The sequence below is a fragment of the Paroedura picta genome, chromosome 8, assembly GCF_049243985.1.
Source record: "Paroedura picta isolate Pp20150507F chromosome 8, Ppicta_v3.0, whole genome shotgun sequence".
NCBI lineage: Eukaryota > Metazoa > Chordata > Lepidosauria > Squamata > Gekkonidae > Paroedura > Paroedura picta.
In genome coordinates, this window is record NC_135376.1 from 45,321,486 (window position 1) to 45,428,690 (window position 107,205).

At 46.1% G+C, this 107,205-nt stretch overlaps 2 protein-coding genes across 9 annotated transcripts; one reads left to right on the forward strand and one right to left on the reverse strand.

The window, feature by feature from the left end:
* The first annotated feature begins 3,661 nt into the window (after window positions 1–3,661).
* Window positions 3,662–37,703, forward strand: PDZD7 (PDZ domain containing 7). Its single transcript, XM_077349531.1, has 17 exons — window positions 3,662–4,014; window positions 4,113–4,196; window positions 6,775–7,298; window positions 9,114–9,254; window positions 10,300–10,474; window positions 11,734–11,910; window positions 13,045–13,192; window positions 13,783–13,843; window positions 15,058–15,534; window positions 20,070–20,255; window positions 22,097–22,272; window positions 23,648–23,739; window positions 24,277–24,368; window positions 26,114–26,185; window positions 30,057–30,635; window positions 32,559–32,659; window positions 36,286–37,703. The coding sequence occupies exons 3-17, from the start codon at window positions 7,106–7,108 to the stop codon at window positions 36,430–36,432; spliced, it is 2,817 nt and encodes a 938-aa protein (XP_077205646.1). The 5' UTR covers window positions 3,662–4,014; window positions 4,113–4,196; window positions 6,775–7,105; the 3' UTR covers window positions 36,433–37,703.
* Window positions 37,704–37,715: 12 nt separating this feature from the next.
* LZTS2 (leucine zipper tumor suppressor 2) lies at window positions 37,716–104,427 on the reverse strand. 8 transcript variants are annotated; one of them, XM_077349537.1, is made up of 6 exons: window positions 104,278–104,357; window positions 71,673–71,751; window positions 46,895–47,305; window positions 45,721–46,311; window positions 43,268–43,537; window positions 37,716–42,048 (listed from the first exon to the last, which is right to left on the reverse strand). In XM_077349537.1, exons 3-6 carry the CDS (start codon window positions 47,273–47,275, stop codon window positions 41,380–41,382), a joined length of 1,911 nt encoding a protein of 636 aa, XP_077205652.1. In that variant the 5' UTR covers window positions 47,276–47,305; window positions 71,673–71,751; window positions 104,278–104,357; the 3' UTR covers window positions 37,716–41,379. The 8 variants fall into 8 exon arrangements, with proteins under 8 accessions (XP_077205652.1, XP_077205653.1, XP_077205647.1 ...); XM_077349538.1 differs by lacking the exon at window positions 104,278–104,357 and adding an exon at window positions 92,991–93,060; XM_077349532.1 differs by lacking the exon at window positions 71,673–71,751 and having other exon boundaries at window positions 104,278–104,427.
* Window positions 104,428–107,205: the final 2,778 nt, after the last annotated feature.

A 107,205-nucleotide genomic window follows, 5' to 3' on the forward strand; every position in this document is an offset into this window, starting at 1 on the left:
ATGATTACAGCTGCCAGACTAGCATATGCTGGACAATGGAAGGGAAATATTACTCCTAAACTCTAAACTGGCTATTGAAAACACGGGAAATGTATATTTTAGTTAAATTAACTGCCTATCATAGCAATAAAGAGAACCTGGATTCTATCTGGTCTATACAAAATATGTCAACGATAATATTTTAGGATGTAGTTTTAGGATTTTTTAATTATTTTTATAACAGACTTGTATTGTGTACTTTTATCATTTTTGTACATATAACGTCCCTTTTTATTAATAATTTTTAAAAATAACATTCTAATGGCATCTGTGAATAAATTGAAAAAGCACACGGTACGAAGGATGATCAACTGACCATCCACATGATGAAATTCTTTTCTGGCCCTTTTAGTTGTATGACATTTTAATCAAAAGTATGCTAAAAAATATTGTCATCGTTTCACTGGGAATATTTTTTTTTCAAAAGATGTTGGAGATAAAGGTCATATGAAGTTGCCTCATACTGAATCAGAACCTTGGTCCATCACAGTCAATAATGTCTACTCAGAGTTGCAGTGGCAATTCTATGTCTCATGCAGATGTATTTACATCACCTATTACCTGATCCTTTAAACTGGAGGTGCTGGGGATTGAACCTGGGAGACCTTCTGTATGCAAAGCAAATGCTCTGCTATTGAGTCACAGGCCCTTCCTTTACTCCTTTTCAGTTTTGTATGAATACTCAACCACCAGCTGTGTGAAGTCACCTTTGCAGCTAGCGCAGATTTCATCTCCAGACAACATTTTATTTCCCGGTCTACTAACATTTCTCAGGTAGAATCATAGAATAATAGACCCATAGCACTATGCAGGACACTCACAACCTTATTGCTCATCCACTGTAACCTGCCACCCCCTTAAGCCGTCACAGAATCAGCCTCTCCATCAGATGGCTATCCATATGTTGCATATGTTGCATATTGTTCAGCTCGTGGGCCAAAAATATTGCTGCCCCATCTGTAGCTTAAGAGACATGCCAACCTAGATCATGGAAAAGAAAAAACATTCACACTACCTCTGAAGGGCTATCAGATTCTATGTGGGATTCTGTCACCACAACAACCTCAGGGTTAGTTTTGCTGGTTTGGTTGCAGTTTATCTGGACTCTATAGCTGGCCTGATTGCCAGAAGATATTTTGCCGTAACGTCATCACTTTCCATCTAACCTATGTCACTTTTTAATATGGTGAGAACCAATGAAATTCACTTTTCTTTTTATCATCTGTGTAGGTTTCTTTAAAATATTCCCAAGGCTATTTTTCTATATCACTTACTTGTTTGTTTTATTGGACTCTGCTTATCTTTGGAATTCTGTATTTTTAGTTAGAAAACAAGCCACTGCTGCCTATGAAAAGTACATAGCTCTTTGGCCCCTGAATTAAAGCAGCTCTTAGAATTTACCCCACTGTCATGGGATATTCTAAGACATGATCTCACTTTTCAGTAGCCTAGCCAGCTCTGGCATGGGAGATCTAGCACTCTGATGCACTCTATCAATCAGCAACACACACAAAAAAAAAAACCCAGAACCTAGCAATGTAACTGACTTCTTAGCATGGGGGCATCTCAGGAGAAATACCGGATTTTTCTTGAAACCATTCCTGTGCTTTTGGTTGTGAGCTACAGGGATGAAGCAATAGAAAAAGAAACAGTTCCTATATGGATGTACTGGGAAGTTCTATCTCCACCTGTGGCAATATACCTTTTAACAGGACAGCCAAGTATACACCCTAAGGCAGGCTTTCTCAACACCAGCTGGTACAAAAATGCAGCTGTCAGGGTCCTCACTGGTACATCTTGGTGTAGTGGTTAGGAGCGCGAACATAATCTGGAGGGCTGGGTTTGATTCCGCGCTCCCCCACATGCAACCAGCTGGGTGACCTTGGGCTCCCCATAGCACTGATAAAGCTGTTCTGACTAAGCAGTAATATCAGGGCTCTCTCAGCCTCACCTACCTCACAGGGTGTGTGTTGTGGGTCAAGGAAGGGGAAGGTGAATGTAAGCAACTTTGAGACTTCTTTGAGTAGAGAAAAGCAGTATATAAGAGCCAACTCGTCTTCATCTTGGAGTGCCCATATTCAGCCTGTCCTGAAGCAGCTGCATTGGTTGCCAGTTGTGGCCTGGATCAAATTCAAGGTTTTGGTATTAAACTTTAAGGCCATCTGCGGCTTGGGCCTTGCCTAGCTGAGGGACCGCTTGTCTGCTTATGCCCCCCACAGGGTTCTTCACTCTGCAGGTGCAAATCTACTTGTGGCCCTGACTTGATTGAATGAGCTCCTGGGAGAGCTGAGGGTCCTGATGGAGCTGTCTCAGTTCCACAGGGCCTGTAAAATGGAGCTCTTCCACCAGGTCTTTGTTTGAGGCCGGGACTTCAGGAATAACTGGGGCGCCTCCTCCAGCCAGCGCTATTCCACTCTGCGATCCTGTACCTGTGGTATTTTGACTGAATTGGAAAAGTATTGGGGATTTCCTGCAGAGGAAAGGACGCACAGTAATGGGTTTAAACTACAAGCACAACGATATAGGCTAGATATCAGGAAAAAAAATTCAGTCAGAGTAGTTCAGCAGTGGAATAGGCTGCCTAAGGAGGTGGTGAGCTCCCCCTCACTGGCAGTCTTCAAGCAAAGGTTGGATACACACTTTTCTTGGATGCTTTAGGATGCTTAGGGCTGATCCTGCGTTGAGCAGGGGGTTGGACTAGATGGCCTGTATGGCCCCTTCCAACTCTTTGATTCTGTGATTATGCCACTGTTTTATGGGTTTTTATGGGGGGGGGGGTTAGGGGTTTAATGGTATTGGGGGTTATGATTTATTTTAATTGGGGGCTTTAATTTGTCTTGTGTTACCCACCACAAGTCTTCAGAGAGTGGCATAATAAAAATCTAGATAATAAATAAATAAAATAGTCCATGTATACAAATCTTCTGACTCTTATATGCCTCAAGAATGCCAGGTGCCAGAATTACCAAACCTCTTCTCCAAATATCTAGTCCTCCATATCCAAATTATCTCTACAAATGTCAAAGCGAGGTGAAGTTATTTTTAGCGAAGAAATTAATAACCATCTTACTGAGTAGTTAAGGACAGAGGTATGCTGATTATGTGGGCAGTTGACACTGGGGCAAAGCAGATGTATTGAAGCAGTGGAAATAAGACATGACAGCAGTCACTTTGAGCAGTGTGTCCCTGGTATCCCATCCCATTTCTGCTACTGAAGAAATCCACTTATAACCTTTATCTGCCAAAGCTTCTAAAGAGCCAAGTCAGAATACATGGAAAGGATTATATGCTGTTTTCAAAGGATAGCAAGTGCTTATCTTATCTCAAAGATTTATCTAGTGAACAGTCAATAGAAAAGTGAATTGAATGCCACTTTATTCTAATGCTGTTATTGTCCCTGTTGTCCAATCCTCCCCCACTCAAAAAATATATTTTCGCTTCAGTTCCATAAACTTACCCCTAAAAAGAAGCGGGGAACAATTTATACAATTATCCTACTATCAAAACACAGAAAATAGCAATCAGATATCTTAATGTCTTATAAAGCATCTCTAGTCACTAAGAAACCAGCACTATATTATTTAAAACATATTAAAAGTACATCTTTTCTTGGCAACAGTATGTCATGATCTGCTAAGTTAGACTTCAGAGCAGATATTGTTAGAGATAAAGTTCTGCTTTTAAGACAAACATCAAGCAAGGTTACCTATTTGAGCTGCTCCTTTTCTTCTCTGCTTGTTCAAACACACAGTCCTGATACATTTGACCGGCTTATTTTCATCCACCTAAGGTAGATTCAATGAGGAAGTGGTGGGAATAAGTGGCAGCTTTTCTGGCCTATGAAAATGCTAGTTCCCAGTGTGACCAGCCAATCCATGTAATAGGTTGGGTTATGCAGCTTGCAGCCACCAGGTTTTCAGGCTCAACTGTATGACCGTCCCAGGTGAAGAAGTTTACAGAGCAAAATGGAGACAGGTAAGGGGGCACAGGAGGGAGGCTAACTGATCAGAGATTATTTACATCTCTCTGAAGGCTACTTGTCTCTTAATTGTCTGTGGATCCTTTTGTGCCAGGTCAGGAGAGAAACTTCCTGCATAAACAAGGACATAAAGCAAGAGAAGTTTCACCTGCAGATAGAAGACTGCAATTGAATGCAGGTATTTCCAGCTAGACCTGTCCAAGGTGCTGAAAGTACCTGCTCCACTGGCAAAAGGGGCAAAAGAGGGCAATTAGTTTGTAGAGGAATGTTGCCTACAAATGGCCTGGTGTCAGAGTGGGGCATAGTCCATATCTGTCCCACAAGTGTTTGTAAGTTCCCCGCCCCCGTGCTGTGTCTCTAATGGAAGGGATGACATCACTTATTTATTAAGGTCAGGTCACTCAGCAAGCAGGCTGCACTCCAACTAATGTGCAAGCAAGACAGCAGTCTTTGAGAGCAGAGCAGGAGTGGGGAGAGAGCAGAGAATGGGGCTTGCAACTCACTGGTGCTGAATTGGCTGGAAAATCCCCCCTCCCCTCCCCTCTCTCCGGGTGATTGTGTGGCAGAAAGGAAGAGTTCTCCAGGGCTTTCCAGAGCTCTTCAGCTTCTCAGATAGAATGACCCTGTCAGCTCTGCCATATCGAAGCCCTTGTTTGGGGCACAGGAGCTCCTGCAGATTGTTATTCAGGAGGATACAGTGGATACACTCAGAGAGAAAGCTTTAGATATTTAGGCTGGCTGAAATTGCTGATAATGTAGCATATGGACTGAGAGATTACAGACTAGTGCTTATAGCATGCAGAGTTGATTACAAGCAGGAATACAGAATGCATTCTAGATTTAAATTGGGGGTGGTTTGTAACTAAAGAAAATAACTTTCAGTAGCATCAAAGGAAAGGGTCTGATTCTCTTCTTAGCATTTCCCTTTTTAAAGGTGAATAACTCTGTTGAATGCAGCAAATTTAAGGAGAGATTCTAAAATTCAGCAGGTGCAATGTGGAACCAGAAGTCCTGCTGTCAATTTGATGTCATAATTACACTTTCTGCAGTTTGGCTTTTCTTGTTTAATAACCGTTTGCCGCGGTCTCTCTCACAGTTGTGATGTGGCAACTGGACTGTCCCTGTGAGCTTTATTAGGGTGGTTTGCCAGTCATATGCATAGATTATCCTATTTGAAATACGTTCATGAAAGGAAGGTATAATGATGCATGTTCATAGTAATAACACATGTTCACAATGGAATAGATTTGCACAAACAAAACAAAAAATTGTACCAGCATCTTGAAAATTGTGGTTTATCTAGGTATTATTCCGACACTGATACTTCTCTACATCGTTTATTTTACCCCATTAACAGTTCAATTGCTTCAAAATATACTGATTGTAGTGGGCTCAGAATTATTCCATTGCATTTGGAACATGGAATGGCCAAAATAATGACTTTTGACTGCCACTCTTTATTTTTTTTTTAGTTGAAGTATTAAAATACTTTATTTTGAATCAATTATATGTTGTTTTTCACTGTTCAGTAAAACTTGTTAAAATACAATACTGAAGTACTGGGTACCATATCTGTCCATTGCTTTGAATTGTATTTTTAAAGTAAAACAAACGAAATTATCCCTGCTCAAAGTACCTAATACAACGACATGAAACAACTTCAACTTGGCATTGACCCATAATAAACTCATGTCGATATGGCTCTCAGTCATTCTGCTGCATTCTTGAGAAGTATATTAGGCAAATACTCAATTCTGGTTTCAGTTGAACAAATGTACAACCAGTCATCCTCAAGAAGTTGATGGAAATTACTATGAAAATTACTATGCATCACTGAGGTCAAGAGAAGTGGTCAAGATACGTTCCAGACAATAACCTTCAGGCTGAGACGCCAAAAAAAAAACATTGGATGTGATCCATTTTCTCTTCTACATAAACTGTCTCAATTTTGCTGAGCTAATTTCATTCACTGGTGTGGGTGGAAAGTGGCATCAAGTCACAGTCAATGTATGGCAAACCCAGAAGGTTTTCAAGGCTAGAGACGTTCAGAGGTGCCCCACATTGTGCCTCTGCTTAATGTCTGGGATCTGACAAGATCAGGCTCCCTTAGGCCATCCAGGTCAGGGCAGGTCCATACATTCACTGATAATATTCCATTATTTTATCTTAAGCCCCATGGCAAATAATGTCCTGCCACTTTCAAAATGCTATTATTTTAATTATTGCTGATACATTCACTGTTATCAATGTCTGCATCCATCCACCATATCATATAGGACTGCAAATGTGAAGCTTCTTAAAGTTAAGATGAATGAGCAGTAGAGTATTAACCTGAAAGAGAAGTCTCAATGAGAGCTATATGGCAAGAGTAACAGTGGTGGAAACTGGCAACTTGTGGTAATCCCATACGGTTTTCAAAGCAAGAGATGAACTTGGTGGTCTTCCTTGGTGGTTTCCTATCTGAATGCTAACTAGGACAGACCCTGCTCATCTTCCAAGATCTGATTAGATGGAGCTAACAATGGCCATCCATGTCAGAACATGTGGAACATACGAAAATTCTTACGGTCACAGTTTGTATTTGTTAAGTTGAAATTTCTCAGACTTGTGAATGGTAAAATAGGTTTTAAAACACAAAGATTGTCTAGAACTTGTGAGAGGACTGAAGATTGGTTTCCTTCAATAGGATGCATCCCAAAAGAAGTTTAATGAGAGTATAGAATTTGACTTGATCTTTGCTATTATCATTCATACAGCCAGTCTGTGTGGAGGGAGCCTGGATGTGGACCCATGAAAAGTGAAATGTTCTCACTGGAGCCTGCATTTTAAGAACAGAAACATTTTGCAAGGACGGACCTCAGTGGTAATGAGGTCACGTGAGATAATACTTTGATTCGTGACAATATGTCCAACATCTGTTTCCACTGGTGGGAAGCAACGTAGGGGCCAAAATGTAACAAAACAGCCCAGCTCGGCTGAAGAAGTCAAGTTTCTCCATTGCCTAGAATTCAGTGTTTATCCAAATCATCCACAGAGCTTGTCCAAGAGTGAGGCTCTCTCCATGAACAGCCTGCATCCAATGCAGCTATGGCACACGCTCTTGATGCTTTCCAGGGAGAAATTATTTACCCCACTCACTCACGGGGCTCCAGTAGTGATATCAGCACTGCTCACCGTCTCCTACTGAGCAAGCAGAACCGGATGGTCAATGGGAACCACCGAGGCATCCGTACTTCATCCCCCATGGGAAGAGTCATCCTCATCAACTCACCCATTGAAGGTATTATTGAGGCAAAGGGGGGGGGAGGGATAGGAGTACATTCCTGACATCTTTCTTAGCCATGTTTCAAGTTAGAATTCTGATGTGGTTTGAGATCAATCCGGGGGTGGGGCAGGGGAGAGAATCTATTAGTTCACCATCTTAGAGGTTCATCTTCCAAGTGTATGCTGGAGAATACAAACATATCTGTCTTTCATCTTAATGCACCACAGAGGGAGGCCCAGCCAATGAAATGTTTTCACAAAAAGCCTCCCTTACAAAGGTTTTAGTCATGAGGTGGGAGAGCATGAGAAAAAAAGCACCCCTTTCAAGCTGAGGGTGAGAATCAGTAAGTGCATGAAGCACTCGGAGGCTTCTTCTCTTCCCCCATGTACTCACTGAAGGGTAATTTGAAATGCTTCATGCATGATTATTACCAAAAGGGGCCACTGTGGGGATTTTTACTTGGGAGTTTCTCGTTTTCCATAATGCCTCCCAAAAATGCTTCACTGGAAGAGCTTGGCAAAACTACCTTATATTTGGCTGAGAGAGGCAGATGACACCTGTTTCATCACTTAGTACCTCTTAATTTCTAAAGTCCTTTCTTCAACTGTAGGTGTCCAAAGATAGTTCTGGATTGGGGGCTGCCTCTCCTGCTCATGCCACTGAAGCCTTACCCGGGTGCATCCCTCATGGTGCCCCTAGTGGGACAGAGGCCAAAGCAGTGGAGAGCAACCTCCTCCAACAAGGTCAGCAGCAAGACTGAGGCAGGCAGGGCAGATCTGGGTTTGGCAGCCACAAGGATGACATCCCATGGCCAGGCTCCAGCAGAGGACGGTCAAGCCACAAGGCCAAACTTACTAGAGGCACTGGGAGGGTGGACTTGCTGCAAAGCAGAAAGGGCCCAGAGAGCCAGTATTTCTCCCTGCTGATGACCCTGCCTGGTTTAAAGGAGGAAGAGAAGGGCAAAGCAACGGCCAAGGGGAAGAGGTAGTGAGGATCAATGGCCTCTTAGGCCAGTGATTGGCCAAGGCACCAGCTGGTGTGTAGGTATGAGATTAGTATGAGATTAGTATGAGACTAATTAAAGACCTTGCCTTTCACATATTGATGAATGGAAAGGGATCCAAGCTAGCCATTGGAGGAATGGGTGAGGTAGGTGGCACCGTTCTGCAAAAGCTCGAAACAGTACTGTCAGTTGTGCTCCAGTCACAGACAGTTCAGAGAACACAAAAGATAGTGCTGTCCTTGCCATGATATTCCCCACAGCCCTACGGTTGTTTGGTTGGTTTTGTTTTGTTTTGTTTTGTTACCTTCCAGTGTTGTACCAATAAAGCATAAATACATGAGCAGGTAATCCACTTCTGTGACTGTTATGCATTACGCCCCATTGCCAAAGGCTGGAGTTCATGTGAACATTGCAAAGGTCACATGATGAGGTGCCCAAGACAGAGGAGAAAGCAAAGTAATTCAAACTGCTTCCATTTCAGCCAGGTCTCACCCACAGAATTTGGCTGGCAGCTGCCGCTACAACCCAGCCCTTGACATCCTGGAGGGTGCAGGCTTTCTGGAGAATTGGTACCTACTGTCAAGTAGTCTATCAGAAATTTGAGTGGAAAGCTTGTAGTCTCTAAGCTTCCATCATGCCTGGGCTGGAAGCTCCATGGGAAAGAGACCCTGATCTTGCAGTTGAGTGCAGTTAAAAAGCTGCATATTTTTTAAGAGGTTCCGTCTGTTACTTTCACAGGTGGGCAAGTTTGTGTTTTGAGGTGAAGGAGGGCAGGGAGGGGCAGCAGTGCCACTCATAGTTACATGAGGCTGTTATCTCCACCACAGCTAACAGCGACGAGAGTGATGCCATCATTACCATCACGGTAGAAAAGAGTGCAGGTGGGAAGCTGGGCTTTAGTGTGCGTGGCGGTTCTGAGCATGGCCTGGGGATCTTCGTCAGCAAGGTGGAGGAAGGCAGCAGTGCAGGTAAGCCAAAGCCTCTTCTATGTGACCACACAGGACTTAAGTATTAGCCAATCAGATGATTGTCTAGGGACACTACCCCTCCCCAACACATTCAAGTGCCAGGCTTTTCATCCTTGTAGAACCAAGTGTGGCTATATCACAACAATCGAAGTAATCGGGGTCCATTGAAAACTCACTCACCAAACAGTTTTTTAAAAATGTTCAGTAACTGAGAGAAAACATCAGTGAAGACTTCTATGATGTCACAAAATTTCAGATTTTTTCCTGTGTTTACTTTATGCTCCAGTAAGGAATTAGTGTTTTTAAGTAGCACAAACATGAATTTTTGTCCTGCTACTCAACAGCGAGACTAATCTGGAAAACAGGCAAAAGAACATATAATCCTACCCGGGGTTGGTTCCAAATGTTGAGGCAAGATGTCCTCTAAGCTACACACACACACAACCCACACACAATCCTCCTGCAAGAGACAACTGACTATAACATTGTCACATTCCTTTCTGTTACCGCCAATAAGACTAAAAGTGGTGTCCATGCCCCATTCTTTCCAAGTGTCTCTTCCAAACCTACAATGAGACAAAACTGCTTGAAGGCCCATGTGACATCACAGGGCTCTTGGGGAATATGTAAGTTTGGAATAAAAGGACCACATTTGGGTGGTGGGCCCTTTGATACATCATTGGCGCGGCTTGGGAAATGCTTGTCCATGCCAATTTTGATGCTAGTCTTCATTTCACTGTATGTGTATATGTGAAAAGCAGCCCAAGAGAACACTTATCTTGAGATGTGGTTCCTCTGTGTGTAGCCAGTTAATAAACCAGACTTATCCTTTTGATACAGTCCAAAATACAAATCCCTGAAAATTATGAGCTCCTCTTTAAAGCACTATGAAGCATCTTCTCTCTCACTCTAACATTTGTGCTGTACTTTGCAGTTCATTTTGCTGTTGCAACATTAGTTGCCTTAATAGGCAAACCATTGGGGAGGGTGAGAAAACTCATGGGTCCCTGAGCTGCATTGAGCTGTCTGTATTTAATGCCCGCAGAACTGGCTGGGCTGTGTGTTGGAGATAAAATCACAGAGGTGAACAGTGTGAGCTTGGAGAACATTACAATGGGGAGTGCAGTGAAAGTCCTGACCGGGAACAACCGGCTGCGGATGGTTGTGAGACGCATGGGCAAGGTGCCAGGGATAAAGTTCTCCAAAGAAAAGACCACATGGTAAGTGAGAGTGCCTACTTCTGGGAGCACCCTGTTGTCAGCAGGCCTTAGGTAACCAAAAATCACAATGTGTTGTTTGTCTGGGCCGAGGCAAGTGTGCCGGGCTCAGCAGAGCAGAGAAGGAGAGATCAGGTTTCTTGAGACAGAAGGAGATATTATCAGAGTGAACTCTGACCGAGGGATGGGAGATGGAGAGGTCAAGGTGGCCTGGGGTTACTAGGCTAAATTTGCTCCTCTGACATAAATCGCGAGGGGACCACGGTGTGTGTGTGTGTGTGTGGGGGGGGGGGGGCTGCTTCGGCATTTGGACCAAGATTCTATCAATGAGGTTGTGTGTGGAGGGAGGATCCCAGCAGTGACTGAAAAGATGCGAAGGGTGCTTGAAAGGAGTCTAGTACAGTGGTGTGCAGGCCTGATCTATTGTGCACGGAGAGTTAAATTGCGACAAGTCCTGAACTACACCAAATGCCTTGGCAATGTCTCACATGTGGAATAAATTTGCTTCCCAAAGCTTTCCTTTGCAAAGGTTGATGTTGTATAATTCCTTGATGTTGGCTCACATTTGACAGATAATTTTATTTTAATAATAATATTTTATTTGTAACCTGCTCTTCCTCGGAGGCTCGGGGTGGGTAACAGCTTATATAATAACAATAAATGATACAATAATCATTACAACCATAACATTAAAGTGCCCTTTAAAATCAGCTCGTTTCAAAGCCGTCCTCTCATTTATCCTCTGGTGGGAGGGAAAGTGTAGGCATAGGTTTACGCTATGCATTAGCTTGCAGTAATTTGGCTGATATTTTGAGCAGGGAGGCCAGAATTTTGATAGTGTTCCTGGCTTCAACTGTAAGCCTGGCAGAACAACTCTGTTTTGCAGGCCCTGCAGAATTGTCCTAAATCCCGCAGGGCCCTGATTTCCACCAGACCAGGCCCAGGCCCAGGCCCGAAAAGGCCCTGGCTGCGGCCAGTTTAATGTCTTAGGGGCTGGGGATCTTATGCAAATTCTGCTCACTAGATCTTAATGATCCATTAATGATATTTATGCAAACATAGTAATCCTTACAGGAGCCCTATAACATAGGCCAGTGATATTACACATGGAAGACTGAAGCCAAGAGAGAAAACCTTACTCAAAGTGAGTTTGTGGTGGTGGTGAGGTTTGAACTGGTGACATCCATTTTAAGCTCCCATTCTCCTGAGACAGAAGTGAGACAAAAATCTTTGGAATCTGCAATTTTTTATGCTTGCCACAGGGTTGATGTGATCAACAGACGCTTGGTTGTGGAGAAGGGGGGCTCAACCCCATCAGACACCAGCTCTGAGATTGGCAGGCGGCGGATTGTCCACCTTTACACCACGTCTGATGACTACTGCTTGGGCTTCAACATCCGTGGAGGAAAGGAATATGGCCTTGGCATCTATGTCTCCAAGTAAGTGTTGCTCCTCTAAGGCTTAGCCTGGAACCTTCATTGGCTGATGGCTTCAAACTACCTAGGTCAGCTTACTACACCTTCTTGGTTCTTTCAGACTGTTTGGATTCCAGGAGTTTGGCCATGATAAGTAGGAAACAGCATTGGCAGAGTTTGTTCTTTACTTTCCACACCTGTACAAATCTTACTGTTTCAAAAGTGTGGGGGGGGGGTGTGGGGGGGGGAGGGTTTGCTGGCTACAAAAAACAGCAAGTGGTATGCTTTTGAAAACAGCCCAAAGAATGGTAATATGAAACTGGCTTGTGCCCTCAGATAAGGGGTCCATTGAGCCCAGACTGGCTGCTCTGCCTGCTTAGCCAGCCAGGGACGGATGCAGGATGGATTTGGGGATGGGGAAATCAGGGAAAGAATTGAGGGAGGGAATGGAAAGCTGCAGACCACCTGTAAGTCAGAGTGTAAAGAAGGACAGAATTCAGCTAACAACAAAACCTAAGAATAGGGACTGTGCTTGATTTTTTAAAAAATCAGAAATCTTGCGCTCTTTGGCTGGGAGAGGAGGATGGGGTAGTCTCTCGTTCTCTCTCTCTCTCTCTCCTACTTTCTTTTCCTTTCTGTTTAAGGAGGCAGTTCCAGCAGAAGGGACGGGGAGAATGAGAACAGTTCACTGGGTCAGGTCACTGGTTCATTACCCTTTGTCCAGATCTGTAGAAGACCTACCTCCAGGTTGCACAGAAAAAAGAATACAACCCTTTTGCCCCATCTGGAAAACCTTGGCATCCCAAATCCTTACAAAGCCATACAGAAAATTGTCCTAGCAGGTCTTGTCTAGTCTTCTCTAAACTGCATCTGGATGAAGAACTAGGGCTGACTTATAAGCCTTGTGACAGCATGGAGTCCCCCGTTCTTTAGATCAGGGGTAGTCAAACTGTGGTCCTCAGAAGTTCATGGACTACAATTCCCATGAGCCCATGACAGCATCCATTAACATCTGGAGGACCACAGTTTGACTGCCCCTGCTTTAGATGCCACCTCCCTCCTCTCCCTGAGCCCCTCACTCCTCCTGGAGAGCCAGGGCTGTCTGCTTAGGCTGACTGTGCTCTCAGGGGGGTAACTCCCAGGTCATGTCTTTCCCAGAGTGGATCCCGGTGGGCTGGCTGAGCAAAATGGGATCCAGGTCGGCGACCAAGTCCTTGCAGCCAACGGAGTCAAGTTTAATGACATCAGCCATAGCAAGGCGGTGGAAGTGCTCAAGGGGCAGACCCACATCATGCTGACCATCAAGGTGAGGTCTGGGCTTTGCCCTGCATGGGGCAGAGAGAGGGGTCCAATGAGCAATGGGAGAACACAAAATTCCAACAAGGCAGGAGGCTTGTGTGTGGCCCTAAGAGGCACCCCAGTGCTGGTTTCAGACTCCTGAGAGGGGGCATCCAGGTTCAGCTCAAGCCACTCCCCCAGCCAGCCTCCCATGGGAACCATCTTTATTTGGGCCCTGGCATGAATGGATACTCAGTTGCTGTACCTGTCACATAGGTAGACTGCCAGAGGTGGAAGAGGGACTTCAGCTCTGCTTCAGTGCGGAGTAACTCCTGCTCCCCCACAAAGCTGAACTTGGATTACTCTGCTTGCTGGAGCAGCAGCTTTCTTGCCCTCTCATGGATGCCCAGCAATTCCTCCCCAAGATGCTGCAGGACCCAAACTCTTGAGACTTAGCAGATCCAGTTTCAGCTGGGAAGGGACCCGGCAGTGGAGGATGCATTATTTATCAAGGTGTCTCTCCATCTGGGATCGGGTTAGTCTCCGAAGACACACCGTGCGCTGCTGGGCAGTCAGCAAATGATCTTGAGACATGTCTCTTCTGTTCCCTCCCTCTAGGAGACAGGGAGGTTCCCGGCATATAAGGAAATGGTGGCCGAATACTGCTGGCTCAACAGATGTAAGACCCAAATCCCAAATGCCTGTCTATGCTGGAACACAATGTTGCTTTGCTGAGAGCCAGTAAGGAATGTGAGAGCATCCTGCCAGCCAGCTGCTTTCCCTCCTTGCATTTCAGATGACAAAGCTGCTGCTGCCTCTTCCACCCAGGCCTTGGAGCAGGGGGGGGGGCATCATACACACACAGGCACCCAAATCAGTAGCCTTGGAGGCATCCTACAGTACACAGATACAGATGAAGCTCAAGGGGTGCTTTCACTTTAGGATTGGGAAATTCCTCAAGATTGGGAGTACAGCCAGGGTATGGCAGGGTTTGGGAAGGGGGAGGTGCCACAGTGGGATATAACACCAAAGCAGCCACTTGCTCCAGAGGAATGGATCCCTTGAAGATCAAGAGAGATCTGTAGTCTGAAGATCAGTTGTAACTCTAGTGTAATCTCCAGGCCCTGTCTGGAGGTTGGCAATCCTATTTAGAGCCAGCCTGGTGTAGTGGTTAAGAGTAGCAGCCTCTAATGTGGAGAACTGGGTTTTATTCCCCTCTCCTCCTCCACACGCAGCCAGCTGGGTGACCTTGGTTCAGTCACAGTCCGGTCAGAACTCTTTCAGCCCACCAACCCCACAGGGTGTCTGTTATGGGGAGAGGAAGGGTGAGCTACTTTGATACTCCTTTGGGTGCAAAAAACCATCTTCTATTTCATCCTAAGGCCATGCAGAGGGCTGTGCAGCTATACAAGCCTGCTGCCCCTCACAATAACTCAAGAGCGGTGGTCATTGTTATTGTCGGATATGGATCAGCTAATTGGTGTCTGTTGTTCTTTAGAAGCCAGATAAACAACTCCGTAACTCAATTTTTCAGCCTCAACGAAACTGTTGAAATGTTACAAAACATCATGTGCATGGGGAAAGCACGGCACTGCTCATCAGCACTGAGAGTCCAGGTGATACAAATGAGAACCCAGCAAGGAGCTTTCCCTCAAACAATGCAGAACAAAGTAGTTGCAAAGAAGGCATTCCTTCTTCTAGCACAGGGGAGCCCATCCCGTGTGCCAATGGCCATAGCAATGATTTGTGCCACCTCTGGATAGAACTACTTTTTCTTAGGGGGACAAATGCAGAACACATAACACATGGGTCACTCCTGTGCATTAACTGTATTAAAACTGATTGTCTGGATGGGGAAACCCCCAACATTTGTCTTTCTCCTTCTCCACGCAGTAGCCAATGGCCAGTTGCAGCAGCTGTCACAGACCTCTGAATCCAGCTCGTCGGTCTCATCCTACTCCTCAGGGACTCCCTTCAGCTCCATGAATGGGCTACAGATGGCCCCTGCCCCGGTCTCCAGTTCAGCTCCAAGCTGCATGGTGGACATTGGCATCTCCACCGAGGACCCGCCAATCTGGAGCCGAGGTCTAGAGAGGGCAGAGGCAGCCATGCAGACTGACCCGCCAGCTGACGGGGCCTCCTTGTCAGGAAGCCTGATCACAGAGACTCGCCGGATCGTGCGGCCCATGGAGATCCTCAAGGACACCGCGATCCGCTCGGACAGTCTCCGAGATACCTTCCACCTGAAGAAGCACCGGCCCTTCAGCAGCAAGGAAACAACGGACCCTTCCCCCAAAACAGCGCTCCTCCTGGCCCTCAGCCGTCCCCGGCAGCCCATCAAGAGATCCCAGAGCTACCTGACCATCTGTGGTAGGTGCCCAGCTCTTTCATTATTGTTGTTCCTTGAGTTTAAAAGGTTTACATTCTCTGTCATTCCTTTTAGCATTATTATTATTATTATTATTATTATTATTATTATTATTATTATTATTATTATTATTATTATTATTATTATTAGATTTATAGCCCGCCACTCCCTTGCGGTTCGTGGCGGGTAACAATATCGCAATTCCCCATTAAAACCCCATAAAACAATAATAACATTGCCAATATTGCCGGCATGGCAAGAATGGCAGCTCAACTCCCCCCCCTCCCTCCCACTACTAGCGGGTGGAGAGGAGGTCCTGATGATGTTTTGCTTCGGGTCCAGAACCCGAGTCCCCGGGGGAGGCATAGATCTATTATCAGCCCCGGCCTCAACCATAAACCTGGCGGAAGAGCTCCGTCTTGCAGGCCCTGCGGAATGTTGAAAGATCCCGCAGGGCCCGCAGCTCTCCCGGGAGCTCATTCCACCAGGTCGAGGCCAGGCGTGCTTCCCTAGGGCCGGGAACGACCAACAGGTTTTCACCCGCAGAGCGCAAGGCCCTGCGAGGGGCATAGGGCGATAGGCGGTCCCTCAGGTATGTGGGTCCCAACTCGCGTAAAGCCTTGAAGGTTAGAACCAGAACCTTGAACCGGATCCGGGCAGCAATTGGCAACCAGTGCAGCTGCCTCAGCACTGGCTGGATGTGGGCCCTCCAAGATGTGCCAGTAAGGACCCTAGCAGCTGCGTTTTGCACTAGCTGAAGTTTCTGGATCAAGGACAGGGGAAGGCCCGCGTAGAGCGAGTTACAGAAATCTATTCTGGAGGTGACCGTTGCATGGATCACTGTGGCTAAGTGTTCGGGGGACAGATAGGGTGCTAATAGTTGGGCCTGGCGAAGGTGGAAAAACGCCTGGCCCGCTACTTTTTTGACCTGCGCCTCCAAAGTCAGGGAGGCATCAATGGCCACACCCAAGTTCCTGGCCTGGGACGTGATGGGGAGTTGCGTCCCTGCCAGGGTGGGTAAGCGCGCTTCCTGGTCCTGCCCCCTACGTCCCAGCCACAGGACCTCCGTCTTGGAGGGGTTGAGTTTCAGGCGACTCTGCTCGAACCATTCTGTTACTGCTTCCAAACATCTGGCGAATGGTTCCGGGGGGGAGTCCGGGCGGCCGTCCATGAGGAGATAGAGCTGGGTGTCATCAGCGTACTGGTGGCAACCCAGTCCAAAACTCCGTACCAGCTGGGCCAGAGGGCGCATAAAGATGTTGAATAATGTGGGGGAGAGGACCGCACCCTGAGGGACCCCACAAGGGAGTCTATAGGAACGCGAGAACTCATCTCCCACTGCAACCCTCTGGGTCCGGTCCTGGAGAAAGGAGCGTATCCAGCGTAACGCTGTGCCCCGTATCCCCGTGCCGGCAAGGCGGTGGACCAACAGCTCGTGGTCCACGATGTCAAAAGCGGCCGACAGGTCCAGAAGAACCAGCACTGCCGACCCGCCCTTATCCAGCTGGCGACGGAGGTCATCCAACAGGGCGACCAGCACCGTCTCCACCCCGTGGCCAGGTCGAAAGCCAGACTGATATGGATCGAATGCCGAAGTTTCTTCCAAGAATGCCAGGAGCTGGTCTGCCGCGGCCCTTTCAACCATCTTGCCCAGGAACGCCAAGTGCGACACTGGGCGATAGCTAGCAGGGTCCCGCGGATCCAGCGTAGATTTCTTCAGGAGAGGGTGAACCACTGCCCCCTTCAGCTGCTCAGGGAACTCCCCGGACTCCAGGGAGAGGTTGATAATGTCCCTGAGCTGGCCTCCTATCTTCTGGCCGCCTCCTTTGAGGAGCCATGATGGACAGGGGTCAAGGGGGCAAGTGGTCGCCCTAACTGAGCCTAGCAACTTGTCCACTTCGGATAAAGAGAGCCGTCTGAAGCCATCAAACGTCACCTCCAAAGGCGGCCAACAGGCCTCCAGTTCATTTACTGTATTAACTGTGGCGGGAAGATTGTGGCGGAGAGATGAGATTTTGTCCGCAAAATAGCTCGCAAATGCCTCACGGCCGAGTTCCAATTTGCTATTATTTTGGCGCCCCTCAAGGGCGGTAAGGGATCTAACTACCCTAAATAATTGGGCCGGGCGAGAGCTTGCGGACGCGATTTCCGTGGCAAAAAATTCACATTTTGCCACTTTCACCACCATCTCATACGCCCTCATAAGCGTGCGATAAGATGTTCTCGTAGCTTCGTCGCGAGTCTTCTGCCACACTCGCTCCAGTCGTCTCACTTCCCTTTTCTTCTCCCGTAGCTCCCCGGTGTACCAGGGAGCCCGTTTGAGTCGAGGGCAGAGAGGACGTTTAGGGGCGATCTCATCTATAGCAGCTGTCAGGCGGGACTGCCAGTCCGCCACCAAAGCCGCTAGTGAGTCGCCAGGAGGCATCGGGTCCCGCAGAGCATTCCGGAATCCAGTTGGATCCATAAGTCTCCGCGGGCGGGCTAGAATGCGCCCGCCGCCCAACTGGGGGGGGGTGGTATCCTGAGCCAGGCCCGCAGGGCATAGTGGTCTGACCACGGCACAGCTAAAGCTGTATCCAGATCCACCTCTATCCCAGTGCCGAAAATCAAGTCGAGTGTGTGGCCGGCGTGATGGGTGGGCCCGGTAACAAATTGCGAAATCCCTAGTGTCGCCATGGATGACACCAGGTCTCCACCATGGACTGAAGGGGGCGCGTCCGCATGGACGTTGAAGTCGCCCAGGATCAGCATCATGCCAGACCCACATTTCCCAGGTGTGTGCATTTTGCCCCTCCTTCTCTTGTTCATCTATCTTTTTACCCTCCCCCATTTATGTAAAATATTGAATGTGGACCTGTGAAATAATTTTGAGGTGGAAGATGGAAAGTGGAACATAGAAAGAATGCTTTTTCCTTCCTCTCTGTGCACCCAAACCCATGCTTCCTCAGCCTGATCCAACTAAGAAAATATGTGTGCAAAGGCAGCATTCTGACCACTTGCTATGTGCAGGATCAGGATCTGCATGCGAATATTGGTTGTGCACCCAAATCTATACCCCAGTGTTGATTAAGTGAACCCGCTCTACCTGCCTTTCCGGGGTTGAGCATGCAGAAAGTGCACATTGCCTGCACAACTAATGGGAAACAATGCAGCCACCCATGGATCTCTTTCGATGGGTCTGGGCAATGAAGCACTGACAGAAGCTGTAGGCATGGCGCCTCTTTCTTGTATCAGGACACCTAACTTCAAAGAGTGTGTATCAGAGTCCACTAGGACTTCTCCTCCCTAGCCATGTAGAAGGGGAGCTGGTAAAGGGGCATTCTAGCCCCTCATCATGGCTTTGTCAGTGGAAGAATGTGTGCATACGGGAGTGCTATCCTTCCTACCCATCCTTCCAACCCACAGCCATCATTTCCCCAACTTCATCTTCTGATCCACATTCAAGCTCCCAGAAGATCCCTGCAGTTGAACCCCATTCAAAGCCCTTGAAACACCTCCTGAAAATGCTGAGAAAACACCGTCCCTCCCCTCCTCAGGCAGCCTGTTCCACAGAGTGTGAGCTGCAATGGAGAAGGCGCAGGGCCTAGTTCGTGCCCAGGGGCCTCCCTTAAGAGAGCCACCAGCCAGTAGGCGGCAGCCTGAAGAACGGGATGGCCAAGCTTCCCCTGGAACTCCAGGCAGGTTGGAGAGCCAGTGCGGTGTGTGTAGCAGGCAAAGTGTCTGATTAGGATCTGGGAGACCGAGGTTTGAATCCTGACTCTGCCATGAAGCATGCTGGATGACCTTGGGCCAGTCATGGATTCTCAATCCAACCTACCTAGTAGGGCTGTTGCGAGGATAAAGCAGAAGAGAAAAGAATGATGTAAGGTGCTCTGGGTCCCCACTCAGGAGAAAGGTGGAATATAAAGTAAGTAAATAAATACTAGATCCTGTGTGCAGATACCAAGAAATGAGGAAGACAGGGGTGCAGTCAGCGGGAGACTTTTTCCTTTCCATAGAGGTCATAAAGTATACCCTTTTTCAAACTAAACATGTCCCCTCTCCCTGGCACAAAAGCCAAGCATTACCTATTACATGTTGCTTCATTTTATAGAAGCCGTGAGGTCATCCATTCTCTCCAACAGGGAGTTTGTCTAACAGGCCCAACAATGCCCCAGGTCTCGTTCAGGTCCAGAAGATGCACAAGAGAAAGGTTGAAACTCCTCTCCTTAAGTCCTGTAGTCCTGATCCAAATCAGGCACTGCGTGCTCAGGAAATGAGGAAAACGTGCAACTCTCTCTGGATTATTACACAATAGACTGTACTCTGTAATGTGTGAATCAGCTAAGGAGCCCTGGGTGTTTGGGCAGCCTTTTAAATGCAGGGTCTGAGAAGTTTAGCCAGGCCCATCTACACTTTCTTGTTCTCCACCTGTAAACAGTCTCCATAACAGGGTGCAAAAGTGCTGGGGCTGTTATGAGTTGGGTTCAGGTTGGGATGGAGGGCATCACATTGACTGCTACCCCTTTGGGTGTGACTTTCTGAACTCCTGTCCCAGAGGAGAAACGGCAGAGGAAAAAGGAGAAACCGGCCTCTTCAGAGAAGAAAGTCGCCCTCCAGCGCTCCAAAACCCTCATGAACTTGTTCTTCAAGGGCACTCGTTCAGGAAAGCCAAGCTCAGCAGCCGAGTCTCCAGAAGCACCCAGGCAGGCCAAGTCCCCAGCACGCTCTGAGGGGGAGAAAGGTAGGCAAAAGTGTGTGTGTCGTGCCATGGTTCTAGCTCACGCCAGCCCAGTTCTTGAAACTGCTCAACAGCAGTCCTGTATCATTGTCATCTTCCCTGAGATAACAAGGTGCTCCGTGATTTGATTTAGGGAGATGATCTTCAGGAACTGGACGTTTCCCCTTGTTGGGCTGTAATACAGAAGGGGCAAAAGCAGACTGTGAGTGGTCAGCCAGAGGGGGGGGGGTTGCTTCTCCTGCTCTTGCCGGCCAAACTGTTTGTCCTGCTCTTGCCAGCCAAACTGGAGTATTGCCCTACAAGGCCACAAGGAATGGGGCAGGTACCTGGACTCCCTGAGACCAATTTGCCAAGTGGACCTGAGCACTGTTGCCTTGAATAACTCCAGGGTGGAGTGGCTACAGCCAAGGAGCATCTTTCTTTTCTGGGCTGCAGGAATCCCCCTCCCCCTCCTCTTCCACATCCTGTGAGCTCTTTTTGCGGTGGGAAGCAGGAGAGGAGGGTAGGGGGACCCGAGTGCTGTAGCACGAGGGCAGGAGACACAGTTGGTGGAGTTCGTAAAGCCAGAGTCCTGGTCTTGGGGCCAGGGGTCTAGATGCAGACAGAGGAAGGGTCTGGAGGTCCACTCTGTGTGAGCGCTAGTCAGTGCATCAGCATTTTGATCCTGGAAAAGCACGGGAGAATCCTATACTGGCCAGGCTCTTTATTAACCACACACTGCATTGCCCACTAGCTTTGCCACCTGACTCTTATCAGGAGGACTGGTTTCTTATTCATAGGATTGGATACTTTTTGCTGATGGGATACTTTTTGCTGATGGAAGGGATTTCTGTCAACAGACCTGGGTTTTCTCACCTCCCCCGTTCTGCCTCATTCTGAAATGCACGAAGGAACAGCATGAGGGCAAAATCAGAAACCTGTAGTGAAACAGGAGATTTAGGGGGAAATGTCCCCCTTCCTCTAGCAGAAATCTACTGCTGGATCCCACCCATGTAAAAGAAGAAGCTGCCTGCTAATAATCGCCATCATTTCAGGAGGTTTAAGCTTGCCAGACTTCTGACACATGTAGCAGGTCATTTGCTTCTGGTCTCCAGAGGTATTTCTTGTTTAGAAACCTCTTCAGGTGGCACCCCTGCTGGCATTGCAATGCAGATAGGGCACTAATACCCGTGGAACATGGATGCTTTCATGCTTATTGGGGTCAGATGCTTGAGAGGCTTGTGCCAAATCCCGTGGTGCTGATACAGCCTTTCCATTTCCTCTTTTTGTGTCAAGCACAACACAGCCCAGTCCCACATGGCTGCCCCTTTCTTCACACATTCCGCAGATTAATGACTTCATCTCTGTTCTCTTCCCCTACCCCTTCCCTTGCCTACAGTCAGTGGCGTACAGAAGTTTGTCATCCGGAGCCTGAAACGGGGTAACTAAGCAGGAGTGCAGCTTGGGCCTTTTCCAGCAGCATGTGGCCGTGTGCATGTGAACCAATACATATCTCTTGCATTGCTGCTGTCATTCTGGGCACTGCAGAGCATTAGGGACCCACAACATATCACAGCCCATCATCACAGAATGGCGTTTTAGCCTGACTAGAGCCATAAGTGATAGAGGGATTGATTCAGGGTTTCATGGACAGAATAGGGACCCTCTCATGGGCTGCCCACATCAAAATCCAGCACTCTGAGCGCACTTATGAGAGTAGTGCCTACAGAAAGCTAAGCATGGCCCAGACAGTCACAGCAGCTGCACTCAATGGCATATGCATGCACGGGGGATTTTGGCGGATGGTGATCTTGCGGTGCTTTGTTTTTCACTCTTGTTTATGTCCTGATGCTGACCCTCCACAGATAAAGGTCGTGCTTTAATCTCCCTGGGCCTGAGGGATTCATCGTTGTCGTCCCCTCAGCCCAATGGCTGTGAGCGCAGCGCAGGGCCTGAGAGCCACCTGATGCTCATTGAAGACATGGCCCAGAAGCTGCTGATGGAGGACGAGGTGGCGGCTGTGTTGAGGCACTGCACCCGGGTAAGGGGCACACACAGGTGGGAGGGTCTCAAAGGACCAGTCTCCTTTTAATTTAAAAGCCAGTCCGCTGCTTGGGCCGTGTAGTTGTCGAATGTCTCATCCTGTCCTCAGTTGCAGGAGTAGTCAACCTGTGGTCCTCCAGATGTTCATGAACTACAATTCCCATGAGCCCCTGCTAGCGTTTGCTGGCAGGGGCTCACGGGAATTGTAGTTCATGAACATCTGGAGGACCACAGGTTGACCCTGCTCAGTTGCACTGGCACTAGACAGAGCAAAGGCACAGAGTAAAGGCAGAGGTTTAAGCCTCTTCATCTCCTCCCCCAGTCACTTCCTCATGGGCACTGGCCAAGGTGAGACTCTACCCTAGATCTGTACCTTCTCCCTATGGCAAGCTGTTCCCTTGCTTCTCTTTATTGCCCTGTGCCAATGCTTGGGCTGGATTTATGGTAAGGCAGATCATAGTCACCACAGGTCAGTTTTGATTGGCACGCATGTCAGTCCGACAATTCATAGAGTCTGGATGAATTCCCCCACAGTTTCAACAATGGGTATCTCCCATTGCACACTATTCATGCCAACCTTGTGTTCAGCAACCACTAGAGGGAGCTCTAAATCAATAGGATTTACTGCTTTCTACCAAGAATGCTTTTGATTTGGGGAGTGGGGGGGGGGCATCTTCAGAGAGGATCTGGCACCCCGAATCAGCAAGTCATCTGGGGTTTCTTTTTAAAATGGATAGATATATATGTTTGCTGATTGAGGCAGGATTAAAACTTCCATACTCACAATAGTGAACAGCAGCCATCAAGGGAACTAATAAATCCCATAATCCAGGCTCTAAAAGTGTGTGTTTTGCTACATCTGTGACCATTCAAATTGAAGTTTGCAGCCTTTGGGGGTGGCCACATTATTTGCATCCTGTCTGAGGCGTCATGACTGGTAAAGGTAAAGGTATCACCTGTGCAAGCACTGGGTCATGTCTGCCCCTTGGGGTGACGCCCTCTAGCGTTTTCTTGGCAGACTCAATACGGGGTGGTTTGCCAGTGCCTTCCCCAGTCATTACCGTTTTACCCCCCAGCAAGTTGGGTACTCATTTTACCGACCTCGGAAGGATGGAAGGCTGAGTCAACCTTGAGCCGGTGCCGGGATTGAACTCCCAGCCTCATGGGCAGACAGCTTCAGACTGCAGGTCTGCTGCCTTACCACTCTGCGCCACAAGAGGCCTAATTTGATGAGCTTGTAGGTGACCCTCTCTGAGGGAGCCAGTCTACAGAGTAGGAACTGCTGTGAGGTGAACACTTGGCTCCAGGTATGTTGCCCCAAACTGAATGGAACAGCTCTTTGGTCTCCACTGATGGTTCCTTTCCACCCACAGTACATCCACGAAGGGGGGGTCGAAGATCTGGTGAGGCCACTGCTGGCAATTCTTGACCGGCCTGAGAAATTGCTGCTTGTCCGAGATATTCGGTGAGAACAGAAGGGAGCGGGCAGGGAAGTGTCCTTGTGACTGCCTCAGACGCATCATCCAAAGAGGGGGCTGGACAAACCTGGGAGCAATCACCAACAGTCTCTCCCATGTCACGTCAGCGTGCCGGTGGGCGCACACATGGAGGCGCGGAGTTGATGCCCGTGCCCCCCCCTCCCTTCCTCTCTCCCTCCCTCCCTCCCTCCCCGTGGAGCGTCGCTAGCCGTGCCGGGAGAGACCGGCCGCTTCAGGCACCAAAGTGACCAACCCTAGGAAGCTCTGGGCTGGGTCTCTTGGACAATCTAAAGGAGGCTGCAGCTCACATTCAGGGATTGTCCATCCTTGGGGGAAGGGGGTGTCACACTGGCAGGGCCCCCCACGCCTGCAGCTACCCCCTCCACCTGCATCATAGCTCAAACCTTTGTCCTGCTGCTCCAGTGGGACTTTGCTTCTGGAAGGTGTTGCTCCCTCTTCCCCCTGCTATGTGAGGCAGCCAATGATTTGACGAGTTCTAAGGACTCCTTTTCACATTTTCACAGGAGCGTGATCTCCCCGGCGGACCTGGGCCGTTTCGACAGCATGGTGATCCCCATGGAGCTGGAAGCCTATGACACACTGAAGAGCAGAACAGGTCAGGAAGACTCCCTGGCAGAAAGTAGTCATTTGGAGCTTTGATATTGGGGGGGGGGGGGGGGCAAGGCCTTTTCTTTTCAGGCTGTAGAATAGCATGGGTGGAAAGTGTTCCAACCTAGGTTTGCCAGCAGGAAAAGCACATCTTAAACCAGGGCTTCTTGATGGCTCTGGAAGGGTTTCCTGAATGGATGGGAATTAATTAATTTAAATATATGTTTTAGATCTGGTAAACATTTATCAGGTGATGAGACCATATATGGACAAATATTTTTGGCCTGGCCAGTGAACCTTGCTGAATGGCTTTGGTAATGGTGCTGCCTTGGACCAAAAGGGGCATACGTGCCACTCTCACCTTGCAAGGCCTCCATCCCATGTACAGACCCCTACTCTTGGTTTCTGTGATGATTTAGCCCCTTCCTCAGACAGTCAAAGGGAAGCTTTGGCAAGCAATTGAAAGACTAGCAAGGTATCATCTCAGCCCTTCAGCCAGGGTCAGCTGTGTAACTTTGGGAGCTTTTGTAGCACCGTGGCAAATGAGGATTCTTCCTTGCTTCATCGGAACTTCCTGGGACAGTGACACTGCTGATGCAGGAGCCCTGGCAAATGTCCAGCCTTACTCACCTCTAGGGCCAGTCTGGCCATTAAGGTTTCTTTGTGGGCCACTGTCCTGAAGGGCCAGGGCAAACAGAGCCAAGCCCCACTGACTCCCTTGCTGGTGGTAATGCCCCTCCATAAATCTATGGCAGGTTTCCTTTATTGTAATGCCCCTCTATAAATCTATGGTGGGGCTTCATTTGGAATATTGTGTTCTGGTCACCGAAGTTCATAAAAGAGGATATTATAGTACTGGGAAAAGGTTCAGAAAAGGGGGCTGGAACACCTTCCCTATGACGAAAGGTAAAAGAGATGAGGGCTCTTTAGTCTGGCAATATGACAACTGAGGAGTGACATGATAGAGATTTACAAAATTATTCATGGCATAGAGAAGGTAAAGAAAGAAGTACTTTGTTTCCTTTCTCACAAGGTAAGAATTTATGGGCACTGAACGACATTAATGAGCAGTAGATTAACGAACTCTAAAAGGCAGCACTTCTTCACCCAAAGCATAATTAACATGCAGAATTCACTGATGCAGGAAGAAGAGGTGGCTGCAAGCACAGACAGCGTCAAGAGGGGATGCTTGGGGGCAACGGAGGGAAGTCTTCTGGAGTTCTAACTTTCTGATGGTACCTGGGTTTTGACCACTGAGTGAAACAGAGTGTTGGTCTGATTCAACATGGCTTCTCTTATGTTCTTAGGAGGCAGTGAGCCAATACCCCCTTTTGGTACTACTGGCCACACCTGAATTGTGTAGCCCCTAAGTGCTGACTTGTAGCCATTGCAGGTGCTATTCAGCTTGGCTTGCCTCTGGGCACTTTTAACTTCCCTGACTACCCCTGCCTGATTTGAACCTATTGAGCTACTACTAGAATCTGAGCCAAGAATTAAGCAAGCACATGGGGATTCCGGGCATGCACAAAGTACATTTTTCTGAGTATACTTTGCCCCTGTGTATGTGGTGTTAGCAGATTGGACTTCTAGAGAAGAGTAACACATTTTCCATACCTCCTTAAGCTATAGGGAAAACTAGCTACTGAAAGAAAATCACCAGGGAACAGGGCCAACATATGCAAAAGAAAACAGGAACGATCACTTCCTGTGATCGTTCTAATTGTCTTTGTTGCTTTTGTTTTTTGTTTACAGCAAGGTCACCTGCTCTCCGCCCAGCACAACATGAAACAACTCCCAAGAGACATCTTATCACTCCAGTGCCTGGTGAGTCCTCTACCTTTATCCTTGGGATCCCTGCTCCTGCTCATTTTATGAAGAGAAGAATTTGGAATATATTCTAATAGTAAAGTTGACCAAACTGAGGATACTTAAAACCAGTGACTGGAATTGTGAATACACAAGACAGATCTTTCTGCAGGCTTAAACAATCCAGCTTTCCAGCAAAATCTGAAATCTAAAAAAACCCCCACATGATAAAAGGAGTCCTTGTAGCTTTAACAGATTGATTCCTTCAGTAGCCATTGCTAGGCAACCACAGCATTCCAATTCTTAGGGCCATTCCTCACCCAATAAATATAGCGAAATACTCACCTTACGTAGATGCCATATTTTTGACATTTTGCACGACGTTGCCAACATCCAGCGTCCAAGCAGCAAACCAGTAGCTACCTCCTCCATTTTAAAGTGCTAGCTGGGGAATTGCATAAATTGGATTCCCCCAACTAAAAAGCGCAAGCTAGAGGAGAGCAACCAGCAGGCCACCCGGCCAAGGAAATGTGTGGAGCCAAAGACGCGCTATCTCCACCTCTAATTCCCATCCTTGCACCTGCCTCCCTCTCCCTTCTCCCGGAGACGTTTTTGTTTTAAGCAAACTACCTGGAGCAACAAATAGGTGTTAAATCATGCAGGCAAAACAAAAAAAAATGTTTTCCCCAATTAAAACACAAAGTGTGCTTCTCTAAAGTCCCCCCCCCCAAAAAAAACCAAATCGGGAACAAGATTTATTTTTAAAAGATTCAAGGCTTGTGATTCCATAAGGCTGACTGGGGATTCCATAGGGACTGAAAGATCCTGGTTTGAATTCCCATCTTGCTGTGGAAACTCATTGGGTGATTTGGGGCCAGTTACATGCTTTTAGCCTAACCTACCTCACAATGTTGTTGTGAGTAAAAAAGAGGACAGAAGAATAATGTAAGCTGCTTTGGTCCCCACTGGGGAGATAAAAGGTAGGTTGGTGGATGGCTGAGAAAGTGAGAATGTGCAGGGAAAGGGGAGAAGATATGGGCAATGACAGGAGGAGGAACAGAGGAAACAGTGTGTGGAGAGGTATACAGGGGAAAGTGAGGTACCCTCACCAAAGGATCTTGATGGTTCCTTGACATGTAGGTGAGCCTGGCCCAGTGGACAGTACCACAAAACTTGGCCATAGTTTTGCTTGGTAGAGGCTGCTGTGGGGGAGAGGGAAACCTGAAGAGAAATGAACAGATAGATTTAGGTTGGCTTTTGGGTGGGAAAGTTTACAAAATAGACTTGTCTCCTAAATTTTGAATGGAATTAGGAGACTTCTAGGAGGAATAACAAGCAAGATTTTCATCTACACATACCAGGGTGTTCCTGCCAGAAAAACTCATAGCCGTATTTGAAACATTGTAAAAACTTCTTTATTGAAAATTAAATGTAAAGCCCTAACACATATGCACATAATTTAAACTAGCACAAACACACAAGAGGTAAGTAAAGAGTTGAGATGGTGCAATAGGAGATATAACATCTGGATGAGAGAAAGATGAATAGCTACCTTCAGTGACATGAAGAAGTATAGAAAGAGAAGACATTCTGTGTGTGTGGTTTGGCTCCAAGAATGACACACACTCAGCTATGGCCAAGTGTTTCCATTTAAATAACCAATTTGATGACTCGAGGCTATGGCCATGCTACTAGGAGTTAATGTGTTTGCTGGGGTGAGGCAAAGAAAAGGAGACCAGGTAATGGCTCCGTTGCTGTTGAGGAAGAAATCCTTGACTGAGTTACCGATTGCTCCAGGCCAGGGAGGAGATCAATAACTGCTTCAAGATGGACCCTAGTGCATTTTCTAAGTGAAGACTAAAGTGGGACTACTAAGGATGTCTGGTGTTTGACTCTCTTATTAAGAAAGGGAAATGGCCAAGATGGGAATGAATTAATTAAGAGAAAGAATGACCTCAAGTGTGAGGAAAAAAAGCCACCTTGATATAGTGGTTAAGAGCAGTGGCTTCTAATCTGGTGAACTGGGTTTGATTCTGCACTCCCCCACATGCAGCCAGCTGCCTGACCTTGGGCTCATCACAGCACTGATAAAGCTGTTCTGACTGAGCAGTAATATCAGAACTCTCTCAGCCTCACCTACCTCAGAGGGTGTCTGTTGTGGGAGAGGGAGGGTGATTGTAAGCCACTTTGAAACTCCTGGTTGAGAAAAGTAGCATATAAAAACCAACTTTTCTTTTCAAAGAAAAGAACAAGCTTCCAGGTGCTATTATCTTTTCAATAGGCCTTGTTAACCTGGGGTGAGGGAAAGGTCAGTGGAAGAGGCCCTCATGGAAACAATAATGTTGCCCTATATACTTCAGAGTTCCCTCAGAGGGATGTGACATCCAGGTAGAGAATGTACATTATGTTTGTAATATGACTGCAAAAATGTTGGTGGTCAGCAGCTTCCTGGGTGCAACTGACATGGCTTGGTACATTTCTGGTCAAGCGATGCTGTCTTAATGAGATGCAGGCCATGTTGCACAAATGGTGGTTTGCAAGCAAACTCTTCCTTTGCTTATGGAGGGGTCTGAGCCCTAACAGGAAAGGGAGAAAGAAGCAGGAAAAGAGGAGAGGCTGTGGGGCCTTTGAGAAAAGGGACAGAGGAAATAGTGGGGCAGGGGAAAACGAGACACCCCCAAGTCCTTGCAGGTTCTCACTTGTTATTCATAATTGTAACAAAAGATTTTTAATGCCATATTTGGAATAGATTATTCAGATTGTACAAATATACACAACATTAATTTCCATGCAATAGAGCCTCTTGTGGCGCAGAATGGTAAGGCAGCAGACATGCAGTCTGAAGCTCTGCCCATGAGGCTGGGAGTTCAATCCCAGCAGCCGGGTCAAGGTTGACTCAGCCTTCCATCCTTCTGAGGTTGGTAAAATGAGTACCCAGCTTGCTGGGGGGTAAACGGTAATGACTGGGGAAGGCACTGGCAAACCACCCCGTATTGAATCTGCCATGAAAACGCTAGAGGGTGTCACCCCAAGGGTCAGACATGACTCGGTGCTTGCACAGGGGATACCTTTACCTTTTTATTTTATAGGTGCACTGTTATGGAGTTCTGCAGATACTGGGCAACTTTGGCAGGCTGTAGTTGGGAAGAAAAAAAGGAGTAGAAGCCTGGATCCCCTGGCATCTCTGGTTAACTTACCCCAGTCAGCAGGGCTCTTTCTGATAATCTGGAAAGTCCATTCCAATCAGGGGGCATTGGTCTGACTTGACAGAAAAGCATTCCTCAGCTCAGGGGAAACAAACAACAGGGTGTCAGAATGATTGGGAGGCACCACAGAGGCCTATGGCTGTTTTTGGAAACACTATTAGCACCAGCAGCACCACCTCAAATCTCAATCATAGCCAACAAAATTAACCATTAACAAACCCAAATATGGTATTTGGGGAGCCCAACAGTCTCCCAAAGTCCAACTTTTTCAGCATTACAACAAGATGAAGAAGAAGAAGAGTTGGTTTTTATAAAACACTTTTCACTGCCCTGAAGAGTCTCAAAGCAGCTACAATCACCTTCTCATCCTCCCCCTACAATAGATACCTTGTGAGATAGGTGAGGCTGAGAGAGCTCTGAGAGAAACTGCTCTGTGAGAACAGCTCTAAAAGGGCTGTGATTAGCCCAAGGTCACCCAACTGACTGCATGTGGGGGAATCGGGAATCAAACCTGGTTTGCCACATTAGAAACCGCTGCTTTTAACCAGTACACCAAGTTGGCTCTCCAAGTTCACTTCAGTGTACAGATATATGTTTACTTTAATAAAAATTTCCCAGTGTCCAAATGTTTCTAGAAAGGAAATGATTGTCATGGTAACATCATCCTGTAACTCTGATGGCAGATTTCAAGGGTGGTTTCCTTCTGAAGCCCGTGACCAATGAAGAGGAGACAGTGGAACTGAATGATGGGATGAAAAGACTGCAGCTGTCTTCCAGCCCCAGACGGACTCGCCCTCAAAGCTACTCCCCTCTTGCTGATGTGCCAGTGGATGCCTACACTTCCCAGAGCGATCCCTCCTCAGTGACCGGCAGCAAGCATCCCAACTGGCTGCTAAATAAGACTGCAGAAAAGCCCACGAACTCCACAGCACCCACCAAGGATGCGTCAGAGCAGGGAGATGGACGGCCTGGCCGAGGGAAGCTTCGTACACCAAAGTCGAGCCATGGCAAAGCCACACTGAGGGGGAGACATGGGGAGGCCCAGCCTGCCAAGGACACCCTGTACTCTGTGATCAACCGGCCACGCAAAGCTAGGCCCCTGCTCTCACACCTCTTCAGGGAAGTCCAAACTACTAGCAAGGGGGTTCAAGCAGAGACAGGAGATGAAATCCCAGAGGGTCTGGTCCAAAACGGTGCTGGTGACACTAAAGAGGAATATGAGCTGCTCACTGTCCGCCTGCCCAAGAACAAACAGTCGCTGGGTAAGTAGAGGGGCCAAGCCCCTAACCTGACAGGGGCACCTTACAAGGGTGTGATAAAAATAGGACTGAATGTGGCAGTAACAAGAACCTCAAAAGTATCCAACTGTATCTCAGTGCATTCCCACGTGCCAGCTACACTCTTTGGGCAGCCTTCTTGTTGTGGGGCAGCAGTAAGGTCACAAGTTTTTTCTGTGCTAGGTCTAGGCTCCTGGGATGGCTTCCCAGAGTGGAGACAGAGAATGCCTTTGCTCACTGTGTTTCAGAAGGTGTGCAAGACAGTTTTGTTTCAGAGGGCACTTGACGGAGGGTGAAGGGCTTCATTTTTAGCATATCCTTTTTTAACCCGTGGGCTTTTTGTGTGCTGATGAACTGTTGCAATGTTTTTGTGTCCTTGCAAAGGGATGTTGCTTTGTTCCTCACCTTGAGTCTAAGACAGCCATTCTCAACAGGAGCCACATGGCACATTTGAAGGGGGCCACAGACTGAAAAATGTGACCAGGGGAGCCCAAAGGGTTTATGGGGGCCCTGGTAACTGAACTGATGCAACACCCTTTTTGTCATGCATGGCGTCATTGCTAGAAAGTCAAGGGGAAGAAAAATAATTAATGTAATCTGTTCCTTTGTGTGTGCTTGGAATACGGCATTCAAGAAAAAAATGAACACACATGCTTCTCTTGGTCGAATGTTCCAGGTATCTGTCTCATGTGTCTCTATAAGACAAGGTATGTCGAGTACAGCTAGTTCACTCTCAGCTTCTTAGGTCTTTGTTAGCCTAAGTGCATTGTGCAAGTGCTCAGCCTACAGCAGAGGACCAGGGAACCTGAGAAGGTCCAAGGCAATAGTGCTTCCTCCTGTGGTTCATGGAGAGCCAAATTCAATAAATAAATCAATAAAACCTTTAATGGCATGATATTAAATATATGTAACTATGACCTTTTAAAATTGCCATATTCCTTCTGAGCATGTAAGGTTGTCTTCGCCCAACACAGTTGCTCTTAGCCAGCCTTTGGGTGTTTGAAAAAATGAGAAAGCTGTCCCTCTCTGCCTTCTTGCTCTCCTCAGAATGGGGGCCAAGGGAGAACGCAACCTAGCCATGGAGAAAGCAGACTCAAACCATCTCCCCCAGCACACTGTGGCCCATGTGCTCCTGCCCTGGGGGGCTCGGGGTGTGTGTGTAGTATTTCCTCCTCTGCAGTCAGCCTACTCTGCTTCCAGAACTGGCCGGGCAGTTGGGATGAGCACGCAGAGCATGGGAAGGGGGGGGGTGACCTGGAGAGGATGCGTCCTTGACCTGCCTCCCTGGCATAAGACCCTCTGCTCAGGGAGGCTCCCAGCTTACTCATCCCCCAGTCCCTGCAGAGACAGCAGTTTCAAGGTGTGAAGCAGAATGGTCTTGGCTCATTTTCCTGGAGCATGGGGCACACTGGGAGAACGGTGCTCTTAAGGGGGCATGTCAAGGAGCCACAGAGTGTCATTGGCTTAAGGAGACAGAAGTTGGGTATACATATATTTTTCAAAAAAATAAATATTTATGTAAAACAAGATTCCAGAAGGAAGTTGTATAGTTCCTCTGATTGTGCCCAAATGTAACCAAAGGATGGGAAATCTTCACAGATGCATTGTCTGTCTGTGGCTTTGTCAGCACTGCAGAGTATGATTCCAGAGGATCCTCCCGGCCTCACAAAGCATTCTTGCACACCCTGCAGAAGGACTGGCAGTGGGGACCATGCAGGACAGGCTTATGGGCATCATAAAGTAGCACGTTTCACCAAGCCTCCCTTTGCCCAGACAGACAATTGCCTTTCTCACATGCAAGACTTGAGGCCCCCACAGTGGTCCCACCCCATTAGTGCAGCGGCTGTCCAGAGGGCACGGCACTCACAACAATGGCATGATTACTCATAGCACCATTATGCTTTTCAGGGATCAGCATTTCAGGTGGAATAGAGTCCAAGGTGCAGCCAATGGTGAAGATTGAGAAGATCTTTCCTGGGGGAGCAGCATCCCTGAGTGGAAAACTGGAGGTAACAGGAGCGGCATGGAAGGAAAGGGTGACTTCCCCTAGTCCCTGCTGTACAGAAGGGCCGCCACAAGAAGCAGGGCTCCCCCTGCCCTGGTAGTCCTCTGCGCCAGCTCAGCGGCTGCCTCTGGAGAATCTCAATGTAAAGACTCCCTCAGCAGTCAGTGGCCCTGATTGCTGCACAATTGGATAGTCTTCCTCTGCTTGTTGCATCAGCATGTTGATGAAGAAGAGTTGGTTCTCATGTGCCGCTTTTCTCTACCCAAAGGAATCTCAAAGCGGCTTACAGTCGCCTTTCCTTTCCTCTCCCCACAACAGACACCCTGTGAGGGAGGTGAGGCTGAGAGAGCCCTGATATTTCTGCTTGGTCAGAACAGCTCTATCAGTGCTGTGGGGAGCCCAAGGTCACCCTGCTGGCTGCATGTGGGGGAGTGCAGAATCGAACCCGGCTTGCCAGATTAGAAGTCTGCGCTCCTAACCACACCAAACTGATCTCCTACAAGCAGTGGGCAAAGTATTACTCCCCCTTCCTCCAAAAGAAGAAGAGTTGTTTTTTTATCCCCTGCTTTTCACGGCCCAAAGGACCCTCAAAGGAGCTTACAATTGCCTTCTCTTCCTCTCCCCACAACAGATACCTTGTGAGGAATGTGGGGCTGAGAGAGCACTGAGAGAAAGTGCTCTGTAGAACAGCTCTAAGAGGACTGTGACTAGTCCAAGGCCACCCAACTGGCTGCATGTGGAGGAGCGGGGAATCTAGCCCAGCTCGCCAGATTAGAAGCCGCCACTCTTAAGCACTACACCAAGGATTTCTGCTGGCTAGAACATAAAATAATTGCTTCCGAAACTCCATTGAGAAACTGGATTTGCACAGCCAGCTTCTTCCCTGGCCAGCTCACAGCAGAGGAGAGCAGCCCCCTCTTGCTCCCACCCCTCACAAGGAAGCAACTTGTCTAAGGTCTCACAAGGGAGTTTGTGTCAGAACAGAGCACAAGCCCTCTGCTCTCCTCATGCCCACACGCTTGGCATGGCTCCTCTCCTCTCCTCCTGTGCAAACAATCTGTCCCACCACATGCGTCATCTTCTCCATGTTTACTCAGCTGTAAATCCTGCTGAATCTAATGGAGCTTACTCCCAAGTGAACATGCATAGGATTGCTGCCTGAAATGGCATCAAATAGAATTACCCATTACATTTATTTTTTGTTCCTGCCACCAGAGATTCTTACGACTGTTTTCATGGCAGTCACAATTTTTTAAAAATGCACCCACAACTTATCTTTGCAGAATCTATTGCAAGTTGTGATGCATTAATGAAACCCTTGTAATGCAAAATGCATCACATGTGAATGGGACTAATAGGTTTTTGATGAGGATACTTCTTTTAAAAAATGCGATTTCAGCTTGCTGGCTTTCGTACATTACTGTACCAGTACTACAATTACAATGCCGTTTCTCCAAGGGGAGGGAATTTCAGCAACACAGCCTGGATTTAAATGAATTCATGGTAAAAAGCAGCTTTCACACTAGGTGGCAGCTAAGCTGCAGGGCAGCCATAAAATAACCTCATTTTAATTCCTAATTTCTTCCTCTGAAGTCACCAAAATTACACACAAGAACGAAATTGACAGATATGTGACTCTCCCAGACAAGGGAAATTTAAGTGAGGTTCACCACAGTGGCAAAAGAGTGAGCTTTTTTAAGGAGACCTTTAGAGACTCACCGACAACAGAGGGTTAAAAGGGAGCAGATCTGTTTAGGATTGCATTGCAAATTATGAGACTTCCAGGCTCCCAAGCAAAAGTGCCCAATGAGGGTCAACAGCACCTTCCCACCCCTGCTCCACACCTTCTTCCATTTGGCCGAACATTTCCCCCGTGCCCCACCTGAGACACGACAGTCCAGCCTCTGGGGTCCAGTTCAACCCTTCCTTAAAAACCTCATTGCCACCCACACAAAACAAATCTCATTGTGTGGGACCGTATAATGAGGCCTTGGGGCCAGAGACACACACATACATGCCTCATTGTGCCATTCAGGGTCCCCCACGGTTCAGGGCGCTCTGCGGCATTTCACAAGGACTCTGTAATGAACCAGGCGCCAACAAAGAGCCTTTGTGGGTCCCGGCCCGCCAGCCCGCCCATCGAGCAACTCTTCTGCAGCCCCCAGGAGCAGCTGTCATTGGGCTTCCCCTCTGATGGCCTCCTCGCTGAGGGGGTTGTGGGCCCAGTTTGCCAGGTGGCTCGGATAAAAGCCCAATTGTGCCAGGTTGTTGCAGGGGCAAGGGGGGGGGGACTGACTAGCAGCACAGGTGAAACTGCTCCTCCAGCCCTACCAGGCTAGGACTGAAGGCCTGGCTCCGGGGTTCCTGCACTGGCCTCTGCCTGCCAAGCTCTGCAATGAAGCCATCAGGTGGAGGAAGACAGAGCCAGAGGTTCCCACCCTCCACCCTGGCTCATTTGTTATACACTCTGCAGAATAAAGTTCTCCCACTGAATTTCAGGTTTCTAGCCTGATGGAGAAAGATCCGAGTTGCAAAGGAGCAAAGAGCTGTTCTGGGCGGACTGTATGCTGGCCCTGTCAGCTCTGAAATGGGCTCTGGTGTGCATCTTTGCCTTCCCGTGCCTTCAATGTGCAGAAGACCTGAAATACAAAGATGGGGCCTAAAGGCACAGCTCACCCCCTAAAATGCACCCAAGAACCCCCACACACACACACACACAGGCTTACTTCAGCTCCACTGGCTGTAGAGCCACACAATATTGTGTGGCTTCTTTAATGCGTAGGAAGGGCACTAGCCTGCCTGGACCACACTGTTGCCCCACTTGCACTGGCCACGTAATTTAGAGCTCGCCCAGCTTCCTCCCACAGCTCCCCTTTCCAGGGAGAAATCAGCTGAACAAGAGGCAAGGTGTCTTTCAGAGAAACTTGTCCTCCCTTCGTGACCTTCTGGTTCAGAAACCCAAGCATGCTTGCAAGGAACCCATGTTTAAACGATTGATCTGATCCAGCCAGTTTTTCTGCTGCAGGGGGGAAAGGCGGGGGCGTTCCCTCTGAAGGAGGATCATGAGATCTATGTGGGATAGGGGCTGTAGTGTGAAGATTTGGGCAAGACTGAGTAAGAAAGCTGCCTAGATCCTGCCCATTGCCTTATTTCCCTACCACCAACCAGTTCAAGAAACACATCTATAAATTCTCTTCCCTTTAAAGATGGGCTTAATGCTGTATCCCTTCCTAGTTGCCCTGTGCAGCCTATGATGTTGAAATGTGAGCTCTCGGAGTGCAGTAGCTATCTGTCACATGAATGGCATCTACAAGGAACCCCCCCCCCATTAAGACTGTCACACTCCAAGCTGATCATTTCCACAACTGTCCCCAGTACTCAGCTGCAGTCAGTAGGGCATCCTCTACATGCAATTGGAGCTTATGCTGGATGCTAAAACTGAGAGAAACCTGGAAAAGGCCAAACACAAAATGCCACATCGCCCCTGCTCTAGCACCCAGCCCTCTTTGTGTGTGTGTGTGTGGGGGGGGGGCATGCTTAATCACTGTAAGGTTTCTTACTGTAAAAATCACAGGTTTGGGGAGACCAGGCCTTAGCTCTCTAACTATTCTTCTCCTTGACCTTTGATAGGCTGGCTATGAGCTGGTTGCAGTGGAGGGAGAGAGCCTGCAGAACGTAACACACCAGCGTGCCGTAGAGATCATCCGTCAGGCCTACCGTAACAAAGCCAGGGAGCCCATGGAGATTGTGGTGAAGGTGCCGAGGGAGACACAGTAATGCAGCAGACCAAGCAGTTTGCCCTGAAGAACACGGACAGCTCAAACACGAGTAGCAACCACTGCTGTCGGAGGAGGGCTGATTCGTTGCGCCTATCTAACTGCTCAGTATGGCTATACCAGGTAGGTAAAGTGAAACGGCAACCTGAAGGCCTGATGGAACACGTTTCCGAATTCCAGGAAGGCACGGTTCAAGAAGAATCAGGGAAGTGCAGGTGAACAGCAGGACAGGGTGCACTCCTCTCCAAATCAGGTGTTTTGTGGATACTGCAAACAAAGCAGATGCTAATGAACATCTGCAAATGGGACAGCTGCTTTTCCACAAAGAGTCTGGCAAGAAGCTTCCTGCTAAAGGCTGGAAAAGGGGAGCTTCTGCTGTGCAAGGTGGCAAAGTGTTGGCATGCAAAACGTCACCTAACTCCTTCCAGTAAGTGGATGTTTTTGGAGGAGAAGCCCAGGTACACCTAAGAGCAGCCAGAACAATGGCCTGCGAAGAGATATCAGTATGGTGCAGAGCTGCTACCACCATGAGCATTTTTCCAAAATCCAGTTCATGTTTATAGACAGCAGCACACTTTTGAAGTTTACTCACATGTCTATAGAAGTGAGTAAGGGATCTTTCTTCCACTCCCCTCTAGGGGAGGCAAGAATCCTGGATCCGACCAAATAATAAAATCAGGAAACTGGGCTGAACATTGTCACAATTCCTTCCAATGAAATCATAATGGTAATGCCATACAGAGGGAGGATCAAACTGGCAGCAATACCAGTAGGAGACAGGCAGTAGGCCTCACTATTTTCATCAAGCTTTAGAGCCATTTAACCAGCAGCTGACGAAGAGCCAGAGGGGAAAGAAGCACTCTACCTTCTGTAGCTTCCCTTGAAATCCCATGATGGGTGCAGCTGCAGAGGATGTCCTTAGGGCAGCTTTCATGCAGCACATGGATGCTGCCGCCAAACAGTGAAGTCTGATGGTGATGACCTTGGCATCTTCTCTCTCGGGAATACCTGGGAGTCAGGTGCCTGAGTTTCCAGGAGACAGGGTGACTACCTGCCCCTTGGAGCCACTGGCAGTGATGCAAGGTACGCTTGGACACACACTGCTACACAGCAAGAAGGATGTTAGGTGTGTATGCAAAGCAGCCCCCAAGTCTGGAGAGGGGGCAGAGCCCTCCCACGCTGCCTTGATCGCTGTTCTCCTCCCCCAGCAGAATACTTTCTGCCCATCCAGACCTTTAGAGAGTCCCATATCCTTTCCCCTGCCCCATCACATCACCCGATGGCTTTTCTTAAATACACAGGTGTCTTTCCCCACCTTTTTTTTAATTCACACTTTTCTTTTGGTTTGTACAAGAAATTTACACAGCTTGGAAAATATACAATTTCAGAAAATAAAGTAAAAAAAAACACAAAGTGGTGCCAAAAGTTGGGGACAGTGGGGGAAAGACAAAAGGGCAGGTCAGCCAGATTCACAGAAATGACACGCACCAAGCTTTTCCTTTGGTCTAGTGATGTGTGCCCCCCTCTACATTCTCCAGGAGCTGTGGGCAGTACAGCACAAAAACAGCTGGGGGGGAGTGGGTGAGGATTGCCTCTTATTCTGGAATGCACAAAAATCTACATTAGCATGGAAGATTCCTGGCAAGCAGGCTGGCAGTACATACAGAGTCGTTATGCATCCTCCTGACCCCAACCTACCCAATCAAAATCTCAAGTCTATTAAATGCAGAGGAAGAAGAGGTGCTAAAGCTAAAGTCAGCCCCAAATGGTAAGCACCCCAGCACCAATGCTGCTATTCTCCGACTGGTGTAAACAAGATGCCCAGATATGCTGGGCTTTGGCTGCATTCAGCTTACTGCCTCTGTAGGAGAAGGTTCCATGTTTGCACTGGCACAGATCATGTGCTTACAATATTCAGCCATCTTGACATGGTGGGCACATAAAGCATTCACTGTATATAGGGGGACAGAGTTGGGTGGGAGATGGCATAAAGTGAGAGATCACGGACACTCAAAGCCCCATCTGCATAGCCCTCTGCTGTTTCTTCTATTGGATGGAGGCATTAGCACCTCAGTCTCATTTGGTGGCCCCGAGGTTCAGGTGTACTAGGTCCAAGTTAGTTTTACCCTTCAGTTTCCTGATAGCTACAGGGATACGCATGCATTTTCTTCACTTACTCAAACTGAAGGCAGCTACACTTCTTTGTATTTTGGTCATTAAGGAGTACTGAGCTTCTTTGGCATGCCCTCTGGAAAAGGCCTTTCCCCACCTCTGAAGGCAGAGTCCTCTCCCCTTCTTCTGGAGACACCAGTGCCAGCTCACAACCTCTCACAGTATCTGCCCAACAGAGGAAGGCAAGAGGCTCTCCTCCTCCTCTTCCCCAAACAGGAATGCTGTTCTCTGAAGATGAGTCCCTCTGCCAAGAAGGTGACCAACCACTTCAAGGTGAAGGCAGAGAGCAAGCTAGGGGGACTTCCCCTGCAGCCCAAACAACCAGGGAAGCCGGTACAAGCACAGATGAACTTCCACCCTTTTAAAAAGATGGTGCTGAGTACTCAGGTGCACTCTGATCTTCAGTTATTTGCATAAAGGACAGGTAAAGCCAAAGGGCAGCACAATGCCCAATGGAAGGCAAGGAGGACCGGACAACCAGGCCCTGGTAAAGAGCTCAGCTATGGGAGGGAACAGGGGCAGCTGGAGACTGGGGCTTTTGGAAACAACAGTTTACCCCACATAGTTCCAAGGAAAAGAAAGCCACCATGGCACTCTGCCAAACAAACTTGAGAGGGGAAAACAACATGGATAAAGTGAAAAGGGAACCTAAAACACTCAGGACCACTGGACTTCTAGGCAAGCCACTGGAGCCTGCAGGGGGGAAGAGGCAGGCCAAAAAGGGAAAGGCACTCTCATGAAGGTTTCTAAACGAGAACAGGTCTGTCCCCTAGCCCCATGCAGCAGGGGGTCCACAGAGGTGGGGCTGGCAAACAGCACAAGGTCCTGCAACAGTCTCAGCAGCCTCAAGAGAATGGGAACATCCAAGCAATATACGAAGGGAAAGGACCTTCTCCAAGCCCAGGAATAAGAATTCAGGGCAAGCTTCTACACATAGCTTTGGATGGGCCATATACAAATAATCCTTTGGAGAAAGGCAGTGAAGGTGGAGTGGGGCAGGAAATTAGGAGGACTTCAAGTGTGCAGGCAAATTACTCAGCGAACAGCCAGGAATGGAGCAGCACAGGTCCCTTTCGGGTAAGATGCACGTCAGAACCTACTCCAGAAACACCCCAGGGGCTAGGTGGTCTTGGCTTATGGCCTTTTGAGAAATGCACTAAGGGATTCCAGCCCCTGCTAGCACAGGACAAGGGAGTCCAGGATGTCATCATTCTGACACAGCACAAGGAGAGAAAAGCACACAATCACACACTTCATGGAATTTGGGGGCAGGACTCAGCAGGCCAAATATCAGTCTTGCTTCTTTCATTTCTTGCCTTACTGCCTGTGAACATGCTTTGTGGAGATTCAGGGCTTGCCCACACTTGACAGGTTTTCCACAAGAGGGAGGAAAGAAGATTCGGCAGCCTGCAAAGCACCTGACACTTCACAGATATTGGGCTCCATTTAGACTAAATCTTATGCAAATGGAAGGCACTTCCATGAGTGAAAGAACTTTCCTGCCTCCCACTGCAATCCACTCATCCCACACAGGTGCTGCTCCTGAGGAAGGGGGCACACAGAGGCGGAGGGGGGAAGGGCTTTCACAGAGCCTGACCTGACCCCACCCACCCATCCAAAAGTGGGAGGGAGGGAAGGAAAAGGCAGCCAGCCTGCCCCAACCACATGCACCCAAAAGAGGGAGGGTCAGCCTGCATCCCCCTTGCTTTGTGAGGCCCAGGGGGGGGAGGGGGCACTGCTCTTCTGCCACTGTGCTGGGTCAGACAAGGTGGTGGTGGGGGCTACTGGGAAAAGTCTCAGTGAGCTCAATGGCTACTCCGCCCATGAACTGAGGCTCTAAGGTGGGAAGAGGAAACTGGCAGAAATTACACCTCCGCTTCCATTACTGGGAAATTTAGTCTGAATCCAACCCACAGACTGGAAGCTCTACTAATGATGTAAAATATAGGGAAACCTGTCCTATTGGTGTAATCTACATGGGATAAAGAATTTCAGCTTTTCTTGCCCCAGAACTGAGGGTTCTTTGAGTTTTGTTTTGCACAGGACTGGACTGGACTGGACTGACGGTCAGAGAACAGCATCCAGTTAAAAAAATAAGATAAAATCTTCTCTACCCATTCCCTCCCATCCACGAAGTGGATCAGTAGTTAACAGGCCATTAACACTCTGACAGTCAACTCTGCTTTGTCGCCAGCCAATGGAGACCCAGTGAGGAAGGCCAGTCAAACCCCTCCCCTCCTTCCCTCCCTCCCTCCCTGCCTTAAAGCCTATCTCCAGCCCATGAAAGTGTGCCCCACAACAACAGCCAGCATCCGGGCAGGAGACTTGAGTAGCAACCGCAGCCGGGGGGGGGGGGGGGGGGGCAGGGAGGGGCAACAGGAACTCTCAAGTGCTGTTTCCCAAGGTATGGTGAGCCCAGGAGGCATAGAGCTGCTGCTGCCCTCCTTCCAAGAGGAGGAGGAGGAAGAGTGTATCTTTTGCCAGATCCCATACTCCCTGGGAGCAACCCGAGCTGCCCTCAAGCCCGAGGCACATCTCAATGGCAGTGAATGATTTTGAGCTGGACAGGGGACTCTCCCACTGGATCCTCAAACGATGCTACGGGATGGTAGAAGTGCTACCCACATGGACTGTGCTTGTACGTTAGGCAATGCCCTCCACCACTGGACTCTGTTCTCAATTCCTCAACACAGCAGGGTTCCCTACTGAGCATGCTCCAATTGCAGGAGCCAGAATCTCTTTCTGGCCCATTTTACGGGGCCTCCACCGAGCACGCTCAGATCTCAGTAGCAGCGATCTCCTCAAAGCAGATTCCTTCACCAGTGTGCAGCTCATACTCCTCCATGTCCCGGGCCTCGAGTTCAAGGCTGAGGTGGCGCAACTGGCGCTCCATCTCGCGGTTGTGCTGGTACATCTGGATATAATTATGCTGCAGCTGCTTCTGGTAGCGGATGACCCGGTCCTTTTCGCTCTGCCAGGTGACGCGCTCAGCCAGGAAAGCCTCCCGCTGCTCCTCCCCTCGCCGCCGCTCGCCCAGCAGCTCTGCACGCAGCCGTTCCGCCTGGCCTCGCAACCCGTGCAGGGTGTCGGCCGCCTGCCGCTGGGCTTTCGCCTCGTCACACTCGGACAGTAGGGGGCAGAGGTCGCCACCGGCACTGCGCAGTCCACCCAGCTCATGCTCCAAGCGCCCCAGCTTCTCCCGCAGCAGCTCCGCTTCACTCCTGCGCCTTGCCAGCTCGTTGGCACAGACTTCCAGCTCCAGGGCCTTGGTGCGGGCCACCTCCTGCAGCCCCAGCACCTGCTCCTCGTTGGCTTGCAGCTCAGCCCGGGCTTCCCGCAGCTGAGCCCTGAGCAGCACCAGCTCATTGCCCCGCTGGACCACCTCTGCCTGGGACTCCTTGAGCTGCTGTTTGAGGAGGGAGATCTCACCCGACTTCTGGCACACCTGGTGGGAGAGAGAGAGAGAGATCAGCGACATGGAAAAGCGCAAGCACCAAGGCCCAGTCTGGAGGAGGAAGAGGTTGGCTGCTGCCCTCTACTTCAGGCAGGCTACAGATTTAAAGCCAGGGAGATGACAGCTCCCTTCAAGGGCCTGGAGAGAAGCAAAAACCATCGAAATGGACGTCCAAGAGCTTGCTAGTTGCAGCGGGATGAGTCCCTTTGTCAGAGCAAGTTCTCCCCAGCATAGAACAGTTTGGTTCTTGAAGAGTCTATTACTTGGGAAGACTCTTCCCTCACAAACAAACACATGCTCTACTCGTTATCTGTCATTGAAGAGAACAGAGTCCAGGAGTGAAAGAAAGAGAATTTGAAGATTAGCAGCAGCAGCACCACCAGCACCATTGAGAAACCGCTGAAACATTCTTCAGACTTCTAAAAAAAAACCAGAAGTGATGTGATCATGTACACATCCACCCAAAGCCCTGGCCCTTCCCACCCCCTCCAGGCCCATCCATGGCCATGGGGGCAGGTTGACACGACCATATATAGTCATATTACCTGATAAATATTTAACAAATGTTAAAAGATATACAAAATTAATTGACTCCCACTCATTCGGGAAACTCTTCCAGGGCTATCAAGAAACCCAGGGTTTGATAAAACCCTGGTTGAGAAAGCCTGCAATATACTGATTGAAAGTCTTCAAGCAGCAGGTGGACAGATACTTATCCTGGATGTTGTAGGTTGATCCTGCAATGAGAAGAGGGTTGGACTGGAGACCAGGTATGGCCCCTTCCAACTTTATGATACTATTATATTTATATGTAAACTTCCTTTAAAAAAAAAGAGGCCAAAATCTCAGAAACTCCCCCCACCCCCAGCACATACCCCTTTTCCTAATTTCACAGCAAAGCACATTCAGGAAATATCTGAAATCCTAGGATGCACACAAGTGTACCATGCTGCTGTAGGGAAGCAGGAAAAGGCATACCTCCCAGCCACTCAAAGTCAGGGTTAACAACCTGCATGGAAAAGATCAGAAAGAAAACTCCTGGGACCCCTGTGGACAGAGAGAGGGGAGCTCCTCAATGGTGGGGGGGGGGGAAGAGAGAGAGAGAGAGAGAGAGAGAGAGAGAGAGAGAAGGTCAGGGGCAACAGAGTGGGAACCTAAAGGCTGGAAAGAACACAACTATGTCAAAGCCCTTTCTCCCAGCACTGCTCACCTCCCATTTGGTCTCCTCCAACCGCGGGCCCAACTCGGTGTGTTCCCGCTCAAAAGAAGCACAGCGTTTCTCCAGCAACTCGCGCTCTGCCAGCAGCTGAGCAAAATCCTCCTGGAGCTTCTTCTTCTCCTGCTGAAGCTGGAAGATCTGGAGCTGCAGCACTTGCTGGCTGCGCTGTGCTTTCTGTGCTGCCTGCTGGAGCTTGACTGTGCAGCCCTGCCGGAGCTCCTCCATCTCCTCCTCACAGCGCCTCTGCTTTTCCTCATATACCTAAAGGGAGGAGGAAAAGCACCTGGTTGGATTAGAAAGAGCAGCCACCCGGCATGCAGTTGCCCTTACACAGCCAGCTCAGCTCCTGCAGCACCACCACACTGTGCCTATATAAGCACTGCCCAAAGATTACTCCTTTCCTCCTTTCCTCACTGTTTGCTCCAATGTAAAAGGAAAGCTGCTGAAAGGGACTGCAGCTTCTGCGTCTCATCACAGGAGTCTGCACAGAGGAAGCAGGCAGCTGGGCAGGGGATGCTTACACAAGAAGGGAATGCAAGGAGAACATTTTGGACAGGACACAGAAGTTGTTACAGAGGCAGGAGGGGACCACAGGTGGGAAATATATAGAAGGTGAACACAAGGCCAACTTTGTAAGCATACAGATCCTGCTACAAATGTGTCTCACCAGAAGGATTCCAGCAATAGAAACCCAAATCTCATGACCAAAAGTTTTGTTAGGTAATACAAATTAAGCTACAAGTGATGACAGTTTAATTCGAATCCTACTGCAATGTTTACTGACTAGTTTATGCTGCCTATCTGAATTGCTTTTACGTTTTGTAACCTGCAATGAGTCTCAGTAAGACAGGCAGCCTATAAATAAAGTAAATACAATAAAATAAATTGCTAATCTAAAAAGAACAAAAACTAAGCCTGCATTTACCTTAGCTTTACCCAGGGGGAATTCTGCTGAGGGTTGACCAAAGCCCTGGGTATGCCCAGGGCCCACTCTGCCCCTCTAACTGTCTGGGTACCTCTCCTTCCCCCCCCCCCCCCCCGTCTCCAGTAGGTTAGGGGAGCTGTCCTTGGAAGCAGAGCCACTCTGCAACATCCTCCCTTTCTTCCTCACTTGGCAGCACAAAATGGTATGTTCTATTTAGCTGGTGAGAAGGCTCATGAGCAAGCAGAAAACCACAGGGGGAGGCAGGCAGTCATGGGAAGCAGCAGCAAGTATGCCAGGGCCTCAGCAGATGCCCCACCTGGGGGATGCTGATGCTGCCCCTTTCTGTGCCCAAAGACATATATTCTATATATTAAATCACAATCTACCAGTTCTACCATATACCAACGATTCAGGGTAGAACATTTTCTGAAATGGGAAATGTTACAGAAAAATATACAGTGTTTTACCTCCAACATAATTTTTTTGATTTCTAAAGATTAGTTGATTCAGCAAATAAACAGTTTCTCTGTGCCACCCTGAACAGACTTGTACCATTCTATGCCCTTTCAGTTCAGTGGACTTAACGTGACTTAGAATGGCACTGTCAAATTTGTAACTGATATTTTTCAGGCACTGATCTCTAGGAATTTTGTGGGAGTGTACATGTATGGTTGGAGCGAGAATCACAAATACAAACAATAATCCAAAAACACAAGTCAATTCTCTGGGTTGATTATGCAAGGCAAATGAAACCCAGGCTACAATTCTTATTTATATAATTCTTTTTACATGATAGAAGAGATAGTGTAATCACCTATGAGACATAGAATTAACAATTAACAGAACTGATACAACACACAGTGAGTGTGAAATTAGAGTTCCCCAGTGACCTCCGTAGAAGAGACTGAAATTCTGCTGAAATAGATGAGTAGGAAAACATGGCAAGCTCATAAGATATCAAGCATAGTTCTAAAGGTTTGCTAAAATTAGTGTGTCAACAGTTTTCAATGTTTTCAGGGGAGGGTGATGCTTAAACAATATAAGGAGAGTACATGACATAATGTCTACACATTTTACAGGTATTGTTGCAATAAAAAAATTCCACACAAAACTTAGAATTTTTTTGATTGTAACATTTAAGTCACACAACTTTTTCATAAACAAGTATTCCAGTTGACCTTTGAACTGCTATTGGAACATAATTTTAACTTTTGAAAATGGTTTACTAAATATTACTCAAAAATAAACCTAAACACTCTCCTTAAGGCACCAGATAATTCTCTGGACAATTTTCCCAATCTGATTTTTTGAGATTTTCCCATATAGCACCTGCACGTGAAAACTACTTAGTGAAACAAGATGCCACATTGTCCAAAGCACAAGCAAGAGCAGTCCCACAGTGGTAGCAATAATCTAAAAATAGAATGAATCTTCCTCTCTGCAGACTCACGGGAATTCCTTCTGGTGATACCAGTGTCTCTGCATCAAAAAGACCACATGATCCCCCAACACTGATTACCTGGTAAATGGCCACCTCGTTCTCATCCAAGCTCTCCCTCAAATGCTGTAGTTCAGCTTCCCGTTCTCGCAGCTTCTCCTCGAGTTCATGAACAAGGAGGGCTTCATCAGCACCACTGTGCACAGGTGAGCGCCCACCGCATGAGCCACTGTCAGAGGAAGGGTGCCCACGGCCACTCAGAGAGCCTGTGCTCTTGCTTGATGATGACCGGCCGCTGTCTGAGTTTGAAGGACCAGCGAGGCCCCGAGAACTGCTACTGCCGTGACTGTCCAGGTTTATGTGGCCCATGGAGATGTTGACCGGCTCCATTTGTTGGCTGCAACTAGTGCTGTACGTGGGCAGACTTGAGAGGGAGTTGTGTCCCGAGTCAGACATGGTTCCCGAATGAGAGCTTGTGCGGCAGCTCAGGGAGTTGTGTTTCTCGGTACTCCCTGTGGTGGAGCCACCAAAGAGCTGAGCGAGGCTAGCCTGGCTCTCAGAGAGAACCGAGGTGCCCGGTCGCAGCGCCAAGTGCCCCTGCACGGGGGGATTGCGGTTCTTGGGCATGACAGGCTTGAAGGCAGTTGGCCGAATTAGCGTCTTCTCCATGTTCTGAAAAGTAACACAAGGGCAAAGGGTTGCAAGACCGGGCATTATCGCTTGAAGGTTAAAGCAACAGGTATGACACCCTCACTCTGCCTCTAATAAACTCTAGGAAGATTCATTCCCAAAATTCCACAAATGAGGAAATGGAGTGTTTAAAAATCTTCAGTACAAGGGCTTCCTTGAAGTTCACTTGCAAATGTACCACCTCCCTCCTCCTCATCTACGAAAACTCTCTCCTAAGCTAGAAAGGTTATGGTGTTATGGCTGATTCTCCTGGGCCTTTAAACAATCCACAGACGCACCATACGTGGGTGGGTGGGACAGCCTTGCACTCCCTCAAATGTTATCTTAGCATATGCCTTTTGGGACAAAGCAAGGTCAGAAACAATTGTTTAGTTACCAACGTTATGGTTGTTTTAGGAAGAACTACTACGTGTCCCCAATAAGTCATTGCATCTCTCAAAGACAAAATTCTAAAGGAACTAGCCAAAGGGGGCTAGCAGGCCTTTGCTTTGGCTGGCGGGTAGTGGAGCATGATCTATTTCAACAGCCCACCATCCTTTTCTGCCAAGATCCCACCGCTTCTTACCTTCTCGAGTTTCCCCGAGACAGGCACCAGTTTGGGGGGAGGTCCACGGATGGTGCCAACCTGGGGCTTGTCATTCTGTAGATCCTCCGTGTCACTACAGGGGCTTATAGGAGACACAGCTTCAGCCCAGTCCTCTTCACTACCGTAAGTGTAGCTGACTTTCTTGGCAGGGAGTCCGTGGCACAGGGGCTCTTGGGAACCAGCACTTCCTGGCAGGCGGAAGGGGCCGAACTCTGGTGTGGCCTTGTGGCAAGGCCTGCCTGAGATGAGGCTACTGACGCTGCCCATTGCTGCAGGAGGCAAGCAGGCACCTGTGTGGAGCTGGGCAGCCCCTTCAGAGGCAGGCTCAATGGAGATGGGCAGGGTCTGCACTATGGCCATGACGTCCACAGAGGAGGCTTTGCACGTGCCCTGAAAGAGAGAAGAAATGGCTACTGAGAATGGGAGCAGGAGAGCTGAAGGTAGCTCACGGGCCTTGTGTTTGTGGACTCAGTTCTGTCACTATGGTTCGATGGCATGGACAGGGAATACAGGTGAGATAAACGGCTTTAGGAAACAGAATGCTTCAATATACAATATTCAAAGAAGGAAGAAAAAATAAAAGACTGTTGCTCTAACTGACTGCTGGACTAAAATGAAGAGTGAACAATCAACCATACTGCCTAAGTCCATTTTCCATCTCTTCCTTCTTCAAAGTAGCCCAGAGAGGTGTATGAGGGCATCTCATCCTCATTTTATCCTCACAGATATCCCAGATCAGGCTGAGAAAGAGTTAATTGTCCCAAGTTCACCCAGTGGGCTTCATGGGGGAGTAGAGAAATTGAACTCCCATGTTCTAGACTAGCACTAGCTACTAGACAGCATGAACTTTCAGACCTCTACCATTGGGCCACATCTGCTGTCTATACTATGCACCATGATCCATGTACTCACATTATATGACCAAAGGATATCCAGAGAGCTAGTGCAGTAGAATGCTGCAACGGGATTGAGGGGATGTGGGTTCAAATCCCCACTCTGCCATCAAGTTCATTAGGTCACTTTAGGCAACCTAATTTATTTATTTATATTTATTTATAATTGGATTTATATACCGCCATTCGCCAAAAGGTCTCACAGCGATTCACAATGAAATATAAAATCAAAGTAAAATCCCATAAAATCCCATAAATACCCCATTACTTCACAAAGTCATTCAGAGAACAGCACTGGAACAAGAGGAACCACAAAGGCTACCCTGAGCTATGAGTTCTTTTTACAGCCATTTAGAAAACACAAAACCTACCTCCTTTCACAAGGCCTTTTGTTTCTATAGCAGAGCTTCTGCATTTTAAGTGACTGCTTATAGAACCACTACTGGAAACTGTCTTTTATTCTTACTACTCTTGTTTTTACTATCTTGTTGGAAGTCACTTCAAGCCTTGGAAAGACAGGACACAAATGTTTAAAATAAAAACATAAATGCCGGAGAGGTGAAGGACTGAAACAATGCTAACTATGTCTAAAACCAGGGGCTTCATGTTTGCTCATCCAATTTCATACATTAGTATGGTGTTCTTTTAATGTATAGATACAAACTGAGGTACTGAAATGACAATAGTTGGTTCTCCAGGTGATGAAATACACTTATGAGCACCTGACTCAATGAACCTTTTTGCTTCGGCTCCCTTAGCAAACACTTCCTTTAACCATGATTTTCAAGATAGGAGTGGAGCCTGGAAAGGCCAGGGACCTCAGTGAGGGGGAATGTCATAGACCCCACCCTCCTAAGCAGCCATTTTCTCTGGGGAAACTGGTCTCTGTAGTCTGGAGATGAGCTATAATTCCAGAAGATCCCCAGGTCCCACCTGGAGGCTGGCATCCCTACACAATACACAAAGATTTAACTAATTTCTGTGCCTATTGGACAGTACACCCTTACACACTCACACAGATTTCCTTTTAAAATAATATTCCATGTTGGGGCCCTCCTGTGGCAAACGAGAAGTAGAACACCAACTCAACAGAGCTTAACTGCATTCAAATACAGCAGACTGCAGGAACAGCCTCCAGTGGAAGGTTTAGCTCTCTGGAGACAGCAGACGCCTGGCCTGGGACTCACAGTGCTGACTGCTGGAATGGAGGGGGGGGAGGGGATCAAACCGTACCAAGAATCCCATCAAGTTCCATGTCTCCCAGGCCAGGGGTCAGTGGAAAGGTCTGTTAAAGTTGCTCGATGAAGGAAATGATCAAAGGAAGATAAAAGGAAAATCTGCCTCCAAAGCAAAGAGAGATAGAGCAGAAAAAAGATCAAGGAACAAGGCACTTATGTTTCAAATTACATTACTGCAAAATGCCAGTGTCAATCTCCAAAGTATTAGCATTGTATCCTAAATAGTCTATATTCACAGTGCAGTTTCCAAACACAGAAGAGAAGCCCTTTTTGAGCTGCTGGGATTTTTTGTTACCTGGAATCCATCAGCCCAGGCAAACTAACTAAAAAAGGCAGTGGGAACATAGGCTGTAGTGTTTATAGCCTCCATCCACTCTGCATCTCTCTCAGTAGATACTTCAAGGGTAAGTTGGCATTGATCCTTGCTCTAAATTTACTGACGCATTTTCTCCTGGGAATGCAGGGATCCCTCATGTTTTATTACACTGCTAGTTCTAAATACATACATACATACGTACGTACGGGGGGGGGGGTCTCATTTGCCCTCTGCTCATCATCATCAAACCTTACCAAACCACCTAACTCAATCTGCAGCCACTGCATCTTCCTCCTAATTCTTGTCAGTATTTTTTAAATATTTATTATATTTACTAGAATTAAAGCCCGTTGTAGCTGATACAATGGGCATTAGCTGGAGGGGGGGTTGGAGGGAGAAAAATAGTAAAGAGAAATGGAGGTAGAAAAGGAAGTGGTTAAGACAGAGAGAGCTTGGCATTGGGAAGAGTAAGGGGACGGGTTGTCCAGTCTGTACGGGCATGAGGTTGAATGTGTATGTTGGGTGGCCTGGTGACAAATGGGTGTGGAGAGATGGGTGTCAAGAACCTGTGGTGTGGAATGTTCATTGAGTGTGGGAGAGGACTGACCTTTGGGAATTGTGGCATAGTGGTTACAAAGGAGCTTTCCAGAGCCATGTTTTCAGGTATATGTGAAGGGAAAATCAGACTGGAGACTCTTCTTAGGGGGAGATTACATGGCAACCAATTCCTCCCAGTTCTGTGGCCCTACTTCTGTCTCCATTTTTTATGTGCCCACATGTTTCTTTCACTGTTGTCCCTTAGAAGACGAGCCAGATTTTTGTACCCTGCTGTTTACTACCAAAAGGAGTCACAAAGAGGTTTACAAACACCTTTTCCCTTCATCTAACCACAATAGACAACCTGTGAGGGGTGTGGGGCTGTGAGAGGTCTGAGAGAACTGGGAATGTCTCAAAGCAGTTTAAAATAGCCTTCCCTTCCTCTCCTTATAACAGACATCCTGTGAGGGAAATGGGCCTGAGAGCTCTGAGAGAACTGGGAATGGCCCACAGTCACCCAGCAGGCCTCAGGTGTCTTTAAGCAGTATAAAATCGCCTTTTCTTCCTCTCCCCATAACAGACACCCTGTGATGGATGTGGGGCTGAGAGCTCTGAGAGAACTGGGAATGGCTCACAGTCACCCAGCAGGCCTCAGGTGTCTCTAAGCAGTTTAAAATCGCCTTCCCCTCCTCTCCCCATAATAGGCCCCCTGTGAGGGAGGCAAGTGTAGGGGCCGGCCCAATCAGGGCCGTATTCAAGGCTGGACACGCACCTCCCACAGGGGCGTTTCACAAACATATAGAGGAACTATGGATTAAAACCCATGCCAAAATTCCAGGCAGGTACTTTGGCATGCAATGTCTTTGCTACGGCCACAATGCCAGCAGAAATGCACACAGCCATACCTGACTCTCATTGTGTAAATTTCACTATCTGCATTGGGGACAAACCTTTGGGCACCAGATACAGTGACAGATCTTTCAAAAACAGATTAGAAAAATACTTATGATAGTAGCATACTCAAAGACAAATGTTTGTTTATTGTTTAAATGAAAATGTGGCTTATCCCAACCACACTTCATATCAGTGGTCCCCAACCTTTTTATCACCGGGGGCTGGTCAACACTTGAGAATTTTACTGAGGCCGGGGGGGGGGGGGGGATACTCTTTTGCCAAGAGACATTGCCACCACCGCCTGAGCCCCTGCTCCACTTGCTTTCCCGCCGGCACCCCTGACTTCCCTCCACCCGCTGGGGGGTGATGCCAGCAGCAGCTGCGCATAGCCACTCTAAAGGGGAGCCCCTGCCACGACGGCCACTGAAGAGCACCAAAGGTGAGCCGACAGCAGAGTGGCAGGGCACCTCCGAGGCAGAAGCTGGGGAGGAGGATGAGGAGAAGCTGCGGCCCGGTAACAACTGGTCCGCGACCCGGTACCGGTCTTCAGACCGGGGGTTGGGGACCACTGCTTTATATGACACTCATTGTTCCAATGTTATCATTTACATTTACTGATAAGTTTTTAAGATGGTTGGAGGAACACACCATCATTATACTTAATAGGTGCCTCTTGTCAAATTGCTATAGACTCCTGTATTCCTGCAAGTATCATGTTAGTCTGTTAATAGAAAACAGTTTTTAAAGTTCTGTCGCATCTTGATAAATGTATGAAAGTAAGGCTATTTCTATTTTGAAACAGTAAAAAACTTCCCTTTATTTATTACAATGTTGATGTTTACTTTTATTTTCCCCCAAACAGTACAGAAATATATACGCTACTTGAGACTTCAACCTGCTGCTCCATCCATAACAAGAATAGAGTCCAATCGCACCTTTAAGGCCAAGAAAGATTTATTCAAGGTGCAAGCTTTTGAGTGCAAGCACTCTTCCTGAGACTAAATGAACAACCATCATAACTGTAGAGATGTAAGGCAAAATAGTAAACTGTGTCATAATATCCAAATTAAGCCATACAATGCTAAAACAACTAATCAGTGCTTTGGAGTTCAGTTGTAGTTCAACGTTGGAGAAATAAAACTGTCCATGTTAGTGATTAATGGCAGACATTTCCCCAGTTGTGAAAATAAATATTTAAAAGAGACTAGTTGCTGGCCCCATCCGTCTCCACCCAAGCGTGGAAGCATCCCTGCAAGTGACAAGCTGTGCTGGCAAGTTGTCTTGTCCTGAGACCAAAGAGTTAAATTCAAAATTACATTACATATTACTAACATCACATTACAGTCACATTTTCCCAAATTAGATTAAATTTAAAAAGGATGATTGTAGGGAATGTGGATATAAGAGTTGAATGAGATTAGCATGCATAGTGAGATAAAAACCTATGTCTTTGTTGAGGCCAGGGTATGCCATTGTTTTGAGTGTTGTAATAACTTGCATTTCTGCAGTTTCCCTTTCTAGTCTGTCCTTGAAGTTCCTTTGCAAAAAAACAGCTACTTTGAGGTCCCTTATTGCAGGGGTAGCAAATGCTGGCAGGGGCTCATGGGAATTGTAGTCCATGAACATCTGGAGGGCCACAGGTTGACTACCCCTGCCTTATTGAATGTCTCGGAAGGTTGAAGTGTTCCATAACACTCTTCCCATGGATAGAAAGCAACTTTTCCTTGCCCCCTTCACCTGGGAAAGGCTGTTGATCTAGTCTCTGTCCCTTCCTAAGAGCTATCTTTGCAGCCTGCAGAGACAACACTGCCAGATAGTTGGCAGGACAATGAGGGAACACAAGAACAGCAAAATGTTATGATAACAAATTTCCATTTCATGACTATCTATAAATCTGAGTGAAGACTTTATTACATCCATAACGAGGAACTCGGAGTCAGCGTGAAGTATTAGATAGGCAGCCCCAAATTCTAATTCTCCCTCTGCCACGGTTCTCACTGGATGCCCCTGAGCCAGTCACTCTCTGTCGGCATAATGTGCCTCACAGGGTTACTGTAAGGATAAAATAGAAGATAGGACAACTACGTGTGCCAATCCAATCCCTTGGGAGGAATGGCAGGATAAAAATGTAATAAACCGTGTTCTGTTGCTCCTGCAGCGTTGAATCTCTCTCATATTCTGGCTCCGCCTTCCTGTCTGCAGCTGAAGTCCGTAGCTCAACACAGCACTCTGTAGACTATTCGACTAATACTGCCTGGAGAGAAACCATTGGCCCGTCTTTTATATACAATGCCTTTGTTAATACTTCGCAGCATAGCATTTGCCTCTTCTGCGAGGGCATCTGTTTATTCATGTTCAGTTTAGGAGGCACTCTAACCCTTTCAAGAGCCACCTACGTGGAACAAAAAATGTGGAGAGTTGGGGGGTGGGGGGAGAGAGAGACTGAAGGATTCCAGGAGGTTATTTCTGTATCCTACCACCAACAGAGAAGAGCAACAGAGAGAGGGAGGCCAAGGAAGCAGCACCTCCCCACCCTTGCCGACTCCGCTTCCCCCTCCCTTTGCTGCTGTCCGCAGAGCAGATTTTCTTTTTTATAACCTGCCCTCAGTGCTGTGCTTTAAATAGAAAGCGCCTGTGTCTCCCGCTCCTGCCAGCAGTTCAGGATCACCGAGTGGAACTAACTCGCATTTATTCCATCCCCAGGCACCAGATCAGCTCCTGCTCATCTCCCATCTTGGGCAGTGCAGGACACCATACAAACAGCAAATGCAGCAGAGAAGGAAGCACCTGGACTTGCAATGGGAAAGCAGGAAGGGAGAAGGAGACAGGTTTAAAAACCCCGACTTAATACCCTGGGCCTTGTTTCCTTTTCTTTCATGCCCTTGATTAGTTGCCCCCTCACCGTTCAATGAGAGGGATCCCCCTCAATACTCCAGACAGTAAAGCACAAAGCACTAAAATGCTCAGACTGACACGATGAGAGGCACGGCTCAGAAATGTATATGTAGCCAAAGAAAATAACTCTCACATTTGGATTCAAAGTTAACTATTGAGTCACAAACATAATTCACAGAGATCCAAAACAAAGGGAGGGGGTGGAGGAGAACAGCACTCCCAATCCAGTACAGCAACACAAATTAAGCTGCTAGAGGCAAGAGGGGGAAGAAGCCCTCTCAGCAAAACACTGCACTGCTTGAAATTCCTTTCACAAGGAGAATTCAAGAAGGGGGGAAACCCCTAAAACAGGGACCACATGAACTGCTACTTGACAATGGATACTGGCTGGGATGTGAAGACTCCAGGATCTCCATTCTTATTTGGAACTGATGAAGGGAGTTTTGGCCCTCAAAATCTTATACCCTGAAAATCTTACTGGTCTCTAACATGCTACTTGGTTCCAAATCTAGCTCTACTTTACAAGGGAAAATCTACAGAACACGTGGTTCCATCACTATACATTCATCACAAGACAATAGCAAAAGGCAATGAGAAGAGACTGCAACAGAGATGGGGATTGATCTTTATTTTTATTCCACTGCAGAAGAACATCATTTGTGGACATGAGGGACAAGAATCTGCCTGGAAGGGGTGGCAAGGATACTGAGGACACATCTGCCCTCCCAAGCTCACTGAAGCTGCCTGTCTTTTTGCAGACTGTCTTGAGGGACAATACTTGCAAGTTAGCATTCTCCCCTAGAGATTCCCCAGGGCAAACTGCAATTTTCATGGAGCAGAGATGTCTTGCTGAAAGAGGAACTTGGGGAGAAGAAGACTTCTCCAGCTAACAGGTTCGGGAAGGTAGACAATGTGTTTAAAAGAATAGGAAGAATAAAGAGGAGAGTTAAGACTCAGCTTTTAATGAATCCGTCAAAAGGAAATTTCTGCTGCATCCCCTTTGGCCAGATTTTCATACAAACTGCAGGACAGTTGAAGCCCTAGTACCACTATAATATGACTTTTTAGGGCATCTCAAGTAAGAGTTTGTGGAGATAAAACCATAGGAGCGATAGTGCAAACCAATGACAGCAACTCCTGCCTGAGGCCACTGAAATAATTTCACTTACAGTGAAGAAACTCTGCATAGGACTGCACTGTAAAGCACAGCAAACCTTCAGACAAGCAAGAGTCACTTCCAACATTCTCCTCACTCAAGAATCCTTCCTGACAGCCTCTCCTTCCACTGCTTGCAAGATACATATTTCTGCATCACAGATTACTGCTTGGAGCCAAACTTGCATTTCATTGGTTGGGGCCAGGCTGATGGAAGATCTGCCCCTCCCCTGCCCCCCCCCCAAAAAAAAACAACACCCAAAACAATCAGTCTTGGAGACAAATTGTAGATGGGGATGCTGATGGGGAGGATTCAGCTGTGACTATCAGAGATGGGATTGTGGGGTTTAATGCTTTTACAGTTTTATTGCTTTAATTTCGCCGGGATCAGTGGCCTAAAAGTGCAACAAGTAAAAAAATAAACAAACAAATGAACAGTGTGTGTGTACGCATGTGCATACAGATACGCTCATGAATTTTTAATTTGCTCACTAGTATGTTCTGGGACTGGGACTTTCAGAGAATTTGGGCATTTTGGTGAGATTCATTAACTAGGACTACCAGGGGCTGAACACAGGATCTACTGTTTGCAAAACTTGTACCCTACCAATGAGCCATGGCTTCACCACAGTCATTTCAGCCAAATTTATTCCAAGCTACAAAGCACTTGGTATTGTGGTCCTAAATTGGCAACCACCCTTGGGAATAAACCCAAGTAAATTCAGTGAAATCGCCCTGCTTTTATTGCATTTTATTGCATTTATTGCACCATCAATCTGCCTGGTGCTTTACAGAGCAAAAGAAGGCAGGCTTTAACAAACTAAGATTTGCCATAAGGGACGAGAGAGGGGTGGGCATAAACAGTGGAAGAATATGTTCATTCCAGATACTCATGCTTAGGCACCTTTTCAGTACAAAAGGGGAATCGTGCCAAAGGCATTACAGGAAAAGTGGAGCTTGGAAGAAGTGAGGCAGTTCCACACATAAGGCACAGCATGGAAGATGATGTCCAAGTAAGAGGCTAAGGGAATGGAGTCCATAGTACAGTTCCTCCACGACAGGCAGATTTCAGATATTTACTCCTAATAGGGTTCATAATAAGCCATTATGTTGCAGCTCCCAGGCATAACTTCTCCACAGTTCTAGCCAAACGGGTTTATGTTAGGGCTGGAAGTAAAGAACAAGCCTGTGTGCCAGGGCTGTGGAATAGCAGGAGTCAGGGGGCCACAACATCTGCTAATGGCAGGAGGGAAGTCTACTGCCCCATGGATATGCTCACTGGGAAGGACAGCTCCACACTCTCTCATCTCCATTGTGAACTACAATCATGAGCAGTCCATTCCCAAGAAGACTATAACAGGAAAGAAAGAGCCTGGATGAGGAGACAGCAGAACAGGGTGACTCACAGATCTAACTGTTGTGATAAACAGACTGCTATGGACTAATCAGTGTATTTTACCTTGTTCAATTGATCATTTGGTTTTTAGTCATTTCAGGAGTCTGAGTACCAAGTAGGGGCCTACATAATTTCTACATAAATAAAATGTCGCCTGACCTGACCTGAAAATTCCACCTTTCATGTTAAAGCAAGCATCTAGCTCTCATGATTGCACAAAAAATTCTGAAGAGATAAAAATATTTGAGGTCTGGAGGCAAAGAAAGGAGATCTGAAACTTTCTTAAACATTTCAAAGATCATCTCACACTTTAACTGAATCTGGCAAATGGTGAGGGTTTATAACAATATCAGCCACTAACTCTCTTCACCTACAGAACTAATTTTGTTATAACTTACCTCAAGATAGCCCCAGAAAGAGAAGTTCAAGCAAGTAACATCAAATAATCCAGAGCAACCATGAACAGAGAAGGCGCTTTTTCTCTCTCTTTGCATGTTCAATGGGGACTTAGTAGTTACATGGGGTTGGGGGGGGGGGAGAGGGACAGAGACACTGTGTATGGAGGCTAATCAAGAGGAACAGGAGAGGAAAAGGGAAGGGAGAGGAAGAGGCAAACAGTTTTCTGTTCTCTTCTTCCACATCCATTCACACACATTGTGCAATGCAAGAAAAAGCTTTTTAGGAGCAAAGCAATTAAATGGGGGTGGGGAACGACAGCCTGTGAGTTACAGCTCAGTGAAGCTCGCACTCAGAATACAGAGATTCTGGCTGATATCTTATTTGTTTTGTTTCCTGGGAGTTCAAACACTGCAACCAGTTAATTCAAATTAATTTCCCTCCGCAATTCTATCACATTTCGAGGCGCGCTAGAATAATATGTCTTTCTTCCTGCCAAGATATGTGGATGGGCACAGTAAGGCTTCTCATCTGCATTATTGATTTCAGGAACAGAAGCGGAGAGTGGCTGTTATTCCAGATTCATGAACACAGGTGTGACTTTGTATAAGTGTTGCATATTGTTCTAGACACACTGTCACAGAACGGAATATGTTCATTACCTGCCAGTATGCTTTGCAAGGGTGGAAAACCACCACCCATGTGATAACATGGACAAAGCATGTTTAAGCCACAAGGACACATACGCACAAGATCATGTAAAGCTGACAAGATCCCAATGCAGGAAGCAGGTTGGGCAGCTCACTCCCCAAACCAGATGGTACAAATAATCAGGCAGTAAATAATTAAGCTGCTCATGACTTTGGCGGCAGAATCCCCAGGTGTCTACAGAAAATTGTTTAGGGCAGATGGAGAGTTAAGGGCTAGATGAATGGTCACAGAAGAACCATTTACCCTTGCTATGGAGAAAGCCATGCTAGCATCAATATCCTTGCCACGCGGTTTAGTCTTTACACATATGGAGAAGGAATCTTCCATTCTCTACTTGAAGATATCACCCAGAGGGGCCAGAGACTATTAAAAAGGTGCCAGATTTCATCTCAAGGACAGTTGAATGGAAGAGTGGGGAAAAGGGAAAGCTGCATTTTACATTCTCTACATTTAATTCTTCTCCCTGGAGAAGAGCCTAATGCTGGGAGCGATTGAGGGCAAAAGAAGAAGGGGACAACAGAGAATGAGGTGGCTGGATGGAGTCACTGAAGCAGTAGGTGCAAACTTAAATGGACTCCGGGGAATGGTAGAGGACAGGAAGGCCTAGAGGATTATTGTCCATGGGGTCGCGATGGGTCGGACACGACTTTGCACCTAACAACAACAACACATTTAATACTTAGAAGCTACTTGAGACAGGAAAATATCTTGAAAATAACCTTCAGAACCTCTAGCAATGTAGACATTACATTAGCCATGACAGATAAGAGATGATCAGCTATCCACAGCAGCGTAAAGGAACTGAAGGATTTCCTACTCAGATAAATGGCATCAACTTCAAAACTGGCTAAAGGATATAGATTTCCACTAAGCAAGCAAGCTCCTTTCCACAGGAAACAGAAGTATGGGACATTGTGCCTTGGCTCTACTCCACTTGAAGGGTTTTAGGTCAGTAAAAAAGCTGGCAAAGACTTCAATGTGAGATCCTGGAGACTCACTGCAAGGACTGCCACTGATATGACAGTATAAGGATGGAGGTCTGCATCCTGGTGATACAAACTCTTAAACCTGTAGATGTCTTCACTAACACAAAGCATTTAGCTGTAGCTGGCACGACAGACGAGGCCCCTTCTGGAGAGAAGAGATTTCGTCACAACTGTCTACATATTAATGTCATCCAGCCTGAGCTGCTGCAATGCAACCTGGAAACTTCATCCCTTTCAAATGCCTCAACAAGGTGCAGCAAGTGTAACTTACAGGGAAATTAACAGTTCCTGGCTACTAGCATGCTTTTAGTGCAACTCAAAGCCCTATAAAGCCTCATGCAGCTTTGGCCCAGGATGCCCATCTACTCCCATACAAACCTGCCTGGGTATAAAGATCATCTTTAGAGTTTCTGCTATGTCTCCCCATTAGCATAACGGTGCAAGGGAGGATCAGAAACAGGGGAGGGGAGCTTCTCTGTTGTGGTGCCAAGGCACTGGAATTTCCTCCCTGTGGAGAGTTGCACAGTGCCATTTTTTTAATCTTTCAGGTGCCAAGCAAAGACTATTTTCCACAAGCTTTTAGTCGCCTTCTCCAGATTCATTTCTCTGAGATATAAACCAGTGCTTTGAAGGTGTTGTCCAGTAGTTAAGGCAGAACATGATGAAGCTGAATCTAGACAATCCTGAAGCAACATTGATTGGTATGACTTTGGAGGGACTTATGATAGTGCGGTTGGCATTGGCAGAGCAAGTTAAGAGCATGGGGCACTCACGGACCCAACGTAGCTGTTTGAAAAGATATGATCAGGAGAGCCTTCTCTTGACGGCATTTGATTCACCATCTCCTTTCAGACAAAACCTAGGACTCACGTATTTGAAGTACTCTCTCTTCAGTTTGGTAACTAGCCTGGAAAGAATAAAACAGGTGCCCTGAGTGTGTTGTGGTCTGTAATGTTGTATTTTGGTCTGGAGCAAAACCAGGGACATTTGGTGATGACAGTGCTCACAAACAGATCTATTTTGGGGAGCTATAATTCCCGAAAAACTGGATCAAGATAATGGGTCTGTGATTGACTACTATTGGGTTAAAGTAACATCTCTGCTTGAAATGTCTGCTAAAGTGTTGTGTTGCCCTGCAATGTCATGGTTGCTAAATGCACTCTGTGCTTTATCTTAGAATGCCAGATGCAAGACACTTCTGTGCACAAAATCCCATGACCCCCTTGCTTGCTTATTTAAACTTTGGCTGTTGTATTTTCCATAGCCTGGAGTACTTTCTGGCCCTGAAGGAAATATGTAATAAACATAAGAGTATTCCTTATAGCTCTAAACTCCAACACATTGATGTGAAGTTTTGAATTAGCTTCCGACCACAGGTCTTTAGTTGTATGAACACCACAATACATCCCCTGACCTGCTAAGGAAGCATCCATAAAGACCTACCTTTCATGTGAATGGGTTCTCAACAAGTTCCCCTTGAGCAGATGTGGAAACTTAGTCCATCAGTTAAGGGTCTTAATAGATCTGGGAATCAAAAGCTTTGTGAGTCTGAGACCAAGTAGAAGTCCCATAGTTGTGGAGTGGTCTCATGAAAAGTTGTGCATGAGAGGTTAATGCTGTACTGCAGTGGTCCCCAACCTCCGGTCCGGAGACCGGGACCGGTTCGTGAATCAGTCGGTACTGGGCCGCGGCTCCTCCTCATCCTCCTCCCAGCTGCTGCCTCGGGGGCTGCCTTGCCACTCTGCCACCGGCTCACTTTTGGTGCTCTCCAATGGCCGCCATGGCTGGGGCTCCCCCTCAGCATGGCACTGCGCAGATACTGCTGGCAGGGCCCCCCAGTGGGCGGCAGGAAGTAAGGGGCGCCGGCGGGAAAGCAAGTGGAGCAGGGGCTCAGGTGGCCGCAACATCCCTCAGCAAAAGACTACCCCCCCCCCCCCCACTCCTGGGCCTCAGTAAAATTGTCAAGCATTGACCAGTCCCCGGTGATAAAAAGGTTGGGGATCACTGCTGTACTGGATGCCATATATCCTTGCAATTTTTGGATGTTTCTGGCAGACTGAAATCTGATATCAAGAATTTCTGTACCAATGATACAATATAATTTGCTCTTGATAAGGGGAAGGGCATTCCTACCATTATCATCAATCCTAGTTGCTATGAATTCTATGGACTGAGTGGGAGAAAGATGGGATTTCTTATTAATAAGGAAACCAAGATTATTTAGGGTTTGCAGAGCACAAACCAAATATTTTCGGAGATGAGTCACGCACATAAAGCCTTTCATCTAGGGCAGGGGTAGTCAACCTGTGGTCCTCCAGATGTTCATGGACTACAATTCTATGAGCCCCTGCCAGCAAACTTGTAATCCATGGACATCATAACCCATAAAGCAAAAATATAACTAGTGTCTAGAAATCATGCCAATGACACTCTCGCACACTAAGCTCATGGCCAATCAGCACACCCTCCTAAGGTGCAGGAAGCATATTACCATAACTAAAGAAACATTCACAGCTACAGAAATGAAGTCTGTTCCTGGGCTCAGTCTCAAGGACAGAACCACCTTTCCTATGCCCCTCCCACATGTGACAGCTAGCCCCTTCCAGGGAACCATGTCCTTTTCCACTGCCATCCTTGCTGGTCCTTTTCATCCAGGATAGGCATCTGCTTGGAAGCCGGATCTTTGTTTCCAAGCTGGCTCCTGCTGCTTTAGGCCCTGTTTGATGTCAGGATCCGCTTGTCTGCAACATAATCAACATCTCCCAGCGACCGTAAAGCTAAGGGATTATGGGACAGAAATAATCCACTAGCAGAAACAGCAGCAGAAGCTGAAGACAGGAACAAAAGCTGCTGTTTTCATGTAAATGATGGCCTGATCCAATGAGCCTGGGACTCCAGGGAGGTCCAGAATTTGACCTCACAGCTGGGAAACTCCCAGACAACAGCTCGAAAAAGGCGTAGACTTTGCTACTGGAGCAACCTCTGTTTTCCAAGATAAGGAGAGCGTAGCAAGCAGCTCAGTTCATTATTGGGAGGGAAGGTGGAGTGAGAATCAGTGGGTAACTGTTTCAAGTAATTATAGGAGTTTATATATTATTGTTAGGAACCTGGTCACAAAAAATATCACTAGAAGGGATTTTCTCGCTTTGGACAGATTTTCATTCTACCATGAGGTCTCAAAACACTGCTTAAAAATTAATAAAATCTCATAACCCCAAGATTTAGCTGGCTTGTGCCTTACATAGTAGCCTTCTGAAACATATTATATAGAACTGTGTACTACCATGATCCCCGCCCTCCTTCGTTTAGAAGAGTAACATAAAGCAGATCTACCATACAAGACTAAAAAAATCCCAAGATAATGGCCACCCCACTGCTTAAATATCTAGCATTGGCAAGCTATTTGATCTTGGTACCTGGTAAATTTTAATACTATCCAGTACTCAGTGCTATGATTAACTGGAGGTTTTAAAAAAAGCAAATGTTATGCTAGCATCAAGACAGCTGAAACATATTTCTGCTCTCATCTACAATGACTTAGAACAGGGCTCCTGAACCTGACGCCCGCAGGCTGCAAGCGGCCCCCGACCTCTTTCTGTGCAGCCCTCCAACCTGCTTGTCTGCTGCTATTACCCTCAGGGCATTTTCCCTCAGACCCATACTGTTCCTCCTGCCTCAAGAGGCACCATCTACTGTTGTTCATCCTGTCCCTTTCTTGCAAAAAAAGACAATAGGAACACTGTTTGTTTTGGTCTCCATGATTCCTTCTGTCAGCCCCCTCTTCTTCTTATATCCTTCATAATAGCATTTTGGCCCCCATACCACTCAGCTTTTTGCCTCCCTCTCTCCATGAATTACCATGTTGAAGTTATGTATGTATATAAGGAAGGAAAAGTTGCTGTGTGAATGGAGATATCAGGTCTGATTTTGTATTAAAAAAGAGAAGAAAGAAGAAAGACGAGAAAAGTACAGTAAAAAACCCCGGTATTTTTGCAAAAAAAGCTTTCCGGACCAATGGTGAGTGCAGGTGGGAAGGATGGCTGTGTTCCCCCCCCCCCGCCCCGGGCCAGGACACCTCCCAGAGGCTGCTAGAGGACTTTCTGGCCCAGAGGTGTGTGCAGGGGGAAGGGCTGACTCCACTTGTCCCTGGGCCGGAAAGCCCTCCCGCAGAATCACAGAGCGCACTCCTGGCCCACCGGAGAGTTCGCCAGGGAGGGCTATGTGCTGCTGCTGCCTCTCTCATGTTCGCCAGGTGCAAAAAACCCCGGGCAGCCTGAGAGACGCCATGCCAACCCTTCCCCACTTTCTCTCTCTTCTACCTCTTGCTGCATCTCTCCTTCTATATTTCTGTCTTTCCCCTCTCTCTTTCTCTCTATATTTGTCTCTCTGTTCTGCTTTCTATCTCTCTATATTTGTCTCTCTGTTCTGCTTTCTATCTCTCTCTCTCTTTCTAACTTTCTTTCCTTCTGTCTATACTTCTTGCTCTCACTCTCTTTTCCCTCTCTTTTCTTATATCTCTTCTTTCTTCCTTTCTCTTTTTTCTATCCTCTTTCTCTCTATTTCTATCTCTATTTCTTAGTCACTCTCTCTCTTTCCACCTCTCTCTCTCTCTTTGCTATTTTCTACCTCCCTTCCATGCTAGTGCCCGTTGGCTACAATGTGCTTAAATTCTAGTGAGACTACAAAGAGATATCCCCACAGAGAAAAAGCAGGCCCACCTTCTTGACAAGATGTTCTAGGAAGACAAATAAGGCAGGTGCCAGAAAGAGATCTGCAGACCAGAGGGAGGGAATGACACAATCCCATTGCAGAAAAACAAACATGGCTTCTCTAGGACTGAACCAAACTGCAGGACTGCACACCATCTTTTAAAGAACAGCTTCACACTTCTGAGCATCAGGACAGGCCATGTGATAACTGCACACATGCTGAGCTAATGAGCTACTGAGCCCATGACTGCTGGATGCATACAGAGCAATGACAGGCCACCCAGATTAGCAGCCTAATGCATGCCAATCAGGGACAGCATTCAGAAGGGCCATGGCTAGGTCAGCCCAGCAAGAATGCCTCCCCACAAATTCCTAATAAGCCACAGGGAGCAACCATCTTCACCTTCTCAAAGAAGCTGGGCAGCCCTGATTTAACCCCCAAGAGGTCTGTGTTGGTAATAGGAGGGCCAACAGCTTCTGGGCAATGTTCCAGCCTCCCACCAGCCCCAGAAATCACCCAAAAAGCTGCAAAATTTGCCTTGAACAAGAAAAGGAGGAGAAATCTACAAGTGCAAACAGGCTTTCCCGATATCACTGGAGCCAACCATTCTGCTCCTGCAGCCATCAACTAAATGCTGCATCCCCACTAGCTCTATTTTTTCTGTTCAACGAAGACTAAAAAGTGAGCACATGATTAACCGCTATCCCTCACCATTTGCACTGAAACAGCCATAGAGGCAAATTAGGCAGCCACATGGAGAACCAAAATACTGGGACCACCTGCCTCAGCTATGTAACTGAGGAGAGTTGCTCTAGTGTTAGAATTCCCAAAGTGGGCAGTACACCTCCCAATGGGGGGTGGAAGGATCCAGGGAAGCAGTGAGGCATTTGGGGGCAGTCTAACTCTTCCTGCTGTGGCTGCTTTTTCCTAGCAAGAGACATTCCAAGGTGGCCTGCCTCTAGGTAGTAGCGACTCTGGACTTCCTTGGAAGCTTACCACTCCACTGTTGACCAGGGCTGACCCTGCTTAGCTTCCAGAGGAAAGTAACAGCTTCAGAAGGTGGGTTGGATGGGATCATATTCCTGATGTAAAGGTATCCCCTGTGCAAGCACCGAGTCATGTCTGACGCTTGGGGTGATGCCCTCTAGCATTTTCTTGGCAGACTCAATACAGGGTGGTTTGCCATTCCCTTCCCCAGTCATTACCGTTTTACCCCCCAGCAAGCTGGGTACTCATTTTACCAACCTCAGAAGGATGGAAGGCTGAATCAACCTTGAGCCGGCTGCTGGGATTGAACTCCCAGCCTCATGGTCAGAGCTTCAGACAGCATGTTGGCTGCCTGACCACCCTGCGCCACAAGAGGCTCTTTATTCCTGATGAGCTCCTTCTCAAACTCTGCCCTTCCCACTGTCCACTCCAGATCTCCTGGAATTTCTTAACCCATGGTTGGCAACACTTGCCCAAAAGCCTCCATCTTTGATTGCTCCTGATTGCTCCTTGCCTTTGGATTTTCCACTTCTCTCTCTCTTTCCCCACCTGTCTTTCTCCCCAACAAGGACCCAAAGTAGTTTTTACAAATGACTTTTACAATGAGAGAGAGAGAGAGAGAGTATTTGCATGTCTGTGCATGGGACACTGGGGATGTGGCCTGGGTGTCAACGGGTGGCAGCCCAAAAAAGTGGCACAATCAAGGGCTTATTAACATCCACCAGTTGTCTGGGGCACAGAAACAGCTATCAATGGAGCAAGTCTCTGGAAATGTAGCAAATACCCTTTCTAAGTAAATAAAAAACAGAAAGCAGAAATAGAAATGTTACAGACCAAAAATGAAAATGGGCATTTGTTGTGCTGCTGAGTGTGTGTGTGTGGCGGGGGGAATTAATTTGTGCAGAGCAACATAAACCATGCCCTGGTCACTAACACATTAGCTGAAACAGCAAGCAACCAAAAGGTGGCATGGCAGATGACAGCCCTGATCCTTGCTAGATACAGTTTACTACTATTGATCATACTTCTACTTAATACCATATAGATAGCATTTCAGAATGTTCCACAGCAGTCACCAGGTATTATTTCAATAATTATAATGCTTTAAAAGTAGGGCAGTATAGGGGACTATGACAAGAGAGAGCAGGGGCTTGTCTGAGGTCTCCTAGGAAGTTTGTGGCAAATGTAGTATTTGAACTGGGCACGTTTATCTTTCATAGGTCAGTCCCTAGCTACACAACCCATCCCAGGACAAGCGTACTCACCACCTGTACACTGCAGGTATCAGACTGCGATGAATCTATGAACAGCAACAAAAGAACGCTTTGCCTGTGCCTTGGTTTGCACGAGAGAAAACAGCAGAGTTGCATGTAACATATGGTACTCCTCAGGCTTGGAGGACATACCAGTGGCCAGATGGGAAGCCAATTACAGCCAGATCGAGTCTCTGAGCCCTATCCTGCACTGATTTGAAAGGTAAATGCCAAGTCTGTAAAAATAATTTTCTGTGTCAGAATCTGATGCCCATTCTACAAGAGAAACACCAACGAGAAGGATACCAGCTGACTACCAACCCCTGAGACTTTCATTAGCAAAATGCTATACCAGCTCAAGCCCCCCCTTGCTAGGTTCTGGTCTGTGTCTTCACGTCACTACACATTTCCCCCAAATCCTTCGCAAGTAAATCTTGCTACTTCTACTGGGCATGTGAAGGTTCAGGAAAACCCAACAGAAAAAGTTACCACCCTACACTCACTTCTTCCCTTCAACCTTAACTTCTATGCCTGCCTGTCAATGCTACTGGGTGAGACCTGTGAAACTGTGAAATCACCTTCGGTTGGCATGTTGGATCTATATGTAGGACCCCTTTATCCTTGTGGAATACACACAATTCTGCTTACATTGACTACAAGGAAGGAAATGGAGGGGAAGGTCAGTGCTGTGCCTTCCCTCCCCCCCCCCCCATCCCTCCCAGTTCAAGGCACAGAGTGGGGGAGGCATCTGCTGAAGTCATCAAGCCCGTCCAGCCTAAGCTGAGGAACAAAGAACAGAATCAATAGGCAGGCCCTTACCCTTCCATGATCCCTCTGCTCCCCCTGCACAGCTAGTGGAGTATGCACAAGGGGGGAGGGTGAGCTATGTTTTTCTATTTGCAGGAAACCAGCCATCCCCTAAATCCCAGCCCCAGCCGTTCCAGCACCGTGACAGCTTCCTAGCCTCTTCTTACTTTTAATTCATCCAATCTTGATCAGCAAATGTTCAGGAAAAAAGTTTTATAACAGGCACAGATTTCTTGATCTCCTCCAGTACTTGCAGGCCCAAAATGCAAACAGGACGTTTTTAAAGAGTTAGGAATGTTAGTGGCTACAGCATCTTCCCAAGAGACTGATGTGATGATTCACACACAAATTTCAAAGGGAAGCAAGTTGCCCACTGAAGCAGAATTTATTTACTTATCATGTAACCCGTTTGGCGTTGCCTCCCCCGCATCACAACCTGGACTTCCCTGGGTCGCTCACCCAAATATTAACCAGGACTGATCCTGCTTAGCATCCATGATTTGGCAGGATCGGTATTGCCTGGGCTATCCAGGTCAGGCTTCTATACTTCTGCCAAACAAGTCTGAGGCTCTGGTCAGATCACCAAAAACACCAACTTCACATGCACAGGCAGATGCAGCAAGAGTCCAACTGCAAGGACTGGAGATCCATACGTGGTTTCTTTTCTCACTCTTTGTGTCCTCCCCATGCCCAGTTTCTTCAGTGACAAAATTAACATAGACAACTACCTCTTGGGTTCCCAGTTCTCTTCTCTGCAAAGAACAGTGGAGCAAGGCAGAAAAAACATTCACATAAGCAAAAGACCGGCAGAGAACAGGCCATTCTGTTTTTCCTTTGCGCTAGAATAAATCCTTTCAGCCACCCTTCTCGCAAGATTGACCCATAAGATTCAAACAAAACATCTCTAGTTTCCACCACAGCCAGAGGGTTTGGTGGGACAGCGCATGAGCAACCAAAAGTACAGGAATAAGCACAGGAACAAGGTTTGATCCACTAATGACTACACATGCACCCTCGAGATAAAATATAATAACAAGCATACAAGCATGTAAAAGGAGTCCTTTTAGCCTGTGCCTTTCACATGCACCTATGAGATACACTTTTGAGGATCTCTGATCCATTTAGTTAAACCAACTCTTGCAATTATGCTTGTGGAGTTTGTCCTAGCACTAGCTTTACACAAGTTTCTTGCAGGTCTTCATGTCTGCATAGCTTGTTCCACTGCCAAAGGCAGCATCACATACTCTTTCACCCTATAATTTTTCACCAAGCTACAGTACAGTTCTATTGTCTTCTCATACACTATGCCCAGGATTCCCACAAATCCCTTTCCAGCTCTGAAATAGTAATGCTCCAACTTTAGAGGTCTTGAATAGGCCATAACTTGTTCACCAGGCTTAAGCTTGCTGGTGCCACATAGAGAACCATTTGGGGACCGCACAGTTCTCTTCCTTGGGGGTACGGCAGAAGGGGGCAGGGGCGTTTCACGAACTAGCATGTCCAGCCTAGTCCTGGTTCACCCGAGTCCTCCTGCACAGAGTAATCTAAATCTAATGCCTGGAGAGGGACTTTAGACATTCATCAATCCATGCGCCAGGCACACATCCCGAGCCCCAGCGATTTGGAACAGGCCACGGCTAAACCCTCGCTGGCACTGCAAGGAAAGCGCCCTTGGAAGCCCGCTAGGCCAGATGGCGAAGCCCACTGGCTGCCCAGCAGGGAAACGGGACCCCACCATGCACGCGCTGGCCTGACGAGAGGAAGCGCTACTCCCCCCCCCCCCCCCGTCGTCCCAGGGACCAAGTCGGGGGCGCTCCGCGGACCACGCCGCCGGGGGGGGGGGTTGGAGCGGAGTGGTGCTGGGGGGGGGGGGGCGCCGTGCCCCACTCAGCACCTCCTCTCGGCCCCGCGGAGAGCAAGGCGCGCGGCGGGACGACGCCAGCAACTGGGCCTCCTGCTCGCGGCCCTCCGGGAAAAGTCCCAAAGAGATGCGGCGCTGGGAAAAGACGGCCCATAAAAGGTATCGGTCGCCTGGCGCAGCCGGCCACGCAAATCGACTCAGCGCTCCAACGGTCCGGGGCAGAGGGGGGGACGGCACAGGCTCCCTGCTGGGCGCAAGGCGCAGCCCGCCCCCCCCCCCGCCCCCCAGAGGTTCACCATCTCCCCCCCCCCCCGGTCCCACACCTGGCCTGGCCGCCTCCATGGTGCCGGTCGCAGCTCGGCCGCTCAGGGGCACCTCTCGGGCCGGCTCACAGCGCCGTCGCCGCGTCTCGCCAAGTTTGAACAGGCTCCTCCCCGCGGCCGCCCGGGACTGGAGTTGGCGGCGTCCCCCTGCGCTCGGCCAGCTCCTCCTCCTCCTCCTGTTCGGCCCAGCCGGAGTCGCACCAGATCCGGCGCCCAACTCCGGGGAAGAGCTTTCTCCGAGTGCGTCAGAGCGCGCTTCCGTCGCCCCGCCAGTGGACGCGCCTGGCACCTTCTCTTCGCTGTATGGAGGTGGCGCCCGCAGGGGCAAAAGGAGAGCCCTCCGCCCACACCAGTCTCCCTGCCGTCCCCCCCCCCCTCGCTTTTATCCCACAGCGCCGCTTTCTCCTGCACTCACAGCGTCAAGCCTCCGGCCATCTACCGAGGCCACCATGCCCTGCCCCGCATCAGGAATTCCTCTGCCGGCAAAGGTTCACTTTCGGGCACTACACCGCCTAGCCCACCCGCACACGTGTCCACCCATTCCTAACTAACTGGCACAGTGGGTCACACCGGCCATCGATGATGATAATTTGCCTTTTGGTCAGGCCAGGCTGGGAGCACAAGTTCACTTTCTCAAACGGTACCTTGGGCCCACAGGTCTCCCCTAATACGGCAGCCTTGGGGGCTGGATTTCTCAGCAGGATTTTGTTTCTGATAGCATAAGCAATTCTGCAGTATACTCTGGGGGAGGTTGGGCAGGGGTGAGTTCAGACCACCCTTCAGTCCTGCACTGTTGCCAGCATACAGGAGATTGGGAGCTCTAACCCCAGGTCTCTGTTGCTGCTCCTAACTGGCAGGACACACTTCCAAAGGGGGAACACCAATGCCCATGCACACTGAGAAACTAAACAGCACCAAGACCTTTTCCCATTCAAGCTAGTTCTTCGCTCATCAGGAAAAGGTCTACACACACTCACTTCCGTGTCCCCAGAACATGGGATATTCTTATACTGAAAGCTGGTAGGATGAAATCAATTTAAAAAATATTTTTCATTTATAAATCCTAGTGGAGGTCCAAAACAGCTTGTCCAAAACAGCTTACATTTATATCCTGTTTTATCTCCACTGGGGACAAAAAGTCACTTAGAACATCATTCTCCCTGCCTCCCATTTTCTCACTGCAGCCACTTTGTGACGTGAGGCTAAGATTTTGTGATGGCTGCAACTTAGCCCTGCAAGTTCATGGTAGAAGCAGGGGGTTGAACTTGGACCTTGAAGGATCCTAGTTGAACATGCTATTTCACTGTGCCACACCGCCTCTCAAAACTTCAGCAAGACCTGGTCCTATCTTTCTCAATGCTCTAGTTGGCAAAATTTCAACTGATTCATAAAAAATAAGGGAGAGCAAACCTAAGAAGGCCTACTCAGAATCCTATTTAGATCTATTCACTGAGGCTTACTCCCAGGAGAATGTTCTTAGATGGCACTCTCCCTGGATAGTTTAACTTTACATTAAACAGAGTAGTTCTGATAACGAACCTCTCAAGTACTTGTAGCTCCGATAGAAGCAAGGAAGTTTCCCACCCCATAGTATTTAGACTACCTGCTTCTCTTGCTATCAGGTGGTACAGATGCAGTTACATTCTGACCTTACAGCTTATTTATATAATGCACAATTGTTTCTGATACATTTCCTGCAGATTAGGGGCAAGGGAGTTCAAGTTTTTATTTTAGAATATTCATCCCACATTTGGTTCAAATGGGGTCTCAGGCAGAAGTCTTCCACACCACCTACAACTTTTAAATAGAGACGGTGGGGATTGAACCAGGGACCTTCTGCACACTAAGCTATGCTAAACTAAGATGTCCCATACGAAGAAGAAATCCTAATACAGTTGGGTTCCTTCTGAAGTTTTCTAGAATCTGGAATTGTTTATGAGATTTATATTTTACCCTTGAAGACTAGAAATGTGCTTTTTAAAAAGTGAATAAAAGTATAGGCTTTCAGAACTTTCCGCCACAATCAACCCTGAAGATTCCTGGGTAATCTGCTCCAGTTTACCATTAAGAGATTTGTTATTAAATAGAAGAGGTGGTGGAGCAGGTTCCAAGAAATGTGAAAAGGCTCAGATTTTAAGTCTGGCATATAGTAAACACCTCAGGCTTTGAAAGCCCACTCTCCTCTCCTTTCCTCTTTGCCACTCACAACTATCTCCTCACCTTGAACAGCACTGCCAGCCTCTAAGCCAAGGGTAGTCAAACTGCGGCCCTCCAGATGTCTGGCAGGGGCTCATGGGAATTGTAGTCCCCTGCTCTAAACTATCCTCCTGTCACCCACCTGAGCTATGACCCTCAGTCTTGTCATTTAGACCTGTTCTGTATCTCTGTCCCAGTGCAGCTGTAGACAAATGGGGACAGCTCCCAGGTTGCTCTTGTTTGGCATGTAACTCATGTGTGTCAGCCTGCAGAGCAGGACATCTCCCCACTGCCACCGCTGCCCAGATGCCTCATCTCACCTTGTACAGCTGCAGTGGAGGAGCCCACAGCTGGCAAGGACCCACACAAGATTCTACCTGAAAGCGGGAATGTCCTTCATTTGGGGGGGAGGGGGGAGACCCGTATTAGCCCTTCTTCTTTCAGCCACTAGAGGGCACAATTAATTTACACATATTTTCAGGCATGTCCTAGGAGGGAGCTCCCACTGGTTTTTACACATGCTTCAATCCTGTCATGTTTTAAAACAACTAAAATAATTTTAAAATGCTTCTCACTTTCTTAAGTCTGTCTTACTTTTCACAAGAGCACCAACAACCAACCTCCTATTGCCCAGGGGCATCCTTAGCTATCAGTCAGCAGCACATGCTGGATAACAGGTTCTCTGGTGCTCATTTAAAACGTATTTAGCATTTTAAGCTTGCAGAGCTTTGTCCCAGCGGGTTTTGTTTTATATAGGTTTTAATCAGTTCCCAAAGTAATTGTATATGAGTACCTGGAAACTGCTTACTCTGTTTTGAACAGTCATTTCACAGGCAAAGTATTTTACTTCTATAGTTTAGAAGTTCCTCGTAATGTTTAACTGAAATCTGCCATTTCGTGCGTTAAGCACAGCTCAGTAAATAAGTCAAAATTGTGCTTTCTTTTTGACATCTGATTATACCTGAAAACTGATTTTCTTCAATTTCCTTAGCCCTAAACTGAAACTATTGGTTTCATCCCAGCCTTTCTTACACGATTTATCTTATTTTGTCGTCCTTTAATATCTCCTCTTATAAGCTTTCCAGTTTTTCAACATCCTTCTTGAACTGTTAAGCCCAAATAAGATGCCATGGGTTAGGTCTCACAGATCGACTAAAGGTTGTATTTTCCTTCAGGCCAAGAAAGCTAAAAACACCAACTCACTAGGGTATGTCTTGTTCATCCACTCCCCAAGAGGCCAGAACTGTCTACAGTTTTCCAATGCTGAGGAGGAAGAAGCCCTCTGCAAGTAAAAAACAAAACAAATTAAGCAAACAGTGACAAAGACCTGAGATGATAACATACTCTAATGCTCACACTAGGAGGTTATTGCTCCTTTCTGAAACAGCAAGGGATTGTGAGATCTGAGGAGACTGAAGAACAGTAATACCTCAGAAATGCCAAATGAACACTCTAAAGCCTGATTCTGACCAAAATGGTAAACACACGTATGGATTGTACACCTGAGACTACACAAGGGCTCACATGATGGAATGTCTCATAGCACAAAATCCTGCTTTAAAAAATGATCATGGACCCTGGACATTTAAATTTCTGGTTGCAGAGAATGTTTGGGCAAGCCAAAACAACCAATTTTGTGAGCCCCAGTAATCTGAAATGATACAATCCATACACAGTTACCATTGGAGCTATGGTAGGGGAAAACACAAGAGAAATGGCAGACAGATTGTCTGTCTCAGATAATGAACATTTTGCCAAGGTGCTCATTCTAGCATGATTTAAGAGCTGGGCGCAGGCAGGCTAAACCTTTTTGCAATGTAAGTAGCACACAATGCAACATACACAGTAGCATAAACAGGGTCTCAGAGAAACCCACATGCACTGCATGGTAACAAGGCAGCGCGTAACTGTTTAACACTAAGAGGCAAGGATCACCCATGATTTTAAAACAACTACACCAATACATGCAACTCAAAAAAGTAAGCTCAGGGCCAGCTACAATATCCGGGCCAAGTTTCAAAATGAAGGCTCTCTTAGTGTCAAAAATGTCCCTGCATGTCAGAAAAAGGAAAAGAGCACAAGAAATAATGGTTGCTTTCAAAGGCTGTGTAAAATTTGATTGAGGAGAGAGCTCTGCAATAATATTTTCCTCAGACACAGTACCTTACCTTGTTACTTTTTGATTGTTCACCTATACAGGAAGGATACTTTTGCCACACCAGAAGGCAGAATTTGGATCTGCCCATCTGTCCTCAAAGCTACTTCTGACCATATGAGTATATGAACACTTCTACGTAGAAGAAAAAGAACTGGTTCTTATATGTCACTTTTGGAGCCTCTTGTGGCGCAGAGTGGTAAGGCAGCAGAAATGCTATCTGAAGCTGTCTGTCCATGAGGTTGGGAGTTCAATCCCAGCAGCCGGCTCAAGGTTGACTCAGCCTTCCATCCTTCCGAGGTCGGTAAAATGAGTATCCAGCTTGCTGGGGGGTAAACGGTAATGACTGGGGAAGGCACTGGCAAACCACCCCGTATTGAGTCTGCCGTGAAAACGCTAGAGGGCGTCACCCCAAAGGTCAGACATGACTCGGTGCTTGCACAGAGGATACCTTTACCTTTATGCCAGTTTTCTCTACCAGAAGGAGTTTCAAAGGGGCTTACGATCACCTTCCCTTCCCTCTCCCCACAATAGACACCCTGTGAGGTAGGTGAAGCTGAGAGAGCCCAGATAGAGAAAACAAATTTGATATTAACATGAAAAAGAACCTCATCTGCCTCTACCCTGAAAGGATGTGATTTTCTTGTGGACATGATTTGTTTATGAAATTTTGCTTGCCCAGCTGGAATTTCACTATATTAGTGGTGCATTCTTCATAACTCTTTAGATGAGAATGGGATGCAAAAATTCTCAAGCAAGGTCAAATAAAATAGTACTTGAATGACAAAATAGTAATTAAAAACAACAACACTTCTTCGTTGTCAGACTTGTTGCTTATTGCTCATATGGGAATAAGCCACATAAACCTCTATATTATATTCTATACATTACCAATACAAATCAGAATACAGGACAGTTTTTCTGTGACTACCACATTACACTATTATTGCATTGGATCTTAAGGTGTATGCAACCTTCTTTCTGCATGACACCCAGAGAGACTTTTGACAAAATAATTGTGTATGTGTGTGTAAGGGAAGAGTACTTAATATAGTCTGCCCTTCATTCTGTGGAACTTATAGGGGTGAAATTTCAAGTCTAATTTGGTCCTGTGGCCATCAATGTCAGACCAAGTCTTGGCACACTCAGCCCTCTGCTCCAGTCTAGCCTCATAAACCCAGATTGTACTACAGATTCCATCCTCAGACTTGTCAATAAATTAGCCTACCCAGAACTACCCCAATTACATTTTAGTTGCCTCTGAAAAAGTCAGTATTCCATAGGAGGGTATAAGGTATAATGGGCCATGTGCACAAAAAAAATGAATAAAGTTTAGGATATCATTTAGGGTAGTTCAACCCCGATGCAAAACATCAGCAGATGGTATCCCAATGCAACCAGAAAGGCAAGCCACTTTCCACAATAATCAGTAAGAAAGTGGTATATAGGCAAAAAAAAAATTTATTTTGTAAAAAAAATTAACAATCATAAAGTCATATTTTAATATATGTGTAATACATTTAAAGAAAAAGACTAAATTGCCTCTCAATATAAATTGGCCAAATGCCTTAAACGTTTTTCGTGGATCCGTATCTTTTTTATGAACTTAGTAAGCATATGTATGTTCTGTATTATTTTACAGGTGATTACTCATTCAGGAATAATTATTGTTCATATACGAGAAGAAAGGTGGGGTAACATTGATTACCTTATTTAATTAACATTATTAATCATAGATAGATATTTTATATTAAAGTTATTTTGTATATTTCTTATTTTAGTGAATAGCCACTGAAGAAAAGGTAAATGGGTAATCTTAATCCGCTCCCTGTTTTGGCTCCCTTATACATTTAATTTCTTGAGAGCACAGCTACTTGAATATATCATGAGTTTGGAAGAAGAATTTTTGTCTTGTTGAATGAATGCATTGAAAATATAAAGAATCATATTAGAGACATTAGAAAATGAAATTATTTTTTGCCTATACACCACTTTCTTATTATTTCTTGATAGCACCCCAACAGCAAGGAGAAATGGCAGATGGAGGAGTGACCAACTGAAGTCACACAGTGTGGTGGAAGCAGGGACAAAAATACCTCAGCAGTATTGGAAAGAACTTGGCAGGAGAGGGAGCTCATGGCTGGGGCCACATGACTTGGAACTAAATGGCCTTGAAAGAACAAGGGTTCTGTTTGGCTTGATTCATTCTTTAACACCCCTACCCCCTTGCTGCTAATAACACTATGGCACCAATAGACACTTTGACCGTTTATGCACTGGAGGTTTCATGCCAGGCTGCAGGCTGGAGTTTTAGTCGTGGCAGGTTGCCCCACGTCTTCCTGCACCCACACAGGGGAGCATTTGGCCTGGTGCACCTCATCCACCCCCAATTTGTGCTCCTGCACGGGAGCTAGAGCAGTGAAGTTCCCAGTGCATAAACGGTCTTTGCTATAAGCCCCTAAGGATGCCACCCTTCATCTGCCCTAGAATTCCTGGCCAACTGCTTGCAGGGGAAACATCTCTGTGACTTGCTTGCTGATGCAAGAAGACAGGCCTACCCACCCCTCCTGTCACACAGCTGCTCCAGGCCTTTGGTGTTTACTTACTCTTTGGATTTTTGCTTCTTTCAAACATAAGTGCAGCTCAAAACCCCAGTTGTGATGAGGGCAGCCACATGATTCGTTCAGCAGCTGTCCCTGGAAATTCACTGACAAATCTTGCTACACAGAACATGCTGGATATTGTAGAGAGACACAGGAGGGAGCTATTTTTAAAGGAGTATTACACAGACAGAGGAAGGGTGCACCTCAGTCAACTACAGTGCATTTGGACACAGGGAAGCCAAACACTTGATGGGTGGCCTTGGGCAAGTCTCAGCCCAACCCATTTCACATGGTTGTTGTGCAGGCAGAACAAGTAAGTGTAACATATTTCACATAAAGAGAACAGCATCAAAGCTATGAAGATATTCCATGTAGTGGTTTTTGAAAACACTTTAGAACAGGTTTCCAAATGTTGTCCTCATAAACCATTTTAAGGCACACACAAAAAAATTCAACCATGAATTCTCCTCCACTTGTAACTATAGGAAGTATTTCACATACATTAATGCTTCTAACAGCCCAGTAAAGCAGGGCTTGTACTTCATGCTATTAACATATATGCTGCATCGTCCACTAAAGGTCGTTTTACTTTAAATGCTTTTTTAAAAGCCTTCACAAAAAAGGAACTTTTTTCTGCAACATGCCACAAAATTTACTCCCAAGACACCACACAACCTAGACTGTTTCTTATTGGGCTTACAGCACACCCATAGCATTCTTGGAAGGCCCCTGATGGGCTTCTGACACCGGGAACGTTTCCGCATTCCCACTACACTTATTTATTTATTGTTGGATTTTTATCCCGCCACTCTCGGAATGACTCAATTTACCACATGTCAGTGCTCTTATAAGCCCCCTCATATGCAATCATTTTCAAGCAGCATTCCAACATTTCAAGAAACAGGTTTGTCCATTCTGGGCAAGAACATATGCTCATGTGCCCACCCCCACAAGAAAGCAAGGTTTGGGAAGCCTTGAATCAAGTTTATCAGGACTTCTGAACTCAAGAACTGGATCAAGTGTAATTTCCTTTCCCCCCCCCCAACACCCCCCCCCTCCGGATTATTAGAATTGAAGGATTCTAAACCTTGGTTTAGTTCCATTATGGAATCCTGGTTTATGCAATTCCAATTCAGCCATGCACCTACATTAGACATATTAGTGACCTGGGGCTTGATTCAAGGCTTCTCAAATCTCCATTGCAATCCTTGTGTCAAAAAAGCAGGACGAGCAAGAGAGGCACATAAGAATGGCAATAATGCGGTATTCATGCCCATCACAGACAAACCTCTATTTGTTGAGAAAACTGGATGCAACCTAAGCCAATTAGGCACCTTATTACAACAAAGAGTTTTAACTGCCACGTTTACTTAGAGCTAAGTCCCACTGGGATTAATCATGTTTACTGCTCAGGAAATGTTCATGGCACTGTAGTTTTACACCCCGATGCATGTTTATGACTGAAACCTTCAGAGTTACACCACTAACAGAAGAGCATGCTGGAATGTCCATGAGCAATACATTGCACTTGATCAGCCACTAGAGGACAGTACTTATAGTTAAAGGGGATTTCTGGCTGAAGCCCATTTCTGCTTATTTCTCACTAATGTGCCGTCTCTGGTCATGAAATCAAGAGGCTGCCTTGTGTGTGTGTTTTCTCCCCAAGGCCAAGTATCCTCCTCATTCTTTTCTGTATTTCAAAGCATGCCTGTGTGCACATCACATTTGCCAACAGTAGCATGGAAAATGCCCCAGAATGCCCCAGCAGATACCCAAAACCTCTCCTTTCCTGAATCTTCACAGCTCTCCCCCCTCCAGTTTTAGAGCATCTATTTATAGCTTCACTACGGCATCCGTTTCCTCCCTCCAGTTGTAATATCCCAGAAAACATCTCATTATAGCCCAGGAGTGGGAAAAGGTCTACCACAAAGGAAGAGATGGTGCTCGACTGGATCTGTTTTTCTTGCCACTCTTCCAAGCAGAGAATGACACTCTTCACTTCCTCACACACGCCTACTTTCCACTCAATTTTGTTTTCATTATTTTTAAAGTTTTCAGTTAAAGACTTCTCGGGTGACTTGTTACATAAAATAAAACACAATCAAGGGTTAAAATCAGCATTATGTGCTGGTACAGAGTGGTCAAACTGGTTAGCCTTTTGCTTGTACCCCTACCCGATCCCAAGAGACTGAAGCAGTAAGTGATACAAGTTGCTTTCTTTCATCCCTGCAGAAAATTTTAAGACTCTAAATCCAAAACTGCTAATGCTAGCAGTCAAAAGAATGAAATCAAAGACAAGATATTCTGGAAGGCATACCTGACTCAGAACATAACAGCTCAACTGACCACAAGGAATACATCGCTCATGCTTGCTGGTTAGCTGAGTGCAATTCAAGGTGCTGCTTTAAAAAAAAAATTCAATGCAATCCTAAACAGAGCTATTCCCTTCTAAGTACTTTGAAGCGCAGAGATTTAGAATGATGTAATCCTGTTTAGGACTTCTCTGTTAAATTCATAACCAGCCTAAGATTAAGGTAGCTCAAGGAATAACTCTGCCCACATGAACCCTCCTGTGTGGCTGAACTTTTTACAGGATTGTTGTCTGTGCCACAGCATGAGAACCCAGGCAACCCATAAAATGAAAGATTAGCATGGAGAGTCAGCCTTCACAAGAGCATGAAACAGATTAAGGTTTGCCTCTTGGGGACTGTTGAAATGGGTGCACATTCCTTCAGGTACACACATCAAACAAAGAGTATCCATCAGTCTCATACAGACCAGCACCACCCATTCCCAAGTATTTTTTTAAAAAATGAGTAGTGCACTGCTCCTTAAAGAAGAGCTTTGGAGCTTAAATTGTACCCGTTTATAGTGTTTAGCACTGTGAGAATTGGGAGGAAAGCATAGGGAACATGGACCACAAGCTAGACTAGAGGCACAAGCTGCTTTTAACACCCACCCACCCCAGAAAAACAATTCTAAGTCAACATCGAAATTTAATCCAGATAGGGAAATGGACAACTTTGGGTACTTTCTATATTAATTTTCAAGCTTGTAGGCTATGTACTCCAGGATATTTTCTGTTCTCCCAAGTTCAAGGAATCAGCATCTGCCTTTCTCTTACTCAGCACTCTCGTTCACCTTGTGAAAAAATTCAACAGCCTGAACAAACACCAGATGGAGGAACACTCCACCCATAGCACATCACACACACTCTGACCAAAAGACTCATGTGACAGGATGAAATCCATCATGTGCCAGTCATGTGGTTACACGGCACATTAAAGCAGAGTAAATGTTTAACCCTTTACAGTTTGGCACAGACTACACAGCCAGCCACATTCATTTGACTAGCATAGTGCAATCAACTTTGCTAGCACCTCAGAGCAAAACTGGTCGCAGGAAGGAAAGCACAGCCCTCAAATATTTCAGCTGCACAACCAAAGCAGAACACCTTCACAAATAATTGCCTAAGAAACAAAGTTTGAACCCAGTGCCACCTTTAAGGCCAGCAAAGTTTAATTATGGGCATATTTTTTTGTGTGCATGCACACCAAAGCGTGATGTTGGTGTCACTGCATGCAGACTGTTCTGTTGCTTCAGATCAACATGGCTGCCCACCTGAATCAATTGCCAAAGAAGTCAAAGTAGGTCAAAAACGGTTTCCTGCTTTAACTTTAGAATTCATACATTTTACATAGTTCATACTACCTAAATTTCCCCCCAGTTTTATAACAGTGTAATATCTTTGTTCCCTAATGATAGTGGTCTTTCTATGCAAACTAAATATTTCTATGATCATTCCTCCATTAAATGTCTATTATATGCATTCTATGTTTTAAAAAATTGGATATAAAATGAAATGTCTATGTGATAAATAAATATTAAATTTTTTCCCAAACTGTACCAAGCTATTGGGGTGAAGTGTTTCTCCACTTGGTTGCTGTGATTTTGTCCATATCATTTCATCACAAGCTTTTGCTTTTTGTTTTTCAAAATGGGGGGGGGGAATGTTTCAAATTTCCACAAATAGACGAGGAGCTGAGCTGCCACACCGTTATGGCTGCAAGGTGAAGTGACCATCGAGAAGTATATGTGTATGACAGGCCTCAAGGGATGGCCATTTATGTTGGACAGACTGCAAAATTTAGAGTTAGAGTTAGAACCCTTTTTAAAGAAAATTAAACAAGTAACTGGAATGACACTAAAGTTGTCTTCATGGATCCAAAAGTGTATGGGGAAAGCTTGCCATTAAAGTATGAACCCTGTACAAAGATGTCTTAAGAGAAGTAGGATAAATATGTAAAGGAACAAAGCACCAAGCTGCTTAAATAATAAAATCGTTTTATTAAGAAGAGAAACAACCCTGTAGGGTAAGAGAGGAGGGAGATCGTCCTAACTGACTAACTGTGTTTCCTTCTGGAAGGAAAGCAACAGGAAATCTATTCAATGGAGCAGGAAGTTTCCTATTGAGCCAATCAAGACACAAGAGGAGATTATTTGAAAAACACCAGGAAGTTACTAATCTAAAAATGCTAACTGTCCTCCAATGCCCTTGTAGGATATTTTTCTTGTGCTGTTGAATCATATGCCGATCTTGCATATGCCAACCGATTTAAAATACAATAAAGCCTTTGATTGTGTGGAGCACAACAAATTGTGGCAAGTTCTTAAAGAGATGGGAATACCAGAGCATCTTATTTGTCTCTTGAGAAATTTATATGCAGGTCAAGAAGCAACAGTGAGAACTGAACATGGAATCACTGATTGGTTCAAAATTGAGAAAGGAGTTCGGCAAGACTGTATACTGTCGCCTTGCCTATTTAACTTGTATGCGGAGCACATCATGAGAAAGGCGGAATTAGAGGAGTCACAAATTGGGATCAAGATTGCAGAAATATCAACAACCTCAGATATGCAGATGATACCACTCTAATGACAGAAAGTGAACAGGAATTAAAGAGCCTGTTGATGCGGGTGAAGGAGGAGAGTGCAAAAGTTGGCTTGAAACTCAACATCAAGAAAACAAAGATCATGGCATCCGGCCCTCTCAATTCCTGGCAAATAGATGGGGAAGAAATGGAGATAGTGACAGATTTTATTTTCCTGGGCTCCAAGATCACTGCAGATGGGGACTGCAGCAAAGAAATTAAAAGACGCTTGCTCCTGGGGAGGAAAGCTATGGCAAATCTGGACAGCATCCTAAAAAGCAGAGACATCACCCTGCCAACAAAAGTGCGTTTAGTCAAGGCCTCTTGTGGCGCAGAGTGGTAAGGCAGCCGTCTGAAAGCTTTGCCCATAAGGCTGGGAGTTCAATCCCAGCAGCCGGCTCAAGGTTGACTCAGCCTTCCATCCTTCCGAGGTCGGTAAAATGAGTACCCAGCTTGCTGGGGGGTAAACGGTCATGACTGGGGAAGGCACTGGCAAACCACCCCGTATTGAGTCTGCCATGAAAACGCTAGAGGGCGTCACCCCAAGGGTCAGACATGACTCGGTGCTTGCACAGGGGATACCTTTACCTTTACCTTATGGTATTTCCAGTTGCAATGTATGGCTGCGAAAGTTGGACGGCCTGGAGGATCATTGTCCATGGGTTCGCGATGGGTCGGACACGACTTCGCACCTAACAACAATAACAAGGGTGGACTCTCAGGTCTTTCTCCCCATGCCTTTCTCCTGTGAGTCAGGCAGTTTTTCATCCTTTTTTCTTTCCCCTGTTCACATTACAAGTTACAGAGAGTTACAGAGAGGGTGTTATTATTTTAATTTGCAAGATAAAATATATCTTTTAAAACATAGCTTTCCAACAGGAAAACAATTACATCGATTTATGTCATGGATGGAACATACAGCAAACAGATGCAGGGAGACAGAGGAGAACATCTGGACAAGGGAAAGGCCCTGTGAGTCCATTTCTAGTATACAGTTGGGCCTATTCTCCTGCCTTGGAAGAAAATATGCCATAAAACTGTTTACCTTAACATTAATGTAAAGGCTATATCTCATTAATGCATATTTTTCCTTGGACTAGAATTTGGGGCTTCTTGCAGTAGAAATGAAGAGTGGTGTGCAGAATGTTTCCAGCCCTGCCACACCAAGATCAACACAAACGACACAGACTTCTGCCTCAAGTTCCACATGTGCCAAGGCACCTGGATCCCCACTTCTACCATACTCACTAATGCCTGGATATCAGACTTGCTTTCTCTGCTGTCAGGAAACCACAGGCTCAGCAACACAAAGAAAAACAGCCACGCAATAAACCTCCCTTACGTGCACCAGTCGGGCCTGTTCTGAGGAGAGCTCAGCCCACAACATAAACACACTCGCCTCCAAATCCACAGAGACTTACTGGTAAGGTCATCTCAGTACTGAGTGATACGGATACCCCTTGCAAAGAGCACCACTAACCCCGTGAGGCAAAAGGCAAGTTTGGAGTAAAGAATGGCTGTGCTCTAAGACTTGCAGCTTCCAGAAAGGCACATTCCTTTGCTTAGTGTTGTCAGTCTAGGGATTTTCTTAAATAAAACAGAGGCACGGAAGTAAGCCCTCTTGGCAGGCAACAAACCACCAGATGGGGTGGGAGGAGGTAGAACATTTTTGCACAAGTCCCAGCCCCAGCCCCAGTGCTTGCAGCTTTTGCCAGCCAGACAGGAAAGGCTTAGAATCACAGACTGTAACTGCTCAACTAGTAAGCACTCTGACACCAAAAGGCCCACTGACAGCAAATATAACATTTCTTTAACCCTCAAAGGAAAAAGGACTTAAGTAGGAATCTTTTTTGGGGGGTGGGGAGTGTCAGGCAAAGCATCCCCAGATTCTTCCCTTCAAGGGTTAATGTGTGTAGTAGCTAAGGGCTCATCTTGCAGATGTTACTAATTGGGTCTCTTTGCCTGCAGACCTCTTATCATCCTCAAGGCCAAGGAATGGAAAGGGCTAACTGGTTCTTTGTGAGCATTTGAGAGCTACATGATGGGAGGGGGAGTAGTGAGGTAATTTCCCAGAGAGTTCCAGCCAGGACTTATCCTGACTGGTTCATCATCACCCAATTCAGGAATGCAAAATCCTATAATTCAGGGGTAGTCAATCTGTGGTCCTCCAGATGTCAATGGACTACAATTCCCATGAGGCCCTGCCAGCATTTCCTGGCAGGGGCTCATGGGAAATGTAGTCCATTGACATCTGGAGGGCCACAGGTTGACTACCCCTGCATAATTGACCTAAGCACCAGAGACTTGTTTGGATTCTGATAGACTAATGGCCCACACGTATGATCTGTTGATTTACAGGTACTGTAGTGTAGAGAATGGTTGAGCCAAGGCCTGCGATTGCATGACTTCATGGAAGCCAGCTTGGTATAGTGGTTAAGAGCGGTAGCTTCTAATCTGGTGAGCAGAGTTTGATTTCCTACTGCTCTACATGCAGCCAGCTGGATGATCTTGGGCTAGTCATAGTCCTGTTAGAGCTCTTCTCACAGAGCAGTATCTCTCAGAATTTTTAGTCCCATCTACCTCGCAAAATGTCTGTTGTTAGGAGAGGAGAGGAAGGGAAGACTATAGTAAGCCACTCAGAGACTCCTTTGGGTAATGAAAAGCAAGGTAAAAAACTAACACTTTTTATTACTTTAAGCATGTGCCATCATAACCACAAGTGGCTCTTATATATATTTTTTAAGAGCCATGTGGGTGGCCCTGTCCGGGCCTCGACAGCCACCCTGTCCGGGTGCTGTCTGGCCCACTGAGCCAATCCGGATGTGCCCAGCAAAGCCAGGGGCGTCCGGATTGTGCCGGCCCCTGGGCTTTGAAACCAGTCTAGTTCCTGAATGTGTTTGATAGTTCAGGTAGTATTTCTTATTTTCTGAGCTGCTTGCTTTTAGAGACCTGTGTTGCTTATTGATGAACTGGTATTCTAAAATTTGTTCTAATACACTTCATGTATATTTTTTTCAAATTGCACACTACTTTTGGGAGCCCATGGTGTTCAGATTTGGACTCTTTGACAGAAGCGGCATAAACAGTAATACCATCTATCCTTAATTCATCCGCCCCTGCCCTGGAAGGTAAAGGCATTATAAAATAGACACCAGCTAGAGAAACAGAAAACATAAGTATCTGCCACCTACTCCTGTATAGCCTTTGGCAATTCTCTCAAAGAATGCTGGCAAGATAACTTGAAGTAATTTCACACACTGATCGGAGGAACGACTCAGAGCAGCTTTACTGGGCCATTTCTGTCTGAGTTGAGAATGCAGGGGTTTGTTGAGCAGGGGGAGAATAACCAGGCATATGTTTGTTTGTTTAATACAACGTGACACTGTTTTTATGCCAATATATTTGCCCTCATCCAGCTCATTAGAACTTCCCGATACCTATTAAAAACCTCAGTTGTCTAACTTGTTCCAAAGCATAATGGGGGTGGGGGGAACAGAACTGAATATAATCAGCATAGTGATGGCACTGTGCTTCATTATTCCAGACACCTCTCCCACTGATTTTAGATGCTAAATGGCATGGGAGACAAGGTGGAACTTCAGGAAACACAGAATTAACCCATAGAGATGAATGCTAATCTCCTAGAGTTATCTTCTTGGATTTACCCTCCAGGGACAATTTTAAATAGTTCTTCCTAATCCCAACTAAAAAATGTATCACAATCAGAAGTTGTCAGGAGGATATAATAATCTGGCCCTGGAACAATACCACGATTAATGCTATCAGACACTGAAACATCCAGGAGAATTCTGAGGATCATATCTGCTTGTCTGAAGATCATCAAGCAAAGTGTGTTATGGTCTAAAACTAGCTCTCTAAACCCTATAAATGGAATACAGAATATCACATTCACCCCAAAGGAAGCCGTGGTTACCCAACAGCACCACAAGACCATGCACTGCAGTGTTCTAAGAACAAACAACCTGCTACTATCAACCAGAAGCCTTATAGCAAAATTTCCCAACAAACTCCAAAGTAAAACCTCCTCTTTTTGCAGCCAAATTCAAAGAGCATAAATTGTTTCTTTCAGGCTCAGCCCAGTCCCTGCTGGTACAGTTAGATGTCCTATCTTCTATGGTGAGTTATCATTTAAAGACTAGTCTGATGAATCATGAGTGGACAGAAAAGGTCAAGCTAGACAAGACCTGAAGGCGGAGATCTGTGATTAAGATCTTTTAAGAAGTTTATTAGCAGCCCCACATTGCTTGGGGTAGAGGAGCGTTTAACCCTTTTGGCTTCCATGATTTAAAGAGCAATTCACACACTGCAATTAACACAACAAGAGGGCAAAAAAGACAGGAACAGTCCTATGACTATACAGAAACCTGGAAACAAGGCTGCCTCCTGCCTTGGCAATAAATAACATGACATTTAACATATTAACCCTGAACCACACTGTCAGGATGCATTTGCATGCATGTATTATTACTGATAATCACATTTGCATCATCTATTTCCCTTCTGTAATAATCCTGGACTACAGTGCATTGAGAATTGTTCCTGGTTTGCCCCCAATGTTCAAACCAAGGCTGCTCTGTTCTGCCTTAGTTTCCCTAATGTAGCACTGTTTTCAGGAACATTCAAACTCTGTCCTCTTTTCAACCTGTTTTCCTCTCCTTTGCTGCAGTCTTTAGTTTTATGACAGATCACAATAAAACACCTCTGCACACCATGTGAACAAGAAGGTATGCATTTTTTGCTGCTCCTTAGGGAAGACTTGTAAAGTCCTCCAGTGGAATGGAGGAGGGGTGGCAATAGCAAAGGCCTGAGGCAAGAGAAGCACACAAAAAATCACCATGTAGATGCTCTCTTGCCCCTGGAGCCCAGTTTCCTCTCAGAGAAGGTTTCTGCATTGGGGGCCCTATTCTGTAACTTGCTCAGTCAGAAGCACAGCCAGGACAGCAGTAGCGAGTCTGGGGTTTCTCATTTCCAGCTGGGATATGCTAAAATTATTCTGAATAATGAAACATTGTCATCTCTCACTGCTAGTAATGGCCAGAGTGTTCTGGAGTAGAAGGTACTGGCTCAAGGGGAGGAAGGCGACCAGTCAGCTTGACATCTGTAGCTGGCAAAATTCTGGAACAAATTATCAGTTGGTCCTGATAGCTGTGATTTTTAAGACGCAGCATGGGTTTCGCAAGAACAAGTCATGTCAGACAAACCTTATCTCTTTTTTTGAGAAAGTGACTACCTTGCTGGACAAGGGGAATGCTGTGGACATAATTTACCTGGATTTCATTAAAGCTTTTGATAAGGTTCCACATGACATTCTTGTTGACAAGCTGGTAAAATGTGGTATGGATCTTAATTCTTTCAGATGGATCAATAACTAGTTGACAGATCATACCCCAAGGGTACTAGTTAATGGTTCAGCATCCTCTGGGAGAAGAGTGACAAGTGGAGTGCCTTGGATTCCAAATCCCTCACCATTTTCATTGGGAGCCAGTTGAGTTGTTTAAGTATAGGCCGGATGTGAGATCTCCACAGTGTATTGGTGAGAATCCTGACCGCTGCATTCTGCAACTCAGCCTTTTTCAGCCTTTGACTATAGAAATATTTTTTAGGCTTTGAGAAGCCCCAGAACCAGGCCAGAAGTGTGGCTGAGTCCATTGAGGTGGGATATAGGGAGGAAGGTTGGGGAGCTCTCACAGAGGCTTGGTTGGGAATCTCTGCCTAGCTAGTAATTAAATAGCCAGGAAGGGGCGGAGCATCTAGATCAGGAGTGGCCGGACTGTGACTCTCCAGATGTTCGTGGACTACAGTTACCATGAACCCCTGCCAGCAGGGTCATTGGCAGGGGCTCATGAGAATTCTAGTCCATGAACATCTGGAGAGCCGAAGTTTGACCACCCCTAGATGCAGGAGGGTGCAGTGTATGTGGAAATCTATAATTTAGATTTAGCACATATTTAAGAAGCAAGCAGATTTCCACATGGTAAACTATGTTTATTATCTCCTCTTGTCTCCCCAGTGGGGACCCCATATGGCTTACATTCCCCACTTTATCCCCTCAACATCCCTGTGAGGTAGGTTAGGTTGACAGTGTGTGACTGGCCCAGAGGCACCTAGATGTGTCTGTTTCCTGCATTTCCAAGAAGCCTATAAATTTAGGAACTATAGCAGCAACCAAAAATTAAAAGGAACATATGGTCAACTCCACTTTGCTTTACTAATCCATTATCTTGTCATCAAAGAACTAGAACTAGCATATGGCTCTTCATAGTAACCTAATAACTGTGATGTACTAACATGGGATTTGGCAGCTATGAACCATTTATTTATTTATTTTTAGGGTTTATGTTCTGCCCTCTCTTTGGAAACCCATGTCTATCGCATGATTATCTAGCCAGTTTTTGAGCAACAGCAATTAATTCAAGGGCTCTGTTTCTAAAGACGGAATTGCTGGACCGCAGCTCCAGTGGTGCTGTACCCTCTGATATGGAATAATAATATGCCATTTGCAAGTGTTCAAAGCATTCACACTTCTCATTTTAATCCTTATGAAACCTCTGTTAAATAGTTCTCTTCCAATGTATTCCTCACAATCCTGTATCAGTGGTGAGGAAAATGCACTTCCCACAACCTACGAGGCACCATTTTTATCACCTCACATGTCTCCAGGCTGAGTCTTCAGCTCAGCTCTGATTAAATTGTGACTCAGATTAAACCTTGTTAGCTCACCCTACAGCCAGCTTTCTCAGTCAGGGTTTCGTGAAACCTTAGGGTTTCGTGACAAGCCTGGAAGGGTTTCCTGAATGGGTAGGAGCTAATTAATTTTAATATTTGTTAAACATTAATTGGGTGATATGATCATATATGGTCATGTTGACTCCCCAAAATGGCCAATGAAGGGCCTGGAGAGACCCCAAGTGGGCGTGAACACAGTTATGCTTCCCAGCCATATTCTGCATGATCATACTGCTTCTGAGGTTTCTTGAAGCCTGATGAATATTTCAGGGAGTTTTCAATGGCAAAAAAGTTGAGAAAGCCAGCCCTACAGAAATTATTCCAGATGCAGAAGCTATGTTACTCTGTCAAAGCACAAATAAACAGAAGAATAGTGGCACCTCAAAGACTAACAAAATGTTATTCCAACATAAACATTCATGGACTATAGCACCCTTCTTCACCTAGTCAGTCTTTACTTCAAAGACATGTGCATAGGGGGAAACATCAGGGTCTAAGGGCCATAAAATGTAGAGCAAGATGTCATTATATAAATTCATGTAATGTGCCCAGAGTAATCTCTTTTAATCATTACTTTAATTTTTGCTGTTCTAGAAAAGCAGAAATGGATGTGGAATCTAAGTTTCATCAAAACCAATAGTATCTGATGAATTTGTGATTAAATATGCATATCAAAATTATGGAATTCTCTCTCCAGAATTCCTTCCTTATCATTGTTTTCTGACAGTGGTTGAAGAATTCTTTATTTCATTTAGCAATTCCCTCGCTGATCCCCCTTCCTGTGTATGTGCTTTAATCGTGTTTGTTTAATTTGGGGGCTTTTGTTCCTTATTGTCATTTTTAATTGTTATAGACCAAATTTCAACTGCTTGTTTTAATATCTGTGCTCACCATCTTGGGGATTCTTGGTGAACAAATGGTAAAGGTATCCCCTGTGCAAGCACCAGGTCATGTCTGACCCTTCGGGTGACGCCCTCTAGCGTTTTCATGGCAATACGGGGTGGTTTGCCAGGGCCTTCCCCAGTCATTACCGTTTACCCTCCAGCAAGCTGGGTACTCATTTTACCAACCTCAGAAGGATGGAAGGCTGAGTCAACCTTGAGCCAGCTGCTGGGATTGAACTCCCAGCTTCATGGGCAGAGCTTCAGACTGCATGTCTGCTGCCTTACCACTCTGCGCCACAAGAGGCTCTCTGGACAAATGGTATGAAAGTGTTTAAATTAAAATAAACAAATAAATATATTCCTTGAATTGTCACCCATATAGTTTTTGAGCCTGCTCCCAGGATGTATAGAAAAGATTTGCTTTCTCCTGCGTTAGGAGACATACCTTCTTTTAGCCTCCCTTTAGATTTCCTTTGGATGCTGTAAGTTGACTCTAGCCTTTCCTCCCCTTATTTCCCAGGCTGAAATTCACAACATGCTTTCAGCATTCCACAAGGAGGGTACATCTGCCCATCAGTCTCCAGTTAAAGGTGCCACAGGACTCAAAGATTGTTCTGCTGTTCAGACAAACACAGCAATTGACCTGAATCTGACCGTTTATGCACTGGACATTTTATGCTGGGCTGCAGGCTGGAGTTTTAGTTGTGGCAAGTTGCCCCACTTCTTCCTGCACCAACATGGGGGAGCACTTGGCCTGGTGCGCCTCATCTGCTCCCAATTTTTGCTCCTGCACAGGACCTGGGGCAGTGAAGTTCCCAGTGCATAAACGGTCTCTGTGAAGTAAATTAGACTGACTGATTACACTTCACCGAAGGAACCTGCAAGTCACAATAGGGATTTGAACCTGAGTTTCCCAAGTCCTGGTTCAATATTCTAATATATGTATTCATTTTGAGTCCATTTATCTTTCTAAGATTCATAGTGGATTGCAGAATATGAAACAATGTAATTGGATTGCATAAAACATCCAGTGAACAATGCAATAGATTCAAGATGGATTATTATGGAATATAAAAATAATGCCACTAACAATTGTACCATGCTGTTTCCTTTGCCTTGAGAAAAGCCAGATCATGCTGAGACAGGTGGGTGGAAGCTATTGATTTGGCTACGGATTATGCTATAGATTTGATTGCCTTGGGGGAGGGCAAACATAGGAGAAACCCCATAGGATAAAAGACAGAGAATTCATCCCAAAGTATATTTAACATGTTACTTATCATCGCAGTTCACAGCATGTACAAAACTTTAAACAAGGGATTTAAACGCTAACCCACAACTGGATAAGCCTGTGGTTCAGACTCCGTCAAACGAAGACTAACATTCAGTCTGTCCTAAAGCAGCTGAAATTCATTGGTTGAGAGACCAGGGGATTCAAAAGAGTTGCAAATAGAGGCCTTTGTAGCTGCACAGTAAAGCATCAGGGCACATTTGGAGCACTGCTTCACAAAGACAGTCATGGCCAATAGGCAACAGGGGCCCTGATTGCTTGGCCCTGGTGGTAGGTCCCCAGCATTGCGTGATTCTGGCCCCCATGCTGGAGTTTTGCTCAGTGCCTCAAAATCCTGTTCCTGATACTTTTAGCATAAACCCCAATTTGCTATGGAATAGGTATAGCCTGAGTCTGACTACAGGTACACAATCCAGACCGCTTAAGTCAGTCATGGCAAAGCAGACTTCTGGAAAACCAGATCCTAGTTGCCACTCTAACCATGTGGCCATTTCTATAGAACTCTACATGACATTTCTGCTTCAGTTCACAGGCAAACTTTTCTGTGCTGCTCACAGGCTCTGTTCATGCACAGAAATGGATCTATTTGTTCTCTGTTGAATTAGTCTATGTCTTTTTCTGAATGACAGTCCCAAAGATCACCACCCCCACTATGACACACGCCTACAGCCATTTTGCTGATTTCATTGAGTAAAAGTGCTGGAAGGGACTTAAAGGTCATTTCATTCACTCCGAGATCTCTTCCAGTTTAGTTTACTCCAGCTTCTGCCGATATAAACGATATCAGTTCCAGAGAAGGTACTCAGAATCTAGTTGCACACCTGCTTTAAAAGCTCAAGAACAAAACAAATGTTAACAAGTCATAGTCACACTATCTACAAAGGGAAAGGGGTTCTTAAGCTTCTCCACGTATGACACTTCTTAGCCCAAATGAAAATTTTGTTTGCTGAGGAGGATGGCTACAAAAGTTATATTATTTTCCAAAAGGATAGTTGAAGTTCATTGAAAAGTAGGTCAAAGAGATGTTAAGTAGACACAAAGGCGATAGAAAGACTCATGAAGAAATCTCCCCTCCCCCCGGATCTGGTTTCTATAGAACCACATAGATAAGTAGCTTGCACTTTTAAATGAAAAAACTCAATATTCTGAATTAGAGGTGAAGATTTATATACATCAGCTTTGCATGTATCCATCCTTTCTCCTTATCTCCTTCATGTAAAACCACTCTCCCAGTTTCTTTTTCCTCCCTCCGTGTTGAAACATCTCCACTCTGTTTCCATATTGATATCCTAGTGCCCTACCTACCCTGCTGCATCTGAGAGCAGTCAGATGCCACTGCCAGGTGTATCCACTCAGCCCATCTCTCAACAACTCTGGAGTGACCTTTTCTGCCACTTGCTCCTTTATCTGGTAGGAAATTAGAGCAGCTGAAGCACAGGAGAAATGGACTTCAGGACTGTGCAAGAGTTCTTCATTAAACTGCAGTCATCTCACCCCTTAGCAGCTATTGACACAGTACCTTTTAGATACCACAGTCTACTGTAAAACGTACCATATGAAACATCCTTGTATTGAATCAGGCCTTCAGTCTATTAAGGTTAGAATGGCAGCATCTCTCCAGTATCTCAGGATTTCCACATCAGCTGCTAACTGATTCTTTTTTTTTTCTTCCTCTAATTTGGAGATGCTGGGAACTGAATCTGGCAATTCAAATGTCCTACCACTGAACCACAACCCCACTCCAAATCCACCCAGTTCAGTAATCAGGGGCCATTTATTTCTTTTCACTTCTCTTTTCACTTTTGTGCAACAAAGGAATGCAAAACAGTTACTTCTGCTAGTAGATCTGGGTAGAATCTGCACTGGGGTTTTTTTCTTTATCCCCAGTGATTCCGAATTAAAGAAAGTCATTACACATTATTCAGTTTCCATTTTTATATTCAGAGCTTTAAATTTTCTCTCTGAAAAGTCTATGATTGATTCGCAGTGACACTACTCCCCCCCCCAATATCCAGGAGCGGATACAGCTTGCTACATTTGAGGAATCTGCTCTCAGAGCCCCAGCATTAAGTGTAGATCTCTGCATTTTGCCAGATTAACTTTCTCACTGGCACCTCCAACACTGACGTAGCAAAGCTGTCTGTCACTGATTGGTCATGGTGTCAGTTCAAAGACTGCCTGGTTCCCTGTTGCCATTCCCTCACAAGACATATTTTTGCTCTCATTTTGGGATCTATTTTAAAGTTACTGCGCTCCAAAAGCCCACACTTCTATGAACAGAGATTTGCCTCTTGGATTTACTTTCCCCTCCTCGTTTTCTGTGTGGCTGCTGCCTCCCCTCCCCATTCCTGCAGGAAAAGAAAGATAAATAAGTGCTCCACTTGAGCCTACCCAAGCTTGCTCTGGCTGTAGACTTGGGAGTCAAAAGGCAGGAAATAAAGCACTCTCCATCCTTGTGCCCCTTGAATGCTGACTGGAGTTTTACCCGAGCCCCCCCCCCCACACACACACACACACACACATCAAGCAGGAAGAAGACTGAAAATTGGGACAATGCAAATACAGAAGGGCAATGTGTTTAAAATTGGGGGAAAGAAAGGCTGTAGATATGGGTTCAAATTGACCAGAATTCGGCAAGATTTACAGTGGAAAAAATATAAGTGTAGACTATACCTGGACTAAGAATATCTTTTTTCCATGCAAAAAAAAGCATGCACGCTTCTTCAGAAACTCTGAAGGGACCAGCTTGGCTTATTCACTACATTTATAACCTACTTTTCCATGTAAAGTCTCTTACACAGGCATCCTAAGAGACTTCCCTTCCAAGTACTGATTAGACCCAAATGAATTTCAGCAAGATCATGTCCAACCACATCCTGGGACCTCTCCCTACAGCAAATCCAATGAGACATAAAGCTCAATAAACATTCAGTAACACATCAAAATGTGTAGCAAAAACAGCTGCATCCTAAGTGCCCACACCTGACTCTTGAAACCTTTGATAATGGTTCATGGGAAATTTGCCTCTGGCCATTCTACCGTGACAAAGGCTTATCCTGGAGGCTTCTTTACCCCGATTTCCATAAACATCTTGATATATCATTAGTAAGGCAAAATTGGGTTCCAATTCACCCAGCATGCTCACATCTAACTCAAGCTACAGTATAGCCAGATGGCACTATCCTGTTTTCATTTGAGTGGAAATCCATTTTAAATGTGAGCAAAAGGTTGTTCCTAACAAAATACAAGCTATATAAAGAGTGTGCTAACATTGAAGAAAATCCATTTCATATAAAATGTTAGGAAACTTAATTTGGTGTTTTGTTTAGCACCACCAGTCACCTGACTCAAAGACTCAAACATGAGTGTTGGAGGCAGCTCCCTAGGTTTGGTGCCTCTGCAGCACTCCAGCCCTGGTAGAAGGACTAGAGACACAACAGCTGGCTTCAAAGAATCTCCCCACTGGCATCACACACAGCCCTAGCCAAATGTGAACCAGGAGCTAGTCAGGCTGGCAGACAACCGCCTCCCAAAATGTAAGATATCTCCCTACCCCCAGAAAAACTATGCAATACCAAGTCTTTTTCACCCTCAAACTGCTGTACAACTAACCATTTAACCAAACAAGGGAACTTCTGAGATATGAACACTCACAGAGGCAGCAAAACATTTTATCCTGCTCGCTATTAAACAGGAGGCGTGGTGCCCACCGCTAAATTTCCCCTACGGAAGTGTATCTTGCCAAGTCTAGCCTTTGGTTAAGCCAAAGAGCTTCTCAGTTTTCATGAGATCTAATTCTCTGTACTCAGAAAGCGACTTTCTATCCTTTCCTCCAAAAAGACCTTTTAAAGGAACAAGACAAAAGCAGGCTGCAGAAAATAGCAAAACTGTCTTTCTGATGAACCTTTACCTGATTGGAGACAGCAGCAAAGCAGTTGAGCCTGTTTCTGCCCAGCAGGCAAGAGAGCGAGTCCACGTCTGACTGCGTCTGGAGTTTTGCACAGACCACGTGCACGTTTGGGCTTGCACTAAAATAGCTGCCAGACTTGGAGGAAAACAAACTTCACTTAAAGGGGAAAGTGGCAGCATTTTCCATAGAGTTGCAACAAACCAATGAAGGGTATGAACCTACGGGACAGGATTTTTTTGGGCTATAAACACCACAGGATAATGGTAGATAAACTAGGACATGCTATTTCTAGCCTGACGTAACACCACAAAAATTACAGCCAAGGAAACAGGAAATAATAAGCCCTCCTTTCACAAAGAAACCCCATTGCTAATAACTGCTTTGTTGCAGTTTACTCATCTGTGTCTGACCAATTTATTTTAGTGAGAAGAATAACCAGGGTGCTCTGTCAAAGATGCTTGTCTCCAAAATGGATATAAATGCAGAGGAAACCACCTGGTGGAACACAGCACTTCAAGTAAACAATTTGGTCCTGGGATTGTGCACAAAGAATAGAATCCAAAAACATATGGGGCACTCAGATATGAACAAGACATAGAAATTAACAAGATAATTGGCAAAAGGGAGTGTGTAAATCTGAGTTCAAGATTCATAAACTACTTAAAGTGAAGGTCAGAAGGACTTCACAGTTATCCACTGTTTCTTCACAGTCTTCCACTGCTCTTGGGAGGAACAGATATAGCACCACCTCCTCTGCTAATGAAAGCTGATGAGCCAAAACCACACACTAACTTCATAGGGATCACCCAAAGCTTTAGCTGGAGTAGAGAGCATCAGTGACATCCCAGGCCAAAGGGCAGCATTTGTTTCTCAAATGCTACGACAAAAAATTCTACACCATTTTAAAGATCAGAAACAGTTGCAATTAAAATAAATTATATACACATCAGATCTGTGTGTGTGCATGTAGAGACACACATAGATTGTTTGCATACTTTATTTTGTACAGAGGCCCAGATGGTTGTACAGGGGCCCAGATGTCAAGTGCTAGTCTTACTTGTTACTGTAGTATACTATAAAGCAGGGGTAGTCAAACTGTGGCCCTCCAGATGTCCATGGACTACAATTCCCAGGAGCCCCTGCCAGCGAACGCTGGCCGGTGCTCCTAGGAATTGTAGTCCATGGACATCTGGAGGGCCGCAGTTTGACTACCCCTGCTATAAAGCATTACACATGGACAGGATTGATGCAGCCTAGAAATAGCCTCTGCATAAAACTTCAAACATCAGCCAATAATTCTGAATGATTATATGTTGATAAAAATCAGCCAATGATCAGTCAGTTTCAAATCATCTTTAGCCAGTCATCAAAGGATATACACACATCCTTTAGCACATGGGCAGAACAGATCTCTGTCCAAAATAAGGTGATCCTACAGGTTCAGAGAAAGTTTTACCTATCTATTTCTATGGGTCTTACTTTTGCTCTTCAATCTCACTGATTTAAGTGGGATTTAAGCACATCAGCTTTTCTCATAATTCATACTATTCTCACTGCCTAGATAATGCTTTTGTTAATCCATTCAATAAAGCATCTCTTTTCCTCAGTTCTGCCTTATATGATTCAGAAACCAGTCCTTATTTGTTACCCACACATTCCCCTGGTGGCTTCGGTCTCTAACCGTTCCTCTCCTATCTTTGCCATTCATAGAAGACAGATCACATGCTACTGATAAAACTGCAACCTGCCCCTATATTGTTGCTGCACAGGATAATAATGAATGCCCTTATTATGGACATTAAGCTGAGCAACTCAGCACTGCCCAAACTGAGATCCAGAAATGCTCTCTGTCTTGTGTACTTGACAGTAAAATTTGGCAGCTGAGAACAGCACCAATGGCATTCAGGGTGAGGCGGAGAGAAGTCTGGCTGTGGTTTCCATCCTATCCAGTTTTCAAATGTAACAGAGAAAATTGCTAACCTCAAGTGTGGGAGGCTGTCCTCTGCTCCAAGGCCATAGCAGACTGACCAAGTCACAAAGAATAGGCGCCAACTCAAAATTCCTCCTCTCCTACACAAACAGTAAACCCAAAGACTTAGGAAGGAAGAATGCCAAACTTACTTGCCCATTTGGTGGGGAGGGAAATTAACTTTTCTTGAGCACTTTTCTTGCTCATTATCACTCCAAGAAGCTCCTGAGGCAGTCTAAAAACAAGAGTCTGTGACATGCCTCAGTGCACCCCAATGAAAGTTAGAAAATTCACGTTGCCTGCATCATACAGAGAAAGATTTGGGATTCACAAGGAAGAGGCCCTCAACCAATGGATCCCCATATCCATTTCCCACACATATGGGAATCATTAGTTACAGCAAACAACTTCCCCCAGACACAGTAACCTAAGAGGCAGGCTCCAGTGACACAGCAGATATGTTGCTGCTATGGCAGGACACAGTGACTAAACATCAAACCGCTTAATGCAAGGAAATTCCATAGGAATAGCAACATAAACTGATTAACTCAGATCCATTTAACAAGAAGCAGAGCAAGGGCTGTCCCTGAGGCCAGAATTATGAGTTCAGCCTTTATTTACCATACAGATATTCCCTTTTCTCGTACATGTAGACCATCCAGAACACAGCTCATGCCAGGCACATGGAGGACAAAGTGCACCAGACATACAAGGACAATTGACCAATCTTTTCCCACTGCACAGTTCTCGTTCCTTTTATTAATTCCTCCCATACCATCAACTTCAACTGTGGCCAGTTATCACTGAAAGGAACCATCTATACACACTGGCTCCATCAAAAGGCGTGGCCATATCTGCTTGCAATCTATTTAAATTTGGGAGGAAACCGCAATTAACTTGATACACTTGTTATTCTGTTTATACAGATACTCTTTTGGCCCACCCACACAAAGAGGCCTCTGCATCAGAAAAGAAGGCAAGATGGTACCTCCAGCAAACACAGAAAACCAGAGTTCTCCAGAGAGGTGCATCCAAAATGAGTTTTCAAATAAGAGTTTTTAACAGTTAACACACACAACTGTGTTTAGGATTGCACTGTCAAGTGACTAACATGAATAATCTTCCAAGCACAATAGGTCTGTTGTCCAGCATTTTGCATATACAGAGTGTCCTTCACTGATAAACATTCCTTTGTTAAAGGACTCTGAATCCATCTGTTCTCTTTTACTATGCTTGCACACTGGGAAGTAAGTCCCAGTGAGTTCATCGAGACTTCATTCCCAAGTATCCACTAGTAGTGATCTTATTTTTGCTCATGGTGTCTTTGTATGTGAGGAAGGCAGGATGATGTAAACAGGAGGCACCGGTTTAATCCTAAAGCAAGAGAAACTGAAATGGTTCTCATGGAGACTATTAATCTCAGAGGCAATTTGATGAACTATAGAGATTCCAGCACAGTCAACAGGAACTTCAACTATATTTAAAGGAAAAGTAAAATCCCATTCCCCATAATTCCTCATAAAGTGTAGTTTAAACACAATAAAACATAAATTCTACTGGTAGAAAGAGTAATCCAGGAATAGAGGTATTTCCTTTTCTGTATGGGGTTGCATTCTCCCCTAAAAGAGCAGGTTTGCAACATAGGGTGGTGCTAAAACAGGATGTCCTGTTGGATAAATAGGTGTCAGGGTCAGCAGATGCCCACCATCAGCAGGGGCCTATGAGTCAGATGTGGTATATGCTCCGGTAATTTTTGGATTAGATTACTGCAATGTTTCAGGTGGATAGCCATGTTAGTCAGAAGGAGTAGAACAGTAGCCCCTTAAAGACCTATCCAGTCAGATACTGTTATCTCATGAAGTGAGCTTTGACTCAAAAAAGCTTATACCCTGGACGTTTTTGTTGTTCTTTAAGGTGCTTCTGAACTCAACGTTTGTTCTCTTACTAAATGTGTTCTTCACAGGGCTGCCCTTGAAGAATTTCCAGAAATTGTCATTGATACAGAATGCTGCAGTGAGAATGCTGACTGGTCAGTGGCACCATATCGGTCCATCCGCACAGACGTTCAGTTTGCTTCTGGACACACTTCAAGGTGCCCAATTCAACCTTCAAAGCCCTATATGACTTCGGAGCTTAAGGACCTTAAGGACTGCCTACTCCCATATGAAATCTTCCAACCTCAATGGTTATTTTCAGGGACTCTGCTTCAGGGGCCCCTGCCATATGAGCGACCCAAGAAAGGGCCATGGCACCAAAAATAGAATTCCCCAACAAGATTAGTCTCCCCCCTATCATTATCTTCCACCATCGGGTAAAGAATGTTTTTGATTTAGTTCCTTCCTGTTTATGTTTTAACAGCTGTATTTTAAGGCTCATTTTCAATTACTTTTGAACTGGTCACAGTCCTGACAGCCTGACCTGAGTGGAAATATAGGATGAGACAGCTCATCCTATATTTCCATGTGATCAGTAGGATGAGACATCTGATAAGCAATGTAGCAAGACAAGGATTACAGAAATCTGAAATAGCCTATTAGATATGATATGGAATGCAGATACAATGCTGATATAGTGCTTTACATCAGCAGAAAATAACACAGTGACAGCTGGAAAATACATACAGCAAACTAGTAATACTTCCTATCACACTGATATAGTTTATAGTCCTTTTTCATTTATAAGTGCCTTTCGGAACCATTCATATAGGATAGACCTGTTAATATTATCAGAAAAGACCTTCTGAACAATTCTGTTTTAGATAGTTTGCAGAATGACAGATGTGTGGGAACCTTCCTGACCTCCTCAGGCTAGGATCCAGCTGTCTCCTTAAGCAAATTAAAAATGTTCTCCTAGTTCAATAACATCCCCACACATACACACCTGGTAGAATAGCTAGTTAGATCTATTCCTTCAACAACCCTGTCTAGTTCCTGCTCTACACTCCCTGTATTTAGAACAGCACCTCCAAAGCAATCATTTCTGCAGGATCAGCTACTGAAAATTGTGCAAGGAGCAAGTACATCCCACATCAAATTCCACACTCCATCACTCCTTAGCATGCTTCTGACCTGTTTCGTGTGAATATACCTGATTAACAAGAGGCAATCTTCCCACAATTTCAGCTGTATATCCCTTCATCTAGAGATCTTGTAATTTTTTTTTTACAATCCCAGGGTCCAGTTACTTCAGAACTCTGTCTCAGCATATCCCTATCCCTGTGTGTGTGTATTTTATCCCTACAAATATAATCAGGTATTTCTGGATGAAACTGGATAAACTTTGTATTTCTCAAGAAAATGTTAGGTTCTGGGAAGATTAAGCATTTACTCAAAGTGGAATTAATTTAATTACTGGGGTGAATACACCTCTATAGACCAATCCTGTGCATGTTTACTCAGAAATATACCCTGCCACATTCAGTGGGGTTGCAAACCTACACACTGAAACCTCTCAGACTTGCAGTGTCCTAGTAAATAAGAAAGGATTTTACTGGATGACAGTGGAATCGCAGTTCTCATTTTGTAAGATGATACATGACCCAGTATATCCCATTCAGCCATCTTCTAGTCCTAGTGTGACAGTCCTGGCTTGTGATTCTCCAGCAAAACCATACAATTGCAGGATAAGGCCAAGGACCTTTACAGAATTACATAGAGCTGCAATCCAAGAAGGAGGGACGGGGCTCTTATCCACTAAACTTTGCATTTTAGAATAGAATCATAGAATCATAGAGTTGGAAGGGGCCATACAGGCCATCTAGCCCAACCCCCTGCTCTACACAGGATCAGCCCTAAGCATCCTAAAGCAAAAAGCAAAACACTGTTAATACCCCTTTGACTTAGAGCAGTGGTCCCCAACCTTTTTATCACCGGGGACAGGTCAACATGTGACAATTTTACTGAGATCCGTGGGGGGGGTTGTCTTTTGCTGAGGGACGCCGCCACCGCCTGAGCCCCTGCTCCACTTGCTTTCCCACCAGCGCCCCTGACTTCCCACCACCCACTGGGGGGTGCCGCCAGCAGCAGCTGCACAGTGCCACGCCGAGGGGGAGCCCCAGCCATGGCAGCCACTGGAGAGCACCAAAGGTGAGCCGGCGGCAGAGTGGCAAGGCAGCCCCTGAGGCAGCAGCTGGGGAGGAGGACGAGGAGGAGCCACGGCCCAGTACCGACTGATCTACGGACTGGTACCGGTCTCCGGACTGGGGGTTGGGGAACCACTGACTTAGAGGATGGATAAAGAAAAGCATTAAAATCTGTTTCCATATCAGCACTCAGATCTTGCATGTATGAAGAGATAACAAAGAATAAAATATTTTTGAGCATAGGCCTTTCCATTACTACTGAGTAGCCACACCGGTTTCCCAGAAGTATGGTTGCACAGAAATCTTTCAGGCAAATCTGAGTCCTCCTAGGAATTAATTATTTAATCTTGAACAGCAGGGAAAACAACAATAGCTGTCTTTTCAGTCACTTGATGGCATCAGTTAAGGCAGACTCAGGCAGCCAATCATGAAGGTCTCTCCACAACCCCAACGGGAGGTGCCAATGAGACAGGTGATGCACAGTGACTGGCCGTGCTCACCTAGCTGGGATAGTCGTACATGCACAACAGCCAGGTGGAACAGAGAACAAATTTAGAGTCCAATGGCACCTTTGAGACCAACAAAGTTTTGCCAGTGGATTCGAAATTTGTTCTACTGTTTCAGACCAAGATGGCTACCCAACTTGAATCCTCACTACAGAAAAATTGTTTTCACGTAGCTGGATGGATGTGTGAGAGAACCTAAACCTGATGTCACCTGATAGATGTGAGCAATCAGAAAAATCCACTTCCAGAGGCACTGGAGCCTCTTCTTCAGCTTCCCATCTGAGAAATTATCAGAGCTATCGAGCTTGTGGCGTGTGAACAGAACACAGCATAAAACTCACAAATATAAAACTATTGTCAAGGTAATACAAATAATGCTGTCCTAAACAGGATTATACCATCCTATTCCCACTCTTTAGATGCATTTAGAAGGATGTAACTGTGTTTAGGATGGCACAGTAATAACCTTTTTGTTGGTTCATTTAAAATGTTTATCTCTTGCCTTACTGCCTTGTGGCTAACAAAGCAACAACAAGTTGCAGACACACAGAAACAGTGCAACAGTTCATTAACAAGACAGAAACAACATGCGAGATAAAACACATGAGTTAAAAACACAGCCAGTTCTGCCAAAACCGCTTATCTTCCACCAAATGCTATCTGAAATAAAACTGTTTTACATAAATTCTCCATAAACTATCCTGAACTCTGATTGTCCCTCAGTTCTCCGAGTCGAATAATCAGCTCCTCAGAAAAATATAGATATAAGCAGTACAGAGGAGGGGGAAAAAGGAAAGGGGAGATTTCTTTGAAGACCTGTGCTTTGCTACCAACCAAATTTGCTATGTTTTAAATCAAATCATAAAAGACCCTCTTGTGGCTCAGGGTGGTAAAGCAGCTGACATGCTGTATGAAGTTCTGCCCAAGTTCTGCTTGCACAGGGCATACCGTCAAATCATAAAGTGATCTTTATCTACCAGAATGACAAGAAGGCTTCCTGAGCAATCCTGACCAGAATTATATACTTCTAAATCTACCAAAGTTTACTGTAACTCTTCTTAAGACTGCATTGTAAATCAACCTGGCTTGATTTGGATGTGAACAGAAATCTATCTGAAACTGATCTAATCCAAAGCACCACACCTGGTAGATCAGTTCAATGAACAACCCTTCCAGTGTCGCCAGTCCCAATGACAATAACTCTGCAAACTGTGCTCATATGTCTGGGAGGCTCCCTTATCATCTGCCCTCCCTGCCTGAAGTCTTGAACCCAAGCTAGGATGAGCTTGCCTATTCCTGATATAGCACAACCATTATGAGAATGTGCACTTTGGCATGTGAACAGCCGTGCAGCTTTGCCATGTTTCTCATGTGAAAAGACCAAGTCTCAGTTGGGCCACAGGACAAATTCCCATAACTGCCCAAACCTGCCAGGCATGCTATGCTGAACTCTCTATTTAGATGTTAGATTGTAAGCTCCTTGGGGCAGAAACCTGATTTTTTATAATCTTCATACATAGTTCCATGCAACTGATGACAACAACAACAATCTAAGGAGCAGCATAAAGCACATGCTGAAAATGTTGTCAGACTCAAACACAGAAATCAGCAAGGCTCTTCAGCTTCCCCCTCCACATGTAAATTCAGACTCGAAGAGACAGTTCTTACTGTTTTCCATGCAGCGCCAGCAATTTCTTGATGGAGTCCTCTCACTTCACAGCAATCTTGTGCTGTTCTACAGTGACGTTCCCCACCCAAACAGCTCAACTAGTTTCCCAGTTACAAGCACAAGCAATTAGTGCAACAGCAGCTGAATGGGATCGTCTTTTCTCCTGAAAATTTATTGAGCCAAGATCAAGGCAGGGACACTCTCCCCTCTAGGCAACAATATGTGTCAAACTGTGCCAGAAAAAGCTGAGCTGCACAACCTCCACCCCCTTCTTTATCCCATAGTTCAGCAAGCAGAAAGGCAGAGAGAGACCTACCCCAAAACACACGCTGTCAACAACAAGCAGACTTCCGAACCACAGGACAAACTACTGGATAAGCTTGTCCATGCACGAAAAAGTCAGAGACTGCTGGCTCACACATCACGCAAGGGTATACCACTTACGATTTCAAGTTGACTCCTGCTGCCTGTCCTCACCATCATGCCACCCCCAAAAAGTGGCCAACGTCACAGCCAAACATTCTTCCCAGCTAATCAGAGAACAGAAGGGGAGGGACGCCCGTCGCTTCACATTTCTTTCCTGCTAACAACTGGTTCGTGTGTGCATGTTTCCACATGTGCACAGTGCATCACGTTTCCCTGTTCTCATGCAATTCATTCTTCATAGTCCTCACAAGCTCTGACATAATCCAGAGCAATGGTAAATCAATGCACATAAACTTGCAAAGTTAGGATAAGGCCTAGAAGGCAGCAATTTGCAGGACAGACTCACTTCTTTATTCTGCCTGGCACAGGAGTGCACAAAAACTCATGGATTTGTGCCAGAGGAAGGCCCGGGAGATTGTTCTCTTTCCAGATGGCACAATAAGCAAATCACACATGGCTTACAAGCCCCGACTATTCTTTCTCCCCCACACACCCACATCTCCAGCCTTAGAACCCCCAGGATCATGTTACAGACCCTCTCATGCTCTAAGCACAAAGCAAAGACTCCTTTCCTAGCAGTCACTGAACTTCCCCCTAAGCAGCTGCTGTCAGCCTGGAATCTGCCGCTAGCTACTGCACAACCTAAAGCACAAGCTCTGAAGAACAGCCCTCTGGTGCTGGACAACCTTGCAAATATCTGTCAAGAAAGTGCCCTCTTGCTTAATGTCTTTCTCACAAGCTTTGGAAACAAATGGAAAGAAGGGGGACTTTTTATCCTCCAACCACTTCTGAAAATCCCAGGGGAAGAAACACCACAAAAACAAGACTGTTACTTGTAAATTTCTTTAAACCTTACCACTTGAGAAGAGCAAAGTTCTTTCTAAAGGAAAAATGGAAATAAAGCTGTTCCCAAATATGTTCTCCACTCACAAGGACCTTGCCTAATTGTTTCTTCATGTTATTTAAGAGACATGCCCTATAATCTACAAACCCCTTTGAATTTAAAATGAACTCAGGCAGGGACCCTTAGAGTTCCATTTCACTGATGGGAAAACTGAGGCTCAAAGCCATCAAAGTCTCAGTAAAGAGTGATGCTGGCTGAATTCAATCACAGCTCACCACAGAACTCAGAAAAAAAATCACCCAAGCCACTTTCTAAACAATTTGAGCAAAAATATCTGAGTTTAATATTGCAATCCTAAGGCTATTTTCCAGGAATTAAAGCCCACTGAACAGAGCTGTGTAGGTTTCTGAGGATTCCTTTCTCAACCTTCTACAGTAAACAGACCTGCTGCTTAACGGCCTTGTGCACTGGCTGAAGAAGCAAACACCCAGAAGGATGGGGCAACTTGCCCAGGGACACATAGCCTTACATGCCTGAGGCACTTGGCTCCCCAGATGTCCAAGTATCGACTCCTGTCCTGTTCTATCAAAGCTGGAGACACAAGGGCAGCTATGTGATGTGTGTGTGTGTGTGTGCGTGTTTGAGAGAGGGCGAAGGAATGAAGTCTATTAATACTTCTTGCCAAGGTTTTTAATATATCTGATTCCAACTGAGCCAGTTACTCCCATGTGGTTATCAAAGGAAAAGAAAATGTGCTTGTTCTGGAAAGAAGCTTCAGAGGAAGTTTGGGCTGGAATTGAAAAGCAGGAAAGAAGTTGCCACCACCTCACCAATCACCACCAGCTTCTGGGCCCAGAAACCGTGCTGTTAAAACAGTTCCTCAACATCTCAGACACTTCTTTCATGCTAGTAGATTCAGGTGGGCAGCCATGGTGGTCTGGAGCAAAAGAAGAGAGTTTGAGTCCAGTGGCACCTTCGAGATCGACAAAATTTAAATCTGGGTCTAAATTTTTGAATGCATATATACTTCATCAGATGAAAGCTTACACTCAGAATTAAACTTTGTCGGTCTTAAAGGAGCCACTAGACTCAAACTCTGTTCCTGTAATGCTGTGACCCACCACCATAGTTACTCACTTACTCTCACTATCAACTGAAGCCCATTATGGTCCTTCCCCCCCCCCATCTAATCTTCCTTCTCAGCTCCCCCAGAAACCCCCTCACCACAGACTCTCATTATCTGCCCTTTCCAACCCGCCGGAGTCATTCGACGCTCTGCTAGATTTTGTCAGTTTTTGAAGTGTTCCTGGACTCTTCAGCGGCTGCCCCACCACTTGGCTTAGCTCAACGGCTTACAAGCCCAGAATCATTTGCGTCCCCAACCCTGCAAGCCCCAGAACTCCAGTCCCCACCGGGAGACTGGCAACCCTCCCCATCCTCCACTTAGGCACAGTTTCCTTCATGCCTCTCCCATAACCTCGCAGCCGTTTCCTTCTGCACTAAATCTCCGCGTCCCTTCTGTGCAAGATCCCCCCCCCACCCCACCCGCCTCCTCCTCTTACTTCCCATCTCTTTATGCCGCACTAAAGTCCCCCTTCCCGCTCTCAGGGGCGCTGTGCAAACACCTCGGGGCAGACCCCCGTCTTTGCCCCGCGGCCCCTGGCTGAACTCAGCCCTCCCAAGCCTCTTTCTCCACGCACCCCCCCCCCCCACACACACACACAGGGACACGCACCGCACACCGACACTTCCCCCCTCAAGTCGGCCGCCAGCCCACCGGCCCCTCGCTCACCCTGTCCGAGATGAGCCCTAAGACGTGCTGCCTCCGGTCGCCGCCGTCTCCCATGGCCCGGACCCCCCTGGACTGCAGACCGAGCTCTCCATCCCAGCGCCAGACTCAGGCTCCGCCCGGTCACCCCCTAAAGCCCCCCTTCCAGGCAGCCGGCCCACCGGCCGGCCAGTCTCGCGGACGAACGGCGAGCCGAAAGGGGCCAGACTCGGGGGACTCTCGACAGGCGGACAGAGCCGGCCCCAGAGGAGAGGAAGGGCAGCTTTAGGGTCAGGAGCAGCAAACTTCACCCGACCTTTAATCATCTGCCTTGGCATGGCTTCCCCACCAACCTCCAACGTGATGATGTCCATAGTCCTTGTTCTGAGCCAGGTGACCAAGAACGGGGGATCATAATCATGCGCATATCTGCTGCCTTTTCTTTTTCTTTCTTGTGACATGATCCATCATTTGAGATGACAAATGTTAGAAAGGAGGAAAGCACCCTAAAATGTCTACAGAATTGATCCTATTTACAGAATTTATACCCTGCCTTTCGGCCCTCATTGGGGCTACCAAGGAAGCTGTTTTGTTATATTGTTATTTATTGTTATTTTCCCAGCACTTTCTACTGCCTTTTTATCTCGCCCTTCCTTCAAGGAGTTCGGGCAAGGTTACCTGTTTCGATTCTTCCTCCATTTTATCCTTGAGACAGTTCTGTGAAGTAGGTAAGCCACTGAGTAAATAGCACTAAACTTTGGTTAGTGGGCCTGAAGGCTGCATGGGGATTTGAACCCAGGTCTCTCTTCAGTCCCAGTCTAACACCCTGACTTTTCTGCAACACTGGGTCCACTCATGAGATAACATGATTTCTGGAACTCATTCACACTAACACAAGAAGCCCATAAAGGGAATTTTCAAGAAGGAGCAGATTTCAAAAGTATGCACTACACGCATTCACACCCAGGAACACATACCTTACTTTTCTGTACAAGGAAGATCCCGTCTAGTGAAGTATTGTGTGAATGATATCCTAAATTTCCCTATTTTCTGTGGTGTGGCACCTCAGAAAAAAAACTGAGTGGTCCCAGCCTCTGGGTACAAATAAAACAGTTCTGGGTTAGTTGTCAGGAATCAAACAAAAGAGGAGCTTCATTCATTTCACAGTGCATATAATGCCACTGCTGATACTTCTGTTCTCGGTTTGTTTTCAAAAGTGAGGGGAGTATGCTTGCTTTGAAAGCATTCAGCAAACTGTAAGCTCCACCAACTTGCATTTTGCAAACATGGAAGCAGCCATGCACTCCTGAGAAATACCTGACACTGACATGTCAAAAATAAAGACCACTGCAAAGACCTCTGGAATGCTGTGGGCTGTGACATTCATAATAAAGGAGACCCATTACGTTATATATGGATCTGTGAGCGAGAAGGACATCTGGCAATGAATTTCCTAGAACCAGGAAGAAAACAAAACTCCGCAAAGGAGGAGGCACAGCAGAACAGCTGAGCTCCTTGAGAGAAACAGGCGGGCGTAAGACTGCAATTCATTAACCATCATTGCCAATGGAATTATCATGTAGGGGCTGGCACAAGGAAGGCATTATGTGGCATTTGCTACACAAGTATCTGAAAGCAAATGGCTGTTTTTGTGCTGCCTGCTAGAGAGGCCTTCACTATCTTTGCTTTTACGGGCTGAAAGCACCAGTCTGTTTTCCCACTCTACATTTCTTTTAACTACCATCAAATTACCTTCCTTTTCCAGCTTTTTGCTGGAAATCCAGGCCTACCAAAACAACCATCTACTGAAAATGGTTCAGTATAAGTCCTTTGGACTTATACAACCAAAGGAACTTTGACCAATTTCTTAATTAGGGGGGGGGGAGTTCCTCGGCAGTCCTTTTTGGCACCTTGTGCCTAGCCAACAAGCACACACATCAGAAGCTCCAAGGGGTTGCCAGCTCTGGGTTTGGAGATACTTGGAGATGTTGGAGGTGGAGTCTGGAAGGGGTGAGTTTGGGAAGGGGGGGACCAATATCATAGAATCCACCTTGGAAAGCTGCCAGTTTCTGCAGGTGAGCTGATCTCTGTTGCTTGGAGATCATTTATAAATCCAGATCTTCAGCCACATGGAGTTTGGCAGCCCCAGGTTGCTCTGGAGTAACAGAGCAGGTAAAGTGTGCAGCACAACTCATGGGCACTCTTCTTACTAATTTGCTGATGCCGTGGTGTATTGTTGGGGGTGGGTAGCAACAGGTCACAACTTACTGGCATTCTTTTGTTTTTAGCACTATTCAGGCATCCATCCATACAAATAAGTTAATCTACTTAAAAATCTTAAATGTTTCCTCCATTAATCATGCAAGGTGGTTTCTGTTGTCATGTTGTCTACCTTTAATTTTGCCTATGCTTTTAAATTCAAACCATTAACTGATCTAGTACTAACTTACAAAGATCAACTTGGCACTTCCCCTGTGTGATTAATTACATAAATCACTTGACATTTTGAGATTCTTTGATTAATGATGTATAAAATATTCAGGGATAAGTCACTGCTAAGTTGTAAGGTTTGCATTATGTATTCTGCACAGATGACTACCCCAAAATGTGCACCAGCATAGCTGCCTTGAGCCATGGCAGAATGTAGCCACAACAGCAAGGCTTTTAATGCCTTGTTTTAAATCCCTTTCTCTACTATATGGCATTTGAAATCATTTTAGAAAACCCTTCAGCTCAGGTTCATCCTGTGTGTGTTCCTTAAACTTCAGGGGAGAAAAGGTACTTAGGAGAATCTTCTCTCCATCTACCATTTTTATGTTGCAAACCCTCCCACATGCTCCCTTCCACCCAAGCCAGGCTGACCTCATGTCAGATGAAGAGAAAATAGGGGGAAGATAAAGGAGAGGAGAAATCTGGGACCCAGCTTACTGATATTTCTTGGACCTGTGCATT

Coding starts and splice junctions, on each gene's coding strand:
- PDZD7 (XM_077349531.1), top strand. CDS start 7,106: ATGGCACACGCTCTTGATGCTTTCCAGGGAGAAATTATTTACCCCACT. Junction 15,535..20,069: donor GAGCTACCTGACCATCTGTG/GTAGGTGCCCAG, acceptor CTCCTGTCCCAG/AGGAGAAACGGCAGAGGAAA. Junction 32,660..36,285: donor CCCTGAGTGGAAAACTGGAG/GTAACAGGAGCG, acceptor GACCTTTGATAG/GCTGGCTATGAGCTGGTTGC.
- LZTS2 (XM_077349532.1), bottom strand. CDS start 104,331: ATGGGAGACGGCGGCGACCGGAGGCAGCACGTCTTAGGGCTCATCTCG. Junction 46,312..46,894: donor TCTCGGGGAAACTCGAGAAG/GTAAGAAGCGGT, acceptor GTTACTTTTCAG/AACATGGAGAAGACGCTAAT. Junction 42,049..43,267: donor TGGAGGAGACCAAATGGGAG/GTGAGCAGTGCT, acceptor CTCTCCCACCAG/GTGTGCCAGAAGTCGGGTGA.